This window comes from Ictalurus punctatus, chromosome 9 (assembly GCF_001660625.3).
Source record: "Ictalurus punctatus breed USDA103 chromosome 9, Coco_2.0, whole genome shotgun sequence".
NCBI lineage: Eukaryota > Metazoa > Chordata > Actinopteri > Siluriformes > Ictaluridae > Ictalurus > Ictalurus punctatus.
This window is the reverse complement of record NC_030424.2, coordinates 11,606,787-11,743,282: the sequence shown is the minus strand read 5'-3', so window position 1 is coordinate 11,743,282 and position 136,496 is coordinate 11,606,787. Positions and strand designations below refer to the sequence as shown.

At 38.4% G+C, this 136,496-nt stretch overlaps 3 protein-coding genes across 8 annotated transcripts; 1 reads left to right on the top strand and 2 right to left on the bottom strand.

Annotated features, from left to right (window-relative positions):
• Positions 1 to 5,217: 5,217 nt before the first annotated feature.
• On the bottom strand, positions 5,218 to 18,264 carry ivd (isovaleryl-CoA dehydrogenase). Its single transcript, XM_017476391.2, has 12 exons — positions 17,992 to 18,264; positions 15,001 to 15,090; positions 14,835 to 14,886; positions 14,220 to 14,389; positions 13,288 to 13,381; positions 11,373 to 11,503; positions 10,418 to 10,514; positions 10,224 to 10,317; positions 10,053 to 10,134; positions 8,991 to 9,095; positions 8,828 to 8,900; positions 5,218 to 6,024 (listed from the first exon to the last, which is right to left on the bottom strand). Exons 1-12 carry the CDS (start codon positions 18,118 to 18,120, stop codon positions 5,891 to 5,893), a joined length of 1,251 nt encoding a protein of 416 aa, XP_017331880.1. The 5' UTR covers positions 18,121 to 18,264; the 3' UTR covers positions 5,218 to 5,890.
• A 2,332-nt stretch (positions 18,265 to 20,596) lies between these two features.
• Positions 20,597 to 36,338, top strand: itpka (inositol-trisphosphate 3-kinase A). 2 transcript variants are annotated; one of them, XM_017476389.3, is made up of 7 exons: positions 20,597 to 21,616; positions 29,432 to 29,531; positions 29,621 to 29,834; positions 32,001 to 32,205; positions 32,970 to 33,071; positions 34,101 to 34,172; positions 34,366 to 36,338. In XM_017476389.3, the coding sequence occupies exons 1-7, from the start codon at positions 21,233 to 21,235 to the stop codon at positions 34,573 to 34,575; spliced, it is 1,287 nt and encodes a 428-aa protein (XP_017331878.1). In that variant the 5' UTR covers positions 20,597 to 21,232; the 3' UTR covers positions 34,576 to 36,338. The 2 variants fall into 2 exon arrangements, with proteins under 2 accessions (XP_017331878.1, XP_017331879.1); XM_017476390.3 differs by having other exon boundaries at positions 20,598 to 21,616; positions 29,435 to 29,531.
• Positions 36,339 to 38,288: 1,950 nt separating this feature from the next.
• Positions 38,289 to 122,265, bottom strand: ltk (leukocyte receptor tyrosine kinase). 5 transcript variants are annotated; one of them, XM_047157594.2, is made up of 30 exons: positions 122,009 to 122,264; positions 105,019 to 105,177; positions 97,350 to 97,448; positions 89,973 to 90,125; positions 89,376 to 89,601; positions 85,400 to 85,539; positions 84,988 to 85,131; positions 79,672 to 79,821; positions 75,170 to 75,270; positions 74,651 to 74,811; positions 74,363 to 74,457; positions 72,905 to 72,997; positions 72,559 to 72,733; positions 70,040 to 70,190; positions 69,638 to 69,769; positions 69,202 to 69,358; positions 68,485 to 68,667; positions 65,684 to 65,782; positions 59,354 to 59,506; positions 58,325 to 58,438; positions 50,005 to 50,191; positions 48,908 to 48,998; positions 48,754 to 48,818; positions 43,438 to 43,567; positions 43,072 to 43,169; positions 42,717 to 42,809; positions 41,923 to 42,024; positions 41,601 to 41,735; positions 41,108 to 41,198; positions 38,289 to 40,999 (listed from the first exon to the last, which is right to left on the bottom strand). In XM_047157594.2, exons 1-30 carry the CDS (start codon positions 122,061 to 122,063, stop codon positions 40,064 to 40,066), a joined length of 4,668 nt encoding a protein of 1,555 aa, XP_047013550.1. In that variant the 5' UTR covers positions 122,064 to 122,264; the 3' UTR covers positions 38,289 to 40,063. The 5 variants fall into 5 exon arrangements, with proteins under 5 accessions (XP_047013550.1, XP_047013551.1, XP_047013552.1 ...); XM_047157595.2 differs by having other exon boundaries at positions 58,325 to 58,435; XM_047157596.2 differs by lacking the exon at positions 58,325 to 58,438 and having other exon boundaries at positions 122,009 to 122,265.
• Positions 122,266 to 136,496: the final 14,231 nt, after the last annotated feature.

Sequence of the window (136,496 nt, the reverse complement as noted above, 5' to 3'; positions counted from 1 at the left end):
GCTACAGGTGGTCTCAGGAGTCCATTTGTTTAATTCTTGCTCATTTTCTGACCAATGATTTTTCGTTAAGGCCATTTTGGGCTTGGCATATGTTTGTTATTATTTTTTTGCCCAGTGTGTACAAACTGAGTGTACAAACTGAACAAAAAATTTCCGCTGGATTTCCAAAGTTTTTAAAAGCACTGATTGCGAAGCGTGTGTATGTTGATATACTAGGCATGTGCACGGCACAGCTGATTTGCATTTGAGATTACCCACAAACTCCATAAAAGGTAACGCTCACTTCAGTAAAATGATGAGTAAATGGCAAAAAAAAAAGAGAAGAAGGTAGAACTGGAAGTTATTTTGACTCATGTCTGACAAAAACTATATTATTTAACACTGTAACAACCTTTTGAAAAGGCCAAAATCTGAAGCCGAATTACAGAAAAGGTTTATTAGATCTGCAATAAGCGAGGTGAAAAAATGATTTGACACGAAAAAGGGAGGAAAATAAATGTATGTGCTTTACTCAGGTGATCATGGACATGAATAGCAAGAAACTGCTTTAAAAAAAATATTCAAAGCAAAGTGTCTTGGCAACTCTTTGTCAGAAATCTCTTGCACACCCATGCCCAATGCTGTGTTGGAAAAGCAGGAGGTTATATGTCATAGGAAGTCAATGCTGGCACACAGCACACTTGGGAGTATACGGCAGTTTGAACCATACCAGATCAGTCACTTGTCTGTCACTTAGTGCTGGCTTAATGAAGTGTTGCACAGCATTAAAAGAAGATGCCGTGACAAATGGAACCAATTGACACACCACCTGAGCCGTCACAGCCCATCCTCCTTTTATACAGTGACATTCATAATTGAATGACTTGTGTTATTTGTCTTAATTTATGGATATTATGTTGGCTTGCTTTCTTTATTATTTCCCCACCCATATTTAATATCTTTACTTACTGCCTTTAATATGAAATGACTGAAACTTCACAAAAGTTTCATTAAATTTGCGTGTAACTGAAATTCACAAGCTATTTTAACTTGACAGTGTATTCTGTATATAAAACTACAGTGACTCATCACAAATTACAATTTGAAGCTGATCAATTGAGGTTTACATTAGTTAGTCTTCTTATGTGTACATTTTCACACACTCAGGAGCATGAATATGATATGGACGTTTTGCCAAAATGATGGGGTTTTCATGAATACCAAATTTCTTGTGTAAATCCTTGTAATAATTTATGAATTAAAAAAATGAGGTAAAATTCTTGACACATGTAGACAGCATTAATAATTACAAGCAACTTGTCATCCCTAAAGAAGTTATTTATTTTTAATTGCTTCCTGTCCCCTTGTTCTCTGTTGTAGCTTGTGACTATGTACTTCCCTGGGGTATTAATCAGACATAAAATCCCCACATCATCCATCATGCTGGGGCAAAAACAAGAATATTTCAACACAGAAATACAAATGGTTGTTAAATACAGCTGAATTACTATTGAGCACATTCAGGGAAATAATAGAATGTTTCAGAAGTCTGGAACAATTAGAAATGTGCCAGGAAGAGGACCCAGGAGCATACTGCCCTCACACACAGTGAGGAGGATGCTGAGATAGACTATGAAGAACACAAAGATCACCATTTCAGAATTGCAGTTTTGTTGACTCTGGGGGTTTCATAGCCTCCACCGCCTTAACAACAAGCTGTTTGGAAGGGTTGCATGAAAGAGGCCCTTTCTAAAAGCAACACACAAAATGCAGCACTTCAAGCACCATTGAAGCTAAATTATGTGTTGTGGCCTTTTTGGCTATGTTTGCTATCTGGATGTTTGGAGAAAAAAGGGGAATGACATAAATAAAAGCACAGAACACTATAAAACATGACGATTTGTTGTGGGCTGTTTTGCAGCTAGTATCCCAGGGGCTGTATCCCTGAGGATGGCATCATGAATGTTTTATGCCATATGTGCACAATATGTAATGATCTGATAAGTTCATCACATATATAAGTTGTGTTGAAGTAGAACTATGCAACATTGATGTTAAGCGAAAATATCTTTAATTGCATGTGTTATTCATTGTGCTAATATTAATCAAGGTTCCCGTAATTCCATACTTGATGGTATTTGTAGATACCCAAACAAGTCATCACAGCATGCACTGATCTAAAGGGAGACTGGATTTGTCATGAGAAAGTCCTCAATGGGTTTTCCAGAACTAAATTGTGAACTAAATTTGGTCCTGTATTATACAACACAAGCCAACATAAACACAAACATTACATCACTGAGAACATGTGCATTTTATAACCAGTTTTTAAAATGTAAGTAAGTTATTCAATATTTAAGAAATTGTCAGGGAGAGCCATTGCTCCTCTGACTTGAGTGGAGTGGAGCCAGTTGAAGTGTTTTGAGCACATTACAAGGATGGCCTCTGGTCAGTTGTCCCACTGGACAGAGACCTCAGAGCAGACTCAGAACCCCACAGGACAGACTATATGTCTCAGTTGGTTTGCAAACAAGCTGGAATCTGTGGCTGGGGGAGAGAGAAGCCTGCGCTTACCATCTCAGCCCGATGCTACTGCAACCTCACCAGTAAAAGTGGAAGGAAAATAATGAATAATAAATGAATGAATGAATGAATTAAATTTTCACTGACCCTTAAATGTAAAGTCAGCAAGAAATGAAGGAAAATATGTAGTCATGGGCTGTACAATCACAATCTAAACACGAAATTTCAGTAGCCTGAGAATGTTATTTTCATGATTTATTAAAGAAGTTGTACTGAAGTATAGAGTATCTTCTTTTCCAACCGCAAAAGCATGTTGAGGTCTATTTCTCAAAGCATCATTTGTGACTTAGCTCGATAGCACAAGCTGAGATTCACCAAAAACCCGAAGCAAAAAGGGAAAGATGGCTGTATGTCAGCAGTATTTATTGCCCATACATGTGATTTTGTTTAAAGCTCTCAGCATGTGTACGCACAAGAAGGTAACTAGGTCATTTTCATCGCCCCCGGCAGTTAGTAGGGGTGAAATAGAACTGCCAAACTGAGGAACTAAAAGGAACGAGTACAGATCACGTAAAAAGCTAGTCCTATAAAATATGATAACAGTGTCTCTAAATCTAAATATCAGCAAACTAAGGATTTTAATATTTATTATTTATATATATGTATTTTTATTTATACTGAAGCAAAGTTGCTCTTTCTCCTGTTACAGTCAAGTTTTGTTAGACATTTACTCCATACAGTATACAGTATATAGGGGTGTATAGGTAAGGTGTAGCTTTATCTATCAATATTTATCTACAGTTGGTTCAGACAATATTCAGACCCCTTCATTCTTTGACTTTGTTGTATTATACAACAAATACAAAAATATAAACAGGATGTCCCAAAAGTCTCCATACATACTATAGGGGAAACTAACACTTTTTATACTTAGTTTATATATATATATATATATATATATATATATATATATATATATATATATATATATATATATATATATATATAATTTTTTTTTTTCTTCAGACAGCCTTTAATGCCTTTGACAAAAGAAGAACGTATTGAAATCATTCTCATGGAAGGATCGGGAGGCTGTCACAAAGTTGTGTTGGACGACATCATGACAAGCTGTCACAAGGTTACAGGAAACAACACTGTTGAAAAACCTATTAACAAATTCAAAAAGACTGCAAGTGTTGCGGACCAACAGAGAAGTGCACGTCCACAAACATCCACTGAAGAACCGCCAATGTGGTGCTGGCAAACATAGTCCCTATGTATGGAGACTTTTAGGACACCCTGTAGATCTCATTTTAAATGGATACTCTACACAATAATCCATAATGACGAAGCAAAAACATTTTTCTTGAAATATTTGCACATTTATTAAAAATCTAAAACAATCAATCTACACACAAAAAAAACCCATGACAAAGCAAATTTCATTATTGATTAAAAATCAATAACTGAGATCTAATTTTGATAAGCATTCAGACCCTTTATTCAGTATTTTGTAAACACCTTGTAGATTGATAGCTAAAAATGACATTTATTCCATTTTAAATTAAATTTACAGGATGTCCCAAAAGTCTACATAGATAATGGAAGTTAACACTTTTTAGCAAAATGTCTTGTAAATTTTTTCACACTTAGTTTATATTATAAGATGCTTTTAGCAAAAGAAGTACGTATTGAAATCATTCTCATGGCTGTATCGGGAGGGTTGCAAGGGAAATCTATTACATTTATAACACTTGGTGTGTCAACACAAGTTCATCATGAATGGGAGAGATGGCTGTGTGTGTTTTTACAAAGAAATGGTAATTGTGTAGATGATGTTTTGTAAGTAGTTACATTTGGCAAAAAAATGGTTAATTTCTATTATGTATGGAGACTTTTGGAACACCCTGTTTAACACCATAAAGTGTGCAAAAACTAAAAGGGTCTGAATGCTTTCTGAACCCACTGCCAACAGCCAATCATGTGGTAGCAGCACAATGCAGATACAGGTCAAAACCTTCAGTTAATGTTCACATCAAACATCAGACTGGTGAAATAACGCGTTCTCTGTAACGTTTCCCGTGACATGGGGTTATTGGTGCCACACAGGCCGGTTTGACTTTTTTCCAAAACTGCTGATCTAAGATTTTTACACAACAGTCTCTAGAGTCATGCAAAAAACAAAACACCCAGTGAGTGACAGTACTCCTTGAAAACAGAGGTCACAGAAGAATGACCAGGATCTGGAAAGTTGAAGATTGGAGAAATGTTGCCAGTGCCGATTAATTTTGATTCCTCCTGCAATATGTGGATGTTCGGGTCAGAATTGGGCTTCAATAGCATGAACTCAATCTGCATTTCATCAACAGTTCAGGCTGGTGGTGGTGGTGTATATTACGAGGCACATATTCAGCCTCGTAAATACCAATCTGACACGGTTATGTGATACAATCATGTCAACATGGACCAGAATCTTAAAACATTTCCAACAACTTAGTGGCAACACGTTTCCATGCCACAAAGAACTGAGGCTGTTCTGAGAGTACATCCACATGTACATAGGAGTAAATAATATTGCCATCATTCATACTAATTAATTTATGGAAACATGGAAAGTGACCATTTTTAAAAACAGCTGGACAGATACTGTTACATAAGAAAAAGGACCCGAGCATAGAAAGAGAAACGAGATTCAACATTTGTAAAAAATGAAAAGACAGTTCAAATTTCTTTTAATTCTACAACAAAGTGAGTCATGGTTATTGAATTGTGCTGAATGATTTATACACGTTATGCTCAGAGAGCACATTTCAATGAGCAAAACTCCTTTTTGCCACAAAACAGTAGCCTATTTGGCTTTAAATAAAATGTCTAACAGGATTTCTTTAAGGCATTTATTAAAGACACTATGACATACAAAATACTTTGCAACTAACAATTGTATTGAAAAGACACCACAAAAAACCCATTCATATATAATAGAGCATCATACAAGGTGTACAGACAAAAAACAAACAAACAAAAAAAAGATTTTACAGATTTGTTTTAGTGCTTTTGTTTAAATCACATACATTCTGGCGTGAGTGTGATAAATCTGCTTTATAGCATATAATTTTTCAAGAACATTCGTTTAGAATGTCCAGCAATGCATTTAGCGCTGCTAGGCTTACAACACATACTATGTGAAGACTGGGATTATTAATGGTTCATGAAGTTTCCCCTTCTGGAATTAAATGTATATGCAGAACAGTCTTCAATATCTGTTCTGTTGTATAGCACCCTCTAAAGCATTCATCTGACAAGTTTATCTCCTTGCTTAATCCGTGTATATTGTAATATAACAGAAATTTGTGAAAGGCATCGAGCAGATTCCTGTTCGGATGCAGTCTTATTTGAACATGGCATTGAAGCCCCTGCCAATAATCATCCTTCGGACCTCGCTGGTGCCTGCGCCAATCTCGTAGAGCTTAGCATCTCGCAGGAAGCGGCCCATTGGGTAATCATTAATGTAACCGTTTCCACCTGTAGGTACAAACATGCGGTTAGAGTCACACAGACGTACTAGGTAAGCATAAACCAAATACCAATCCAATACAAGCCAGTCATTTTCAGTGTTTAAAACCTCTTACATGATTTATATATATTTTAAATTTTTTTTATGAATTATAGATTTAACTCATTTGACAAGCATTAGTTAAGGGTAGATTCAAGGATATACATTGTATAACGAAGCTAAGTTAAACACTGCAATATCCCACATTTTTTTCCTGATCTAAACTGTGAATACAACACTTTAGAGTTGAAAAGTTTGTACATTCATTTAATATGTCTGAATACAATATTATGAATTTCATATATTATCATCTTCTCATGAATACTATAATATTGTTAGATTTATGATATAATTCAGTCCCTCCAAGATTTTTGTGATTGCAGAAATTCAAGAAAATCAAGGAAACTCTGCAATATTCAAAGGAGCTTGCCATTTCTCAAACTTATAGATTTTCTGCAGATTTAGGTGAAGACAAATCATATGACATCATCACAACACAAATTCAGCCAAAGCCCTCTCAAAGTGGCTCTAAAAATGTCTCATTTACCAACAACCATCACTGCAAAAAACACTGTAAAATTGCAATGTTGCTAATTCAAATAGTTTTCAGCAAAAAAAAACAACAAAAAAAACCTCTTCAAGCTGCGTCACAAATTTTATTATTTTTTTTTTAAAAGTTGCCGCAAAATCAAGCAATTTTGTCCACAACAATCACCACAAAAAGTCCTGTATGGAGCACTTATACATATGTATCACTGTCAACTGGATCGTAACCTTGATGTGGTGGAAGGGCTTGTGTGAGCCTGTGAACCTTGGAGCTATGTTGTCTGGAGGCTAGTACTCCTGGTAGGGTTTCCCTTGGCAAAACGGCTCTAGGCGAGGCTCCAGACAAATAACGACCTAAAGACCCCCATGATGGTGACTATTAAGACAGACAGAACCTCACCTGGAGAAGGGATACTGGGACCCACCCCTGGATAAAGGTGATTTACATAACCCGGCCGGGCTCAGCCTGAAATGGCTGCATAGAGCTGCCTTGTGGGCCCATCCGTAAGGTGAAGGGTGGAGGTCGCATGCAATACCAGATTTGCAGCGGTAAGGATAGACCTAGATGGACTGGACCTTGGCGATGGAGACTGGCTTATGGGATGTGGAATGTTACGTCACTGGTGGGGAAAGAGCCGGAGCTTATGGAGGAGATGGAAAGATACCGACTAGATATAGTGGGTCTCACCTCCACGGGTAGCATTGGCTCTGGACCCAATCTTCTCGATTGGGGTGGTCTCTCTCCTACTCCAGAGTGAAGCTATGTGAGAGGCCCCAGGCAGGTGTGGGGATATTCAAGTCCCAGGCTGGGTGCCGCACAGCTGGAAATTGTCCCTGTAGATGAGAGGATCTCCTCTATGAGGCATCGTGTTTCGGAGAAGACAACTTTGACTATTGTCTGCCAAAATGCGCTAAACAGAAGTTCTGAGTATCCGGCCTTCTTGGAGAAGGTGGGTATGGTCCTCGATAGGGTGCAGCCTACCAACTCTGTAGTCTTATTAGGAGACTTCAATGTGCACGTAGGGAATAATGGAGATATTTGGAGGGGGGTGATTGGGAGGAACGGCCTCTCCGATCTGAACCTGAGCGGTAAGTTGTTATTAGACTTCTGTGCTAATAATGGATTGTCCATAATAAACACCATGTACAAGCACAAGAATGCTAATAAGTGTACTTGGTACCAGAGCACCTTGGGCCGAAGGTCGATGATTGACTTTATAGTTTTATCATCAGACCTAAGGCCGTATGTTTTGGACACTCGGGTGAAGAGGGGGGCAGAGTTGTAAACTGATCACAACTTGGTGGTGAGTTGGAGCCGACGAAAGGGACAGATACACAAACAAGCAGTGGGGGGCTGTTGGGAATGTCTGACTGACGATGCAGTGAGGAAAGATTTCAACTCCCACCTCCAGACAAATTTCTCTTTTATCCCAAGTGAGGCCAAGGACATTGAATCTGAATGGACATTATTCAAGACCTCAACGGTGGAGGCGGCCTCAACAAGCTGTCGCATGAAGGTGGTTGGTGCCTGTCTAGGTGGCAACCCCAGGACCCGCTGGTTGACACTGGCAGTGAGGGAAGCTGTCAAGTCGAGAAGGAGGCCTTCCAAGTGATGCTCATTTATAGGTCTCCGGAGTCGATTGAAAGGTACTGGCTGGCCAAAAGGGCTGCAGCAGGGAAGGTCACCAAAGTGAAAGCTCAGGTATGGGAGGAGTTTGGAGAGGCCATGAAGAATTATTATTGGACGGCTTCAAAGCTGTTCTGGCAAACCATTCAGCACCTTAGGAGGGGACAGCAGGACGGCGCCCAAGCTATTCTCAGCAAGGGTGGGGAAACACTCTCCAGTACTGGGGAGATCGTTGAGAGGTGGAAGGAACACTTTGAGTAATTTGCCCTCCATGCAGGAGGCAATGCTGGATAGTTCCGGCGAGATCGGATCTATTGCTGTAGCTGAGGTTGCTACAATATATATATTGCTATAATATAGTCTGAAAGTTTACAAAAAAGTGTTTTAAAACTAAAACTTGAAGCAAATACAGCCCCTTTTTCACCATTCCTCTACATCCATGCCCCCAAAGTGTAACTATGACCAAATCAATAGAAGCATTTAAATGCAAGCTTTAAATGCATTAAGCATTAATGTATTAAACCTTATCAACAATCACATATTGAAAGATACACACCCCTACTTCCATTTTTTTGCTGTGCAAACTGCAAAAGACTCACCCAGGCACTGAATCCCGTCCAAGGCAACCTGAGTCGCGTTCTCAGCAGAATAAAGGATTATCCCAGCACAGTCCTACAACAAAAATCAATACAGCTACTACAATGCTGTTGAAAGGCTGCATGCTTCAATTCAAAGAAGGGAAAATGATTTTAACAAACTCACCAAGGCACTGAAGTGGCCTTTGTCACACGCACGGGCCACATTATACACGTACTGCCGACACGAAGTAAGTCGGGTGTACATGTCCGCCATCTTTCCTTGCATCAGCTAGCCAATTTTATTTTAATCAAAACAGAAGACATGCATTACTATCAAAGTCTGTAATCCAAAACCAGTGTGATCAAAACACGTTCTGCCTGCTCCAATACACTAGATTTAACTCCATTACTTTCAAAGCCCTTCATAAGTTGAATCAAGTGTTAAAGCCAGGAAACCATTGTGCAGTTCAGTGATCCCAAAGCACTTGGAAAGAAGAAGAAGAAGAAAAAAAACAAAACAGACTAAGCACTTTCACCTATACTGAGTGTATAAGCATACAGCTTTCTTTCCTTAAATTGAGTTGTTTGCACTGAAACTGCACCTTTCTTACAATAGTGTTCAATTTCTATGGGTTACATAGTTAAAGCAAGATGTTAATAATAAAAACGTTTTTCTTTTTGAGGTTAAGGGATGATTCATCACCTGCTGTATATTGTAGACCTTCGTACAAGAGTACTGCACTTGGGTCAACAATTAACATTACAGATCAGTCAGTACAGGATTTTGCAGAACTTTTTTTGTGATTATTGCAGCCAAAAATTGACACATTTTTTTGTTTTTTTGTTGCTTTTTTTTTTGCAGAAAACTAGTGGAATTGTCAAAATTGCAACTGCACAAAATTGTTTTGCACGGTCTTTCGCAGTGATGTTTGTTGGTCAATGAGACCTTTTAGCTGTACTCATGTTCGACGCACGTGAATCGAAGAGGGATTTGGCTGAATGGGTGTTGTGATGTCACATGACGCATCTTGGCCCAAATTTGAGGAAAATCAGCACTAATTTTGAAAAAGTGCAAGCTCCTCTGAATATTATGGAGTGTACTTCATTTCTATTAATGTCTGCGATCACAAAATCCTGGAGGGACTGAGATTTTAATATCAGATCGATTGATTTTTTTTTTTTTTTAACTTAAATTATTTAAAAAACAAAAACAAAACATTAACCAGAAATTGTTACAAGAACCAACCTGGAAGTGGCCAATCTTCTGCCCAAATGCTTCACGGACATGCAGATAAGGAATAGCGTGGTCGAGCACAGCTTGCATAATGCTGCAAGATGAAAATAAAATGTTTCAACAACCTATTCAACAAAACAGGAAGTCTATTTTAATAAAAATTAGTCAATGGGTTTAAATTACCCAATAGGCCCAGCCGAGAGCACAAGCCTCTCCAGGTCAAGTCCACTCATCAGTACGTACACTCCTTTATTCAACGGTCCCAGCATGTTCTTCTCTAAAATTTGCAATGATCTTTAAAATAATGCGGAAAACCCCAACAGAAACAATTTGACTTTGCTTCCTTTATTTCTACACTGGCCCGCACAAACACAGACCTGGAACCTTGCAGTCTTCAAAGACGAGCTCACACGTGTTGGAGCCTCTCATTCCCAACTTATCCAGCTTCTGTGCAGTACTGAAACCAGGCATTCCCTTTAAGGAACAAAAAATGAATTAAATCAACACTGTTGTTGGTAGGGTTGCATGGTATACTGGTACTAGTATAGTATTGAGATACTAAAGATTCAAAATACAGCTGTATTTTTAAACAGCAGTATGATAAGTAATGTTCAATGTGTGGCTAAAACAAAACATCTCACAAAGGTTAGTGACACTTAATTTAACCTAAATTCTTCACTCTAATCTTTAAAGCTTTTCTGTTTGCTGTGTGTAAATACTAAAATTAGCAGAGTTTGCTAGTAAGCGAGCTCCTAATTTTGTGATTTTTTTTTTTAGAATTAGTTTCCCAATTCAGTTATTTATTCATAATGATGTGCCCATTATTAATACTCTGAGTACAATTAACATTTGCATGATTTCATTAATCTAAGGAACAATGGATGAAATATGTGGCACATTGAATTAGTTGCTTGCCAATTGTATGACTGTTCTTGAGTTTTCCCAATATCCAGTTATTCATTCTCATTAATAACGTATTAAGAGGAAAATTCAGTTTGCCTGTTTTAAATTCTATCTGTGTATTTCTGTTAATTTGGTTCATTTTGTAGATTTTGTAGAATTATGAATTAACACAATATTGCGTGGTATCATGATACTACTTGGTATCATGATACTTCAGCTGGTATAGTATGGTAAGATATGTTGCTAGTGACTTAGTGGGTGTTGTTATTTTTATTGTTTTTTTTACAGGATCCAGCTGTGATTCGGCTGGAGGTTTTGCTTGTATCTTTCTCATTTGTAAGTCGCTTCGGATAAAAGCGTCTGCTAAGTGAATAAATGTAAATGTAAATGTAGGCAGAATAAGTTCAAAGTGACATGTACATCTCAAACCTTTTCTACAATAAAAGCGGAGATTCCACGTGCAACTGCATTTACGTCGGTTTTCGCGTACACAATGAGAACGTCCGCATCGGGTCCATTGGTAATCCAGAATTTAGTACCGTTCAACACATAGTGGTCACCTTAAAGAGCACAGCAGATCAAAGCAAAAGGGAAGGGAAACATAACTCTTATGTTATGAGCCATATAAACTCATAAGCCTTCCATGCGTACAAATGCAAAAGAGGTTTGTTTCAGAACTACACTGATGACACGTTTCTGAAATATTGTGGGGGAAATAATTATTGGACACGCCAAAAAATTTTCCAGTAAATATATTTCCAATGAGGTTATTCACATGATGGTTTCAACAGACTTTGGTATTAACTCATGAAATCCACACATTAAAGTCCATAAACGAAGTTATATGTGTGTAATAAAGCGGAATGACACAGGAAAAAAAGTACTGAACATGCTAACTGACATTTATTTAATACTTAGTGAAGAAGCCTTTGTTTGTAATGACAGCTTCTAGACGCTTCCTATTCACGTGTGATTTTGGCCAATTCTTTTAATCATATTGTCTTTAAATTTTGTTCAATTGGATTCAAGTCAGGTGACTGACTGGGCCATTCTAACCCTTTAATATTTTTTCTCTGAAACCAATTGAGACTTTCCTTTGCTGTATGTTTTGGATGGTTGTCCTGCTTGAAGGTCCACCCAAGTCTCATCTACATCCTCTTGGTGGATGGCAGCAGATTCTTCTCAAAAATCTCCATTCATCATTCCTTCAATTGTATGAAGTCTGCCAGTACCATCCGATGAAAAACAGTCCCACACCATGATACTTCCACCTCCGAACTTCATTGTTGGTATAGTGTTTTTAGGGTGATGTGCAGTGCCATTTCTTCTCCAAACATGGTGTGTAGTATGACAGCCAAAAAGTAAAATTTTAGTCTCGTCTGACCAGACTACACTCTCCTTGTATTTCATAGACTTGTTCTAATGAGTCGTAGCAAACTTTAAACGAGCTTCGACATGCCTTTTCATTAGTAATGGAGTCTTGCAGGGTGAGCGTGAGCACCTGCTGCCTCCAAGTGTTTCTGGAGCTCTTTCTGAGTGGTCCTTGGCTCTTGGGCTACTCTTCTGACTTTTCTTCTGACTCTCTGGTCAGAAATCTTGTGAGGAGCCCCTGTGCGAAGCCAGTTGATGACATTGTGATGTTGCTTCCATTTGCAGATAATGGCCCCAATGGTGCTTACTGGAGGATTCATAAGTTTTGAAATACGTCTGTATCCGATTCCATCAATATGTTTCACAACAATAAGGTTGCGAAGGTCTTGGGAGAGCTCTATGCTTTTACCAATCATGAGATGTTTCTTGGGTGACACCTTGGTAATGAAAAGCCTTTTTATAGACCATCAATTTACTAACTCAGCTGATATAAATTTGAACAGATCGGACATATAATTACTTACTAATTTCAGCTGGTTCCTTGCCGTACGTTGCCTTTGAGAACTGCTTTTTCTTAGTGTGTCCAATACTTTTTTTCCTGTGTCATTCCACTTTACGACACAGAACTTTATTTATGGACTTTAATGTTGTGAATTATTTATGTTTGCGGATTTCTTGAGTTAATACCGATGTCTGGTGAAAATTTCATGTGAATAGCCTCATTGAAAATATATTTACTGAAAAAAACATTGACGTGTTCAATACTTATTTCCCCTCACTGTATACCATATCTAAGGGCAGACTATATGTGCCATGAGTGCAGGTAATCTTTAATATTTAATCTCCAGCCATATGACCATAAAGTGTGCCATAAAATAATATAATAGAATAACCAGAGTCTAAATCAGATTACCAAAATGTATTACAAAACATTTTGGCCGGAGAAAATCAGAAGCAAAAGGCCACAGCTCACCCTCTTTTCTTGCTGTCATTTTCATGGATACTACATCAGAGCCAGAGTTGGACTCACTCATGGCCAGGGCTCCTACATGTTCTCCTGTAATTAACTGGAAAATACATCATCATGTCCTTATCTGACTCTCAATAGCAAGGTACCATTTTAATAAAGAGAATTAATTTTATTAAAGCAGCAGCTGGGGTGGTTACATTAATAAGGGATATGGTTGTCATTCAAGGTCAAGCTAGCAAGTAATCCAAGAAAAGCAACTAATTTGCTGTGATCTTCTCATTGTTTCTGAACATTATGTCAGCTCCAGAATATTGCCACCCTTGGTAAAAAAAATTGGGTCAAACTAAACAAGGGTATTTGGCCTCTGTGTAACCTCATATTTATACCCCAGTAACACAAGACATCATGGATGAACACTTAAGAGCTTCTAAACACTCAAGTGAACTTAAAGTAAAACATAAAGGGAACTTATATGGAAATTAAACTGTATTGAAATGGGAACATGCTTGGGTTACATTTTGGTCATAAGAATGTCTTTTTGGAGTGCCAATAATTGTCACATAATTGAGTTTTTTTTTTTTGATAAGCACCATTTTAAAATATTCTTACAATAAATGTAACTTGAATAAAGCTAAAAATGTATCTTATATTTTCAGTGCGAGATAAAGTTAATTAACCTTTTTTTTTAACTCATCATTAATCATTACAACAATTCTGGAGCCGACTGTAATTAAACTGATCCAGACTGAATAATACACTTGATGCAGTGAAATTTATGTAAAACAGATGCCTGGAAGCAAGTGATGAAGGGGTAAATGTGAGAAGGAGAACAGAAAAGAGGGAGAGAGAGAGAGAGAGAGAGAGAGAGAGAGAGAGAGATGGATAGGAAAGAAGATCTCTATTTGTGGGACTGTATGCAAGATTTAACCTCCTACCTTCGAGAGGTACTTCTCTTTCTGTTTATGGTTGCCATGGCGCACAAGCTGATTGACACAGAGGTTGGAATGTGCGCCGTAGCTGAGGCCAACTGCTCCTGACACCCGTGATATCTCCTCCATCACTATTACATGATCAAGATAGCCTAATCCTGTGCCACCATACTCCACTGCGATCAGAAAACATGGCTGAAGATGACGTTTCTTTGATGACTAAATTTAGAGGCTACTTCTATTTTTGTCAGATACACTCAGGTGGTTGACCAAAAAGATATTTATATTTTATATACATACATACATACGTACGTACGTACGTACGTATATATATATATGTATATATGTATATATATATATATATATATATATATATATATATATATACACATACATACATATATATATATATATATATATATATATATATATATATATATATATATATATATATATATATATATATATATATATATACACACATACATATACACACATACATATACATACATACATATACATATATATATATATATATATATATATATACACACACACACACACACACACACATACGTACATATATAAGCAATAATAATAAAAAATAAAAAAAGTTCTTGCCTGGAGCTGTGATCCCAAGCAATCCAAGTTCACCTGCCTCTTTCCAAAACTCCTTGAACAAAAATAAACACATAGGATATTTCTACATGTAAAACCCATTGTTTGATGATAAATGCTTAGAACTGTGGTTTCATGACATTTAACTGGGATTTGTGTTGGGACTTACTCTCATGCGTGGAAACTCATTTGCCTTGTCTATTTCGTCAGCATAGGGCGCAAGCTTTTCCTGACAGAACCGCTGAACCGTCTGTCTGAGCTGATGTAAAACATGAGTTCAGTCATGAGGTTTGTGCAGCAGCAATCACACAGCTCAAAAGTAACCATCAAAAACACAAATTCTGACCTTAAATAGCCTATACATGGTGGCAGGCAGCAGTAAGAACCCTTCACATGGTCAAATTACAATCATTTTGTTCTACATGTAAGGGATAACCCACAGCTAGGTGTGTGTTACACAATTTAATGCATAATGTAGAGGCAAAAAAGCCACCCTAGTTGCCTCCGCGAAGTGCATTAAAATCGTGTAAGGCACAACTAGCCGTGGATTAACTCAGCACTGACAAGATAAAACGGTCATTGATGCTTGCAGTGCAAAGTCCGACTGAAAGGATAAAAATAACGGTAGTTATTTTATATAGCCTACGGGTCGTTAGATCTGGAATTCTGCCCACTCTAAATCATACACAGAGATAAAGTAGTATGATAAGATTACATTTATTTGAATGAATTATAATAAATAGTTTTTAGAGAGAGAGATTGTGCGTGTGTGAATTACCTGCATCTGTGCCGAGTCTCTACTAATAATGAAGCTGTGGGTTTAACTACTGCATGCAACTGCAGCTGTATGTTACTATGGTTACAACTGTTTATAGGCAGCTCATTAATTTGTAACAATTATTAAACTGACTTGAACTACCGTTTTTTTACATTTTAAAACCTACTGACACCCAAAAATCAGAAGGCAGAAAAATCACATTTAAAGCTTCCATTCCAATACCATAGAAAGACACAGCACATACCTCTACATCTACTATTTAACCTACTCATTGTGTGTGTGTGTGTGGGGGGGGGCATTACTGCCATGTTTACAGTGAGGAATGAGTTCTCACTTCGATTATTAGCATCACACAGTTCAGCCACGGTCTCATCACCTGAGGTCACTTTAATTACAATTAAGCACAAGCCTCATCTTCAGCTCTTCGTTCAACTGATCTATATCGATTTCTCTCAGTTTCATTGTTTTAACATGCGTTATTAGGGCATTTAAACAACTTAAACATAAAAAATTTGTCCACTCTCACCTGTACAGAGTGTATAAGCATTTTTCATCTGCTTTGATTACAATGTGCAGGAGTGGTATCTGATTACAAACCAAACTGATTAAGCTTATCTGTTTTGCTGTATTTAACTGTCCAAAAACCATCAAACTGAGAGGAAATCATACTCCACTTTACATTCAGCTATACATCTTTAAGGCAGACTTGATAGAATTTACTGAAGCGTTTGTTAAACTGGTTACCAGTCCATACAGAATTTCACGCATTTCTTTTGTGATTGTTGCGCCCAAAAATGCTCGATTTTGTTGCGTTTTTTCCCAAAAAAACATTTGCAATGCTGCGTTTTTTGTGCTTTTTTTGTGTTGGCAAATTGAAATTGCAAAAAATTATTTTGCACTTGTTTTATCTTTCGCAGTGATGTTTGTTGGTAAATCAGACATTTTAGCTGTACTTATGTTCGACGCGTGAATCGAAGAGGGCTTTGGGTGAATGCATGTTGTATTGCCAAAATTGAGGGAAGATCAGCGGTAATTTTGAAAAACTGCAAGCTTCTCTGAATATTGCGGAGTTTGCTCGATTTTGCGTTCATTTCTGCAATCGCAAAATCCTGGAGGGACTGCATTACCCGATCTTCGCAGCCAGAAAGTAACCTAATAAAAAACAAAATCTGACAGGTTTTTACAGTCTGTCTCACATTCACTATATGGCCAAAAGACTGTGGATACCTGACCATCACACTCATATGTGGGACCCCAAACTCTTGCCACAAAGTTGGAAGCACACAATTGCATAGGATGTATTTGTATGCCATAACATTACAATTTCCCTTCACTGGAACTAATTTCCATTACTGAACACATTTAGGATGAACTGGAACGCCGCACCTCAGGCCTCCTTGCTCGATCTCACTAATGCTTTCGTGGCTGAAATCCCCACAGAGACGCTCCAAAATCTAATGGAAAGCCTTCCCAGAGATGTGGAGGTTATTCTAACAGTAAAAGAGGAGACTAAATATGGAATGGGATGTACATATGGGCATGATGTTTGGGTGTTCACAAACATTTGGCCATATATTATACATAAACCCGACATATGTCATGGCCTTTACACGCAAGTATTAAAACCTAGCAGAGTTTCAAAAACTACTGTACAAGCACTTAATTCAAAGATAGAAGCAAATATCTAGTGTTAATTACGTTATTATAGATGCATTTTCATTATGCAGCCAGTTTACTCCAATGGGTCTGAAGGTTTAAAGTTATTTCAGCCAATCAGAAACGGTGTTCCGACCACGCCCCCTGTGGGGGAAATGGCGAATCTGTAGAAACTTGACACTCCCACCACAGGGGGCGTACTACTTAGTATGGTCGTGTGCATGTTTAGACATAGACTATCGTGTTTAAAGCACCGATGATGATAATTGACATAACCAGAAGTACATGTAGTAAACTATTCGTGTTTCCATGGCTGTATTCCTTCGACACACTACATTAACGAGTATTGTACAAGGTCAGGAGTGACGTCTCATGTCGACCCTAGCTAAAGCTAAGCTACCAGGTCACTGCTAAACTAGTAGTGTTTATTGGAAAGATGGCATGGTGGTTACTAGCATACTTTCCAACAAGGGGAAAAATAACATTAGTACCAAGCCGGATATGAAGCAATGAATTGACACTGAGTGGTGAACCCTTTAAAGACTGTTATGTCTGTTTGTTTTTATTAATACTGAAAGACAAGTGCAGTCTCGAACTACACGCATTTTCTGTGCAGACTTGTAGAGATGTTGCACAGTTAGCTAGCTAGCGAACTTCCATTAAACTCATCAATATAATGACTGCTTCTCAGTAAATAAAACTCCGACATCATTCTGTTTAATGCACCTGAATCTGCTCATCTGTAAGTCCGTTTACGACGTCGTCCAGGGGAACAGCACCGGCACATCCCCGCCGCGACACACTAACACCGCCCAACCTCTGTGCGAGCCGCAACACTCCTCTGGCTGCAAACATTTTAATGCCAAAAACCGCAATGTTAATAAGATTTTTTTTTTTTTTCAAAAATAAAGTGTCGGTACAAACACACCGACGACTTATTTAACTGCACACGGAGAGGTCACTTCTTCTTCGGTTATAATGTGAACACTTGACACTTCACTGCCATCTACTGGACAGGAGCGATTAATTCAGCACAGGGATTGTTTCGCGAAGTTCCAAATGTGGACCTGTACTCCAGCCTCGTTTATGTAAACTAGGGACCTGGACTGGTCACGTGGGTGTTGATTTGAGGTGAAATCAAAATGAAACTGATTTGAAATTGAACCCTTGAAATATGCCTTGCCGCCCCAGCTTTGACATTCACAGACATAATCCAGTAAATCCACATAAGGAACTATGAAGTAAAGAAGTACTGCATATCTGCTTAGCCATACAGTATTTAACTCTAGTCCCCTTTCTGCCACATGACTAAAAGCCTGGACGCAAATAATACGCCCATGGGTTGACACCTTTATTGTTGGTAGTAGTAGTAATAGTAGTGTTGTTACTGTTGGTAGTAATAGCAGTGTTGTTGTTGGTAGTAGAACTAGTAATAATAGTGTTGTTGTTATTGTTGGTAATAGTGTTGTTATTGTTGATAGTAGTAGTAATATATGTGTTGTTGTTGAGGGTAGTATTAGTAATTGTAGTGTTGTAGTTGGTAGTAGAAGTAGTAATAGTAGTGTTATTGTTGGTAGTGGTAGTAATAGTAGTGTTGTTATTGGTAGTAGAAGTAGTAATAGTAGTCTTATTGTTGGTATTAGTAGTGTTGTTTTTATTGTTGATAGTAGTAGTATTAGTAATAGTAGTGTTATTGTTGGTAGTAGTAGTAATAGTAGTGTTGTTGGTAGTAGTAGTAGTAATAGTAGTGTTGTTATTGTTGGTAGTAATAGTAGTGTTGTTGTTGGTAGTAGAAGTAGTAATAGTAGTGTTGTTATTGTTGATAATAGTAGTAATAGTAGTGTTGTTGTTGGTGGTAGTATTAGTAATTGTAGTGTTGTAGTTGGTAGTAGAAGTAGTAATAGTAGTGTTATTGTTGGTAGTGGTAGTAATAGTAGTGTTGTTGTTGGTAGTAGTAGTTATTATTGTTGACAGTAGTAGTATTAATAGTGTTGTTGTTATTGTTGGTAGAAGTAGTAGTTGTTATTGTTGACAGTAGTAGTATTAGTAATAGTAGTATTGTTGTTGGTAGTAGTAGTAATAGTAGTGTTGTTGGTAGTAGTAGTAGCAATAGTAGTGTTACTGTTGGTAGTAGTAGTAATAGTAGTGTTGTTACTGTTGGTAGTAATAGTAGTGTTATTGTTGGTAGTAGAAGTAGTAATAGTAGTGTTGTTGTTATTGTTGGTAGTAGTGTTGTTATTGTTGATAGTAGTAGTAATAGTAGTGTTGTTGGTGGTAGTATTAGTAATAGTAGTGTTGTTGGTAGTAGTAGTTATTGTTGATAGTAGTAATAATAGTAGTGTTGTTATTGTTTATAATAGTAGTGATAATAATGTTGTTGGTAGTGGTAGTAATAGTAGTGTTATTGTTGGTAGTAGTAGTTATTATTGTTGACAGTAGTAGTAATACTAGTGTTGTTGTTATTGTTGGTATAAGTAGTAGTTGTTATTGTTGACAGTAGTAGTATTAGTAATAGTAGTGTTGTTGTTGGTAGTAGTAGTAATAGTAGTGTTGTTGGTAGTAGTAGTAGCAATAGTAGTGTTATTGTTGGTAGTAGTAGTAATCGTAGTATTGTTACTGTTGGTAGTAATAGTAGTGTTATTGTTGGTAGTAGAAGTAGTAATAGTGTTGTTGTTGGTGGTAGTATTAGTAATAGTAGTGTTGTTGGTAATAGTAGTAATAGTAGTGTTGTTGGTAGTAGTTATTGTTGATAGTAGTAATAATAGTAGTGTTGTTATTGTTGGTAGTAATAGTAGTGTTGTTATTGTTTATAGTAGTAGTGATAATAGTGTTATTGGTAGTAGAAGTAGTAATAGTAGTGTTGTTATTGTTGGTAGTAATAATAGTAGTGTTGTTGTTGGTATAGTAGTATGAGTAATAGTAGTGTTGTTGTCGGTAGTAGAAGTAGTAATAGTAGTGTTGTTGTTGGTAGTAGAAGTAGTAATAGTAGTGTTGTTATTGTTGGTAGTAGGAGTAGTTATAGTAGTGTTGTTATTGTTGGTAGTAGGAGTAGTAATAGTAGTGTTGTTGGTAGTGTTGTTGGTAGTAGAAGTAGTAATAGTACTGTTGTAGGTAGTAGAAGTAATAATAGTACTGTTGTAGGTAGTAGAAGTAATAATAGTAGTGTTGTTGGTAGTGTTGTTGGTAGTAGAAGTAGTAATAGTAGTGTTATTGTTGGTAGAAGTAGTAGTTGTTATTGTTGACAGTAGTAGTAACAGTAGTGTTATTGTTGGTAGAAGTAGTAATGGTAGTGTTATTGTTGGTAGAAGTAGTAATAGTAGTGTTATTGTTGGTAGAAGTAGTAATAGTAGTGTTATTGTTGGTAGAAGTAGTAATAGTAGTGTTATTGTTGGTAGAAGTAGTAATAGCAGAGTTATTGTTGGTAGAAGTAGTAGTTGTTATTGTTGGTAGTAGAAGTAGTAATAGTAGTGTTATTGTTGGTAGAAGTAGTAGTTGTTATTGCTGACAGTAGTAGTCATAGTAGTGTTGTTATTGCTGGTAGTAGTAGTGGTGGGGGTGTGATTGCTGGTGGTGGCTCACTGGTAGAGGGAAACCTCAGTAAGTGAGATTCAATAGGCTAAGCGCGCAGGTGCTAACGAGGAAATGAGTGAAACAAACGCAGAATCAGGAAGCAGAAGAACAGAGAGATTGAAACGCGGAAGATCCCGTTTGGCCAAGTGAACCGCGCTGAGGTTAAGAGTGTCACAGGGCTTCCCCACCGCTACTGCACTGAGCATCCTGGCAAACGTGACCAACTGGACTACAACTCAAGACTCTGTACTGTCACTGTGACGGACTTGACTTTAAAATCCGATGATTGATGTGTGGAAAACTGAATACCGATCGATCCATCGCGGTGTAAAAGTGCAGCACCATCTCGGATCAAGGGACGAAGATTTTCCTCTTTTTAAAAAACAGTCCATTATCGATGCCAAAAGAGAGGCGGAGGTCTCTGAAGGAGGCGTTGACCTGTAGCTCCTGTAGCTCCTCTCCTCTCAGCAGTGGGAAAGAGCGCCAGGGCCACTGCTCGTCCTCGCAGGTCTGTGATGAGTGGCTGCCGATGGCGAGCGCGCGCCCGGTGCCGCAGCTGACCTTGACGGCAGAGGAAGGCAGCGGCGCGCGGGAGCTCGTGTACGAGGAGGCGGAGGCGCTGAACGGAGGCGCACCGCTCCGCCGCAAACTCTCCACCTCGTCCGTGTCGTCCACCGGCTCGTCCGTGGGGTTAGAGGAGTCCGAAGACGACATACTGAGCGACAACGAAACGAAGAGCAAAGGCATTGTTACTTTGGAGCATTTGGGAGACGGGGGAGAGGTGGGTTACCACGAGTCGTGTTGTGTGACTGTACATTCACGTGAAACTGAAGGTTTTCAGCCATCCGGGTATTTTGAATCTCTAGTAGTACTTGTAGGTCAAAGAGATTGGACTTGCAGGGTAATGTTTAAAAGTGGCTTCGTTGTGAAAAAAGTTGAGCAGTCAGGTTTCTCTCTAGACAAGTTTCCTGCACTTATTGTACACACAGATATTTAGTCTGTGAATAAAAATAGATTGTTTTGTCAGTGAAAAGGCTACAGTTTGGTTTTCTTTAATATGCTTCAGCAATTCAAAGACAGCTATGATTAAATAATAATAATATTAATAAGCATACATGATCAAACTACACTTTCAGAAGTTCATTAACTGTAATTTTCTTTGTTGTTGTGGTTTCATCAAGGATACATCTTTTTTACTGTACATTTAGTATGCATGTTTTACCTGGAAACTTGCATATACTATATCTTTTTAAAAAATAACTTAAGGTACATAATTGGACCATAATTACAAAATTGGGGGGAAAAATTCTAAAAGTAATGTTTTAAAAGGTACATACTTCAATTAAGTACCGCTAATGTATCTTTTTCACTAAAAGCTAATTAAAGGTGCACCACATAGAAGAAGATGCACAATATGTGTAATAATGGCACAACCCCAGCACTAAAAGTAAAAATTCAGTACCTTTATTTATCATAAATATATGATCAAGTTTTTTTGGAACAAGAAGCCAAATTCATGAAGCTAATAGCACTTTAACGAATGCCTTATATCTGCAATCTGCAAGGACAAAGTTGTAACCCGCAAAAGTGTGAAAACAGATAAGGGCATAGCCTATAAGTTTGAAGCCAATAGAAACATATTTAAATCTTTTCACCATGACTGTATGTTAAAACATACAACTATGGTTGAATATTTATCAGATTATGATCGCATTCTGGCCTTTCTAATAAACATTTTTTTACTTGTTTGTAACATATTTAGTAATATATTGCATAGAGGTATAGGAGCTGCATCACAAAAGCTAAAACTAAACACAATACAAGCTTTCTAGTACAAAACCTAGGTGGTCTGTGGTGCCCTATTTCGAATTTTAGAATAACATTTAATATATCCTCTGGAAATACCAAAGTAATATTTCATCTGAAGTGTGTGTTCCATTATCTGCCAAGCGTTGACCGTCGTTTTGGATAAATGTGCTGTTCTCAGAATCCCGTTGGTCGATCACGTCCATAGAAGGCATTAGCATTCAAAGAACTTTAAACACATGCAGAGTCTCAAAGTCTGGAAGGCATGTCTGCACAATGTCCAGCCTGATGCTTCGGAGGACTTCGAAGTTCATCACCTTCGGCTCGATGAGCTTATTTGTCAGTTCTTTCATTGTATGAAAGAGATAAACCCGCAGTGTTTCTTTACCAAGGGCATTCAGGTAGTTTGTTCTCAAATATCTTGAGGAATCTAGCAGTACACGCAAGCTGTGTAAGGAACCCCTGATCTTATCTTGGCATATTTGAAGAAAACAAACCTTTAGTACTGTGACATTTAAAGCCGAAGCCACATCATGCCGCAAATGTTTTCACTACCTCTTTAAAAAGGAACAACTTCAGGCCTGTTGAAATGCCACTCAGCTGATCATCACAGTGATTAGAATAAATGTGCTTCATATATTCCACACTTGGCTAAACAAAGAGTTCTTTATTTAGCTTGTTCTTGTTGTAGTGCACAGTTATACAGTAACGCAGAGTGAACGATTACTCTCGCATCAGGTTTTTTTTTTTTTTTCCATCTCAGAGCACGTCCATCCGGTTAATGAAAACAAAACGTCAGCCTCTCAGTTATTTTCAGTACAGTGACTATGTGTTGTCCACTGCAGTGGGTTAACATGTCAAACCAGAGTGTGATTTACTCACTGCCTGTGTGTGAGGTGGCATTTAGGGCAAACCCAGTGAGTTTACAGAGTGGCATGATCTTCTTAGGCCTCGTCTATGCATACACACACTGTACAAGACATGCAGACAAATATATATTTACTTTGAAACTTAGTTTGCTGCACAAAATCTCCTGAGAATTTTTAGGAAAGGTATTTCCTGGTGAGCACATGATGCAATATTTGCGGCAGACAAAGGTTTTTTTTGTTTTAATACAAGCATGGCAGACACTTGGCTTCCCCGCCCAGGATTTATAAGAGTTTAAGAGCTGACTTGGTCATGTTTGCATATAATATCCAATATGACCGTACAATTCAATATTTGACTTATGGGTGTGTTACAGATCTGTGCATTTACTGTTGTACATGGTCCAGCTTTTATGTTGTGCCAAAGCTTGATTGTTCTTATTGCTTATTGGTACATATGGGAGTTCTCCACTGATTCTGTACAAATTCTCATACAACTCCTGTCATGGAAAGTAGATATCATTCGAACAAATGGCTTACCTGATCATGTTTTGCCTTCAGTGTTCCATATACCAAGAGTCCTGAGGTTAATGTTGCACACCCATGTATGTCGCCTTTATGAAGATGTGTAAGACGTTCGTAGCTACATGGGCAGCTATTTAGAAGCAATCATTTACAAGTCTTTCATAATAAGAGCAAATTTTGTGCTCAGCATTTCAGCTGTGACCTTTTAATATAAACACTTGTGTGTCAGAATACTAGTTTTGTGTCTCTACTCTATGTGGGGGAGTGTGTAGGAGTATGCACATGTTAGTGGAGGAAAATGGCATTTGAATTCAGGAAGGTTAATAGTTTCTAAATGTCGTCTGCAGTACGTTTCATATGTACTGTAAAGATTAAAACACGACAGGACATGTTGTTATAGGAACATAATTAAAACATGAACATTAAACATAATTTTCCAATGACAGCATGTGAGAAAATATTTAATTCCTCTTGTATCACAGCAGCTTGTCAACATAAACAATATTTTATTTATTAAAGCATGACATCATTATGCCATGAACAGTCGTTCCCTCACCAGCCTATCTTTTTTCTTTCTCTTAAAGCTAATAAGACAAATCCAGCTTATCATGTGACCTAGAAACCAGAACAAGAGTTTTTTTTTTCCGATCCTGTACAAAGTAATAACAAGACCGTCCCAATACTGATACTGATACTTTGAGTCAAAAAGAGTCTGTAAAAAGAGGAAATTTCTACTTTGCAAACATGGATATCAAGAATTATATGTGAAAAACAATTCAAGACTTCTGCTGCGACTTACTGAAAAAAAACACCAACATTATATGTTCAGTTACGCAACAGTTCTGAAAAGGTCAGACTGAAAACGCAGGCTAACACACTCAGTTGAATTCATAAACAATAATTAAACTAAAATACAGTTCCAGGAACCATTTAAAATGTCACATTTTGACCTCATTATTAGCGAGTGTAAAATAATTCCACTACAGCTTTTTTTTTCCTTTCAGCTGTATCACTTATGATACATGTTCGCTCTCATTCAGGTCACATTTCGTTTGATTAACATAAATAAATAAATAAATACACAGTATCAATAATTTATTTCAAGGATACATTTTTAAAAGGAAATTGTAAGTATTGACACTAAGATTTAGTTTTAGATCTTAGATAGTACACACAGAGAGGCCTGTAAATAAAGGAAATAAAACTTCAGCCAAAAGACAGCTTGCTGATTAAAATGTGTGTATCTTTATACAATTTAGAGATGAGACTATTATGAAAGTTAGTAGATGTTAGATAATGGTCTTCTTTTTTTTTTACAGACTAAAAATATTTGAAATGTCATCACTGGATATTTTGTCTTAAGTAATTTTTCAGGTAGCATAAAAAGTATTACTTTTAACACGTGGATGCCTGCACTGGACCCTGTGCAGTGTTAATAACATGGTAAATATGAAATAATAACCCTATTATTTAGTATTAACTATTAAGTTTATTATTATTATTATTAATAATAATAATAATAATAACAATAATAAACTTAATTTTTTTAGAGCGCCTTTAAAAGCAGCTTCTCAAATGCTGTACACAAAATAAACAGTACACAGAAAAAGCAGTATCCAGTCATGTGATAAGTGGCACAAGTAGTTCATTTACATTTACATTTACATTTACATTTATTCACTTAGCAGACGCTTTTATCCAAAGCGACTTACAAATGAGAAAGATACAAGCAAAATTGTAGTTTATGTAGTTCAAATAATTACAACAGAACACTTTGTATATATTTGATTGATTTTGACTCAGTGCTCGTGCACGTTGGCTTTAAAATGGAAGAAGTGCTATGAAGTTCAATTGCATAATGTTTGCTTTAATTTGAGGGTATTTAGATCTTTGCAAATGGCTTCTGTGAAAAAGTATAAGATGGCTGTTTTATAGGCCTGGCCAGCATTTATGAGCATTTATTGGTGTCTAGGCAATCATTAATTCTAAAGGATTTATGACTACCTACTTAATAAAACAGTTTTATTTAATAATATGTTAATTTGTATAATTATTGATGGCCCTCTAAATTGAACAGTGACCAGACTGTGAAATGGAATTATTTCCATGCCAACTGTCATGCTGGCGTTGTTTACTGCAAAAATTATTTCTCTGTTGGCATTGGAAATTAGCAGGAACACAAACAACTGCGTGCTCAGCCGAGTTACCAAGTGATTCTGTGGCTCGAGAAGTCGAGTCATCTTCATAAATCACTGTCAATGCTGCACATGGCACATGTGCATACAAATACAAATACAAATGATAATCTATCATCTTGGAGGCTTCGATGTGAAATATTGCTATAGGATGACCAACAGTGAAATCTTCCTAATATTTACTTTCTTTGTCTTTATATTTTATATTTACATTCTATGTGTTATAGATTGGGCAGCAAACATTTGCAGGTTAATCCTAAACAAATTAGTGCTTGAGCCAGCTTCTCAAGATGTTTGACAATTCAATATTAGATCCAAGTGTGATTTTCCATGGATAAGGTGCATAGTTGCATACTGACTGAGATATATGTGTGTACTCATATAGACATACTTATAATGACCTTTTTTTTGTTTCTTTTTAACTTTACTCAGTACTGTAACGTAGAAATAAGGACCTTCATATCTACAAGAATTACATGCATTTATGGCACAGTACTGCTGAATTCATGAATCTGACTGTCAGAAGGTGTTGATTCATTTTCTACTGCAGCACAGCTTGGACTTGAATGTACTCATTCTAATAGTAACAAATGTGTCTGTGTAATTGCTGATAAGGTGAAACTTTCCAGTGTCTGATCTTATAACAGTCAGGAAGTTTTCCTTCAATGGAAAGTAAAAAGTAAAAGAGTGTAAAGGTAAAGAGAATAAGGATAGTGAAGAAACTACTGTCTATAGTTACTATAATATAAGTGTTAACCAGAAACTAACTTGATTCATGGCTGTTCCACAACATTAAATTTAACTATAAACAGATGACCCATCGTTCTTAAATTAATAAAAAATAAATAAATGAATAAAAAATAAAAAGTGTATTTGTTGGCAATTACTAAAAGTTTGGTAGTTACAGAATTACCAAGAAGCCAATTTGCTGTGGTATAACCCTTTGGTTCTGTTATTGGGAAAATAACCCACCAATATATATACAGTAGCAATCAAAATTATTCAACCTCCATTGCAAATCAGGTTTATTATCAAAATTTACAGACTTTCAGCTGTTTACGATGAACAAATCAAACAAAAGCAATTGAAATAGTTCAACACAACGAATGCTTCAAGTGGTTTCCCCAAATTCAACTGAAAATGACTGAAAATGACTTCTCCAGATTCAAACTTCTTTAACCCCCTGAAAAGAATCCCTCACAACAGCACAAATATGCAAAACAGTTGTTGTCTCAAGCACACCTGACGTACTAAACACAGAAGGTTTCCATGCCAGAACTCAAAGACGTACAACACTACTGACCCAAAAGGACAAGAAAAGTCAGCTCAAAATCATATAAATAAGCCACAGAAGTTTTGAGATTCTGTTCTGTGCAGCGATGAAACAATACTGGAACTTTTCGGCACGATGGGTCTGCAGTATACCTGGAGGAAGAAGAATGAAGAAAGAACACTCTGTCCACAGTCAAGCATAGTGGTGGCTCAGTGATGCTCTGGGGTTGCTTTGCATCCTCTGGCACTGGAAACCTGCAGCGTGTGGAAGGCAAAATGGATTCATTGAAGTATCAGGAAATCCGAGGAGAAAACGTCATGCCGTCTGTGAGGAAGCTGAAACTTTGGCATCATTGGACCTTCCAACAGGACAATGATCCCAAGCATACCTCAAACTCCACCAGTGCTTGGTTGTAGAAGTAGCCCTGGAAGATTCTACAGGGCCATCACAGTCACCTGACTTGAACCCCATATGAAATCTCTGGTGGGATTTGAAGGTGGTTGCAGCACGCAAACCCAAGAATATTGCTGAATTGGAGGCCATTGCTCATGAGGAATGGGCAAGGATTCCTCAGGAACGCTGCCAGAACCTATGCATCTCATTTGCAGCAGGTTATAACAGCAAACGGGTGCTCTACTAAATATGAAAGATGCTTGCCATGAAGGGGTTGAATAATTTTGAAACTGGAGAAATCATTATAAGTTGTATTTTCAGTTGAATTTGGGGAAACCACTTGAAGCATTCATTGTGTTGAACTATTTGAACTGCTTTTGTTTGATTTGTTCATTGCAAATAGCTGAAAGTCTGTAAATTTTGACATTAAACCTGATTTGCAATGGGGGTTGAATAATTTCGATTGCAACTGTATATATTTTGTATTTTCCCCCATTTTCTCCATCCCCAATTTGGGAACCTGCCAGTTCCTACCCACTAGCCAGCTCTATCCTCACATGATAGCGACCTTCTTCCACATACTGTACATGGCCTCATAGACACCTGTGATTGGCTAGTGTCACTGTGATTGACGGGAGAGAGAGTATTCTAACCTTCTCACCCAGAGACCATGGCCAATCCCTTGACTCTCGGATGGCATTGTCAGGATTCAAACTCATGACAATACAGGGTGTCACAGAAGTCTCCATACATACTGGTGGAGGAAATGAACACTTTGTAGCAAAATGTCTTATACATACTTAGTTATATTTATTTATTTATTTTTAAGAATGCCTTTGACAAAAGAAGACCGTATTATAATCATTCTCATGACTGGATCGGGAAGCTGTCGCAAGGTTGCGATGGACTTTAACAGGGAACATAGCAAACACATCAAACACAACACTGTTCCCAAACTTATTAACAAATAAAAAAAAAAAACTGGAAGTGTTGCAAACCAACCGAGAATTGGACGTTCACGAACTTCCACTGACGAAGGAAGTATGGAGACTTTTGAGACACCCTTTAGAATGAACGATTTTCTCTCACACCACTCAGAAACGACTGATTATTTTTGTATGTGGTTTATTCCTTACTTGATCGAATGTCAGTACAGCCTTGTTGTTTATATACAGGAGCTGTGGTGCCCTACTGTTGATGCTTTTTCCTCAAGGAACCGTTCACATCAAGCTGAATAGTGTTTTTCCATCTGGAAGATCAATATCGATATGTTCTCCAGGCCATGCTGTTCTGCTGATATATAATGCGATTGAGAAGTTATTCAGCTTTGAGTGGGCTTTGTGTTGCACAACTTACATATCCAGACAGGTTTGCTCTCTGCATCAAAACGTGGCTAGATATGAATGAGCTTTTTTTGACGTTACAACATAATTCCTCTCCAACTTTCTTTATGAGAGGAATAACCAAAACGGCTTTTCAGTAGTCAAGAACTTTCACAATTAACCAAGAAGTTAACAGTAGTGTTTGATGTGTCTCAGCAGGCTAAACCCTGGTGGACGTTGAAGACCGTTGTCCATTGGCATGTTGTAGCCTCACAGAGAAAGCGGTTGTCTTGGGTTCAGTTAGCTGGCCATAAAGGTATGACTGAACTGATTCATCCCAACATACATTCAGTGCTAAAGTATAAACAGTGAATTCTAGTGATCTAGTGTTTTTTATTAATGCAGGCAGCTTCAAAGCAGGAGAAGAGGGCACCATCCTGAAGAAGTACGCTGAGAATGAGAAGCTGTGTTTCGAGCGCTTAAGTGGAGATGTGCTAGAACGATTTGTACCAACCTACCGCGGGACGGTTGAGAGAGATGGAGAGCTCTTCCTGCAGATGAGTGACCTGCTGACCAATTTCAGTGGGCCAAACGTCATGGACTGCAAGATTGGAGTGAGGTTAGTAATTAAACAGAAAGCATTTGCTTGTGTTTCAGCACTGAAATGTAGATTTATGGACTACAAACCTATTTAGTGCACTGTAATGTCAAAGGATGTGCTGGATACAGGATATAGCTGTGCTAATTGCTTCTTTAAAGACAGCAGATGGTCTGTTATGCAATAAACAACAGATTAGAAATCCATGTGGTCATTAAATGTCATGTACAAAAAGAGCTGCTGTGGTTAAAAACAAGGTGATGCAAATGTTTACGTATCAGTGCATCGTGACTGTGTGTGGACTGCCAAATGCTAGTGTAGTGCTAACTGGCTTTTCTTTTAGTATACAGCAAGTTGTACATACTGTTTATCTATTTCAGACATAGAGGTTAGAATCCGCCTCCAAATGAATCTAAATTTAAACTATGTGCTCAAATCTGATGTAGATAAGTTGCTATGCTAGTTAAAAGGTGCTGGTGTGTGCTTTTTATTAAACTGGAGAGCAGTGTTCGCATTAGGGATGTAACTGAATATGAATGCGTTGTTCGTAATGAAGTTACTGTCTGGTCAGGTTCACAGACGTTTATATTAGGCTGTAGGCACGGTGGCTTAAGAGGCACACCTCTACCCTGTGTGGGCTGAGTTTGCACGTTCTCCACGTGCTTCAGGGGTTTCCTTCGGGTACTCGGTTACCTCCCCTAGTCCACAGACACGTGTTGTAGGCTGATTGGTGTTTCTAAATTGTCCGTAGTGTGTGAATGTATGTGTGAATGTGCCCTGCAATGGGTTGGCACCCCCCTTCCAACCTTGTGAGCTCCCTGTGATAGGCTCCAGGCTCCACCATGACCCTGTGTAGGATAAGCAGGTTGTAAAATGGATGGATGGAAAAAAAATAGTGGTATTAAAAAAAGTCCCACACACATCTCTAATTGAGGCCAGTTATGTATTCAAGTGATTTAGCTGAAGTTGAGGAACTATCAAAGCCAGAATTCACAGATCATGTTGACAGTGGTGTTTTTTTCTTCTTCTGGTGTTTCAGCAGGCATAGTGGTAGGGTTTATCTATCACAAAAAATGTCTTATTTAGGCTACACCGACTTCCGATTTCAATCCATATACAGATACAGTTAATGTATATTTTGAGCACTAAACACATACAGATAGTGTCTCCTAACACTCCTAATTTACACACATTTAAGTAAGGATCACATATAGAGAGAAGGAGATTTGCCATAAATGATTTTATTTCCAAGCAATTGATGATTAAGTAAAAAATTAATCATGATTTATTTATTTATTTATTTATTTGTATTTGTATGCATATAAAACTGTGTGAAATGAGTCACTGTGTGTGTGTGTGTGCGTGTGTGCATGTGTGCATGTGTGCGTGTGTGGTTAGCTTCAGCCTGTTTAAACACCTGTTTCAACTCTTAGGTCTGTTTCCTGTCGGAGCAGTTTGAGGAGAGCTAAAGCTCATGAAAAATGAAGCCACTCACAATTAACAACATGAATTTCCGGCACAGAGCACTTTCTTTGTCTCTGCAGGCATACACAAGCACACGTGGGGTGTCCCTTAGGGCTTCCTTCTCATACACTTTACACATGACCAAACACATACACACTCAGACATGTACTCGGAGGAGTCCCCTGCTGAATTCCTCTTTTCACACAGGAAGTCACAACGAGAATGAAACTGAAAATCGCACTAACAAAAAACAAGAACATGAAAACAGCATTGTTTAAACAACTCCAACATGCACTGCTTTAATCTGATACTGAAATGTTCGTATTGATGCCTATTAAAATGTATAATGTAGTATTGAGGTATTACCTTATTTAAGGAAATGAGAGGCCAGTGATTTCCTGTGAATTCCACCTTATTGCACTCAGTAGTTCTGTACATTAAATGGCGTGACAGTTGAATGTACTGCATGACACAGTAGAATTATAATAGAGTCATTCAATCACTTGCTATCACTGAAAATGCCCTGATAAAATGGATACTAAAATTCCTAGCTTCAGAGAGTTGATTTCAATCCAGCCGGACCTTTAAAACCAGGCATGAAAGGGTTTTTGTCTGCTGTAAAAGGGTTCATCAGCTTTCTCAGCAGGCATCATCAAGCTCTTCACAGCCCCTCTTTCATAGCGTGACTCAGGTTTCTTAATGTGTTCTCTCTTTTTCCATCAGAACATATCTGGAGGAAGAGCTGGTGCGAGCCAGGGAGAAGCCCAAGCTGCGCAGGGATTTGTATAACAAAATGCTGGAGGTGGACAGCGAGGCTCCCACAGCCGAAGAACACAAGCAGCAGGCTGTGACCAAGCTACGTTACATGCAGTGGAGGGAGACTATCAGCTCCACCAGCACTTTGGGCTTCCGCATTGAGGGCATCAAGGTACCTGCACATGCAAAAAAACAAACATTTGATGAGGGAGTGCACTTAGTATTAGTGGAAACAGGATACAGCATATGAATTATTCATTGTTATCTCAGGTACATGTACAGTAAATGTCAACATAAAGGTTATCCACAAATATTGACTTGCAGTAATTGCCCGTACCTCATCCAGCTCATATGAAGAAGGCCATAATTCTGTATTTACTGCATATAACACATACTGTGTATACAGTGGCCTGGGAAAACCCTTCACATGGTAAAATGTTCACATTTCCTACTGAAACTGACAACGTTTTTCTTTTGCTCGTGTCTCAACCATAGGTACAGTAGAATTTTCAAATACCCCTAAAAGTAAAAAAGGACAACTGCATTTAAAGATTCTGACCGAGGCACAGGAGCATAAAGGGACGTTTTGCCATAGATGTCTTTAGTCAGAGTGACAGTTTTTATCACCACGTTCGTTAAATTGTCTCCTTATCCCAAATCATCTTTGAAGGAAGGTACCCTAGATTAAAAAGTACATTACTACATCATTTAGGTGCTCAATATATTTATGTTTTCTTGAAGTTTGAAGTGTCAAAGTACTATAAGCAGAAATCCCCTATTTTGGCCAGAACCTATGTTTAATTTTTTGTTTGGATGTTTGCCAGAATTCACCCACAGCAGTATCCGATGAGTTTTCTCAGGATGTCATACATATATAGTTTGCTTTCTGATTCCTGATTATTTATGTATGTATGTATTTATTTATTTCATTAACAGAAAGCAGATGGAACCTGCCGCACAGACTTTAAGAAGACTCACTTAAGGGAAGAAGTCACACAGGTGTTCAAGGACTTTGTCAGCGGGAATGGAAAAATAATTGTGCGTAAAAAGAACCAGATCGACCGGTTTGGTTAGCTTTCACAGCCGTAGTGCAATTCTGACTAATATTCTCACTACTATTTAAGGAGAAAAGGTGTACTTAAAATATACAGCTAGTATTAAGACAGAATTATGATTACCCCAGATGTAACATTTTATCTTGGATTTGTTTGACTTGAGGTGAGGATTGATGAGGAAGATCTCCCATTATTTCATTTTTCGCTAAGGACTCACTGGCAGGACCAGACTTAGATTCCTAACACATATGGTTTTACTGTAGTTACTGAATAATGTATACAAGTTAGTGAATAAAAGGTTTTTATTAAGAAATTAATTAAATTATTTGGGTAAGGAGGGGGTTGGGGGAGAGGAGGGGAGGGGACAGTAGCTTAGTGGTTAGCATGTTTGCCTCGCACCACCAGAGGCTTGAATCCCGCCTTCGCCTTGTGTGCGCAGAGTTTGCATGTTCTCCCCGTGCTTCGGGTGTTTCTTCTGGTTTCCTCCCCCAGTACAAAGACATGGGTGGTAGGCTGATTGCTATTTCCAGATTGTCCGTAGGGTGTGTGATTGTGCCCTGCAATAGGTTGGCACCCCATCCAGGGTGTCCCTTGCCTTGTGCCCCAGGTTCCCTGGGACAGGCTCCAGGCTCCCTGTGACCCTGTGTAATATAAGCAGTATTGAAAATTGATGGATGGACTTTAAGCGGTTAAATTTAAATTAGAATAATGTAGAATTAAAAGTGTTGAACTGGAATGAATTATTTGTATGTTTTAAAAGGAGCTTAAAGGGAACTAGACGAGGAAACTAGGTAGGACCACAAACAATGCAATGAAATGGTGAAATGCAGGGCTGGACAAAATTAGAACAGCAGAAATTTACCATCACTCAAAGAAATATAACATTAAAAAATGGGTTGTATTTGTGTTTTTTCTATGCTACAATTACTGTATGGCCACAGACTAACCTTTGTATTTACCATATGGTGTAGTGTATAATGCTGTGTTTCTCCCTCCCATCTGTCTGTTACAGAGCTCCTACATTAGGAGGCTGGAGGATATCAAACAGACCCTGAAGGCTTCAGACTTCTTCATGAAACATGAGGTAAATTCCAGCACTTTCGTACTTATTTTTACTACGTTTTTTTTCCCTCTTTGTGCCTGTGTGTTGCTCGAACTCGTGGCAGACAGTATTTTCTTTCCTTCTTTTCAAATGACGCAATTGTAATTGAGTAGATTGCACTGTCAAGGGACACACACATCTTCAATTACATGTTCTGGAACATTTCATTTCCCAGGTCATTGGGAGTTCAATGCTGTTTATCCACGACCACACGGAGCGAGCTGAAATTTGGCTCATCGATTTTGGTAAGACCACGGCTCTCCCTGATGGACAGAGGCTGGATCACGATAAACCCTGGCATGAGGGCAACCGAGAAGATGGATACTTATGGGGCCTTGACAACCTGTTGCACACCCTCAACTCACTGCCAGCACAGTGCTCGTAATGAACTTAAACACGGACCCTTTTACATCGTGCCATGGGGAAATATGTGATAATCCTTTCATTTGCAGTATAAAATCACTTCTGCTCTCGTGACGCTCTAGCTTCTGGGCTGTTTTTCACCCAGCATTTCTCTCATGAGTAACTGTCCAAGAGAGCATAATTTAATTCAGTGCCTCATGTTCCTAGCTAATAAACTTGGAGAATTTACAGAACACACTGACATCAATTAGTACCCCGTGTTTGTCAGCAGCCTCAATTTAAATAACCATACAACCATAGTGAAGACAGTTATTACGCTACTGCACTCTCAGTACACAATTTACCATGTACTATTACTGAAAGTTCATTACCAACAATTTATCAGAAAAAAAGAAGAAGCGAATTGCGTTACTAAATGCTTAGATATGAGCATTTATGATGCGTTTTATGATGATTAGTCAATGCTAATGTGTACAAGACAGATATATACTGTACTATTCCTAACAGAGGATAAGAAACACATTTAAGGCAGAGTCTATTATGTGTCCAGAGCATAAGCAAGAAATTATCACAAGACATCCACCCACACCTGGGGGTGGCTCACCAGATTTAGCTGCCACACTCACTTGCTTTCTCTTTAGCCTTATCTTAAGTGCTGTGATCATGCTTTGTTTCTCACTTCAAGGTGTTGGGGAATGACTCACTTGTTTGTGCTGTGCCTTTGCTTTTAGTGCAAACGAAGACTTGCCGATTCAGTGATTACTGGTGTAATGGCAAGCGTGCATTGGTTTAATGCAGGTTATGACTCATGAGCAAAGTGAACCAACACTCTTGGAAATAGGAAAGCACAGCAGGAACCGTAGTCATCTGTTCCACAGTGCAGTTGCGTGTATTGTGAAATGGCTGTGCAGAATAACTACATACATGTGCCATTAATGAAGCGACTGCAGTCATCATTTTCAGTACCTATTATTATGTGTGGCCCCTCTGATTGTATTTGCACCACAAGGGCAGAACTACTTTCCAAGCTGTTTTCCTCTCCTTGTTCTTTCAAATTAGGCAGCGTTCACAATTAAAGCTCTATGTTTGTAACCAGAATGTTGAGTTACGATCCCAGGACTGCCAGAGAGCAGCTGTTGGATCCTTGAGCAAGGCACCTTCAACTCCTGGTTGTTTTACATGTAAGCCACTTGGTTAAAAGCGTGCGGCCCAAAATGAAATCACCAATCTAAACAAATTGTAAGGCACTTTACCGTGTCTCTCTTATGTGTTTTTCCCCCCACTTAAGCTTTTTGTTCTCTGTCACATCCTGTGTTATTTCTTAATGTGGGACTGTCCACTAATATCCATTCCCTTTGTTGAAACTTTAAAATCGTGTCTGGGTTTACGAGGGTCTGTGGGTTTTAAGCATGTTTAAACCCCTGATCATTTTTAGAGACTTTCCTACTTGAATATCACTAGTATGCAATTAATCAGTGTATATACTAACTGCTATGTTTCTGATTATTTTTAGAGCTTGTCTTGTGGCAAAAAGTGGGATTTTAACGGAGATTTTTCTTGTGGATTGGTTAATGGCTTTATTGTATTTTTAATGGTGTTAAGCATTAAGTGTAAGGACATGGGCTGCAGTTTGCATATCTATCTTTCTTTAAAAGTATTTTCCATGTCAGATCGGACAAATTTTTACCTTCAAACACTATTGTTTTTAGGGACAAGGTGACAGTATTTGTTGTCACTGGATGAACACATGTGAGATGTTCTCATAATAAATATCTTTAAAATTAATGATTATTTTGTTTCCCTTTTCCAAGATGAGTCTACTATAGGTCTTGCGTTCCGATATGGTATTTTGATTTAGTAATTTAGTTAATTCCTACACTGGAATGGTAGGATGATGAGTGAATGAACAAGTGAATGAAGTGACGAGTAAAAAGCAAAATCGATGTAATTCTCAGGAAGGAAATTATTATTTAGGCATAGCCCGTAATAGGAAAGAAATCAATGCATCATTGTGGATTGTTTCATGTAGCCGCTTAAGGCACAGTATTAATGTTCATGCATGCATCAAATTCATGGTCAGAACTATAATCAAATATGTTTATTTTATTTGAGATTTGGTATTACTCAAATAAATCTCCAACACTACTATATATCTAGTAGAAATAGCATTTTCCCAGATTCAAAATCAACAGGCATTTCAACAAAATCATTGCTCCCCCTTGTGGTTATTGAAGATGATACAGCTCCCTGCATAAACAGTAGGTATTTATTTATGCAGCCCATTGGCAGTGATAAAGTCTCAATAATCAAAAAAGTTCAAGAAACAAATACTACACATGAGGTTAAATAATATATAGCTACATATTTGTAATTGTTAGTCCAGAGTAAAATATTAATTTAGATATAAATTAATATACATAATCACTTCTTTTTTTTTCTTCCTATCTTCAGGTTAAAAGAAGCTTGTTCTATGCATCAGTTCAAAAGTACTTGTATTTTCAATAACAGAGAAAATGAGAATGACAAATTATGGAAAACTCCACTTGGCAAATATAAAAAAAGGTCAAGGTCAGGTTCAATGTGTAATCTGAGGTTGTGCTAACAAGAAAAACAACTTTAAATGGCAGCTCAAAATGTCAAATGCAACAAAACAACAAGTCTAGTAAGTAGTTAACCCCACACTTAGCTGTCTTAGCTATAATCCCTAACCAATAAAAGATAAACATAAAAACGTTACATGGCAATATCATATTATTAATTTGTAATGAAATATAAAACCAGAATGCATTAAGTGTTGAAATCTATTGCTGGCAGAAACATCTCACACTGTCCTGGAGCAAGTCCTTACAGATGTTTCCCCACTTGTTCACTGACACAACCGTACAATGTAACACCAACACTTTGTTTAACAAACTTCCAACAAATCCAGACAAAACAAAAGAACAAAACATGGCATCCAGTCAAAATACACAGGGATTTGGCACTGGTTCCAAGTATGATGATTCCCATTAAAGGTATTTTTTCATTTTAAAGTTGATTAAACAGCTCAGTATTATTCTAGTGGTTCCGTTTATACTGGATTCAGGATTTATTTATTTATTTTTATTTTTTTTACACCTTCTTGGTAGGATTTTGAATGAACCATTCTTAAGCTTTCTTGCCATTTTTTGTAGTTATTTTCACAGTCTAATTGAAGTCTTACCTACCAAATTAAAATTTTTACTGTTCTTCTAACAAAATCATGAAATCCTGGATTAGTGTATTTATTTTATATAAGCTGCTATTGCTTGAGAATCTTAATATCTGGCTTTGGCCGTGCCGTGTCTGTTATAATAAAAAGCACTTACTCCAGAGCCTTCTAAGAGATCCTTGGATCTGTATCTAATGCTGGTTCATCAAAATATATTCATCAAAATATTTTTCACAGTGTTAGATCCAGTGTAAATATGTAAAGGACGTGCTATCAGCTTCATTACCTACAGAAAGCTCCCTGCTTGAAAACGTTTTCTCATAATTCGTACGACTTTTATATCTACAATAGCAACCTCATTTCTCCTCTCCAGCAGCACACAGTTCTTCCTTCTAGCAAACGCTTAGTAATCTCAGTTATAGCAAATTTCACCAAAAAACATACATAATCACAAAAAAATAATTTATATATATATATATATATATATATATATATATATATATATATATATATATATATATATATATATATATATATATATAAATCACAAAAGTTCCAAGCAGAGGCAAGCCAGAGGGGCTCTCAACCTCTAACTCCACTCAGAAAATTCTTTACAACCCGATTAGAATGGCCTCCCATTTGAAAGAACCTAATTTAGTGCACTCCTGTCCTGTATAACTGGATGCTACATACTGTATAACTGAGACACCAGTGACAAAACATAAAAGTACACTTTTCCAAAATACTAGCTACTGCTCCAGCCAGCTAGGTAGCACCGTCTTTTTCACAGGTATTCGTTTCCACGATCCTGATATGAATAGAGGTGGCGTAAAGCGGCTAGTGGTTTGGAGACAGAAGGAAACAAGTCGATTTAGTATTCTGATTTCTCCAAGTATTATAGGTTGTTCATCAGGACCATGACTCTCATCGTACACACATACTGCCTCTAAATGTGTGGCGCCAATATTAACAGCAGTATTAACAGGTTAGAACATTCAGACTGCTTGCAAAAGCAGTGCAGCCCTGATTTCTTCTGCATGCTCTACACACCACTAAGGGTGCTATAAAGATGGGGAACATGTGGATGATTCCAAAACCTCCTGAATAGACAGGGGACACAAGGGAAGCCTAGTGAATGCAGTGCATTAACTTATCAAGGGCCTTAAAACCCACCCAGGAAAAGAAAGCAGAATCTACCATTATGGAAAGCAATTTAAATCTAAACAAAAACTGCATACATGGGAATGGGAAAATAGCGAAGGTCAGGTTACTGTTTCGCATAAACTGAAAAAATGCCCAAGTTCTCACTTAGCTCATGATTAAAGGAAAAACTCGAAATAACTTACAGTAGATATTTCAACCTTTGCGATAGACCTGCTGTTCTGTAACACTCGCTCTATGATGCCACACAGAGACAGATTTGTGAAAAAAATCCATGTAAGACTTGCTGAGCACATATTTTATGTATTTTGTTTGATCAAAGATGTCACCATTCAGAGTGTAAGTAACACTCTGAATGTGCATTCAAGTCCTCCTGGGAAGATCGTATGTATGAGTTGGGAAGTTGTAATTACGGTCAGGTGCGTTCACTGACTGGTCACTTTGGTCGGAGCAAGATGGCGGTGTACCTTCTCTTAATTAACTACAAACAAATACAGCAAGGTTTTTTTAAACTCTACTTCTAGAAATTGGAAAAAGAACAAAGAATGAGCATCATTTGCCTTTTTTTTTATCATTACATATTATATCGTAATTGTACAATGCTGTCATAGTTTGTGCAGCTAATTAGCTTGTTTTACTTTAAAAAAAAAAAAGCCTGGCAATAATTTGATGCATATACCAAACACGTAATAACGCATCTCAGAAATCAGCTTCTGAGACGAGTAGTCAATTTCAATAAATTTACCATCAACTACAGGCGTTGGCTCCATTGATTCCACCATGATTTCTTACTGACACAGTCCCAGCTCAAAGAAAAGCCTGAGTTTCCCACTTCCATGTTTGTTCAACTCGTAAATGCGATCTTTCCAACATGAATTGAAAGCATCATAATACCCTCCAGTGATGTTTTAACTTTTCTGTAAAATATACACAAGGTACTTCTGATGAATTACCCATTCATACAATATTGATGCCATAATACTTGTTCACACAAAAAATAAAAATGGAATGGTCTTGACTTTTGTTTTCTGCTACTTTGGACCCACAATGAGTGTCGCTGGCCTCCCTATTTACATAGTTCTAGGCGAGGCAACCTGCAGGAAGTGAGCTACGTTGTTTTTCAGTATTATATCTGGCTTTAATTCAGCATCTGAAAGTGCTACACAGGAGTAACACTAAGATCTTCGGACAGTGAAAAGCCTGAGTCTCTGTCCCTTGTGGGTTTCTCTGGCTTGGTATGCCTCCTGACATCTTCATGTCCATAGCTGGCGTGACGCTTGATCAATGGTTTGTGGGTAACGGAGAAAGCCAGGCCCAGTGCTGTTAGAGAGGAGCTAGCTGCAGAACTACTGCTTGGTTTTGGAGACCTGGCAACTACTAGGGGTAGACTCTCAGCTTCATAGCTCTGCTCATCATACGCATAATTTACATTGCCACAAGGGAAGCTCTGGAGCTTAGCCAAATCCATGACAGCAGCAAGTGAGCCCCCTACAGCCCCAGTCGGCCCTTTTTGTGTATTGACACTCGAAGACCCTGGAGGACTGGAGCTCATCTGAGAGGGAGCTGGTGATGAATTTGAGCATGGTGACACATTAGCTTCAGTTCCAGAGTCGTTATGCTCCGAGGTTGATGTAAAATGAGACGGCGTAGTGGTGCTACAGGACAAAGGCATGGATTGGGTGTGGGACAGGGCCGTCCTCCCAAAGCTCTCCAGAATCCATGAACCATACGTGGGGTTCCAAAGATTCTTGGTGTTGTTCTTTAGCTTTTGGCTTCCTGAGGAGGAACTAGATCTGGAGCATGGTTGGTGCTCTGGGACCTGCAACCAGGAGCTCGAGCAGGCTCCAGGAGCAGAAGGTGGCTCAGCCCAAAAAGGCTCCAAAGCTTCCCGTATGGCCACCTCCTGAGGCATTCGAGGTTTCTGGACCTGAGGGAGTGGAGTAAAGCTTGCAGGCTGCACAGGCACATCCAGTGATCGGCTCACTAGAAGAGGACTCATGCTGCCAGATGCTACTGGACGAGTCACAGTCCTGCTCTCTTCATCCACAGTTGGCCCATACTCCACTGGAAGGGGGGTATTTATAACATCGGGGTCCTGAACCACATTAGCAGGTGAGAAGGAAAGGAGGAAAAACACATGTGGTTAGGGTGCCTGGCTAAAACCAGATATAATTGTTTATTCATAGTCATATTTTAACGATACCTGAGTACAATAGTTGATCCTCTCTAAAATAGCTGAGAAGTTTGGTCGATGTTCTGGGCAGTGTTGCCAACACTGTGTCATAATTCGGTAACTACAACATAAAACAATATTTGGCGATGAACAAATCTAAGTCTGTATGTAAACCAAGCCATTTTTGGCAGAGAACTTAAAAAACATCCAGAAGTAACTCATGTGAGATCAAGCTTAAAGGTTCTTTAGATATACAGCATTACTATACAACACAGGGTTTACCTTCCACAAAAGGTTCTAAATAAAATATTTGTTGAAAGCTACAACCATTAATTGTCCAAAGAACCCTCTTTTCTAAATGTGTGTCTTAAAGCCTGAATCAATATTGCAGGACAAGCCCTAAATCTACATACATGAATACATTTATTGTTATTATTCACACTCCTCCACTATTGTTGTAGTAAAGACTGTCTAGTCGCAGTGATTCCTGACTCGGGGTTTAAAACTTGAAACTGCTACTTACACTGGTCCTGGGCAGCTCTTAGGTGGGTCCATGCGTCCTCCACTCGTCACAAACTCCAGCACCTCCTGATTGGTCTTACAAGGGTAAGGCATGTATCCCAGGGAGAAAATCTCCCACAGCAGTACACCAAATGACCTACAGAGGGAGACATATGATACAATTAAACAGAAACTTCCCTCATGGACGGTCAGTTTCAACAATAATAATAATAATTTTTAAAAAAGGGGTTCAGAGAGGGTATCAAACCATTTCAACAAAATAAACTAGTAGCTTAATGAAATGTAACACAATGAACAAACAAACAAACAAAAAAACACATTACCATGTATCAGTCTTGCAAGTGAAAACGCCCTCTAGGAAGGCTTCAGGCGGCATCCATTTCACTGGCAGCATGGCACGACCACCCTTCCTGTAGTAACTGGCCCTGCAGTCAAATAAGAAAAACTCAAATAATTGTGTCTTTGCGATTTTGCCAGAAATTTCTCACAGACCAGTGAGCTCTCCCCAGTGCCGTGATGGAAAAGTTGGAGGGTGTCATAGGGATTCAAGCAGCACACTAGGGAGCACTGTATATGGCACATTGCAGCTTGAGACATTCCAGATCAGTCACTTATCATTCACTTAGTGCTGGCTCTAACAAAATGGTGTACAGCATTAAAAGAAGATGGCGTAGCAAATGGAACTGTCTTATTTTATGGCTTTATGTCGGTTTGCTTTCTTTAACATGTTTCACATTTAATATCTGTTTAGTTAAATGTCGTTAATATGAAACAACTAGGGTTCACAAAATATGCATTAAATGTGTGTGTGTGTAACCGAAAAACATGAGGAGTTTAAACTTGACAGTGTGATCTGTATACAAAAGTGCAGTTAAACCAAATTTCTTGTGTAAATGCTTCTATGAACAACTGACAAATAAATCTGTTTGTTTGTTGCTTGACAAACGAGGCCCATTGGTTTATATTTTACTATATATAGAATATCATTTAGCAGTTTAATCAGCACTTAATCAGAGTATTGACTGTTGGTGATTACAAATATAGTTTTCCATGGACCTCAAGTTAGGTGCCAGTACATCAACCTTTATCAAATGATGAAAGCAGACAGTAATGGCACCTGTATATGTCACGAGCCATTCCAAAATCTCCAATTTTGGCCATTCTCTCTGGACCAGGACAAGTCAACAGGCAGTTCCGTGCAGCAATGTCTCTGAAACAAAATGACATATTAAAGCATCCTCATTTTTGATTTGCTAATCTCCAGACTAAGCAACTAAGTGACTAACCAGACTAAGCAAACGTTTTTAATAGATTCACACTTAAGAGGCTACACACTCACTTAATTTACTAGTAGTATGTAATTCAATGGAATTATTTTCTCTTAGTTTATATGGTAAATAGTGAGGATTGGACCGAGGCCATTCATTAGAGTTCACAAAAGTTATTGCGATATTTCTGCAGTGTTTAACTACCTATGAATGAAGTGGTTTTCCTCCAGGTATCGGCAACCGAATGCGATGTCTCTGGCCATGTGCAGCAGCTCCAGCATAGTCAGAGAGGAGGGCTGATTCTGTGGGAGCCCAACTGTCAGATTACTGTCTCATCACACTGTCAGCTTACAGTACAAATCACACTGACTCAAGACACACACTCTACCCCACAGTACACACAGGCTGTTATAAACCTGACACCTCCTATGCTTATAAATTTGCACTTGCACATAAGTGTGAATTAGAAAATGCATCCATGCAGTCACAGTACCAGTCACAGTACAAGACAGAATGCACAGCTAAACACATGTATACACACTGTACAATACATAAACTCGACGCACTCACAGTTCTGGGACGGTTCTGTCTCAGAAAGCTTTTCATGTCTCCTCCAGTCATGAGCTCCAGAAGAATAAATCTGGGCAGGATCTGAAGACTGACTCCAATACAGCGCACTATGTTCTGATGGTTGAACTTACTGCAAACACACACATGCACACACATACGCACACACACGCATATCTTTGTTAAATATAGGTGTGTAAAAATTATTGCCACCCTTTTAGTCAATACTTTGTGCTACTTCCCTTTGCCAAGGTAACTGCTCCGAGTCTTCTCCTATAATGCTTGATGAGGTTGGAGAATACATGGCAAGGGATCTGAGACCATTCCTCCATACAGAATCTCTCCAGATCCTTCAAATTTTGAGGTACATGCTGGTGGACTCTCCTCTTCAGTTCACCCCACAGGTGTGTTTCTATGGGTTTCAAGTCAAGGGACTGGGATGGCCATTGCCGGATCTTGATTTTGTGGTCAGTAATGATGTTAGATTTTGATGTATGTTTTGGACCACTGTCCGCTCAAATATCCAACCATGGCCCATTTTAAGCTTTCTGGCAGAGGCAGTCAGGTTTTCCTTTAATATCTGTTGATATATGTCCATGATGCCATGTATCCTAACAAAATGTCAGGTCCTCTGGCAGAAAAACAGCTCCAAAACATTAAAGAGCCACCACCATATTTAACCGTGGGCATGAGGTACTTCCATATGTCTAATTCTCTGTGTGTGCCAAAATTATCTCTGGTGTTTATCACAAAAAAGCTCTATTTTGGTTTCATCTGACCATAGAACCCGATCCCATTTGAAGTTCCAGTAGTGTCTGGCAAACTGAAGGCGCTTGAGTTTGTTTTTGTATGAGAGTAGAGGCTTTTTTCTTAAAACTCTTCCAAACAACTTGTGGTGATGTAGGTGACTTCAGATTGTAGTTTTGGAGACTTTCTGACCCCAAGAAACAACTAACTTCTGCAATGCTCCAGCTGTGATCCCTGGAGATTTTTTGGCCACTCGAACTATCCTCTTCACAGTGCGTTGACAATATAGACACACGTCCCCTTCCAGGTTGATTCATAACATTTCCAGTTGACTGGAACTTCTTAATTATTGCCCGGATGGTGGAAATTTTCTTATAGCTACTTCCCATTTTGTGAAGCTCAACAACGTTTTGCTGCACATCACAGCTATATTCCTTGGTCTTACCCTTTGTTATGTATGAGTAAGGGAATTTAGCCAATGTGTTACCTCATAGTTATACCCCTATGAAACAGGAAGTCACGGTTGAACAGTTTCCTGTACCTATTTTTTTTTACCTAAAAAATGTAAAATATCAATGGGGTATATACTTCAAATATATTTTTCTCATATGAATTCATAGGGGTGCGAATAATTGTTTATTGTTTTATTTTAAACAATAAAGACAATTTTTCACAATATTAGTGGAGGGCACTGTATATATATATATATCACATTTGCCATAATTACTAGCACCCTTAGAAACAAAATATGAACAACTAAAATAAATTCCCATTTATTTAAATCAAAATCTTAGGAACTCTTAAGCAGTCATCTATGCCTTCATTTTGCACTCAGATGATAATATGAGGTGACACAGAGGCCAGACTAGAGACTACAGAACAGGGAATACAAAAATAAATCAGACAAAATTGTGCATCCATTCATAAGTCAGGTAATGGCTGTAATAAACATGTCAGGAAAAAGATGCAGTTGTATTGTGCTCCTATGTACAATGAGGAGGAGGTCAGAGATTTAAAAAAAAAAAAAAAAAAAAAAAAAAAAAACGATCACAGTTAGAGATCTGTAGATGTGAGCATTTTGGGGTCACCATATCTCCAAATCTATAATTAGGCATCACCTCCATATGGAGAAAAAAAACCCTATTTAAAAACTGTGCCAAAAGAAAGCATGTCTTTCGTCTTAACCACATTAGATGCTACTGGAACTTTGAAGTGAAACAAATTCTATGATCATGAATATAGTTTTTGAGGAAAAACACTCAGGGATGGTTTGGTTTAAAAGGAGGATGGATAAACAAAAATAACCTAATTCTCATTGTTATGTATGAAGGATGATCTGTAGCGATGTGGGTCTTAGATTCCTGCTCTGTATTCTCCAATCTCATCAAGCATTATAGAATAAGATGTAGTGATGCCATTTTGGCAAAGGGAGGCTGCACAAGGTACTAAAGGCAGGAGTTCCAATAGTTGTGCGATATAACCTTTTTTTTTTTTTTTTTTTTTTTAACCCATCTTTACCAAGGATGCCAATAATTCTGGAGCTAACTGTATATTATAATAGCTTGTAGCAAAAATAATTTTAAATGCTTTATATAAATATCCATTTCACTGCATTTATGCTGTGATATGCTCAATGTGCTGATTGTAATAATATGTCGCCTCTGTTATAAAACCACCACAATCAGACGCCTAATAATTAACAAGCGAGTTTCTTTTCCTGGACACATGGTGAAATGATCACATTGCCCCCACTCCCCAAGTTACAACCATGCCCCAAAGCCTAGGATAATACATTTTGTCAAATTATCATTTCGATCTAAAAGAACGAGTAGTTCCTTACACATCTTCGGAGCAGCATGAACCACCAGTGTGTAATTACGCTATATGGCCAAAAGTATGTGGACACTTGACCATTACACCAATATGCGCTTCTTGAACATTCCAAAGTTGGTTCCCTATTTGCTGCTATAACAGCCTCCAATCTTCTAGGAAGGATTTCCACTAGAATTTAGAGTGTGGTTTTGGGGATTTTCACTCATTCAGCCACAAGAGCATTAGTGAGGTCAGGCATTGAGATCGACTGAAAAGACCTGCCACACTGTCTGCGTTCCAATTCATCCCAAAGATGTTCAGTGGAGTTGCGGTCAGGGCTCTGTGCAGACCACTCGAATTCTTCCAAACAAACCTTGGCAAACCATGTCTCCATGGACCTCATTTTCTGGGGCAGTGTCATGCTGGAACATGTTTGGGCTCGACCCCTTTAAAGCGTTCCACTAAAGGATAATCTTAACACTACAGCATGTAAAGAGGTCCTATACAATTGTGTTTCCAACTTTGCGGCAATATTCTAAGAAAGGCCCAGATACGGATGTGATGGCTGTGTCCACATACTTTTGGCCATATAGTGTATCTAAGGCCACTAGTTAACTGTGCCATACCTACTGTAAATTATATTATATATATTTTTTTTGTTTGAACATAAATGTGTGTTGGCAGTGTGTGTGTACACAACCACCCTGCAATGGTAAAAATCTGTCCACTGCTTTTTTTTATTCCCCATCAATCATAAACAGTGTCTAGTTCGCATTTTCTTTCCAATGTGACGTCATGTTGGAACAGGCCCCGCCCACGACTGGTGACAGACTCTGCCCTATTATAAGTGAGCTGCACACAGTCCGTCATGGAGCAGCTACAATGATTAGAAGAATGTCTCAGCTTCGTAAGCTTTGTAAGTGTTTTGTTGTTGGCTGTAAGAGTGAACATATGAGTCTTCATGTACTCCCAGCATCAGAGACACTGAAGACGCAGTGGAGAAGTTTTATTTTTGAAGGAAATGTGACCCAAAAAATAGCTACATTTGTATAGGTTTGTTTGAATCATTTTACACCAGACTGCTTTGTGAACGAGGGTCAATACAAAGCAGGCTTTGCTGAAAAGTTTATTCTCAAGCATGGATCAATATCAACTGTTCGTGATCGAGCCTCATATCCAGAAGACGAAAGCACTGCACTTTATATTTTGTGAATGTTTGCAAATCACCTTCCCGAATGTACTTGTTAGCAAATTCCATGGCCAATGCAGCCAACATTACAATTGTCTCTTAGTGTATTCAAGGACACCTTGCAGGAGATGTTGTCATTTTTATTTTTAACCCAAAAACACTTACTGACTACGTTTACATGGACAGCAATAATCAAATTATTGACCTTATTCTGAATAAGACAATACCCTGATTAAGGTATTTACATGAGTCACTTTTAGAGTATTCCTTTCACGTTCCGGTTTTACATGTTATAGAACATAGATCGTGTAACGGCACACGTCATTACGTCACTACGCCACGCCGTCTGACATTCCCTCCAGAATTTCACGCATCAACATACAGTTGGTCTTCGTTATGGTACTGCATACAGTTTTGGGTGTTTCATTTTTAATTTTACAAAAGCTTCAAGTGCAGTTAATTATTTGTCATGCTATACGTGCAAATAGACGACTGCTTGAAGCCATGGGCTGAGTCCGAAACCGCATACTTACCGAAATACATGTATTTATATACTGTAGTAGGTAAGTACGCGGTTTCGGACGCAGCCGTGCTCTCTTGTTTGCAGTCAAGCGGTTGAGCACTGCCGTGTGTGTATGTGTCCTGTCCCAAATGCAGTGAAAACTCCCACACGACGTTAATAGTGTGATTAAGGTGTGTACATGCCTATAATGCACTTCCATAATGCGACTTAAATAGGAATACTCCACATGTCTTAATTCCATGTATTAATTTGTGTTTACTTCGAGTATTACTTTAGTTGGATTAAGGTCATCAATAATCGCTGTTTACATGCTAGTTTCTTAATCAGAGTATCATTTTAACCGGGTTAATATTGGAATGTTGTTGTCCATATAAACGTACAGATTGTCTGTATAATTCATACATATAAGGCTGAACACTGGTATTTATGGTGTCAGTCATAATGGTTCTCCTGATTTGTTGTTGCCATGGCATTCGAAGCACGAGCTGTAAAGGCACAGCCTTCTTCTGGAAATGTGGCAGCAGGTCGTTTGCATTTAAAGAGACACACACGAAAACAGCATGTTTTTGCTTCCGCCCAATAAGAGGCATTTACAGCTTGGTATAATAAATGATCCGTGGGGTATTTTGAGTTGAAACTTCACAGACACATTCTGGGGACAGCTGAGACTTATATTACATCTTGTAAAAAGGGGCAGAACAGGTCTCCTTTAAAGCATATGGTAGGAGCTCTAAATTAGGAGGCTTGATTCAAAGCTCTAATAAATTTCAGTAGGCTTTGGCATATTGTTCCTCCTACATGTCTAAAGTTTGGAAATAAAAGAACAGCTGTGTGTGTAGAACATAGTGGGTGTATAAACTGGACCTGAACTACTAACAGCTGTGAACTGTGCAAGCAAAACAAACATTTAAAGGAAACAAAATATTATTTCCGCTTCAGATTATTTTACTAAAATGGTCTGGAATATCACTCTCTTTTGTCTGATTACCACATGTTTAACCATAGAAGCTTTATTTGTTTCTCTAACAGTGTGTCTATAAAAGCATACCTCATAATTAGTGCCTCCATGAGGAAATCCATCTCATCTTGTTCAGAACAGATTTCCGGAAGAGTCTATCATACAGGCACAGAAAGAAAGACAGACTTAATAAAGAGCTTTCAAATGCGGACAACACTCTGAACACAAAAACAGTGATACTGACCTTGATAGCAACCTGCATAGCAGTGTTGTCTCCGTTCATACCCAGAACCTGACCTTCATACACTTCCCCGAAAGCACCGTGCCCTAAAGCCCTGCAACCAAAATGTCCTTTATTGAAAATAATGTCTGAAGCATACAATGTGACATTAACCTGGTTCCAGTTAGCAACCAGAACGATTATAGGAAAAATCCACCCTGAATGACATTTTAAACTTGATCGTTCATTGTTGTCCAAGATTCATTTTGTAATCAAGTGCTCAGTTGATTTTTTTGTTGTTTGTTTAAACATCTTTCATCGACATGTTGGTCTAAATTTTCACTTTGTTGAATAGTTTCCTACCTTAACCACAATGCCATTCAACTACCTGACAATGCTTTCACCACTGGGATTTAGCTCATAGAGACAGATGCAACAGCTCTTTATTTCCTCAGCATTCTCACCTCCTCATCTGTACACTCTACTCAAAAAGATAAGGTTCCGAACATCAACTTTCAGGCTTATACTGCAATCAGCACCAGCATGGATGTCATCTCATAGATCTCTAACTTGCCAAGTCGAGTCTCTGCTGTAAACAATATTTGTTGTCTTCACTACTTCTACAGTGGATTTCTCAGTAGTATGACATAGATCATCACTGGAACATGGCGAATGAAAAAAGAAGGTCTTGCTCTATTGATTTTTTTTGGCGCTAACAGTGAAACGTGACCATGATTCCTTATGCTTGAGTTCCCTTATGAGCCCCTTAGGAGAGAGAGTCCCTAACCCTAACACTAGATAATTCAATGAACTCATAAGTTCTAACAAAAATAAAGAAAATACAACACCACCCGACAAATTAATACCAAAATCACTAAACACACCACAAATATTCTAATGTTTGGAACACATTTAATATGTGTTCCAGGGTGGACTTTCCTTTAAAGATTCTATGTACAACCCTACATCAGAGAGTTTTCCCATTTTATCAAAGATTACGAATAGAGCCCCTTTAGAAAGCTTTAAGTGTAATTGTAATATTATGTTTGCTTGCTAAAGATAAGTTTTAACAGATTATCCTGGATATGCTTTTAACCAATTAGTCTATAAGGCAGAAGCACCTGAGAAGGGTGATGTTCTTGCGTGGAACCTCATTCAGTTCACACAATAATGCAGCTTTGCCAGCAAAGCAATAGTTGGGGTTGTAGTCAGTCATGATGATGGAAGAGCGAATCTTGCTCAGCTTGTGTTCGGGGCTCTGCAAACATACCCGGACTGCATGGAGGTGGTTCTTCTTGCGGTAGTACACTGCAGCAGCACAGAGCACAAGGTTAACAAAATGGGAGGTGCACATAACAGTAGACTTATACTACACACCATTTACAGCTCAATCTTGTTCACCATACAAATGAGAGAAATTTATCCTTAACCTTTCTGTAAGGATTGTGGAGGTTATGAAGATACTTCAGTTACAGTCCCTTCCAAAACTAATGAAATGTCAAGGCCAATTAATTTGTTTGTGCTATACACCAAAGACATTTGGGTTTGAGATCAAAAGATAGATATGTGACAAGAGTTTAGGATTTCAGCTCCTGGAATTGGCATCTAGATGTGTTAAACAACATAAAATATAGAACCTTTTGTATCAGACCACCCAATATTTAAGTGGACAAAAGTAGGTACAGATAAGTCTTGAAGTAAATTAAAGTAAATAACACTTAATATTTGCTTGCATAAGCTGGGGACTCATTGATATCAACAAATTGTTGGGTTCTTCTTTTGTGATGCTTTTCCAGGCTTTACTGCAGCTTCTTTCAGTTGTTGTTTTAGGGGGTTTCTCCTTTCAATCTCCTCTTCAGGAGGTGAAATGCTGCTCAGTTGGGTTAAGGACTGAATATTGACTTGGCCAGTCTAAAAACCTTTCACTTTTTCCCACTGATAATGTCCTTTGCTGTGTTGACAGTTTGTTTTTGTATCATTGTCTGATTCATTTGGATGCATTTTTCTGTAACTTGGCAGGCAAAATGTTCCTGTAAACTTCTGAATTCATTCTGCTGCTACCATCATGCGTTACATTGTCAAAAAGAAGCAGTCATGCAAACAAAAGCCATGACACTACCTCCACCATGTTTTGGATCATGAGCAGATCCTTTCTTTCTCCACATTTCCATCACTTTGGTAGATGTTAATCTTTGTTCCAGAACCTTTGTAGCTCATCTCTGTATTTATTTGTGAATTCCAAAATAGCTTTCCGATTCTTACTGCTGCTGATGAGTTTGCATATTGTGGTATGGCCTCTATATTTCTGCTCTCTAAGTTTTCTTTGAATGGTGGATTGTGTTACCTTCACCCCTGCCCTGTGGAGGTTGTTGGTGGTGTCACTGACTGTTGTTTTGGGGTTTTTCTTCACAGCTCGTACAATGATTGTGCAATCAGTTGTCGTTGTTTTCCTTGGCCGACCCATTCGGTGTCTGTTGCTCAGTACACCAGTGGTTTCTTTCTTTTCCAGAACAATCCAAATTGGCTACACCAAAAGCCTCTGATTGAGTTTCTCACTTTTCTCAGCTTCAAAATGGCTTGCTTTTCTCCCATAGACAGCTCTCTGATCTTCATGTTGGCTTATCCTTTTTAACAACAAACGCAGTCTACACAGGTGAAACTGAAGGCTAAAACCAATAGTAGATGTTCAGAGCTATTTATTGTTTAAACAAATCAATCTAACAGGATACACCCAGGTAACAAGAAAAATCCATCAGCTATATCTTCCAATATTTTTGCTTGCCTACAAATTGCGTGGTCTGATACAAAATATGCTATTTTCTATGTTGTTTAACACATCTACATAGAAATACTTTAAACTTCTAAACTCTCTTCATATTCATCTTTTGAGCTCAAACCCAAATGTCTTCAGTCTACAGCAAAAACAAATGAATTGGTTTTGCCATTCCAAGAGTTTCAGTGGGGACTGTATCTTACAACATGATACATCATCGAAAAGTGAAATATATCATATGGAATATGACATTATCACTATTACCACAACAATAAGCATGAAATTCAGAAGGCCTTAGGTCACACACAAAATACTGAATCATTAGTTAACAGTGCAGCCAAAACCCCACTGTCATTTCAATTCCTTCTTATATAATACAGACCAATGCATTTGCTTTCAATATATCTTTTAGCATTTCTTTGAAAGCCTAATGGCCTAAGTTGTGCCTAGCACTCCTTCAGGTTCAACTCCCAGACTAACTTTTTCACTTATGTCCAGAGCTGAAAATAAAACTAACAGGCAGTGTCTGCAGAAGAAGCAGTGTCTCAAAGAAGCAGAGATTCTAAGTACACTTAACTTCTTCCTAAAATAATTCTCAAATGGCCCAAAACTTCTCTAATGGAGTAAACTGTGTCTGGGTTGGTGAGGTGCTTGCCGTCTGCACTGCCAGCTGAGCAGGTAGCACTCACCCTCAGGGAGTCCACGTTCCCGCTGCAGGTTGGTAGTCTGCCTGTGGGGGGGGGGCACTGCGTGGAGGTGAGGGGTTCTCTTTGCCATCAGGCGTGAAGTGAAGCCGGCAGGAAGTTGAACAAGGGAGGGGAGCGGGACAAAAGAGGGGAAGGAGTAAAAGAGGAAGGGGAGTTGCCCAAGAACAGACTACCAACCTGCATTAGGGAGAGCTCATGGGAAAAGACAAAAGTTAACCACCAATAGAGCTCAGGAGTTATCACCAACTGATATGTGTATTAAAATTCCCAGTCTAGCAGTAGTAAATCAATGAGACTGGAGTTCTGGATTGTCCCTAAAACTAGTTGTATTTTTGTCTAATGAAGTTTACCTTAAGATCTGTGACACGTTACTAAGTTCTAATACCTAACTAAAATGCCACCAATACTACCAACACTTGACAACCTAATACACATCTCACACCTCAATTCACAAGAGTTTGGAGAAAAATACTGAAACAGATACCTAGCATGTGATAAAACATGCTTAATGAATCATGGAATTTAAAAGGTTTAATGTTATTTTGTCAAGACTTATTATAGAGACTTTTTATTTATGTTATACTGATTTAAAAGAACATGTGGCGCAGCATTCTGCAGTTACTGCACAAATCAAATACACTGATCAGGCATAACATTAAAACTACTGACATTGATTATCTTGTTACAATGGCATCTTACAAGGGGTGGGATATATTAGGCAGCAAGAGAAAAGTCAGGTCTCAAAGTTGATGTGTTGGAAGCAGGGAAAATGGGCAGGCTTGAAAACTGGGTAAGAACATCTCCAAGTCTTGTTGGATGTTCCCTGTATGCAGTGGTTAGTACCTACCAAAGGAGTCCCAAGAATGGACAACCGGTGAACCGGTGATAGAGTCATGGGTGCCCAAGACACACTGATATGCCTGGAAAGTGAAGCCTGGCCCTGATTCCACAGAAGAGCTATAGTAGCGCAAATTGCTGAAAAAGTTAATGATGGTTATGACAGAAATATGTCAGAACACATAGTGCATCGCAGCTTGCTGTGTATGGGGCTGCGTAGCCATAGACCAGTCAGAGTGCCCATGCTGATCCTGTCCACCTCTGAAAGCACCTACAACTGGAAGAACGTAAGCCGGCGGAGGAAGTGTGACGAGTGGGCAACGTTCTTCTGAGAAACCTTGGGTCCTGGAATTCATGTGGATGCTACTTTGAAATATACCACCTACCTAACCATTGTTGCAGACCAAGCTCACCCTTTCATGGCAACAGTATTCCCTAATGGAAGTGGTTCAATCTGATCAAGCATCTGTGCTGGACAAACAAGTCCAATCCATTAAGGTCCCACCTTACAACTTACAGGACGTAAAGGATCTGCTGCTAACGTGTGGTGCCGGATACCACAGCACAACTTCGGAGGTCTTGTAGAGACCATGCCTTGACGGGTCAGAGCTGTTTTGGTGGCACAATATTAGGCAAGTGGTTTTACTTTTATGGCTGGTCGGTGTATATGCAACAGTCGAAAACATTTTGTATGAATAGTTCATACTCTGCACCATCAAGAACTTACAATGATATCATTGGCCTAAAATGAGGTTATATCACACATACAGTATGAGTATAAAGCTTGGACACATCTGGTTAACATATGTTTATTATGATCTCATTGAAATGCCTTTCGAAAACATAATTAGTGAAAGTGATGCTGTGGCAGTGGGGGACAACTGTGGGTTGTGGGATGAAGGAGTAACAGAGAGACAGTGGGTAAGAAGTGAGTGTCCACATCTTTGTGTGATTAACTGTTTGCTATTATATATCCTGTGTGTCTTGCAGTGAACAGATGAACACCGGAAACAGAGAGAAGGTGCATCGCTGAGCAAAATAAGTGACAGTGTCTGGCTGGATACAGGTTTCCCTTTCATTTTCTTTTTTTATGAGAACAGCTGCACTGAAAAGTATGTAGGAAAAAAGCATAATGAAGACTATACTCTATACTGCCTGCCTCCAACATTCACAACTCTGTCAGAACTATAAGGATGTCACGTTTGCCTTTGTATAATTGCACTGTATTTATTTCCAAAACAAATGAATAACTTGCACAAGTGCTAAGCATATCTGGGAACTTATTCAGGATTGTTGGGGAAAAGTATCGCAGCTTGCTACCTTATGAAGCCTTTTGAGAGAATGCCAAGAGTGTGTAAAGTTGTCATGAAGAGTACTCAATAAATTACAGATTATAAAAGTTTCCATTTATTTTAGGCAGTGCATAATTCACTATGAATCATTTAATCATTTTAATGTCCTCACTTCTATTGTAAAAAATGGGAAATAGTAAAGATAAAATTCTTCTATGTGTGTCCAATATTTTTTGATTAAGTAGTGAGAAGCACCCTGACAGTTTGTGGAGTTCCCCCCCCCCTCCCCCCCTTTCTTTTAAATAAGGGTTAGTATAGCTTAAGGTCTCCATTCCAATCAAGCAGGAACTACAACTGTAAGTTGTATGAAAGTATCAAATATATACAGTATATACATTTAAGCACACACACACACACACACACACACACACACACATATATATATATATATATATATATATATATATATATATATATATATATATATATATATATATATACACACACACACACACACACACACACACACATACATACATACATGCACACACCCACCCACACACACACACACACACACACACACACACACACACACACACACACCCTCCACTAATATTGGTAAATATGAGCAAAGAAGGCTGTGAAAAAATTGTCTTTATTGTTTAACCTTTTGATCTTTTGTTAAAAAAAAAACACAAAAATACTCTGCTCTCATGGATATCAAGTAATTGCAAACATAACACAGGTTTATAAAAAAAATATCTGTTAAATACAAGTGTGCTACAATTATTGGCACTCTTTTAGTCAACACTTTGTGCTACCTCTCTTTGCCAAGATAACAACCCTGAGTATATATATCATTCTCCTATAATGCCAAATGAAGTTGAAGAATACATGGCAATGGATCTAAACATACATACATACATACATACATACATATATATATATATATATATATATATATATATATATATATATATATATATATATATATATATATATACATACATATATATATATATATACACATATATATATATATACATACATATACATACATATATATATATATATATATACATATATATATACATACATATATATATATATATATATATATATATACATATATATATACATACATACATATACATATATATATATATATATATATACACACACACATATATATATATATATATATATATATATATATATACACATTTTTATAAAGCACACAAAACTAAGTTAGCTTTTGTGACCAACTTGAATAGCCCACAGATATGCCAAATCCTGTGTTTAGGAATAGGGAAAAAACACAGTACTCATCATAAAGAGGTCAGGATATAGCAGGTCTAATTTGTTTGATATACAGTATTGATGCAAATATTGTTGCTGTTATTTTTGTCTATATTTAGACAAATCTGGTCTCTTTCAGTCAGCAAGAAAACAAGAATTAATGGTCCAAGAGCTTTACTTTTGGAAGAGCTCTTAATTACATTTACACTATAAAAAGGGTTCATACCTGTTTATTTACATAATGCTTATATTAATGCTGACATCACATTTATGTGAACAGCACAGAGATATATGATATATTCCCTGACCATCCTGGGCTAGAAATTGTTTTTTAAAGCCCTAGGATTTTAGGTATTAAATAGCACCAATAATAAAAGCATTGATAAAATAGCATTGAGATAACTAACTATAACTAATTTGCCCTCAGTCATACACTGTTATAATACAAAATAATGGATTGATTAACAGCAGTTACAATTATTGATTCTGTACTCACTGCTTTGAGCAGTAAGGTTCAACACTGCTGTCATATCAGTGCTGGTTTCAGCCACAAAATGGCCGATAAGGACTCTCTATCCCAGCAGCCCTGCAAGTCACATGACCTGGCCATGTGCCTCACTGATTACTCTCATCTGTCTTGTGTTTTACTAATTAGTAACTCTATTTAAGTTCTGGTTTCTCTGTGTTTCATTGCCAGGCTTTTGTTGCAATGCACCTCAGTTGTCTCAAGAATGTAGTATACTTTTTTTTTTTTGTATGAGCCATGTTTTTGTTTTCTTTAATAAAACCTTGTACTTGCATCTGCCACCTGGAATCTGACAACAGCTTAATTAGTAAATAAAATTATTTTGACACATTGTTAATAAAAACACTATTAAAATACAAAGCTGTCAATAATTGCCACAATAAAGGGTATGCAGTTGGCTCTTAAAAAGTCTTTTGTAATTACTGAAATGCGTAATGGGTTTTCTCTGTAAAGTTTCAAAAATAAAATGATTGCAACATTTTATGAGGAAATTTATGGTCTAAATTTTTTATGATGTAGAAAAAAACAAAACAATTTTATACCACTTATCCTACACAGGATTGCAGGGAGCCTAACTCAGGGAACTTGGGGCATGAGGCGTGGAACGCCCTGGACACAATTGCACACCAATGACAATCTGGAAATCCCAATCAGCCTACAACACATGTCTGTAGACTGGGGAAGGAAACCGGAGTACCCAGAGGAAACCCCTGTAGCACGGGGAGAAGAAGCAACTCAGCGCACACAGGGTGGTGGCAGGATTCTAACCCCCAGCCTTGGAGGTGCAAGCCACCATGCCTCCTCATGAATCCAAAAGGCTCATTTTATGAGTTATCCTGGCAATGCTTTACATTACAATTCCCTTAACAATCCTTTTTAACTAGCATTATTTGCTCTATTAGTTGACATTAACAAACCATGAACTTCAGCATCAATAAATCAATAAAGTACTGTAAAATTTGTTTCATTGTTAACATATTGACTTCTGTTAATGAATCTGATCAATGTTTAAAAATATGTATAAAAGCATGTCACTAAATGTTGATAACTTACTGGTCTTCAGGTAAGTTTTTATATAATTATAATCATAAATATATATAGCATACCTTTGTCTAAATTTCACCAGCTAACACATACAAACTGCATTAAGGTACTAATTATATTGGTCATTTTGGACTTTAATTTACTAATTGTTTGTATGAACACTGTTTAATACAGGTGTTTAATTGCTTAATTGGTTAAACAGTTCATATGAACATTAGTATTGTTAATGTTAATATTATGTATGTTGTATTAGTGTTTTAGTTTTTGGTTTGCTCATGTTAACTAATGTATTATGTGGTAAATAATGTATATATTTTGAGTGTGTTGTAAAAAGGTTAAAACATTTCGTCCACTTTGCATGAAACATTGAGGCTCACTTAATGACAGCTTCTTCACAATGCACCTCACTGAGTCACAGTTTGAAATGCCACTATGCCACGTTTGCACACACGGTCACACGGCTATTGTGCTACTATGTACTTATGTTTGTTTTAAAAGCCTTTTTTGCATGACCTTTAAAGGTCATTATTTAAATGTATCTCAGTATAGTCTGAGATCATTTTATTTTGGAGGTCATTTTGATCTTTTGAGCATATGAACTAGCATGTAAAGTCGTTAAAGAGAAAACCCATTCTTAATTTTTAATGGATGTCAGGGTTTGTGCACAGCTATTGTCAAGTGTTGAATACCACACATCTTTCATTCTTTCTTTCCTTTTGTTTTTTAGTTCTATTTCTATTACCATCTGACTTGGAACTCCAAATCTAGCAATCCTAAAGCTGACATAAAAATAAAAATGTAAAAATATTGTAACATCTGATTCCTCTATAGATGACTTATTCCTCTTGAGGAATCATTACATAATTAGTGTAGAGAAAGCAGATGGGTGGAGGGGCAGAAAGAGTCAGAGGCGGTGGAAGGTGGAGGGGACGGAGTTGAGGCACAACTGGAAGAGTCTCTTACTGAGAGTGAGGCAAGCACAGGTCAACACAACACCCGTCACCACAGCGGACGCCACCACCGCCACTATCAGAGACAAGGATGGGTGTCCAGCGACCATGGAACCCTGTGTTTCTGCTGAGGGATTAAGTATGGAGAAAGAGATAGATCAAAGAAAGTAAGAAAGTTCACAGTAAATCTTCCATAATCGAGAACAAAAGTTTGAACATTTAGCAGATTTTTCCTAAAAAAAAAAGATAAAAAAAAAAAGATATTGTCCCTACAAATAAATGCATTAATAATGTACCATACATGTCAATTTAAGACAATAGATATATTACAGCTGAATTATTTCTATTAAAATTACACGAATCTGTATATCATCTTCACAATATATAGTGACAATTATATTATGGATTCTACACATTTATACCACAATGCTGTTTCTCAAATCCGAAGGTGTGGATGAATTCCCTCTAACAGCACAGCTCTGACAGTATTACTGGCTGTAATTCAAATGATAAATATTAAATTGCTTGTTCTAATGTGTTATCATTTGTATAACAGCAGCTCATTTACATAATCTAAGGCTAATAATAAACAGTTTATGGAGAAGTATTATGTAACAAAGAAAAATATATAAACATTAATATGCTGAAGCTTTCTGTAAATAGACATTTATTGAACATTTATAGAAGTTGTCCGTGCTTTGTAACAGTCAGCGGTAAAGCTGTAACTTCAGTCGTTCAGTCTGCCCATGGATATCACACATATCACATATAAATGTAACTATAAAAAACTAAAAAGTATTGATAATTTTTTTGTAAATCACAGTGGTATAAGAGGAATAAAACCCTTTAGGACACAGTGTTATAGGAAAATAATCCACTTTATGGTTGTAACGGCATTACACCTCTCTACTGTGGATTATTTTCCTAGAACAGCACATCCTATCATATAATCCCCCCCCCCCCTCACATATTATGTATCCATTGTAGGTAATATGCAAATTGCATTGCTTTTGGGGAAAAATGGTCTGTCATGCTTATTTACCTATACAGCTGACATTGTCTGGAGAAAGAATCTCGTCGTTATGACACCGGCAAATGATGAACCTGCTATCTTCATCACGTTTGCAGCTCTGAGTCTGACAGTGGCTGCAGTTCAGGTGCACTTCAATTTCAGCTTCTCCATGACTCTCCATGACTGAAGGCAGAACAGAGACACAGAGCAACACCTCAAGCTGTCAAAATACTTTTGTGATATTATATTGCATAGGTGTTATTATTTGGCATTCAGTATGACAGATATGCCACGTCACAAGGTATACACAGGAGAGTTATAAGCATTACCAGTTACCATATTTAATCAAAATTTCCAAGCCAACTACCTCTCAAAAGCCACACAAATGACCTGAAACTATCCCAAAAAAAATTCAGGCACTGGAAAAAGGAGACACATTCTTTGTCTTTTTGTCATCCTTTTCTTGGAAACAAATTCACCATGGTGCACACACGTTTCTGAGAATCCACTCCACAATTCCCCTTTCCCTCTCATAATCTTTGTAATATATCTTACAATAGAAATGGTTTTGTACATCATAGACACTGCCTGCACTTTGCTTTTGTTTGCAGAAGCGTATTAAATTTCAGATTGGTTGCTATAAATCAAGATCTTGGTGGCCATGGAGAATTTTTAAACAAGACCAGTTCTGAGTAAACAACACAATCCTGGCAACCCCGTCATTAACTATACAGTCCTCTGCTCCTCCCTTGAGCATGGGGAAGCATGATTTGTGCCCATATGGGCCTCTAATAGTGCTTGTTATAGTTCCCATTTTTAACTACTAGGAGAAAAAGCTAAGTAACTCTAAGGAGCAAAATGGGGCAGTGAGCATGCTTCCCCATGAAAGGCGAGCAAATCTACAGAACACTGGCTTATATCTGTCAAACAGCCTTTAAAAAAAATCGTTGGTCACTCAGTCTAAAAAAACGAGGATTAACGTTTGTTGATAGGCTGATATATAATGGAATGTATTGGAATGTATTGGAACAGCAAGCCTATATACAGCTCTCTGGTCTTCGTGTTGGTTTATGCTTTTTAACAACAAATGCAGTCTTCACAGGGCTCAAACCAAGAACAGACATTCAGAGCTATTATTAATTGTTTAAAGAATCAATCTAACAGGTCACACCTGGGCAACACCTGTCCAATGTTTCTGATCACATGAAAAATAGTTCAAAGAAAAGGTGCCATGTTCTAAGTTGTTTAACACATCTAGATTTAAATATCAGGAAATGAATGCTGAAATTGAGATCTATCGTCTCATTCATCCATTCATGTCAAATCCAACTGTCTTCAGTACATAACAAAACCAAAATAATTACCCAGCCATTCCAACACTCTTGGAGGGGACTGTATATGATGAGGCTCTGCCCCACCTGCAGCTATGGATGAGCCACCACTGTGTAGTATATTTATATTTTTCATACCATAATTGTCTAACCATAATAAAAAAAAAAATTAAGACAATTACCTTGATATGAAAATTTAATACTGGTACATACCAAGCACCAAATGTTTAAACATTCTGAATGATAATGATATGATATTAGACTAGAAATGGTCACATCCTGTATACACAGCATTCCTAATAAAGGAGTTAGCTGCAGATTATGTTCAGATTTAACCTGAAATGGCCACAAAATTGTGATTTACCACAGCAGTAAAAGTGAAAAAATATTTGTCAAAATGAGATTAATGAGAATGTGAGGGAGTGACAGAGGAGAATCAGCTGGGCTTGGTGCTATATGAGAGAAGGAGAGATAAGATATAAGATGACATGAAGTAGATGAGGAAGATAGGGAGAAAAAAATACTGAGAGAGAGTGAGATGGAGAGAGAGAGAGAAAATGTGAGTATGGGTGTGATGGGAGGTGATAGTGAGTGAGAGTATGTGTGATATTAAAGAGTTGCCAGAAATACAACCCCAATTCCGAAAAAGTTGGAACAGTATGGAAAAAAAACAAAAAAAAAACCCGAAGGAGTCATTTGAAAATTATATTCACCCTGTAATATATTGAAAATGTCTGGGTTACGCATGTAACCCTATTCCCTGAGAAGGGAATGAGACGTTGTGTTAGCTGAATGCTGTGGGAAGCTCACTCACGCGTGACTGGTATCTGAAGCTTGTGTAACATCATGCCTATTTATAGGCCTGCTGTGATCAGGTGACATGACAATTAAGCGCGTTGCGTGATATATAAACGACACCTGTGAACCGCGCCGTCAGCCTCTATTATCTGAAGCAAAGATGCAATTCACAGTCATGCCACAGTATGACAAAGCTACGCAATGTCAAATTCCCTTTTCTGGGAACAGGTTGACATGCGTAACCCAGACGTTCCCTTTCACAGGGAACTTTACATTGCGTTAGCTGAATGCTGTGTGAACGAGAATACCCACTCCGTCATACTGAGTGTACAGCTTGTTCAAAAAGGCCCGAGGGTAACTGCAAGACACTTGAGCCTGGGCCGGAATGTATATCCAGGCTGTAAAATCAAATGAATCTGTGCAGCGTAGACCACCCTGCCACAATACACACATCCTGTAAGGATACCCCTTTGGACAAAGCCTTCGAGGAGGTGACCCCCCCTAGTGGAATGAGCCCTTATACCCAGAGGCGTAGCAAGACCGCGTGCCTCATGAGCGATAGAGATAGCTTCCACTATCCAATTAGAAATGTGCTGTTTCAACACAGCATCACCTTTGCCATTGCCGCCAAAGATGAACAGCAGCTGCTCTGACTTACGCCACTGGCCGGAGCGGTGAATGTAAGTACAGAGATCCCTTACTGGACACAGACGGCATTTTCTCTTGTTCTGGTATGAGGAACAGAGGAGGGCAGAAAGCCTGCAACACTACTGGCTGGGCAGCAGATGTAGGTACTTTAGGAATATAATCCGGCCTAGGATACAGGAAGGCCTTGGCTAATCCAGGTTTAAAGTCAAATCAGGAAGGGGCAACAGAGAGCTTGTAGATCTCCTACTGGCTTGAGAGATGTCAGGGACAGCAGAAGAGCTGTCTTTAGAATCAGGAGCTCTCAGAGGCTGACACTATGGGCAAATGCGGCAGCTGACAGACCTTCCAGGACCACATCTGCATCTGTTAGAGGATGTTGCCTCACAGAGGCTCCATCAATAGGGGCGTGGCTGGACAAAATGGTGGCCACGTAAACCCTGATTGTAGGAGGAGCCAACCCCCTGAGAAACGTCCTTGTAAGAACTCCAGGACTGTAGCTATTGCGCAGTTAGCTGGGTCTAGCTGACGTTCCTCACACCACAAGACAAAAGTTGCCACTTGAGTGCATACAATTTTGTCATGGATGGCATTCTAGCATTCTACATTCTAGAATCGATGAGCCGGTGCCCCTCAGGTCCAGACCCACAGTTTCCATAGTTCCGGCCGAGGGTAATAAATCAGCCCTCCGGCTTGAGACAGTAGATCCCAGAGAATGGAAATCTCTCAAGGAGTGCCGTCTATCAGGGATGTTGTCTCTGAGAACCATATTTGAACTGGCCAATAAAGTGCTACTAGCAGCAGACATAGACTGTCTTGGCGAACTCTCGCTAGAACTTGTGGGAGCAGAGCGATTGGGGGAAGAGCATATAGATGTGACCTTGGCCACATGTGCACCATGGCGTCCAGCCCTAATGGTGCAGGAGGAGTAAGGGCAAACCACAGCGGGCTGTGAGTTGCCACTCCCGCTTGACCAAACCTCCATTAATATGGACTCCACCACTTGTAGATGGACCCACCAATCCCTGGGCCTCAGCCCAGCAGGATGTCTGTCTGCACATTCCAGTTGCCCAGAATGTACATTGCACTCGCTGACAAAACTTTCCTTCTGCCCAGAGAAGAATTAGTTGTGCCTGCCTGAACAGGGGGCGCAAATATAATCCTCCCTGGTGGTCAATATATGAGACCACTGCTGTGTTGTCTATAAACACATGGTGACCTCTAAATTGAGGAAGAAAGAATTTCAGTGCTAGAAATATGGCCCGCATTTCTAGGCAATTTATATGCCACTCCAGATGAGGAAAACTCTAGAGACCGTGAGCTGGACAGCCGTCTAAGTCCGCACCCCAGCCTGTGAGGGAGGTAGCTGTCTTGTGCTAAGGAGACACCCCTAGAGTGTGACCCAAGGATAGAAACCGGGGACACTTCCAAATTCTCAGAGCACGTAGGCATCGCTGCGTGACACTGATTACTCTCAGAGGTTTTATCCTTGGACGAAACCCCCAACTTCTCAGCCACCACTGAAACGGTCTCTTGTGCAATAGGCCCAACGATATGATGTTTAATGCTGCTGCCATAAGTTCCAACAGTCTCTCATAGAGACTGGAGGGAATGCCAAGATCCAGCTTTATCTTGTTCAACGTTGATAGGAATGACCTTACGTATGTTGTGGATATTAATGCCTTCGTTGTAGTAGAATCCTTATAACCCCTAGAAAAGTTGTCTACTGCACTGGAGAAAGCATACTTTTCTGAGGTTCAACCTGAGCCCCAAGCTCTTCCTGTGGGTGAGAACAACATCTCTATGTTGAACCTCAATTTCCCTGGATCGTGCTAGAATTAACCAATCATCCAGGTAGTTTACTACATGTGGGGGGGGGGGGGGGGGGGTGTCGAGCTCTGAACTGGACCCAGTAACCTTGTTTTGCCCTGTCACAGCTCGCTGACCAGAGAATGCTGAAAACTTGGGACAGCCTTGGTTAGGTGGGGCCCTACAGTAGCACTGGGGGCTAACTGCCCTAACAACCTCATGTCCCCTGATACATCCCTCCACAGCCCCTCAGGACCGCTCCTCTTTTGTCTGCTTGGCCTTTATGACCATTCTCAGATCAGGCCCAGTAGCAGGCGTGACTGTGGCTGCCCGGTTCCCCTGGCTGTCTGCAGGGGTTGGCAGGCTGCCGTACTTGCTTTCTGTTCCTCCCTCGCACTAGCGCTGGCCCAGGCTCCACTCGTGGATGTCCGGATGAACTCGACACAACAGGGAAGGAACTGGCTGAATTCCGCCATATGTCGACCTCACTCAGCAGGTCTGCTTGGTAGGCCTGTAACACTGACATTGTCTGCCGTGACCCACAAGCCACAAGACCCAATACTGCATAGGCCTCGGCCACCAATGCCATGGATGGCAAGGCCGACCCCCCTAAATTACCTGCCATCGATGGAGAGTGGTAGTTTGCAAGCGCCTCCTCCACCTTCAGCATGGCTAAATAGCCATGCCATTCATTCCCCACGATGGCTGAATAATCCGACATCACGGGGTTAAAAATATGGTTTATGCATGGCTTTTCCCCAGAAGCCTGATATTTTGTCATGCACTTGTGGAAAAAATGGGGAGTTTTCTGCAGTGTGAGGGATTTATTTCACTGGGGAGAAAAAAGCTCATCCAGCCTTAGTAATCACTCCAAGCAGCTCTTTATATGCTTCTCTCAGTTTTTAGCACAACCTTCTGGCTCCTCGGAGTCAGAGAGGAATTATTATTTTTTATTTTTGTGTGTGTGTTTTTTTTTTTGACTTTCTATAGCAGAAGGAGGAGTCGCGACGCAAGTTCCAAAATCCAAGAGCTAGAGCAGCGCTCGTCTCCGGCTCCTCTTCCAGATCCATTTTTGAAGGCTCCTTATATACTATGATTAGATGATTGCCTCAACTGTTTCACATCACCTTCTTATTTATACTGGTCACATCGCTATTAGTCCTAAATTGCACCTGTCCCAACATTTTTGGAATGTGTTGCATGCATCAATTTCAAAATAAACGCTTATGTTAAAAAAATGACGTAGTTGATTAGGTGCAGCATCAAATACCTTGTTTTTATACACTTTCTGTTTACAAATCACTCCTCGTTTTTATTAGAATTTTCCTTACTGTCCCAACTTTTTCAGAATTGGGGCTGGAGCTTTTCTTGGTGCCCATTCATATAAGTTAATGTAAAATTTTGTGAAAGTCAATGTATAGTAACAATGTAAGGTGGGTTTAAAAAAAAAATTCTAAATATACAATCTACAATGCTATAAAAATGTATTTATGACAACCAACCACACTGTAGTAAATCACTAAATAACTCTGACCTTCCAGACATTGTAGCAGATACTGTGATGCTAGGGTCAATTTACATAAGGCTTTTTATTATTACACACTGTACAAAAAATATCATGTTTTCTTGTGTGTGCGTGTGTGTGTGTGTCTGTTTGTGTGACTGCTTGAGTGTGTGTGTGTGTGTGTGTGTGTGTGTGTGTGTGTGTGTGTGTGTGTGTGTGTGTGTGTGTGTGTGTGTGAGAGAGAGAGAGAGAGAGAGTGTGTGTTTCCAGCACCTGCCAGAGGATGCAGAAATAGCTCTCCTGAAGGGTGGACAAAAGAAACGCCATCCTGTCCATCTGCTGCGAGGTCATCAGCACTGGACACATCACCACCTTAATAGAAATGTGAAGCGTGAAAGCATCTCAAAAACAAGGCCACCTTAACATAAACATGTATTTCAAAGCCTTTCTCTGATATGGAATCTTTCTTTTTGCTTTGAGATGAATAGCAGATAGATGTGTGGGAAGTATTGACATATACTGATGAGTCATATAATGGCTGATGGCATAAAACAAAGACGTCATAGTATTCGTAACTGACTTAAAAACAAACAAAGATACAAATCATATTTGCAAAGACACCTATGTAATGTACATTTTGAGACAACAAGTTGTGAGAATCACATACCTACAGTAAATTCAGTATCAATATTATATTTCATGTCACATTCATACAACAGGCATTTGAAATTTGCAATTCAGAGACCATTGGTTTTGTCTGGGTTTTATTTGGGTTTTAGTCCTGTTAGTTAAGCATTGTGTTGTTTCCTGGTTGAAGTCATTGACACAGAACTTATATTAAATCACTCTGTTTATGTATTAGTATTTCATGCATATATAACACCCTGTAGCATTAACATCAAACAAGGTATCATTTGTTTGTCTATGATATACTAATAATGCTAATTTCCACCAATGTGGCTTTGGAATTTTCATGTCTTTTTTGTAAGAAATGGCTTATTCTGTACACATCTGTCTTTTCATTAAAACCACTTGGTAATCAAATGGGATATCAGCCATTTTACTGCCTTTCACACTACCGATTTATTCTGACATGAAAGTCTTTACTTAATAAGAATTTCATTTACACATTATCTTCGTTACTAAACTTGCATTTTCTCATCAGTCCTGAGCTTTTAAATTTGTGCTTCATGCAGAGCACTTTGTTGGTGGTCCTAACAAATGGCCATATTAGAAAATGATTGCAAAAACTTTTATGTTGCTGCACCTTCTAAAATGCAAAAGATGTCCTTTAGAGTCCAGAAACTACAGTAAACCCAATATTGTTTGTAACACAGTAAACTCCAATACAGTGCATCCGGAAAGTATTCTCAGCGCTTCACTTTCCCCACATTTCATTATGGTACAGCCTTACTCCAGAATGGATTAAATTCCTTATTTTCCTCAAAATTCTACAAACAATACCCCATAATGACAACATGAAAGAAGTTTGTTTGAAATCTTTGCAAATTTATTACAAATAAAAACCAAAAAAAGCACATGTACATAAGTATTCACAGCCTTTGCCATGACACTCAAAATTGAGCTCAGGTGCATCCTGTTTCTACTGATCATCCTTGAGATGTTACTACAACTTGACTGGAGTCCACCTGTGGTAAATTCAGTTGATTGGACATAATTTGGAAAGACGCACACCTGTCTATATAAGGTCCCACAGTTAACAATGCATGTAAGAGCACAAACCAGGCCATGAAGTCCAAGGAATTGTCTGTAGACCTCCGAGACAGGATTGTATCGAGGCACAGATCTGGGGAAGGGTACAGACACATTTCTGCAGCATTGAAGGTCCCAATGAGCACAGTGGCCTCCATTATCCGTAAATGGAAGAAGTCTGGAACCAGCAGGACTCTTCCTAGAGCTGGCCGCCCGGCCAAACTGAGCGATCGGGGAGAAGGGCCTTAGTCGTGGAGGTGAACAAAAACCCGATGGTCACTCTGACAGAGCTCCAGCGTGTCTCTGTGGAGAGAAGACAACCTTCCAGAAGAACAACCATCTCTGCAGAACTCCATCAATCAAGCCTGTATGGTAGATTGGCCAGACGGAAGCCACTCCTCAGTAAAAGGCACATGGCAGCCCACCTGGAGTTTGCCAAACAGTACCTGAAGGACTCTCAGACCATGAGAAACGAAAGATTGAACTCTTTGTCCTGAATGGCAAGTATCATGTCTGGAGGAAACCAGGCTCCAGACATCATCTGGCCAATACCATCCCTACAGTGAAGCATGGTGGTGGAAGCATCATGCTGTGGGGATGTTTTTCAGCAGCAGGAACTGGGAGACTAGTCAGGATGCAGGGAAAGATGAACAGCAATGTACAGAGTCATCCTTGATGAAAACCTGCTCCAGAGCACTCTGGACCTCAGACTGGGGCGAAGGTTCATCTTCCAACAGAACAACGACCCTAAGAACACAGCCAAGATAACAAAGGAGTGGCTACAGGACAACTCTGTGAATGTCCTTGAGAGGCCCAGCCAGAGCCCAGACTTGAACCCAATTGAACATCTCTGGAGAGATCTGAAAATGGCTGTCCACCGACGCTCCCCATTCAACCTGATGGAGCTTGAGTGGTCCTGCAAAGAAGAATAGGAGAAACTGCCCAAGAATAGGTGTGCCAAGCTTGTAGCATCATACTCAAAAAGACTTGAGGCTGTAATTGGTACCAAAGGTGCTTCAACAAAGTACTGAGCAAAGGCTGTGAATACTTATGTACATGTGCTTTTTTGTTTTTTATTTTTAATAAATTTGCAAAGATGTCAAACAAACTTCTTTCACGTTGTCATTATGGGGTATTGTTTATAGAATTTTGAGGAAAATAAGAAATTTAATCCATTTTGAAATAAGGCTTTAACATAACAAAATGTGGAAAAAGTGAAGCGCTGTGAATACTTTCCGGATGCACTGTATTTACCATGTAGAGGTCTTTAAACAGGCAGTTACACATACATTATCACAAAATATGTCAGTGTGCAAATCAGTATGTGATTAGTGATATTGTGTCTAAATCAATACACTAACCTCTGTATCCTCCACCACCTCCTCCAGCAGTGCAGGAACCTCCTCCTCCTCCAAACCCTCCAAACGTCACCCAGCCAAATTTAGACAGGGCCTGGGGGCAAGGTGAGCCACCTTCTGCCCCTTCAAACAGAGATTTTCCTGCCCACACATGAGTAGAGGAGTCTTTCCAACCACCTCCCCCTCCTTTAGAAACACACACACACCATTCCACTGAATGACTACCTTTTTCTAAACCACTTGACAAGTCCATTGGTTAGTGAATTCAGTTGATGTTGCAGTAACTGGTCAACAAATACCCTCTTCTCAAAATACACTATAAGGGACTGTGCCTAAATACATTCCTAAACTTCAGACTGATGGATTGCTTGTCATGCCGCAGATCTCAAGCGGTGATTTGGTAATTTCATATAATTAAAAGTTTAAAAGCATCTTCTACGAACCCACAGGAAATGGAAACAAAAATATCTTCCAAGTAAAAAACGTTTTCAACAGCACAGACAAAACAGCTAAGCTTCTGAAATCTGACATATATCTGAGAAATGTCACACCTAACGAGATTGCAGAAAAGCGTTCCAAGTTTAAAGTGTAGTTTTTAAAATTCCTAGTAATTCACTGGTCACTTCAACAAGTTTAAGTGAAATAACTATTGATTTTCTGCTGGAAAGTGGTAATTGGAAACATTCAGCCTGTCTAGGAGGTAAAAAGTTAGATGAAGACCTGCGGCTCCAGTTCTGCCATTGACCCCAGAGGCCAACGTGTCGTTCTCATACTGTTCTAGAGGGATCTGTTCCAAACTGCTCTCAGGTTGCTCCAGATACGCCTTCCCTCCTCCACCTGCTGCTATCAGCAGAGGCACCGGCTCCCCGTTCTCCATCTGCACCAGGACCCCCCCCACCACCGGAAAAAAAAAGAGTTGATTTTCATCAAAGAACAACATAAACCACTGTTATCATCCCAGACCTTCCCCGACTTCCAGCTGTGGCCCAGTTCTGATGACTTCAAATGCTTTCAATATGTCCCAAGAATGCTGTAGACATGCATATTATGTTAAAGACTGCGGTCCACATGGTTTCCTTTACACACCGTCACCACTCTAAAGGGATGTGCTCATGATAGGAAAGAGTAGACTGGAAAGAAAAAGTATGAAGCTTACGTGGAAAATGAATGTGGCGCCCCCACCACCGCCTCCACCCCCAGCCCATTCCTTATCAGCTCCATCACCTTCGAACCGGTCCTCAATCACAGATGACTCACCTAAGCAGACCTTGTGAGTCAGAGGGTTCCTCTGCAAGAAAACACAAAACAAAAAAAAATGCAAGAAAGACAGATGAGAGTGGAGAGATGAGAATGTCAAGGACAATCCAAATTTGTACCAATAATACCTATAATATAAGGAGTGAGGGACACTATATTTAGCTTTCAAACATAAATATTCTCCACTTTAAACAACCATGCTATCATTTAAACCAACAGAGACCTTGAAACAGCAGAGTATTACAGTGTCTGGATTATATATTTGCTACTACGTCTGCTATAGTTTTGCAGCTATGCTCACCCCTGGGCAAGCATCTTCCCCCTGGTGACCAATCAGGAGGTATAGGATGTCTCCTTTCTCCAGTGTGAAGATGGCTGAAATGATGACACCATGCGAGCGTTTGTTATGGTTTTTTGCCCCTTTGCCTCCTGCAGCTCCATATGCGGAGATCCTGAGAAGGAGGTTGCCAGGGTATTTATAAACTATTTGATAAACTATAAAAAATTTTCACATTCACATTTTTAGCATTCTAATATATTTGCACTGTGATTAGCACGTTTGCCTCACACCTCCACGGTTGGAGGTTCGATTCCCACTGTCACACTGTCTGTGCAGATTTTGCATGTTTTCCAAATGCTTCAGGGGTTTCCTCTGGGTACTCCGGTTTCCTCCCCCAATCCATAGACATGCGTTGTATGTTGATTGGCATGTCCAAATTGTCCGTAGTGCATGTGAATGTGTGTGTGATTGTGCCCTGCAATGGATTGGCACCCCATCCAGAGTGTCCCCCACTTTGTGTCCCAAATCCCCTGGGATAGGCTCCAGGCTCCCCAAGGCACCTGTGTATGATAATCTAATTTGGGCATACAGCTTTAAAAATCTTGACAGACTCTCTCTCTGCTATTCTCCTACACTCATGTCTGCTACATCTATTATTCAGCAATATTTACAGACAGAAAAAATCAGCAAGAGTAACGTGTATACTATCTTGGGGGAATCCAAACATTTGTGATTAATTTCAGCTGTGGCTTAGGGCACTTAAACATAATTATGCAACCCATGTTAAAATGCCTTGAAACTAATGAATGAGTAAGTGGAAATCAGCTGTATTAGTCACCTGCCAGTTTTTCAAATGACAACACTCTTTTTTTAACAGGGGGTTCAACTCACAGTGTTTAAAGCTCAATGGCTAATTATTAAGAGCAAAGAACCAGCCATCTGTCTTTCTTTCGAGCTAGTTTCTCACTCTTCCTCAGCCTCTCTGGCATGTCTTAGTACACAGTGCTAGCCGGGCAATTATAGAAAATCACTTCAAAGGCTTAGTGTAGAAACCATCTTACATAGAGAGCAGAAACAGATTCCTCTATGCCCTACAGTCTGTGAAACTTGTCTAGTACTTCTAGTGTGTGTGTGTGTGTGTGTGTGTGTGTGTATGTGTGTGTGTGTGTGTGTGTGTGTGTGTGTGTGTGTGTGTGTGTGTGTGTGTGTGTGTGTGTGTAAACAGAAAACAGCATGAATAGGCAAAGGGGCATGGCTCTGTTTGGAACTTCCAAAACACTCACAAAACCTGTTTACTGTAACAATTCCTCTTAAGCTTACAGTGAGTAAGCACTCACTGTCTATATGGTGTGTAGATGAGGGAGTAACAAAAGGTACAAAAAAAATCCACAAGTGTGCATCAGGACCAAGATCTCATGGGACCCAAAAAAAAAAAATCACTCGAACGAGTGGCTTTTACTCCCACACTGGCAGGAGTGGGTGGTAGTACATAGGATGATAAGAGACCACATAGGTTAACATTGGAGAGTACTGGGAGAGGTCTGATGCTTGCATTCCTTTATCCTCAGTAACTGCTTTATCCTGGTCAGGGTCACTGTGGTTTACTCATTTTTAAGGTGGCAAAATTAATTGAATTGCAATCACGGTTTTGATCCGGTGAGATAATATAACCACAAAAGGCTGCAATTTAATTGACTTAATGTATAGATACATTTGTGAAAGTGACAACCTATTCTCTATGCTGTGTACTCTACACATGCTCCGTGCACATGTAAGCCTCATAATAAAACAGATGACCAATCAGTATCTGTTTAGGCAATGTGTGTGGTGCATGATCAGATGGCTATAAAGTGTGAACCAGTTTGAAGTGTTAGCTAGCTGGTAATTATGACATGGTTGCAAAGGGACAAGCAAACGCTGAATTGGTGCAAAAAAGAAATAAAACGCAACATCTGTTGTTTGGATTTCTGTTCAGTGACGTTGATCAGAATGAGGTACTTAATAAAATATGCAAATTCCAAGTTGCCATGTCACACAGCAGCACAACTAATTTGTTCCAACATCTGAAACAGCACCAACAACAGTATGACAAATGTATAATGGCTGCAAAAACAAATGTAAGAATGGGCAGGATTGCTCAAATTTTCTGTGGTAGTGGCTGGGATAGGTCCGAATTCTTTTGGATCCAGGTAGGAGCGGGGTTACAAACCACCTACATCAGTGCAGGAATCTTTTTTTTTTTTTGTATCTTTTTTTTTTTTTTGTATCTGACAGTAATGAAGGTGATCACTAAATTGTGGTATATATTGTGGTAACTTGACATGTGAAGAGATGTGCAAATTAAATGCATTCATTTGTTCAAACAGGCAAAGTTTGAACTGTCATATTTGATTGATCAAATCAAATCATATTTGATTTATCGTCACAATATGTAAAATGAAAACATGAAAATATTTTCGGAAATTAATCCAATCTTCACAATGACTTCTTCTGAAGTTTTTTTCCACAGCAGCCTTTAAGGGACTTTGATGAACACTTACTTGTATCTGTTGGTAGCAGGCACCTTCCACATCTGAACACCTCTGAGAGGGCCTTCTTTTCCCACCAGCACACTAACGTTGGTGTTGCGATAGGCACTGTCACACTGTGCTTGAATAGGGCCCCGAGGTCCACTGGCACCACATGAGGTGAACAACCATGTAATCTGAGACACCTCTGAAAAAGCAACATTAACTGTCTCCTTCTTTGTGGTTCACGTGTGCCTCATTTGTATATACTGTAACAAGTTTATGGCTCAAAAAGTGAACTAGGTTTAAGAATGTTAAACAATCAAAGACCATTAAATGTACTATGAATTTGTCATACAAGCAGAGTAAAACACTGTACCTGAGGCAGAAGGTTCAGGAAGAGGACTCAGGAAGTCTAACTGGCTGATGGAGTCCAAATCATGTTGACGGCCAAGAAGCAGAGCTTTTAGATCTGATTAGATCAGAGAGACAGTGAAAGACCCAGAACAAAACTAAACAGGTTGTAGCATTTGGGTCAACCTTTTCCGACCTTCAAGACCACAAATTTTCCATGATCACAAATAATGCACCATCGCAAAAGCATAAAATAAGATTTCTGAAGTGCATTGGCCTGAAGATAAAATATAAATTATATAAGAGATCATGGAGAAGAGATTATTCCTGTCAGCTCAGGCCAGTCTGGTCATTCCTCTGATCTCTCTCATTAACACTGACTACTTTTACATGGACAGCAATAATCTAATTATTGACATTATTCTGAATAAGACAATATCCTGATTAAGGTGTTTACATGACTTGCTTTTAGAATATTCCTTTCATGTTCCTGTTGTACATGTTATAGAACATAGATCGATTACCGGCATACATCATTACGTCCCCTCCATGCCACGCCGCCCGATGTTCCCTCCAGAATTTCACATATCAACATACAGTTCATCTTCGTTATGATACCGTATACAGTTTTGGGTGTTTCATTTTTAATTTTACATAGGCTTTAAATGCAGTTAATTATTTGTCATGCTATATGTGCAAACAGATGACTGCTTGAAGCCATGGGCTGCGTCCCAAACTGCATACTTACCTTCTATATGGTAGCCGAAATACATGTCCCACCTACTATATATCAGGTAAGTACGTGTTTTCAGATGCAGCCTTGCTCTCGTTTGCCGTTGAATGGTTGAGCACTGCTGTGTGTGTACGCGTCCTGTCACAAAATATAGTCAAAACTCCCACACAATATTAATAGTGTGATTACGGTGTGTACATGTCTATAATGCAATTCAATAATGTGACTAAAACAGGAATACTCTACATGTCTTAATTCCATTTGTGTTTACTTCAAGTCGGATTAAGGTAATCAATAATCGCTGTTTACATGCTAGTTTCTTAATCGGAGTATTGTCTTAATCGGGTTAATATCGGAATATTGTTGTCCATGTAAACATACTGAATGTGTTTCAGCCTGCACACCCTCCACAAACAGGATGTCATTTTGGTTTTCACACCATACTGTGTAAACTGAAGCTCTTGACCTGTATCTGCATGATTTTTTTCCCATTGCGCTGCTGCCACGATTGAGTGATTAGATAACTGCATGAATGTGCAGGTGTACAGTGTTCCTAATAAAGTGGACGGTGGGCGTACATTAATGCTGGTCAAAAACAAATGATGCACAGAATGGAAATTTACAGCAATGCGTAGGATTACATTCGATTCCTCCATGTCTGAGCATAACTATCTAATGCACAAACAGCAATTTGCTCTTGGCAGGGGTGTAACAGTTATGTAGCACGTGTGTGGGTGGAAAAAAGGTCACCTGTGTCAAAACATGTTGCACTTAAAGAAATATCATCCAGCGCAATGTCTGCTTCTGAGTCAGCAGCCCACTGGGCATGCACTTTCAGATGGAACCTACAGTCAAAACAAATAAAACAAATAAAGCTAACGGATTAAAACCAAAGTCAAGCGTTTAATGTTTGGTAATATTGAGGTGTTTATGCACAAGTCATACATAATTCTGTTCAAAATGTGTGTATTCAGAGTATTCAATTTGTTTAATTTATTTCAGTGTTTGCCAAACAAAAAAAAATCATCATTTCTTCACCTATTTAGGAGGTCAGTGATCTGTAAAGTGACGTCTTGCCAGTTGTCCTTCCAATGTCCAGCCCTCTCCCACACTAAAGGGGTCACTGAAGAACCATTCTCTACCACCGACAGACGCACAGTGCCATTAAAATCCCCATACAGATACAGGGAGAAGTGCAACTACACAGAAAACAGTAGAAATGGATCAACAATATAGAAGGAAAAATGAACCTCAGAGCATTCCCAGGATGTACCATCTGAAAAACACAGTTTAGAGTAATGACCTCAGACTTGTCAAACATAGCCATTAGTGTCCTGAAATATGAGAGCATACCCAGCATAGGTTTCAACCATAAAATGGTTGAAAGAGCCACACAGGAAATATCTAAAAGCTGACCTTGTGTACAAATCATGAATGTAATTTGAAGGAAATCTGAAAATTGGTCTAAATGGCACTTTAAATGCATCACACTGGAAGCCTTGAATAAGATAAATTTCATTCTTACTGGTGAGAAAGATAGCCATTCAGAATTTTCACCTGACAATCCTGCTTAGACAGAGTCACAGGAAGAGCTGGGCTGTAAATTGATGCTTCATCTCCATTAGCAATTCCTCTGACCTTCAAGAACAAGAAGTGTCCTAAGGAGAGAACAGAAAAGAGCAGGCAAGAAATAGAAAGTTATTTATTTGCAAAGATTGTATATACAGTATGCATGAATTACACACTTGTGTTACATGTAAATGCTGGAAGGTTTTAATATACTGTATTTCTAAAACAGAGAACTGAGTATAAACTTGAATTTGTAGGGTCCTAAAGACCACCCTCTAGTTTTATGCAATATAACAATAGTAGTTTTTATTAGTGCACGTTAAAGAAAATGAAGTAAAATGAAACAGCATTTAAATGTTAAAAAGTGCAAAATTCTATAGCTGAAACAGTATTATTCAACAGTTAGTTCCAGACCACTAATTTGATTGGTTGAGTGGCATTCCAAATGTGCTTACAGTCATGCGAAAAGATAAGCACACCCCAGGGAAATTGTTGGCTTTTTTTTTTTTTTTTTGACATATTTGGACAAGCAAACATTTGATCCTCTTTGAAACAGTGTCTACTAATAAAGGTGATATTTTGTAGTAATTTTCACATTTTAAATGAACAAAAACAGATCAGTCACGTAGAAAATGTAAGTACACCCCTACATTTATAACACCATCAAAACCATAGAATTAGAATCAGGTGTTCAAAATTGGGAGCCAGTTATTAGAAGCTGCTTAGGGAATGCAGGTGGAATCTGTCTTATTTATGCCCCTCTCATATTTAGTGTCTGGTGTTCCCTTTGTTATTGAGATGTGTGGTGTCATCATGCCAAGATCTAAAGAGTTCCATAAGGCCTTCAGAAAAAAGGTTGTGCATGCCTATGGGTCTGGCAAGGGATTTAAAAAGACCTCTAAATTATTTGAAATACATCACTCCGCTAAAAGAAAAATAATCTACAAATGGTGCAAATTTCAAATGACTGCCATTTTGTCCATGACTGACGATCCCAGCAAATTCAGCCCAATAGCAGACCGTCTGATTCAAAAAGAAGTCTCCAAGAACCCCAAAATTTCATTACAGGATCTGTTAGTAAGTCTCGCAAATGTTGGTGTCAAAGTGGATTCGTTTACAATCAGAAAGAGATTGCACCAATTTGACCAGCATGGGAGGCATGCCATGAAAAAACCTTTGCAAGACTACAGTTTGCCAGTGAACATATAGGCAAAGACCAGTACTTTTTTAAATAATGTGCTCTGGACAGATGAATCAAAGATAGAGTTGTTTGGCCACAGTAACAGCAGACATGCTTGGAAGTGACCAAAGACAGCTGTTCAGGAGAAGCCCCTCATACCAACTGTGAAGCACGGTGGTGGAAATGTTATGGTTTGGGGTTGCTTCACTGCCTCAATTACTGGACAGCTTGCATTCATTAAGTCAACTATGAATTCTGTATAATATCAAAGAGTGCTTGAAGATAATGTGTGGCCATCTGTCCCAAAGTTGAAGTTAAACTCAAAGTGGACTTTTTAATAAGATAATGATCCTAAGCACACTAGCAAATCCACCAAGTAATGACTAAAAATAAGAACTGGAAAGTTATGGAATGGCCTAGTCAAAGCCCGGACTTGAATCCTACTGAAATGCTTTGGGGGGGATTTGAAATGGGTACTGCATGCAAGAAAACCCTCAAACATCTTGCAACTGAAAGAATATTGCATGGAAGGGTGGTCAAAAATTCCAGCAAGCCTGGTGGACAATTATGTAAAACACCTACAAGAAGTTATTTCTGCTAAAGGTGCAATACTAGCTTCTGATTCCAAGGGTGTACTTACTTTTTCCACAGAAGAATATCACATCTACTGATATTTCTTTTGAATAAATGATTGAAAAAGCTCCTTTTCCTTGTGGTTTTATTCAAGTTTATCAACCTTATTAATAGGCACTGTTTCAAAGATGACCAAATGTTTGCTTGTCCAAATATGCCAAAAAAGCCAACAATTTCCATGGAGTGTATTTATTTTTTCACATGACTGCATATTTCCTAAATGGTAAATGGTCTGTACTTATATAATGCTTTTTTTTTAACCTTAGCCGTTCCAAAGCGTTTTACACTGGTTCTCATTCACCCATTCACACACACACCAATGGTAGCAGAGCTGTCATGCAAGGCGCTAACTTGCCATCGGGAGCAACTTGGGGTTCAACGTCTTGCCCAAGGACACTTCAGCATGCGGAGTCACATGGGCCAGGAATCGAACCCCCAACCCTACGATTAGCGGACAACCTGCTCTACCACCTGAGCCACAGCCGCCCGCATAACTGTATTGGAATGTGTCACTGTGTGTATTTCACTTCCTAGTTTGAAACCATTATTACAGTAGGGACATCCTCAGCGTACATGGCAAATGATACTTAATTCCGGAATATACCATTTGACTTAAAATATGAAAGATATGAAATTCTTGTCAGAAGACTATGAAAAGGAAGAAGGGACGCCAATCTTACCAGAAGCACCTTTAAAGGGAATCTACAAAATGGAACTGTATGTCTTATGTAGTGCTCTCAAGAACACCGTTGGAAGACATTTGAAATTCAGCTCCATACCTGCTTGTGCGTGTTTTTAAAGTCATCTGTTACAGTTGGGACTCAAACTCCTCAGTATCTTCAATAAATATTAGCGTCCTGGCACACATGGCTATGTTTGTTTGGGAGCATGGGCAGCTATTCAGTAAAAATGTACTCATCTTTATTTTTACTAAACAGTAAAGTATTCACATGCTGCCACTGTTTGAAAGTTCATTTAAATTTAAGTAGTATTTCCCTACTTGTGTCATTCAGTTCACCTTACAATAATGTGAAACTCTTTATTTGATGGGAAGGTGACACACAAACGCTGTGCCAGGATATGGATAGTCCTGAGTTTGCATTTGTTGCTGAGCCACAATGGTCAGGGAGTGGCGACCGTTTCTGCTATATCCCATGCATGGATTTAGCTAGTTAGCGATTTTTTACAAGCTGAATTATTTGTCTTTGTTAATACAAAATGAATATATTTTAAATAAATGCGTAAAATAGTAAAGGTTTAAATACTTGATTATTTAATGTATATTACTAAGATTGGGTCCCCATTGCTTTGCAAAAGAGAAATATATTGTTTTGAAAAATTAATTCACATAAATATAAAAATTTTCGCAGTGCAAACATTATGGTCTCCATTTTTAACTGACTGAACATCATCATGCTGATAAGCTGTTATGTTAATTGTGTCTGCAAGTACTCAACTTCATGTTTTACCTGCCTGTTTACACATTTAAAAAAATGTTTTTGGGAGGAGGACAGTGTTTCGTGTGATTTTTGCAGAATGTCTCGTCTATTACATTTTACAGTATTTTAAAAACATAAGTCATGAGGAATAAACTACCTTAGAGTTTCCCAGCTGAAATTCAAAACCATTTCCAGATTTTTCAAAACCAGAGAGAACCATATAACTCTAAAATTATAATTAGATAATTGGGAAGAATGTACAATTTTCTATACATACACCACATTTTACAGAAAGGCAAATGTTGATCATTCCAAGGATGCATAGCACTCAGCTGGAATTACACAGCTGGATACCAGTCAGCCATAAACTAAACAGCTGTGCTCCTTTAGCCTGCCAACATAAAGATACGTCTTATTTAAGCTCTCCCAGCCTTCTCTTAAATCACTAAGACTATGTCCAAAGAACAGTTCAGTAATTGAGAATTCCGTTTGGTATCTACACAGCATGCAAGTAAAATGTGCCATTAGTTATTTTAAAAGCACAATGCATTTGTTGGGAAAGTTCCATCGGTGGAATTTATGACTGAAAATAGTCATAAATGACTAGCCACATATAACCTTTCCATTTTACATGCAACCTGAGAAATGCAAACTCTTTTGTGACCTTCTATAACCGTCCATGCAAGCAAGAACAACAGCATCCAAAAAGAGCAATTCTTTACACACATATGTCTTGCAAGAGTTGAGAGACTATGATATTATGGATATAAAATATTGTGACAAAAGTCATCCTTTACTCATGACATAATCAAGTGCAGTTTTGTCTTTAGTAGCCTTTTGAGCCAGGCTAACCTGATTGCAATTATCGGTGTGCTTAACCCCTTAATCCTGTTTAAAATATAAGAGATTAACATTTTGACATTAACACCATTTATAGGCTAGTGTAAACGGGCATCAACACTGGTTATGCATGATGATAAAAATAAAGCCTACAATAGATGCTGTCAGGGACAAGCCTGTAATTTCTCAAAGTAGTTATTTTTCGAACTCTCTGGGATGAAAGACATGAAGCTCTGAAAAATCAGCAGTACTTTAAATATCTGAATTTTGGTAAGGGTATAATTGATCAGTTATATAGGTTATAATTGGGTTCTTTATAATATAATGAAATTAATATATTTATACAAGAAAAAATATTGTAACCCCAACTGTTCTCTGCATTGAGGTTACGTTTTCACCTTGAGTGTTTTGGAGTGTTGTTCCTAAAAGGTCGGTACTTCTGGATAGTTGTTCTCCACTGGCCAGGTTCCAAGAAAACTGTGTATTAGAGACTGTCCACCCACAGGAGCCTAACTCAAATGAACAGTATGACCCCAATGGCAAATTATCTGTGAATACAAGCAACATATAGTTTTAAGAATAGGACATACAGTTCTAGACATTAACAGTAACCAGTCATGCAATCAAACAGATTTATTATCAATTGTCCATGAACCAAATGTTCTAAAAAAAAAAATATGCATTTTGTTCTAAAGATAAAGAGATGTTGAACTGTTTCACTCATGACATGGTCTCACTGTATAGACATGGTCATGCTCCTGCTTTACCCACAACAGCATGGAGAGGTAATTAACTCTAATCTCCCATGAGTCACTAGTCTAGCACTGGTACTTCAATAAACAAGTTAACTGCAAAAATTCATATTTACTTTGTGTCTGTTGATATGCCATCCTCTGCTGTTGAACGGTGTACAAAAACAAAACAAAAGCTATGATCATTAACCTGAAATTTACCAAAAGTGCATTGTATACACTATCCCCACAATCTTTCTATGGAACTAATGTGAGGCTGGTAAAGGTTTGTAGTAAATTACGCTCACCTACTGCCCTACAACACCAAAAGACATAATGCAAATTTGGTGCAGTTACAATTTTAAGCTTAGAAGAGATGTACTTGGGGGAACTAAAGAACGTGCTTATATCTCACTGTTCATTCTCGGAAGCCGAGCTCTCTCTCAGAGGAGCAAAAAATCCCCCCGCCCATCCAACCCCCACTCCCTCCCTTTATGTAAGTGCTTTTTGCTAATAAAAGAATTTTTTAATAGCTCTGGCAGGGTATTCTTAATAAAAAATTTTTAGAGGGATTACTCTCTCTAAATCTCTTAAATTTATTCAGTCATCAAAATTCAGAAAAAAAAAATCACCATTAAAATTATTAATACCTAGTGCACAGTAACTGTTATTGGAGCATTGTAGACTCTGGAGAGTGTTAACGTTTTACATGCAAGTTAAAAAGTTACACAGGTGGAAAGCAAATGAGCAACAGATGCACATGTCAGACTGCTATGAAGATTAACTAAAACACACCTAAACAGTTAAGCTAAATCCCTATATGGATATCTGGTAAAAGAAAAAAAAAAAGAAAAGGAAAAAAAAGATAGGGGAAAAAAAAAAAAACTGTCCAAGCCTCGACAGGACAAATTAGGGGTAGGTATTTATTGCGGTAACAACTAAGGTGCATCTAAAGAAGGATATGTGGATATTTGGGAATTGAATTCCTCCAGTTTCAGCTTTTCTTTTTTCATTGAAGAATGTGAGCACATTTTGGATGTAATGAGAATTGTTCCTATTCAGAGGGAGAGTAAATCAGATTGTCAACACTATAAACTTTTACCCAACAATTTAGCATATCTCTGGGATCCATGATAAAATACCAAATATTTTATATCTTTGAATGCTGTCCTTTATTTGTCCTTTCACATGAATGCAGGGTTTGCACAGTGACTTAGCGTTTAGCACGTTTGTCTTGCACCTCCAGGGGTTGGAGGTTTGATCCCTCCAGTAATCTGGTTTCCTCTCCCAGTCCAAAGGCATACGTTGTAGGCTGATTGGCATTTCCAAGTTGTCCGTAGTGTATTTATGGGTCTGTGAGTGTGTGTGAGATTGTGCCCACCAATGGGTTGGCACTGCATCCAGGGTGTCCCCCGCCTCATGCCCTGAGTCCCCTTTGGTCAGTTCGAAACTAAAGTCATCCATGGCCAGAAGGTCAAGAGAGTGTAATTGGCCTTGCTTTCTGAGAAGAACAGGCATCTCTTGCTCTTCCATGTGCAACTAGGTAACACTAGATATCCTGCGAGCTCATGTACAGTACTATGCAAAAGTCTTAGGCACATGCAAAGAAATGTTATAAAGAAAATATGCCTTCAAAATTAATTAAATTAAATATTTGTATGTAAAAACAATCCACACTTAAAAGCAGTAAACAGTAATAAAGTAAACAAAGTCAATATTAAGTGTAAGAACCCTTTCCTGTTTAAAAATGCATCAGTCAACTCAGGTACACTTGGTGCAGTTTTATAAGGAAATTAGCTGGTAAGTTTTTCTGAGCATCTTGGAGAATCTGCCAGAGGCTTTGGCTATCATATGATTCTGTTGTTGCAGATAAACCAGTGCAAACTTCATTATGATTTTGGTCAGAAAAGTGGTATTTTATGTAATATGCTGCCTTCTTTACTGCCACACAAACATTTTCCTGTAACAGTTAATTTTTTTATGGAAAAGTAATGTTTGGAATCTAAAAAATTTTTTACTGACTCAATATTGCAGAAGTCATAAAAAACATTTACGACGCGGTTTGTATTTAAAAAAAAAAATAAAAATTAGGGTGCCTAAGACTTTTTCACAGTACTGTATATGGAAGGGGGATGTTAGTGATCTCCTGCAAATGCATTCAACTGTCCTATGATGTTGCATGAAAAGATTCTGGGGCTTCACAGAGGAAACATGGCTTAGCTAATAGCCTTCCAGTTTGGTAGCTGTTACAAGACAGGGAAGAACTAATTGCCAATGACAAAATAAATAAAAGAAAAACAAAAAAATTCTAAATAAATTATGTAATTAAATAAATTAAAGAAACACACTTAACGTCTAGTGACAGGAGTCACACAGCAATGTTGACATTTTACCAGATCTTCCTCCCCAGACCCCTTCTACTTCATTACGGCTGAGAAATTTTATTACTTGCTAGATATATTTATTTTCTTCTGTGTGAGTGCTATATTTAGATTGCATCTAAATTATGAACTGTCTTGACTGAGTGCTTGCTATGTTTTTGGCTAATGGCAAAGAGCAGTGGCAAGAAACCATTAGCAAGAAAGAACAGGTTCAAAATTCACACGTGCAATGAAAAGGTAAATTATAATCAAATATTTTTAAATTCCTACACATTTTAACTTGCTAATTCATATGAGCCACACTAAGATCAACTGATAATATCTACTGTCATTTGCACTGCATACATGCAGATGTTTGAATGCATGAGGTCAAAGAACTACATACATTTTTTTTAATCCAGACTTCTTGCTTCATATGCATAAATGCATATAACAGGGTACTTTGACAATGAAGGCAAAGCATTCTCAGGATACATAATTCACCAATCTATTACAGCCTAAACTTTAATATAGCTAATGTATGTGGGGCACAGCTTGCTAGTAACTCAACAAGAACACTCTGAGTGTTCCATAACCTTTAAGTGTGCTTTCACACTGAAATGCAAACTGCCCAGAGTGATCTGGCATATTTCATAAAGGAGTAATCATTTTATGCTGGCTATCAAATAAATGACAATAAATTATAAAGTTGTGTTTTTAGGGTGAGCTGGAACTTTTGGGGTAGCAGTTAAATTAGAGAACTTGGATTTTACACTCTACAGGTTAAATTTTACTTATATGACAGTTTGTCCTGGTCAGCTAATGTGTTATTTATTTATTTATTTTTGTTATGTAAAAAAAAAAAAAACTGAGATAAATCATATCAGATTTTTTCAAACTTTAATGTGATATTACAACCATCCATCCATCCATGCCGCTTATCCTACACATGGTCGCAGGGAGTCTGGTGTCTATTCCAGGAAACTCGGGGCAGAAGGCAGGGGACAACCTGGACTGGGTGCCAACTCATCACAGGGCACAATTGCACACATTCACACGCTATGGACAATATGGAAATGCTAATCAGCTTACAGTACATAGGGGAGGAAACCGGAGGAAACCCCCAGAACATTGGGAGAACATGCACATACAGGGTGAAGGCAGGATTCAAACCCTCAACCCCAGAGGTGCAAGGCAAATGTGCTAACCCCTAAGCCACTGTGCACCCCCATATAACAACCAACCTGGTTGCATAAATGTGCACACTAATGGGGCATGTGACTGAGTCCAAATTAACCAATCACATTCATCAAATTAACCAATTACATTCAATAATCACAACTCATGTTCAAAAGTAATTATCATAAACCTATCATCCATTAAAGTGCCTCTGATTAACCCTAAATAAAGATCAGCTGTTCCTTTAGGATTTTGTTGACATCTTCTTGGTTTCAGGACTGCTGAAGCAATGGTCGACAAAAATCTTATAAAGCATGTACGAGGTCTCCTTGTCGAAAGGTATCGAACAGGAGAGGGGTACAAAACATTTCCAAAACATTACATGCACCATGGGACACATGGACGCCATCATCAACAAGTGGAGCAAATGGGGCTCCACAGTGACATCACCAAGAACAGGAAGTCCCTCCAAAAATCTAATCAAAATCAAGATTTGCTAAGTTAGTAGCCTCTTACCCAAAAGTTGCTATATTAAAAGTAAAATGTCATTTTATAAAGTACTAGTTATGGGGTGTGCACACTTACGCAACCAAGTTATTGTAAGTATTTTTTTTTCCTCCCTAAAAATGTTCCTATTTGTTTTTCACTTGAATTTTGTTGGTTACTATATCTGACACATCATCAGAGACACAAAACAGAGAAGAATACTCACACACTCTGAGCAGATATCAGTAGAGATTTTTTTTTTTTTTTTTTAATGTTTAAATGACCTAATAAAAAGCCATTAATAACAAAAAATTTGGCCTACATAACAGAACATACTGAATCTATTAGTGATTATTTCCCCACTGAGGTAAGAAGAACAGAGTTCAGAGATCAACAAAGCATGACAATAAGGCTGGTGCTTAAATGTGGAGAGTGATTTTTATCCCAGGTGACACAGAGCGACAGAAACAGATGATGCTGATAATCAAAGAGATACCTCTACTACTGAAAACTTAATACTACTCTACTACTACTACTACTACTACTACTACTACTACTACTAATAATAATAATAATAATAATAATAATAACAACAATGTGAACACTAATGTTGTTTTTTCATGTAGAGTATTTTTGGAGGTTATAGTTTTCAAATCTATATAGAATAAAATGTCAACATTTTGACCATGTGAAGGGTTTCCCAGGCCACCATACACATTGTCCAGTTCTAACTTTCGCCTTATCATGTAAGGATTCAGATCAATTACATGCTAGATAGATCTTTTCAAAATGATGGTATAAATGCAAAGGCTACGGTATGGTTGACATGGTTTTAATTCTGGCACTCTTGTACATTGATTTGCTACACCTAAGGGTACAGAACAGATGTCACACAATGATATATTGTCCCAAGCCTCCACTGACCTATGAAAGCTTTCAAAAGCACTGTCCAACTCACCACAAATGAATCCTTCATCTTCGCCTAGAGGGCAATCACTGTGGAAATCACACACTTTGCTTTTATCTATACAGCCGCCCAAATCACAACGAACAGCTGAGTTCTCCCCACAGTCTGGAGCCATCTCTTCCAAATCTCTGCTTTCTGTGGAGATGTAAAGGGAGACAGAGAAGGTTTCAGCAAAGGAAACAGATACATGAATTAAAACACATAGACTAATGGACACATAGACCTCAGATGCAGAGGAAAGTAACCAATAACTCCTTAGGTTTAGATCTTAGAGGATAAGAAACATTAAGTGTATATTTGTCTCAAATGGAAGCCAGCTGCCAAAGCATAGGGAATGCAAAGACTATAGCTGCAGTGTAATAACTTACTTCGCATTTTATTTAACAGATCATAAAACACTCACCCATGTTACATTCCTTCAGCTCCAATGAATCGATGGCCAACAGTCCAAGATCGTGACCACTACAAGAAGTGTAGTGCACTGTTACCTGGAAGGGCTCATTCATTTTCCCAATCGATGCCTCCAATACTTCCCAAGATGCCCTGGGCCATAAAAGATTAAAAACATGTGCATATGTGAATGCAAATGTGATTATATTATTTTTTTAATGTTTTTTTTTATTCAACCATTAAATGACTTAATAAATGGTATTGGACTGTTGTCTTGTCAATTACTGATTATGCATTCAACAAAGACATGTAATATTCTATTTTAACTAAATCAGTAACATCAGTACATAAACACTGGATTCCTGGGTGATTTGTGAACCTGCTGATCATTAGAAAGTGTACTGCAAACAGTCTGGATCTTTTTATGTGTTTTTCTGTCTCAAACCACTTGCACGTATTTACAACTACAACAGCTTTCACATATCTTTGTGAATTAGTGTGTAATTAAATGTACGGCATTGTAAAATGTTTTAAATGCATTAAAATGTTATAGGATGCTTTGTCTTCTAAGTATTTCCATGATTTTCCTTACCACCAGTTTGGCACACAAGGATTGTCCAACACTGAATAATCCAGACAAAGAAGTGTTGACTTCAATGTGTTGAAAAACAATGTACTCCTGAAAATATGACAATTTATATAAATTTACCTTTAGTATTACTTTACCTTCAGAGTCACTTCTGGATTGTAACTCAGCTGAACCTTTTTCATAATGTTTAGACTTCAGTTTGTGCATCCACTAAATCTGATTTGTGTGATGGAGCACTGTACGGTCTTAGGCTCTGGGCCATACAAACCCCAAGTGATGTCTCTAGTACTAAACAGACAGTGTGTATAAGAGTATTGGCTCCATTATGATCGTACTGCCTTTTTCCAAATTGCATTGCGTCACAGCCCATTTCAAGCCATCTGTCAAAGCCAATTACAAAGACATATTGGTAGATACTTTTAGAAACAAAATGCATTTATTCATCTTGGTCTAGCTTCGGCCAGCATAAGGAAATCAATACTGAGCACATTTCCATAACAAGACTTTCAGATGACATTCGTTTGATTTATTTACAGAACACTGGTTCTGCTACTAAACAAAGCATGTCAGTGTTCTGTTCATTTGTGCAACCTGTTCTCTCATACATCAATCCCTTTGTAAAGGTCTAACAATCAAATCAACAACAGCAATGGAAAGCCAGTGACAGAGCAAGAGCCGAGCTACTGTTGGTGGTCAGAGCAAAGTGAGACTTAATGCCAGATAATCTAAATGTGCAAATGCTAAAGCTTACATATATAATTTATACTTTCAATCATTAGTCATTATCAGGATTGACCAAACCATTCCCTAAAACTAAAATAAAACATACAACTGTATTAATCACTGGAAATATATTCTAGTACAACATGAGTGAAGTATGAAGTATGATACAAATCTTATGTGAAATACTCATAGTGAAGGCCATAGCTGATAACTGAAAACTTAAAAGGAAAAAAAAATACCTTAACCAACATGGTCCCAGATAATAACCAACAAGCACTAACTGAACTTCAAGGTGCTAGTTTGTGTTATATTTGGTCCAAAAATCAATTATTGAGCAAGTATGTAAAATAAATAAATAAATAAATAAAACAGTATTCTGTTTTATTAGTAAACTGTCTCCTTACCTAACTCTGATTCGCAACTTTAAGCTTTTAATAATGGTTTATAATTTGTCGGATTTCATGGGAAATGTCAGTTTGACATCATTTGGCCTTTCTGTTCCAGAAAGAAGAAGACCCGGCTACTATATCGTGTGTGAGGGTGCTGAGGATGGTGAAGTGGTTGTAGCTTGTCCTTACAAGAGTTGCATAGAGTTTAAACTTGTCACCTATATGGCGGCTTTTAATCTGGATAGTTCTAAACGCAATCACCGTTGACATCTTGGGAATCAGCTGTTGTCAAAACCAAGAAGCCTCGAACTGCATAGAGCCTGCAGTCAAAAAGGGAAAGCGAGAGAGCCCGTGCTAAAACGAGAATAAATATTAGCATGGCTTTTGAGAGGTGGTGACAACTCAGAGATCTGAAGGGATTGAAGGTTGACACAGAGATGGCTTTTTTTCTGCTGAACAGGTCAGACATTTCAGCGGCTCAATAGGTAGCTCAATAGCTAACATTATCCCACTTGTTCGCTTGTTTCAGCTAGGTATCGAGATTCCTATGTTGTTGTTGTTGTTTTTTTTGCTATGGTCAGTGTAGTAAATTGCACTTATTTTCTGCTATCTGTGAGAGAATGCAGCTCACCTTTACTCCAAGGAAACTGTATCCATATTGGAGCTAATATACAACCCATAGAAACACCTCAAACCATTGAATTCATCCATGCAGAGGAGCAGCACAACCCATGTAAAAAAAATTAACTTGCAGTTTTATGTTTCAAAAGTTCAAGTTTAAGCTCTCAAAAATTTGAAAACAAACATGTATCTCAGATACTTGTGTGTGCACTAACAGTTTCTGTGGCCAACTTACAAATCAGTACAAATCTCTCCAAAATCAGTTCCAAATTCCCTCAGAACAGCTAATCTGTTCTGAGGGAACACACACACTCTTCACCCTCCTGCCGTCTGGAAAAAGATACCGAAGCATTCGGGCCCTCACGGCCAGACTGTGTAACAGCTTCTTCCCCCAAAGCCATCAGGTTCCACAATACTCAGAGACTAGACTGACACACACACACACACACACACACACACACACACACACACACACACACACACACACACACACACACACACACACACACACACACACACACACACACACACACACACACACACACACACACACACACACACACACACACACACACTCTGAACTGAACACCACCCCACTCCCGTTGCAATATTACCACATTCCTGCATTGACTCTGTTGCATTTTTGCTGCTACTGTATTTATAAAAAATATAGTATTTAATGTCTTGTCACTATTATACACTTTACCTGTCTGCTACTACAATAACAATAACTGCTATGTCCATGTTTGGTATAAGCTAATCTGCTGAAGACTAAGTCATAGCATGCTATGTTTACATTTAGACCATTTTTTAAATATATATTGCTATTCTTTGGCACCTATCTTTTGCATTACCCATTATATTGGACAATTCCACAGAAAAACTGTGTAAACCTTTCATGGAAAATCAAACTGTGATGACAGTGGGTTATGGCAAAGCTTACCTCCACTTTATTTGTACCTTTCTGGCAATTCAGGGTGGTTGAAAAAGCTGAACTATTGCTCACAAGAAAGTCTGCATTAGATGCAAGAGCATGGAAACTAATCTACATTGGCTACACATGCAGTGAAATATCTTCATACTGACCAGCCATGCTTATCAACTATAATAATTTTCACATGTCCAAGATTTTCTATTGTAGGGGAAAAAAGCATATGTATTCTCACTCTATGTTCAAGTTTTAAAGAAACATGTTAGTATTCCCTCAAATTCTTAAGTTTTGCAAAATGAGAATGGTGCTCTCTGAAATAACACAGCGATCAAAACACAATTTACTGTTCAAAGACACACACAAAGACTTAATTCATTACTTTAAGAATGACATTCACAGAAAAACCAATGGCACAGGCAATTTTTTTTTTTTTTTTTTTTTTTTTAAGAAAACTGGTTTAATAAAAGACAGCTATGGGTTCATAAAGGACTGACTATCTGATGTCACTTTTGATAGGTCTTCTTTAGGTTTCTTCTCATGTTGTCTCAGAGTTTTTCTGTTTTTCTATCACTGTTGCCTGTGGCTTGGTCAGAAAAAATCTTGATTTCTGTAAAGGTGCTTTATACCAATGACTGTTGCTAAAAGTGCTACAATTTAATTGAATAAAAATGTAATTAAACTACTATGACAGTAATTCTTTAAACCACTGTGTAAAACCATAAAAATTGACTCTAACCTATTGCCAGGTTTTCCCCTGCTGACAGAAGTCAGTGAGCTGATGACAGAAGAATCTGTGAGTTTTATGGAGACAGACAAGTTTCCTGTTCTCGGTTCTGGCTGGAAGCAAGCCAACTGAAGCCGACACTGTGGGCCACTGCTTAGCACTACAGGACTTGCAATGTGGAATGTACAACTCCCAGAAGCCCACAGGGCAGAGCCAGGCCTCAAAACTAGGTAGTGACCTTTGGGAAAGAAAGCAGAGGAGTGGATTCTTAAACACTTATCAGTGCAAATAGCATTTTTTCCAATCAAAACAATAACTGGCAGAAAAACTGACAGAAATTGCAAAAGCCTATAAATGCTTTTTCAAAACAGATATTTATGTAAACCACCCACAATTCATCACAAAACCTTTTGGAAAGAATAAGTAAGCTGAATTGTTTTTACTACTGTATATAAACTCAGTTAATGAAAAGTAGAATAAAAACAGCTATGGTAAACGTTGGTAAGATACAGTATCCTCTCATGTCTGTCTCAGAATAATATCTTTATTGAGTGTAATAGTAATATTTTTTAATTAATGCTATTTAGACATGTATTTTAAAGAAGATACCTTTAGAATCTCCAATAGAGTGATCTGTGATTGGTTGGACACTCTGTTGACCAGCCCAGTGTTCCTGAGGTGATGTGACATACCAGTCTCCGCGAGCACTGTGATTGGATATGCTCCAGAAACAAGGAGATTCAAAATCGCACGAGGTAATGGCTGTGGGTGGAAAAAAAGAGCTACATTAAAGAGAACACAACCCACACACTCATTCAGACATACGTTTTATCAGGGTGGTTGAAAAAGCTGAACTATTGCACAAAGAATGTCTGTGTTAGATGTAAGAGCATGGAAATTAATCTACATTGGCTACACATCCAGTGAAATATCTTCACACTGACCAGCCATGCTTATCAACTATAATATTGTCACATGTCCAAGATTTTCTGTTGTAGAAAAAAAAGCATATGTATGCTTATTCTATTTCCGGTTAGTATTACTACTGGAATACATACTGGAATACTAAAAAATGTTAGTATTCCCTCAAATGCTTCAGTTTTGCAAAATGAGAATGGTGCTCTCTGCGAAATAACAGCAATCAAATCACAATTTATGGTTTGAAGACACACACAAAGACCTAATTCATGACTTTAAAAACATATAATTCACAGAAGATCCAATGGCACAGGCAACTTTTCGAGAAGACTGTGGGTTCATAAAAGACAGCTTTTAACTATTTTGACATTAATGTGATTTTGCTGAAATGTGCCAGCCAACAAAAACAGTACCTGATTTGAATTGATGTATCTATACAGTATCTCACAATAGTGAGTACACCCCTCAGATTTTTGTAAATATTTGATTATATCTTTTAATGTGACAACACTGAAGAAATGACACTTTGCTACAATGTAAAGTAGTGAGTGTACAGCTTGTATAACAGTGTAAATTTGCTGTCCCCTCAAAATAACTCAACACACAGACAGTAATGTCTAAACCGCTGGCAACAACAGTGAGTACACCCCTAAGTGAAAATGTCCAAATTGGTCCCAATTAGACTTGTTAGTGTTACAAGGTCTCAGGTGTGAATGGGGAGCATGTGTGTTAAATTTGGTATCATCACTCTCACACTCCCTCATACTGGTCACTGGAAGTTCAACATGGCACCTCATGGCAAAGAACTCCCTGAGGATCTGAAAAAAAGAATTGTTGCTCTACATAAAGATGGCCTAGGCTATAAGAACATTGCCAAGACCCTGACACTGAGCTGCAGCATGGTGGACAAGACCATACAGCGGTTTAACAGGACAGGTTCCACTCAGAACAGGCCTCGCCATGGTCGACCAAAGAAGTTGAGTGCACGTGCTAAGCGTCATATCCAGAGGCTGTCTTTGGGAAATAGACGTATGAGTGCTGCCAGCATTGCTGCAGAGGTTGAAGGGGTGGGGGGTCAGCCTGTCAGTGCTCAGACCATACACCACACACTGCATCAAACTGGTCTCCATGGCTGTCGTCCCAGAAGGAAGCCTCTTCTAAAGATGATGCACAAGAAAGCCCGCAAACAGTTTGCTGAAGACAAGCAGAATAAGGACATGGATTACTGGAACCATGTCCTGTGGTCTGATGAGACCAAGATAAACTTATTTGGTTCAGATGGTGTCAAGCGTGTGTGGTGGCAACCAGGTGAGGAGTACAAAGATAAGTGTGTCTTGCCTACAGTCAAGCATGGTGGTGGGAGTGTCATGGTCTGGGACTGCATTAGTGCTGCCGGCACTGGGGAGCTACAGTTCATTGAGGGAACCATGAATGCCAACATGTACTGTGACATACTGAAGCAGAGCATGATCCCCTTCCTTCGGAGACTGGGCCGCAGGGCAGTATTCCAGCATCATAACGTATTTTGCCCTGCTAAAGAAGCTGAGGGTGAAGGTGATGGACTGGCCAAGCATGTCTCCAGACCTAAACCCTATTGAGCATCTGTGGGGCATCCTCAAACGGAAGGTGGAGGAGCACAAGTTCTCTAACATCCACCAGCTATGTGATGTCATCATGGAGGAGTGGAAGAGGACTCCAGTGGCAACCTGTGAAGCTCTGGTGAACTCCATGCCCAAGAGGGTTAGGCAGTGCTGGAAAATAATGGTGGCCACACAAAATATTGATACTTTGGGCCCAATTTGGACATTTTCACTAAGGGATGTACTCACTTTTGTTGCCAGCGGTTTAGACATTAATGGCTGTGTTGAGTTATTTTGAGGGGACAGAAATTTACACTGTTACACAAGCTGTACACTCACTACTTTACATTGTAGCAAAGTGTCATTTCTTCAGTGTTGTCACATGAAAAGATATAATCAAATATTTACAAAAATGTGAGGGGTGTACTCACTTTTGTGAGATACTGTATATGTTCATTATTTCTGCCTGTTGCTACATAACACTTTGGTAGTAAAATCTACAGTGTGTGTCCCAAAAGATAAATACTCATTTTATGGTTCATAAGAAGCCACAGAAAAATAAACAAACATCTTTACGTTGCTGATTGTGGGTGCAGTAAAAATATTCTTCTGGGGAAACCAATTCCAAAAAGATCTACAACCTTATTTAACTATGTCATTCAATAAATACTTGATTAACATCTACTAATTCTTAAACCTTAAAACACCAACAGTGCTGATATCTTAGCAAGTGAAGATATTGTAAATACAGACAGATTTGCAGTACCTAATAGAGTCATGTGAAAAAATAAGTATACCCTATGGAAATTATTGGCTTTTTTGCAACTTATTTGGACAAGCAAACATTTGGTCCTCTTTGAAACAGTGCCTATTAATAAAGTTGACATACTTGAACAAAATTAGCTTTTTCAATCATTTATTCAACAGAAATATCAGTAGATGTGATATTCTTCTGTGGGAAAAATAAGTACACCCTTGGAATCACAAGCTAGTATTGCCCCCTTTAGCAGAAATAACTTCTTGTAGGCACTTTGCATAATTGTTCAATACAATTGAATTCAATTTTATTTGTATAGCACTTTTAACAATGGACATTGTCTTAAATCAGCTTTACAGAAACATATAAACACAGGATACAGATTTTAAGTGTGTAAATTTATCTGTATTGAACAAGCCGGTGGTGATGGTGGCAAGGAAAAACTCCCTAAGACGATATGAGGAAGAAACCTTGAGAGTAACTGGGCTTGCTGAAATTTTTGATCCCTCTTCCATGCAATATTCTTTCAGTTGCAAGATGTTTGAGGGTTTTCTTGGATGTACTGACTGTTTCAAATCCCCCCACAACATTTCAATGGGATTCAAATCTGGGCTTTGACTAGGCCATGCCATAACTCTCAATTTCTTCTTTCTGGGCCATTCCTTGGTGGATTTGCTAGTGTGCTTAGGATCATTATCCTGTTTAAATGTCCACTTTCGGTTCAACTTCAACTTCCGGACAGATGGCCTCACATTATCTTCAAGCACTCTTTGATATGATGTAGAACTCATAGTTGAATCGATGAATGTAAGCTTTCCAATCCCTGAGGCAGTGAAGCAACTCCAAACCATAACATTTCCACCACTGTACTACACAGTTGGAATGAGGTGCTTCTCCTGAACAGCTGTCTCTGGCCAGTGCCAAACATGTCTGCTGTTACTGTGGCCAAACAACTCTATCTTTGATTTATCTGTCCAAAGCAGATAATTCCAAAAGGCCTGGTATTTGCCTATATGTTCATTGGCAAACTGTAGTCTTGCAAAGGCTTTTTCCTGGCACATCTCCCTTACAGGTCAAATTTGTGCAATCTTTTTCTGATTGTAGAAGCATGCACTTTGACACCAACAGCTGCAAGACTTACTAGCAGATACTATCATGAAATTTTGCAGTTCTAGACTTCTTTTTGCATCAGACAGTCTGCTCTATGGCTGAATTTGCTGGGATGGTCAGTCCTGGGCAAAATGGCATTGAAATCTGCACCACTTGTAGATGATTTTCCTTACACTGGAATGATATATTTCAAATAATTTGGAGAGCCTTTTAAATCCCTTGCCAGACTCATAGGCATCCATAACCTTTCTTCCTGAAGGCCTTAAAGAACCCTTTAGATCTTGTCACGATGACACCACACACCTCAATAACAAAGGATACACCAGACACTAGATACAAGAGGGGTATAAATAAGACAGGTTCCACCTGCACTCCATAAGCAGGTTCTAATCACTGGCACCCAGTCTTCAACACGTGATTCTGTCACGTAATGGAGGCACAGATGGAAGCAAGTGCAGGTACGACAGGTCAATAATATAACGCCCAATTTAATAATATAAAGTCCAAAGGATCAGGCAGAAATCAATACCTCAGACAAGGAAGGGTCAATAGATCAAGCAAACAGTCCAAACTAGGCAAGGGAAAGAGACAAGGTCAGGAACATGAACAAAGTGAAAACCAGATAAACAAATACGGTATCAAGGCTTGGTAATGACAGAGACAGAAGGCAACTGAGCATATACTTTGCAATTTGCTCTGTGTGTGTGAAAATCTCTTAAGAGGAGTGTGTCGGTGTGTATGTGATTGAGAACAGGTGTCTATAATCAGAACTCTGGAGCACGTGTTCGTCCTCGTGTGTGGGAAGTGTAGTTGTCATCGGTTATGGTTGTAGTTAGTGGAGTATTCTGGAAAATGGAGTCGCTGGCTTACGTTGACATGACAGATTAAAATTTTATAGATTCGAAGGTATGATAAATGTAGGGATGTACTTACTTTTTTACTCCATGTGACTGATCTGTTTTGTTTTTTTTTGTTCATTTAAAATGTGAAAATTACTACAAAATGTCAATTTTATGTGTCATTTGATAGTGTATCATCTTGATTAATAGCCACTGTTTCAAAGAGGATCAACTGTTTACTTGTTCAAATATGTCAAAAAAGCCAAGAATTTTTTTTCCACATGACTGCATTTCTCATTAGCAGTTGAATATAAAACAAACATAAGTGAACCAACAGATACAATACATAGCCAATGGTTTGTGGACACCTGACCATCAGACCCATCCATCCATCCATCCATCTTCAACCTTTGTACTGGGGGAGGAAACCGGAGCACCCGGAGGAAACCCCCACAGCACGGGAGAACATGCAAACTCCACACACACATGGCCCCAGCAGGAATCGAACCCCAGACCCTGGAGGTGTGAGGCAAACGTGCTAACCACTAAGCCACCACTAAGCGCTCCAGATCCATACAGTATGTGCTTTTTCAACATCCCATTCCAGATTTAATTCCCCTTTCCTTTTATAATAACCTCCATTTTTTTCTGGGAAGGCTTTCCACTTTTTTGGATCATGACTGTGGGGATTTATGTTCATTCCGCCACAAGAGCATTAGTGAGGTCAGGCACTCATGTCAAGCATGGAGGCCTAAGGCACAGATGGTGTTCTAATTCTTCCCAAAGGTGTTCAGTGGGGTTGAGGTCAGGGCTCTGTGTAGACGACTTGAGTTATTTCACTCCAACCTTGGCAAATCATGTCTTTTTAAACCTCACTATGTGCACAGGGGCATTGTCTTGCTGGAACATGTTTGGGCCTCTTAGTTCCAGTGAAGGGAAATTGTAATGCTACAGCATAGAAAGACATTCAAAACAATTGCATGCTTCCACCTTTGTAGCAACATTTTGAGGCTCACATATGGATGTGATGCTCACACTATGAGTCCTCACAAACTTGTGAAAACTCATGGTGTATTTCAATCTGTGCAAAATAATGCAAATCAGTGCAAAAAATTTGAGCTTTTTTGTGGGTCTTTGTATTATTCTAGTATTATTTCCAATGTTCTGTAATGCGAAATTTATCTGACAGATCAAATAAATGCAGAATAGCCAGTCAGTGTTTTACATACTACTAATGAGCTGCAAGAATAGTCACAAAAACCCTAACCCTAACCCAAGGAAATTTACCATTTTAAGGAAAAAATAAGGTAATTTTGAAATTGATGGCAGTAAGACATCTCAAAAAAGCTGGGACAGAGCCATGTTTACCACTGTGTAGCATCCCCTCTTCTTTTAACAACAGTCTGTATACGTCTGGGAACTGAGGAGACAAGTTGCTGGAGTTTTGGGAGAGGAATGTTGTCCCATTTGTGTCTGATACAGGTTACTAGATGCTCAACAGTCCTGGGTCTTCGTTGTTGTATTTTTCATTTCATGCACCAAATGTTTTCAATTGGTGAAAGGTCTGGACTGCAGGCAGGCCCATTCAGCACCCAGACTCTTCTACTACAAAGCCATGCGGTTGTAATAGATGCAATATGTGGCTTAGCATTGTCTTGCTGAAATATACCAGGCCATCCCTGAAAAAGACGTCATCTGGATGAAAGCATATGTTGCTCTAAAACCTGTATATACCTTTCAGCATTGATGGTGCCTTTCCAGATGTGCAAGCTGCCCATTCCATAGGCACTAATGCACCCCCGTACCATCAGAGCTGCAGGCTTTTGAACTGAGTGCTGATAAACAGCCGGATGGTCCCTCTCCTCTTTGTCCGGAGGATGTGGCGTCCATGGTTTCCAAAAAGAATGAAAAATTTAGATTCGCCAGACTACAGAACCGCATTTCACTTTGCCTCAGTCCATTTTAAATGAGCTTTGGCCCAGAGAAGACGGTGGAGTTTCTGGATCATGTTGACATATCGCTTGTTCTTTGCTTTATAGAGCTTTAACCAGCATTTGTTGATGGCGCGATGAACTGTGTTCTGAGTTCTGGAGGTGTTTCTGAGCCCATGCAGTGATTTCCATTGATGCAGTGCAGCCTGAGGGCCCGAAGATCATAGGCATGCAGTACAGATTTTCGCCCTTGTCCCTTGTGTACAGAGATCTCCCCAGATTCTCAAAATCTTTTGATGATATTATGTACTGTAGAGGATGAGATATTCAAAGTCTTCGCAATTTTACGTTGAGGAACATTATTCTGAAATTGTTCCACAAATTGTAGATGCAGTTTTTTGCAGATTGGTTGCCAATTAACCTAATTAGTTGTAAAATGTTCCTTCAGCTGTTTCTTTTTAGTAACACTTACTTTTCCAGCCTTTTGTTGCCCGTCCCAATTTTTTTAAGACGTGTTGCTGCCATCAAATTCAAAATGACCTTATTTATTTTCTTAAAATGGTACATTTCCTCCATTTAAACATTTTATATCTTTTCTATGTTATATTGTAAATAACCTATGGGTTTATGAGATTTGAAAAACATTGCATTCTGTTTTTACTTACATTTTACACACAGAGTCCCAACCGTTTTGGAGCTGGGGTTGTACATACACTGGATGAAAAACTGTGATATTTCGACTATTCGTACTATTTCCCTTTGCTTAATCCTGACCATATAATTCATTGTCTTTATTTCTTAATTTAAACCAGGTTCCTATTGCAGAAGTGGAAAAGAGGCCAGTGCTTTACCTTGGCTTGTTTCTGCTGGACTTGAGTGATGAGGATTTAACTGCATTGGAAAACTTGCCTCTACAGTTCTATCCAAGAGAGCATGACTGATCCTGATCACTGTGGAGAGAGATACAGAGAGAGATAGAGCCATATAATAGTTGAAACATGAGCACTACTCAATTTAACAATTTAAAGCCTTTTATTTTTACTTGAAAAAGGCCCATTGATCCACTGGCATTCATTAAAGGAATGACAGCTAAAGCAAATCAATGTCTGATGTGAAGAGTTTAGAGAATGCAAGGACCTTTACTGAGTCTGATCTGTGAATTAAAAGCACAGATGTCTGACACGTGCAAAAAATTTTTTGCTCCTGTTCACCAAGGACTACACTCTGCTTGGAAGTCAAATTCATTGTGACTACAAGACTACAAAGATGGGAAGGTCTCAAAAGAATTGCAGAATTCTCCACATCTATGATTGGTCACGTTCAGCACCCGTGTGGATTTAAGACAGTTCATTCCACACATCTAGTTACTGCGATGCATACATAACCAAATTAGTGCATCCAATACAGTATGTTTTGAAGGTCACTTGTAAGAAGCAGCATATTTACAGCAGGTTTCTCCTGATAAAATCAGCTGCAAGTGCTGTACCACAGACCTATTAAGGCATTAGAGCACCACTAAGCACACTGCATAAGGCAAGAGTCTTCAGTTGGCAAAGGGCCTGAGTGGCTACAGGTTTCTATTCCAGTCAAATAGGAATCAAAACTAATAGCATTCAAAGACCAAGATGTAATGAATCACACAAAGAGAATCAGATGTCTGCCTACTTTGTTGCAACAGAAAAAATGTTCAGTCACAATGGCTGTTTGTAAGTAATATCTTTCACATACGATCTGCTAATGTCTTATTCACCATATGTTGTGGATAAGCACTCACACAAGCACAAGCACAAGCACAAATGACTGTTGCCATCTCAACTCCTCATGTCCTTACAAGATAATAAATTACAACATTAAAAATCAAAAACTAATCTATGACTTTTTGGTCAGTAATAGGAACAGATGTGTTGGCTATTGGGACTCCCTCCACAACACAATTTGTGTGTTAGTGACTCTAGGTGTTTGCCCATTAGAAGTCCTTACAGATGCAAAAGCTACGCTGTGTGTCTTTATTTTCAGCACTCCTTAATGATATTGCACTAAGTATCATTACTCACTTAAATAATATTATAGAAAGAGAGGTAAAGTGATAAAGACCCAAGTGCACTCCAGAGCACCACTCAGATACACACACACACACACACACACACACACACACACACACACACACACACACACACACACACACACACACACACACACACACACACACACCTTTGTTTTTGGGAGGTGGTAGGAAACCAGATAGCCTGGACAAAACTCACATGGCCTCATTGAGAAGCTGTGAAACTGCACAGAGAGTAACCTGAGCTCAGGGAACCTAGAGCTGTGAAGTGGCAATGCTATTCAAGCTTTTCAAGCATTACTGTGATTTACGTGTGTGTGAGCACATATAGCATACAGTTGTGAACCATTTAGAATTGTCTATATTTCTGCATAAATATGATATAAAACATCATCAGATTTTCATCAGAAGTCCTAAAAGTACAGAATAGCTTCAACTCTGGGATGTTGGTGGGTTTCCTCACTTTAACTGCTTACTTCAGGTCCTTCCACAACATTTCTATTGGATTAATGTCAGGACTTTGACTTAGTCATTCCTAAACATTAACTTTATTCTTCCCCAACCATTCACACCGTACAATGACTTTGCTTAGGGTCATTGTCTTGCTGCATGACCCACTTTCTCTTTAGATGATGTCTTAGGTCATATTTATGTCAGAAAAAAATTCTAAACTGTCAATCAACATAGTATATCAGCTAATTTCACATATCTGCAATAACAAATTTGTTCAGTCTGGAATTTATTTAGCTTTGTTACCCATTTTATAACTCTCTTAATTAATGAATGTTCTGTCCATAATCAAATGCAAGACATCACCAAGAAATTACTCTTGTGCTGGCACAGAAATATACTCATTTGGCTTTAACTGTATCATGATGCACCCTAACCTCTTGGCCTTGAAGCACATCTCTGCTTTCCAAGTTTTACAGGCTTTACAATTAACTTACAAAACTCTTAGTCATTTGTCTGTGCAGTTAGTTGTTTTTGTATATTTGGTAACTTTTTTGCTTGAACATTCTTTTGCCTGTTTGTTTGCTTTTATTTATTCCTCAGGAATTTTAAGATTCTGAATCATCCAGACTCTAGACAATAAAAGAAAATTAATATATTATTTTAATACCTTTCGGGGCCTTTAATATTTGTAAGTATAACATTTTCCAAGATCAACTGTTTGATCTTACACAACACAACACAACTGGCTATTTGTTGGTGCACTTTGCAAAGGAAAGTCTACTTATTTGAGAATTTGAAGATAACAAGCACACAAACAGCACATAGCTTTCTGCCAGTAAAAAGTCAGTGGCTGATTAGTAGAACTGGGAGAATTCCAGGTGTTAAATTTAGACATACAATACTTGTTGCAGCATAGGCTGTGGGCAGCTCCACTCTGAGCCACATGCTCTCACACACACACACACACACACACACACACACACACACACACACACACACACACACACACACACACACACACACACACACACACACACACACACAGGAAGCCTATCGATCGCGTCCCTGCTTCCCAATACAGAAGGCAATGAATGCAGCCCTCTGAGATCCCTAATTGTTTGAATCTTTCCAGGCCGGTCACATGACAATTGACAAATATACAGGTTTACAGTTAGGCCAGACAGTTCACTGAGCCATTAATCAATATGGACAGCAAAAAAAGAAAAGAAAGGGCAGAAAAGGTCAGCTTTAAAAAAAAAAAAGAAAGACATTAGAGGAAGCCGCAAGAAAATGCGCCAAACTTTCAGATTTGTTTGCGACAGCAACAAGCCTAGATAATAGCAATGCAGCTACTGAGATAGGTGTCTATGGCACACACAGTGTGGCATTGTATAATGCTAGCTACTTTAGCAATGACTTTTGTGCAATCATTCCAGTGCAAATAATATAAATGCAAATTACCTACCGTGAAAAGGTCACAGAAGATATCTACTGCTTTAAATCATCATAAGCTTATAGCTTGACAAATTTCTAGCTAGATAGCTATCTTTCCTTCATCTTCAGTTTAGTGCTTAGTCATTTTAACATCAAGGTATTTTCAAAGCATCTCTGGGATATTTATGAATAACTGTTTTCTTAGATTCAAAATTCTTATGTGGACATCTAATTGTGGCAGATAGTTAATGTTTTTGTATTCCTTATTCATATTTGCATTGCTAGTGGCCTACCGGGGGAACCACATTGTTTAAAGATTAGCATGTTTGCCTCGCACTTCCGTTGTTGGTAATTCGAATTCTGCCTTTGTCTGTGTGCATGCGGAGTTGCATGTTCTCTACGTTCTTTGGGGGTTTCCTCTGGGTACTCCAGTTTCCTCCCCCAGTCCAAAGACATGCGCTATAGGCTGATTGGCATCCAAATTGTCCGTAGTGTGTGAATTTGTGTGCAATTGTCCTCTGCGATGGGTTTGCTACCCCATCCAGGGCATCCCCGCCTTGTGCCCTGAGTCCCTTGGGATAGGCTCCAGGCTCCCACTCGACCCTGAGTAGGATAAGCATGTATGGACAATGGATGGATGGATGGATAGTGGCCTGTGGTGTATGTTTATCAATACAGTAGTAAATGTTAAAACAACAGTTTGGTTTAAAGGAAATAAGGTGGAAATAAAGTAAGAGTTGCAAGTTTAAGCATGAAAATTTAAGTCAGACTTGTCTAAGTCAAAATATAATGTTAAGAATGATTTCATTTGAAATTAGCCATAGTCTTTTAGATTTATTTTAGGCCTGTTAATTTTTATTTATTTTCTGCATATATTTATTTAATTTGTTTTATAGTTGGTACCAACTGTGCAATATCTTTGAAAATAAATAGTCAAAAGACTTTAAACTGTGGATTTGTCATTGCTGACATCCCACGTCTACATAACATGTGATGCTCAGCACATTTTATGTGAGCCACTAAAAAGGCTAACACATCCACTGGCCGGTTGACTTTCCAAATGCAGCTTGTTTGTTCATGTCATAAAAATGTCTATTTAAGTGAAAGCAGATGAGGCTTAATCATTTGGTTTTGATAATATGAGCTGGACTCAGGTGAAGCCTTTGGCTGTATACTGGCTCCCACAAAAACAGTAGTACAGAGTGATTTTTACTTTCATGGAGGTGGAAGCAAGGAGGTCAGATATTAATCAAGACAAACAAAGTTGATGTTCATAAATATGGGAGTATTTGGGTGCTTATACGGAGCTGAATGAGATTCATTTACTGCATTTATTCATTTATTTTCAGTGAAGTCAAAGCGACAGTAGTTTAAATTGCTTTAAACTGCTTTAAGTCTGTTAAGAAAATAATGCGGGTAGGTGCAAACAAAAATAATAACTGAGGACATGGATAACATTGGTAAAAATTTCTGCAGAAGTATAAGGGGTTAGTTAGAATTCCTTTGGGAGAACAGGATTGGTCAGAATTCCTTCTGGCATACTGCTTGGATACTGCTTCCTAATCTGGCATACTGCTTGGATAATGTAAAATGGTTATCCACTACTGGTAGAGGAAGGAATGTGTAAGGACATGGTAAATGGTCTGTACTTATATAGCGCTTTTTTTACCTTAGTGGTTCTATAAAGCGCTATACACTGATTTTCAGTCACCCATTCACACAGACACAACAAACCAGTGGAAGCAGAGCTGCCATGCATGGAACTAACTGGCCAGTGGGAGAAACTTGCGGTTCAGTGTCTTGCCCAAGGATGTGGAGAGGGGACTCGAACCGCCAACCCTAGGATTAGTGGACAACCCACTTGAGCCACATGATGTCATGAAGTCATGATAACAACACTATATATAAGAAAATGTCAAAGAACAAGAATTTAAAATGGCATGTGGATTTTAACTGGCATTATGTACTCTACGTCATGTGATTTTAAGTGCGCTCCAGTCTAATTTGAAAGCCTGGAAATTATGTGAAAATACAGAAGACTACTGTGGTAAACATTCTAATTGATTTCATGTTGTTTCTATTCCTGAACCATTCCAAATATGCGACTGTACTCTCCCATTTCAGTACTCATGAAAACTCTTCAATGTCAGTAAAAAAAAAAAAAAAAAGGGTTAGTGAAGGATAACTTTAGTTTTGCTGCGTCTTTTTTCAAAATTTGTGATGCAGTTAGTGGAGTTTTTTTTTCTTCTTTTTTTCTTTTTAGAAAACTACTGAATTAGCAAAACTGCAATTGCACAAAATTGTTTTGCACGGTCTTTCGCAGAGATGTTTGTTGGTAAATGAGACCTTTTAGCCATACCGATGTTTGATGCACAGGAACTGAAGGGAGCTTTGGCTGAATGTACATTGTGATGATGTCACATGGCACGTTGTGATGATGTCACAAAACGTCTTGTCCAAAATCTGCTGTAATTTTCAAAAAAATTGCAAGCTCCTGCAAATATTGTGGAGTTTCATTGATTTTGCGTTAATTTCTGCGATTGCAAAATCCTCAAGGGACTGCTTTAGGGTGGACATACAGTGATTTTAATCTCTGAGAAAATGCAATATTTTCAACCAAATAAATTAGTTTACTGCACATCACAATGTTGTGTGTCTGGTCTGCACCCAAGGCAGCCCTGTAGAGACTACTGGGTAACCCGAATACAGTACAGCAATTTGAAAACACAACTAACTTTCCAGTCAATTGAGTAAAGCCTAAGGGTTTGTTCAGGCACAGAAAATGTTGTGCTTAGACTAATTGTTCTTGAATGACTGTCTGTGGTTTTCCCTATTTTGCCTGCTGGCCTAATTTTTCCCCCAATTAGACTGTTCAAGGCAGACAGACATCAGTGTGATGTTATTTAATTACACACGCTTAGTGCCACTGTTTCATTTTCCTTCTTTAGACATGATTGCAGTATTTCTGCAATGTGGAGAAAATAATATATCATTTAAAATTAAAAAATCAGTCACCAGGCTAATACTGGTACTTTATCTGTATAAGACCACCACATCGCTGTTGAATTTTTTTATTTGATTGGTCAGAAGGTGTTTATTAATTTTCTATAATAGCAGTTCTGACAACAGTGATGGCTGTAATTCGAATGATTTAAAGGTTTATATTAATGTGCTTATTAATGACATTTATTTAACATTTATGGAACAAATCTCCAGTGTCAATAAGTTTTCTACTATGGGAGAGACTTTCCATTTTCTCTGTAACATGAAAAGTTTTGTCTTACTAACTTCAAGGGAGAGGAAAAAAGAGGCTGGTAAAGGAATGACTGGTTATATTTGCAATAATGAACGTGACGTACAGTGTAACTACAAATGGTTAAAAAGTACAATTTGAATTTCATTAATAAAAAAAAATCAGTGGCAAATTCACTATAGTATAAAAGGCAAACCACTGTGTTAACAAACACTTCAGAACATGCTGTAATAAGTAGATAATCCACTGCAGCATCATAACACACTCTTACCACAGTCATACCACACAGTCTTAGCTTGTTTTCCTATAACAGCATGCCCCAGTATGTTTTATTCCTTACAGAAACAATTTCATGAGAAAAGTCTTATCTCAATTTCACAGTATGGGTCAAAACAAATTACAGAAAGCATAACATCTCAACCATAAAAAGAAGATAATAGCAGTATTTCATGGTTTACTGTCTATCCGGAGCTTTAGGCTATCAAATGAAAACTTTAAATCCGTCCACTAATGAAAGGAAGTCAATCTTTGGTGGTAAGAATAGACTTAATGATGTGGATGATACTAACAGAAATAGACATGTGACAGATTTGGAAACAAAAATTTACTAGCACATTAAAGTCTGGACTAAATAGTGCCGATGCCAAAATAGACTGACATTTCAACCCCCATTGAGCATCCTGTGACAACACAGCATGTGACATGCCTTCAAATACACAATATAAATTATGATTAGCCAAAAAAAAGGGAACATTTAACAGTTGTCTGTTATGTTTGACAAGTTTAAGATGAACTGAACCCCAATCCCAAACCCAAATCATTGGTATAATATCCCAAAAAATTGAAACATGATCCACAATCTTTTTTCCAAGATGAAAACTAATCAGTACGTAATTAATAATGCACCTTCCTGAAATAAAAAATATAAAAAATATAATGAAATCTAATGGCATTATCCTTAATAAATAACACAATGTGAGAACGTACGGAGCCCCTAAAGGGACATGGTGGTGGAAAAAAATTGGGATGGGATAAAAATATATTTTTTTAAACTTTTGCATTTCCCCAAGAAACTTTTGTGTTCCCTAGCAAAACCTGTTATGAGTTCGGTCAAACACTTCCTGTTTATTTTCCTGCTGGTAGTGGTTCAGACAGCTCCACAGATTCACAATGGAGAGGTTCATAGAGTTTTATTTTGAACTTGGACTCAAATATAAAGAAATGCGGTCTGTGCTTAGTTCAAGGCACAGTTTTGACGTAAATGAAAGACACATGAAAAGGATATTACACGAAAGAGCATTTTCGATTAAAAAATTACTCAAGTCATGCTGTGAAGATACAAGACTCGCTAGCCGTCTCAGGTCCGGGAGATCTCTTATGGATCCGGAAGAGGAGCCGGAGACGAGTGCTGCTATCTCTTGCTCTGTCTTCTGGGTCCGGCTCACTGCTGGAGCTTGCATTACAACTCCTCCTTCCGCTATGGAAAGCCAAAAAAAAAAAACACAAAAATAATAGTAATAATTCCTCTCTGACAACGAGGAGCCAGAAGGATGTGCTAAAAACTGAGAGAATCATATAAAGAGCTGCTTGAAGTGATTACTAAGGCTGGATGAGCTTTTTTCTCCCCAGTGAAAGTAAATCCCTCACACTACAGAAACTCCCCTTTCTTCCAGAAGTGCATGACAAAATATCAGGCTTCTGGGGGAAAACCATGCATAAGCCATATTTATAACCCCACGATGACGGACGATTCGGCCATTGTGGGGAATGAACGGCATGGCTATTTAGCTATGCTGAAGGTGGAGGAGGCGCTTGCAAGCTACCTCTCTCCATCGATGGCAGGTAATTTGGGGGGCCGGCTTTGCCATCCAAGTCACTGTGTAAGGCCACCATGGCATTGATGGGTAAGGCCTATGCAGTAGTAGTCTTGCTTGAGGGTCACTTCAGACAGTGACAGTGTTGCAGGCCTACCAAGCAGACCTGTTGAGTGAGCTCAACATATGGCAGCATTCAGCCAGTTCCTTCCCTGTTGTGTCGAGTTCACCCGGGCATCCACGAGTGGAGCCTGGGCCAGCGCTAGTGTGAGGGAGACACTGAAGGCGAGTATGGCAGCCCGCCAACCAGGGGAACCCGGGCAGCCACAGTTGCGGCCTGCTACTAGGCCTGATCTGAGAATGGTCATAAAGGACAAGCAGACAAAGAGCAGCGGTTCTGAGGCGCCATGGAGGGACGTATGATCGGACATGAGGTTGTTAGGGCAGTTAGCCCCCAGTGCTACTGTAGGGCCTCCCCTAGTCAAGGCTGTCCAAAGTTTTCAGTGTTCTCTGGTCAGCGAGCTGTGACAGGGCAACAAAAATCTGATGCTTTCCCTCCAAAAGAATGTGGAATAGTTAACGTCACTAAAAGACCGTCTGGCAGCATGGAAACTACTGACAAATGTGTCTCCATGGGTTCTGTCTATCGTAGAAAAGGGTTACTGGGTCCAATTTAGAGCTCGATACCCCCGGTTCAAAGGTGTGCTCACCACAGTATTCAGCATAGACCAGAGCCTGACAATAGCACAGAAATGAAGATCCCTCTTGGACAAAGGGGCCATAGAACATGTACTCTGTTCCCCGAGGGAAGGAGGGTTTTACAGCCGTTATTTCCTGGTCCGCAAAAAATAGAGGAGTATGCGGCCAATTTTAGATCTGCATCATCTGAACTGTACTCTTTGGACATACAGGTTCAAGATGCTGACACCCAAACTTATCGTGCCACAGATTCAGTTTGAGGACTCGTTTGTGACGATAGATCTAAAAGGTGCATATTTCCACATAGAAATATCGCTAGCTTTTAAAGTGCATGGATGTCATTCTGGCTCCATTGTGACTTCAGGGCATCCGTGTACTAAACTACCTGGACGACTGGTTAATTCTAGCACGATCCAGAGAACTGGTGATTCAATATCGAGATGTTGTTCTCGCCCACATGAAGAGCTTGGGGCTCAGGTTGAACCTCAGAAAAGTATGCTTTCTCCAGTGCAGTGGACAACTTTTCTAGGGGTTATAAGGATTCTACTACGATGAGGGCGTTTCTATCCCCAACATGCGTAGGGTCAATCCTATCAAAATTGAGCAAGATAAAGCTGGATCTTGGCATCCCGTCCAGTCTCTATGGGAGACTATTGGAGCTTATGGCTACAGTAGCCTACATCATACCATTGGGCCTATTGCACAGGAGACCGTTTCACTGGTGGCTGAGAAGTCGGGGTTTCGTCCAAGGATGAAACCTCTGAGAGTAATCAGTGTCACGCAGCAATGCCTACGTGCTCTGAGAATTTGAGTGTCCCCAGTTTCTAGCCTTGAGTCACACTTTATGGGTGTCTCCTTAGAGCAAGACGGTAAAGACAGACACCTCCCTCGCGGGATGGAGTGCGGTCTTATACAGCTGTCCAGCTAATGGTCTCTGGAGCGGCCCTCATCTGAAGCGGCATATAACTTGCCTAGAAATATGGGCCATATTTCTAGCACTGAAATTTCTTCTTCCTCAATTGAGAGGTCACCATGTGTTTACAGACAACACAGCGGTGGTCTCATATATTGACCACCAGGGAGGATTATGTCCGTGCCCACTGTTCAGGCAGGGGCAACTAATTCTTCTCTAGGCAGAGGGAAAGTTTTGTCAGTGAGTGCAATGTACATTCTGGGCAACTGGTATGTTGGGGAGACATCCTGTTGAGGCAGGGGCTGAGGCCCAGGGATTGGTGGGTCCATCCACAAGTGGTGGAGTCCATATGGTGGAGGTTTGGCCAAGCAGGACTGCATGTGTCCGCCTCCGAGGAGACAACACACTGCCCGCTGTGGTTCGCCCTCACTCCTCCCGCTAGTCGCCATGGTGCACATGTGGCCAAGGTCACATCTGTACGCTTTTCCCCTGATCGCTCTGCTCCCACAAGTTCTAGCGAGACTTCGCCAAGACAGCCTTCATCTGCTGCTAGTAGCACCTTATTGGACAGCTCGAATATGGTTCTCAGAGATAATATCCCTGCTAGATGGCACTCCTTGGGAGATTCCCATCTGCAGGGATGCACCGTAGACCCAGTGAACTGCGCAATAGCTACAGTCCTGGAGTTCTTACAAGAACGTTTCTCAGCGGGGTGGGCTCCTTCTACAATCAGGGTTCATGTGGCCGCCGTTTTGGCCAGCCACGCCCCTGTTCATGGAGCCTCTGTGGGGCAACGTCCTCGACCTTCGAGGTTTATGCATGGTGTCAAGTGGCTGAGGCTCATCTGCAGGCCGCGCATACCTTCCTCGGACCTTCCTGTGGTCCTGGAAGGTCTGTCAGGTGCCCCATTTGAGCCCTTAGAGTCAGCCTCCTGAGAAGTTTCTGACTCTAAAGGTAGCTCTCTTCTCTTCTTCTCAGCTCTCTTCTGCTGGCCCTGACATCTCTCATGCGAGTAGGAGATCTGCAAGCTCTCTCAGTTGCCCCTTCCTGCCTTGACTTTACCCCTGGATTAGCCAAGGCCTTCCTGTATCCTAGGCTGGATTATATTTCTAAGGTAACTGCATCTGCTGCCCAGTCTGTGGTGTTGCAGGCTTTCTGCCCTCCTCTGTTCCTCACACTGGAATAAGAGAGAATGCACCTGCTGTGTCCAGTAAGGGCTCTCTGTACTTACATCCACCTCTCCAGCCAGTGGTGTAAGTCGGAGTAGCTGCTGGTCTGCGACTGTAGAGGTGATGCTGTGTCAAAGCAGCACTTCTCTAATTGGATAGTGGAAGCAATCTCTATCGCTTATGAGGTGCGTGGTCTCGCTACGCCTCTGGGCATAAGGGCTCATTCCACTAGTGGGTTCGCCTCCTCGAAGGTTTTGTCCAACAGGGTATTCTTACAGGATGGGTGTGCTGCTGCAGGGTGGTCTATGCCACACACATTCATTCGATATTACAGCCTGGATATTCATTCCACCCCGGGCTCGAGTGTCTTGCAGTGACTTCGGGCTTGGATCTTTTTGAACAGGCCGTACCCTCGGTATGACGGACTGGGTATTCTCATTCCCATAATGTTATGCTAAATGCAACATCTCGTTCCCTTCTCAGGGAACAGGGTCACATGCGTAACCCAGATGTTTTTTTCTATAGCAAAATAGCCTCTGACTCATACTCATAGCTCCGACTCACCAACAGAAACAGCAATCCTCACAGGAAGGCACCAGTGTCTCAACATGTACTGTGGCTAGCTACATTAACTAGTAGCTGTTCTTAATGATTATAGTAGCTATTGTTTTAAATGAACAATTCTCTGTTTGGAATAATATTAATGAATAAATTGAGCTTCATTCAGTGATGTACATCAGAACTCGTAAATCAATGCTATTGGTCACCCTTTACTTCTGTCTCGGTGTTTTACAAAATCTTAACCACTGAAAAGTAATTAGAAATGAGCATTTAAGTGCTTTATTTTATTTATTTTTTAAAAATCTTTTTGAACCCCTCCAAGGTTCAAAATCACTCCTACGACCTTGAATCACACACACACTCATCAGACAATTTAAAGATGCCAATTAGCCTACGTCTCTGGGCAAGGAAACCGGAGTACCCAAAGGAGAACATGCAAACTACACACACACAAAGCAAAGGCAGGAATTGAACCACAACCTCAGGGGTGCAAGGCAAACATGCTAACCACGAAGTCATTGGCAACTGCAGAATAATAAGCTAAAGTCAAACATCATGTTGCTTACCAGTACGAAGAGTAAGTCACTTGTTTATGAAAATTGAGTTTTAGACATGATGTTTTTGTTTTCCTCATAATTAAATGTATCTTAATATCATTTGTAAAAACAGGTCTTGTTGTCTTTATAACAGAAGTGTTAAGATTTCATTTTAAGGGTTTTCACTTTTTAAACCTTGCAAATGCAGTTCATGGTGTGCATTATTATAAAAGTAGATCAAACAGTAAGCTATGAAGTTTGCCTGGGATTTTGTTGAGGCTCTTCATGTGCCTTCAATATGAAGTTGTCAGAGGAGAAACTCAGGCTCAGCTTTAAGCATAAGGATTAATCTGAGGAGTCTGAATTATTCATATTGCTTAGTCTATAAGAAAAATAGTTGCATAACACATATGTTATAACTCCTTCCCTATCTTCAGGAAGGAGACTAGCAACAGATTTACAGTGTACCCTCGCACAAGTCTAAATCAAGGTTTTCTATTTATATTTATTTACTGGCATGTTACCACTACATTACTTTGATCATTTTTCAATTATTGTCATTTATTATATTTTAGCCACTTTCTGTTACATACTTTTTTCTGTCAATGCTAGTCATTATAATTATTGGCCTATTTTACAATGTTATTTTTGACTACCTTTTATTTCTTTATTTCTGTTTACCCCCACTTTTCTAGCTGCATTTAAAATGTATAAAATGTCTCAGACCTTCAGTTTTACTTTACAGTTTCAAATAATAGTAAAAATAATAATTCCTTTAATGGGAGGATGTGCTACTTTTGGTAGACATTAAGGAAATTCCAGGTTAACATACAATACAGGAAATTATTCTTCAGGATATGTTTTTTCTTCTCTTTCCAAACGCCGTCTTCACATACTTTGCAAGACTTTATAATAGGAAATCATTGTAACTGTTACAGGATTAATTAATTGCAATAAGCATGGATATAATACAGTTAAAGTGCAGATGCCTGGGAATGTTGAGACAATGAAGCACTGTTTAGGAAAAGTGTGAGTGGGGCCTCCTCACTGGTGCACTAGGAATGCATAAATGATTTTATAAGTATATTATGATCAAAATGCAAGGGTGTCATGATGGCAGAGCAGGTAGAGTTATCCTTTCTGTTCATTATGAGAGAGGTGTGAGTTTACTAAATCTACAGTCCCGTCCAAGAGATTCTTCCAGGCTGATAATGACCTAGAAGTTGAACTGTCATGTTAGCAGTCTCTGCCCTTGTGGACAGCCACCATCTAATCCTCAGGCCAACTTTTCATCTACCTCTCGACCTCATGGGCATTATTTACAGACCTGTTGCCCCAGAAATGATGTGCTGCTGCTACCTCGACATCACCATACACCTTCCTCTGGTTCTATAAGGTCACATTCCCAGCAGCATGAGTGTGGCAGTCATTTCCAAGAACCTTTCAGGGTAGCCTTAAGGTGAATCCTGTTCCTCATGACATTGTTGGCATACACTATCCAGGTGTTTCACACCACCCTTGGTGGTTGGGAGTGGTGTGGATCTATGAACTCCAGATTACAGCCAGGGATCCTTGTTATTCAGAACTGGCCCTGGCTTGACATGAAAGATCCAGGGACAGATGCATGCATGCAGATTTTTTATTTATTTATTATTATTTCCCTGAGAGAATTCTTAAACTGCTTCATCATCAACTACATGAACAAGATTTTGGCTACAGTCTGTAGGAACAAAGAGTAGAAATGGACCGATCAAAAGTAGAAGCAATCACTTCCTGTCCAATCCCACTCCTAAACTACCAAAGAGCTGCAGAGATTCCTGGGGTTTGCAAACTTCTACCTGCATTTTTATTTGAGTTGTCAGTTCCATAGCAGCACCCCTAACATCACTTCTAAATGGAAAAACAAAAGCCTTAAGTGGTCTGAAGCAGTCAATTGTGCTTTTCAACTGCTCAAAACTTGGTTTTACCACCACTTCCATACTCCACCACCCTGACACGTTACTGTTTATAGTGGAGGTCCACACATCCTAGAATGTGGTAGGAGCTGTCTAGCCACAATGCCATGGTAACACTGACAAAATACACCCATGTGCTTTCTTTTCTAGAAATCTATTGCTGGAGTTGCTCGCCATCGAAGCTGCCCTGGAGCAATGGAGACACTAGTCATTCCTGATTCTCATAGATCACCATAACCTGGAATATGTAAAATCAGCTGTATTTCCAAGCAGGGTGGCCACACTTCCTCACCTGTTTTCACATCACCTTTGACATCAAAAGAGCCCAACAGGAAGGCCCAATCCCAGAAGTTTGCCCCAGTGCATGAGGAATAAGGTCCGACAATCGGTCCACAACTCGCTGAGTTCTGGACATCCTGGTATCCAATGGTATCCAATGTAAGACCCCAGTGGTAGCGGGGGTCAGCGCTTGTGGACCAATTGTTGGAGCTCAGTGGTAGCTCAGTGGTTAAGATTTTGGACTACTGATCAGAAGGTCGTGAGTTCAAATCCCAGCACTGCCAAGCTGCCACTGCTGCTGGGCCCTTGAGCAATTACAGAAATGTAAGTCGCTCTGGATAAGGGCATCTGCCAAATGCCATAAATGTAAATGTAAGCAGAGGTTAGTGGAAAACAAAGTCTGGTGGCAGTTTCTGGCTTTCAACAAAGTCTGTTGAAAACTTTGTTAAAACTTGTTCAGTATGTGCCCAGTCTTGCAGCTCATGCCAACTGCTTGAAACTCTACCCATCCCATGATGACCCTGGTCCACATAGCCCTCAGTTTCATCACAAAACACAGAACAAAATACATTAACCATCATTGTCTGTTTTTCCAAAGCCTGTTGCACTGTGTCTCTCCCCAAGATCCCCACTGCCATGGAAACAGCCAAAGTCATCTTTAAAAACGTATTTAAATATTATGGGCTGCCTAAGGACATGGAATCAAATCAGGGAGTTCAGTTCACCTCGTGAAGGTGGCACGCTTTCTGTCTTAACATAACTGTCAGTCTGTCCTCAGGTTACCACTCCCAGTCCATTTTTGGATTGGGGACACAGTGTATATTAAATGGTAAATAGCGCACTTATATAGCGCTTTTATCCAAAGTGCTTTACACTGTGTCTCATTCATCCATTCACACACACACACTCACACACCAATGGTAGCAGAGCTGCCATGCAAGGCGCTAGCTTGCCATCAGGGTTCAGTGTCTTGCCCAAGGACACTTCGGCATGTGGAGTCACGTAGGCCAGGAATCGAACTGCCAACTCTACAATTAGTGGACAACCCGCTCTACAACCACAGCCACAGTTTTATTAAAACTCTTTGAAATGGATCTTCACCATGTTCTCAAGTCCTCTTTGTTACAAATTTTTTGATAATGGTATGCTTTTTATTTGGTTAAAGTTAAAGCAGTAGTCATATAGAAAAAGACCGATTGTTACATCAAAACACCAATATATGAGAGTGAGTCAAATGAAAAACTTAAACATAAATTAGACTTGAATTGATTTTTTTTTTTTTAGAGGAATCCAGGCATTCATGACTTACATGACACATAGAAGCTTACTTGTGATGCAATGTTTTCCACAACTTCAGTCTGTGGATTTTTGTGTTCCATTACTTTCCATTATTTTTGCTACTTTGTGGTTACTAAAAACATGGCAACAAATAGCCGGATGCTCGGTTCAGCATCTTCCCCCTCCTTATTCTCTAAATACATACAGTGCTATGGGCTGACTTGCTCGATTAGCCATGAAACAGAAAAAATGATGCCATTTTTTCATATCTCCAAACAGAACAACTTTTAGGAATAAAGTGTTATTCACCCAGAATCCTGATGCACAGTGAGATAGTGATATAGTAAGATAGTGAGATAGAATGTGACATTACTTTATAATCCTCAATAAAATAATAATTTTAGTTTGATTATAATGTTGAAAAACAGTGAGGCACAAGATGCTAATGCAGGGTAATGCATTGTTAGTATTAATACTATTGCTTCCACACACCTGGATATATTACAGGGCATCAAACACACACCCATTTGCACACTCATTCACACCTTCAAGCAATATAGCTTAGCCAATCTACCTAATGGCATGTTTTTGGGAGGTGGAGAACCTGGAGCAACCCCATGCAGACAGAGGAAGTGCATGCACAAATGCCAAGAAAGAATGCATATGTATATTTCCATTCTCTTCTGTGGATAATTACAAAGAAGGAGTTTTTCCCCCCCAAGCTGAAAAACACAAATAACTACTGAATTAGTGGGTTGATGTTTTTCTTTTGTTCTCCTGTCAATCAGTGAAAATCCTCTATATAATTTTCCCCTAGCAGACATAGACAGCTCTGTCCATTAAGGCATCATATAGACTGCTGCTCTTGCTGTGTCAGAGATGCGTATTACACTCAGAGAAATGCACTGCCCTCTAACTGCCCTCTTCTACATACATGAGCTCACAGACCCCTGCAATTGGCTGGTGCCTCTGTGATTGACAGGGGAAAGACGAATGCCATCCCTCCCACACAGAGAGCACAGACAGTTATGTTTCCTGGCCATGGATGTCTGTTGCCGTGTCAGAATACTCCCTACAATAGGGCAAATGCTTTTCTTTTGTGGGAGCAGTGGAATTTGTGTTTTGACAAAAAAAAAAGGCTAAAACTGTTATGGTAGGAGAAGAGAAGTTTGTACAAGTAAGGCCACAGTTATTAAAACTCATGCACAGGGAGTTAATAAAAATGAATTCATATCGATGACTTTTGAGTTGTTAAGTGAGAGTTTCTACAGCCACCTCCTATACATGTCCTCCCAGCGCCACATGCACAAACTAACACACGCTGTCATTCACATCTTGATGTTTCCTATAACAGACAAAATCCTGATGTATCCTTATTTTTAAGCAGCTTGAAACTCTTCATAGTATACTTTATTTAAATTAATCTTGTTTGGAACATAAAGACAAAGATGAATCTCATTTATAATGATAGAATTGATCATGAAATCGTATGGAAATAAAAGTTAGAGTAAAATTTTAAAAATTCAATCATCCACCATATGTGAAAGAGAATCTGTCAAAGCTCAAAGCTGTCATATGATGAGTACCTGACATTAATATTACATGCACTCACCCTTTATTAGGAACACCTGTACACCTGCACATTTATGCAGTTATCCAATCAGCCAATCATGTGGCAGCAGGTCAAGAGCTTCAGTTAATCTTCACATCAAACATCAGAACAGGGGGAAAATGTGATCTCTGTGACATTAACCATGACCTGCTTGTTGGTACCAGATGGGCTGGTTTGAGTATACTGCTGATCTACTGAGACTTTCACACACAACAGTCTCTAGAGTTTACACAGAATGGTGTGAAAAACAAAAAAAAAATCCTGTCTGCAGATCTGTTCAACAAAGAAACACTTTGTTGAACAACCAAACTGGTTTGATCTGAAAGGAAATCTAAAGTAACTCAAATAAGCAATTTTTTTTACCCGTGGTGAGCAGAAAAGCACCTCAGAATGCACAACATATCAAATCTTGAGGTGGATGAGCTACAATAGCAGAAGATCACATCAGGTCCCACTCCAGTCAGCCAAGAACATGAACCTGAGGCTATCATGGGCACAGACTCACTAAAATTGGACAATTGAAGAATGGAAAAGACCAGGTGATTTTTTTTTCTAATCTTCAACAGTCCAGTTTTGCATGTTCTCCCTGTGTCCACATGGGTTTCTTCTGGGTTCTCCAGTTTCCTCCCAAGAATTAATAGCTCGGAATGTCTATTCTTGGTTTGAGCCCTGGGTTTCACCTGTGACGACTGCATTTGTTGATAAAATAGATAAACCAACATAAAGGCCAGAGAGCTGTCTATGGGAGAAAAGCAAACCACTGGTGTACTAACAACCAGACAATGAACAGGTCAGCCAAGGAATACAACAGCAGTTGATGACAGAAACATTGTGAGCACTGTGAAGAAAAACCCCAAAACAACAATCAGTGGCATCAACATCAACTTTCACAGGGCAGGGGTGAAGGTATCACAATGCACCATTTGAAGCAGATTTCGAGAGAAGAAATATGCCATACTTCTTATAGGCCATACCACAAGATGCAAACCACTCGTCTGCCGTATAAATCAGAAAGCCAGACTGAAATTCACAAAGAAATAAGAGATGAGCCAAAAAAGTTCTGGAACCAATATCAACCTCTGTGGAAAAAGAAAGGATTTACTCATGATCCAAAACACAAGAGCTCATCGGTCAAGCATAGTGTAGGTAGTGTCATGGCTTGGGCTTGCATGGCTACATTTGGAACGGGCTTAATAATCTTTATTGATGATACAACTTATTATGATAACCGCAGAAAGAATTCAGAAGTCTACAGAAACATGCTATCTGTCAGTTTACAGAGAAATGCATCCAATGTTATCGGGAGGAACTTCATCATGAATCAAGACAATGACCAAAAACACACTGGCAACACAACAAAGGACTTGGGGGGGGGGGTTGGAAGGTCTTATTCTGGCCAAGCCAAGCACCAGACCTTTAATCGATTTGAGCTTGTATTTCACCGACTGAAGAAGAGACTGAAGAGAGAAACCCCCACAAAATAAGGAACAATTGAATAAGCTGTGGTACAAACATGGAAAAGCATCACGCTTTACTTAAAGACTATCTGTTCCAGTAGTTTTGCTCATCTAAAAATTGGGTTGTCTGCCTCCAAAGGTGCCATGTTCTAAGTTGGGCAGTGGTAGCTCAGCATTAGGCAGTGGTAGCTCAGCAGTTAAGACATTGGGCTACTGATCAGAAGGTCATGAGCTGCCATTGTTGCACCCTTGAGCAAGGCCTTCAACCCTCAACTGCTCAGATGTATAAATGAGATAAAGGTACGTCCCTCTGGATAAGGGTGTCTGCCAAATGGCATACATGTAATGAAAGTTGTTTAGCACATCTAGATGTAACTATCAGGTAATGAAATTCTGATCAATCATCTCATATTCATCTTTTGATCTCAGACCCAAATGTCTCCAGTGTATAGCAACAATGAAAGAGTTGGCCTTAATGTTCCAATACTTTTGGATGGGACCATAGAAGTTAATGTGTAGCAAGTCATGCCTCTTTTCTGTTTTCAGTGGTTGCCACGCAGAACCATCATTTGTGGGCCCAGACTTGCAGATGCAATGAAACCAATTGACTATATTGAATTTTCAGTAAAAGAATAGTTTTAATAAAACAAACATGTGGGCTAAACATATTGCAGGAGCAGCTGCAGTACCCAGTGATTAAAACTGAAAATCAACACACAAACCTAAACTGCAGTGTGTATAAGTTTAGCCAAAAGCGATCTTTTCTCATAACTTGCTACAGAGGAATATTATTTAACATAGCATTTTTATCATAACTCACATCAACATTACTGCCAAATGTTGCTCTCCTGACATTGATAATGACGTGATTGAGTTATTTGCAAGCATTGTGTCAACTATGCTGAGCAACATTGATGAAATATTTTAACTGTTAGTAACTGCTGTTACCAACAATTATTCTTCAGTCTTGGGCAAAACAGGTGACCCTGACCTGACCTTCAACAATCCTGCCAAAGTCAAAAAATCACAGTTTTATTTGTATAGCACTTTTAACAATGGACATTGTCTCAAAGCAGCTTTACATATAAACATATAAACACAGGAGTGTGTAATTAATCCCTACTGAGCAAGCCGGTGGTGAGGAAAAACTCCCTAAGATGATATAAGGAAGAAATCTTGAGAGGAACCAGACTCAGAAGGGAACCCATCCTCATCTGAGTAAATATGTTCAGAAGGTATGTAACAAACTCATGCCCTTTAGGTATAAACTGGAAACACCAACAGCAATATTTTTAAAAATGCTACATGAAGCACTGTAGTAAAAATACATTTTTCCCTCAGGAACCTCGTTTCCGTGTCATCAGTGATATCCAACCACCTGTTACACATGACTTTTCAATGCCCTTTTGTTGCAGAAGGGCCACTAATGCATACCTGTTCTGTTCTTTTTGGTTTCATTATGAACATATTTTCCAGATTTACACAAAATTGTCAAAACAAGAACAAAACACAGCAGAGGTGACTGGGGAAAGGAGTTTAAACATGTGTGCCTGGTTGGTTGGGGGGGGGGGGGGGGGGGGGGTTGCGTGTGTGTGTGTGTGTGTACCCATATCAAGAACTTTAACAGCAAAGCTTTTTCAAAGTGTTTTTCACCAGCTAACTAGACCCAATGATATCCTCTCCTGCATCCCTAAAAGCTACATCTTTGATGTAGCTGGTACAGGACTCAGCTGCATAAGATCAAGAGATTAAAGCACAGCTGACCCAAGTCCAAGTTCTCACTGCCTGCTAGATTTAAGGAGTCATTTTATTCGTTTTTGGAATGATGCATACTACCGAGGACATATTGGGCTTCTCACGAAATATCTTCTGAGTCAGAAAAATACATTGGTAGTTGCTATTAATAATTACTATGATGTTAATAATAACATAATGAATAATTACATTAATAATAATTACATACATGATGCTATTAAAAGTTACTATGAATGATGTATTTGTGTTATATCCAACACCATATGTAATTACATTTTAGGAAAAATGTCAAAGTAAATTATTACTTGTCAGGGTTGGGTTTTGAACATACTGCACAAAAGATGCAGGTCTGCTTTCAATGCTTACTCATATATCATTTAGAAGTACATTGCACTGTTTTCTTCAGTATTACTTCTTACACAAAATATGCTTATAATAACAAACAAAGGACTTCCTAATACAATATTCAAAGCACAAATAACATATGTCTTCTTGCTGTAACGCCTCATGGAACAATTTGGAAATAAAACAAACCTTAAACTCATGGTGGAAAAAACACATTCTGATTCATGAGCCACAGCCATGGTCTCTGACCTGACACTGTCATTACATTCAAGTATGTTTCTAGTGGGCTTTAGTGCTACTTAGTGAAGATTTGATTTCTAACAACTCACTCCTGTGGACCATGTGGAGACTCTATCTCTATATCTATATAAATACCTCTAACCAAAAGCCATGTAAATGTAATTTTATTTTGAAATGGCTTTTGGTTGGATATGTTGATATAGATATATAGGTATAGAGATAGATTTCAAGTTACATTTAGATTTACAGCATTTGGAAGATTCAGTTATCCAGAGCTACTTACAGAATTCTATTACACCGATCAGCCATAACATTAAAACCACTGACAGGTGACGTGAATATTATTGATTATCTCGTTACAATGGCACCGGTCAAGGGGTGGGATACATTAGGCAGCAAGTGAACAGTCCATTCTCAAAGTTGATGTGTTGGAAGCAGGAAAAATGGACAAGTGTAAGGATCTGATCAAACTTGGTCAGAGCTCCAAACAGCAGGTCTTGTGGGGTGTTCCCGGTATGCAGTGATTAGTACCTAGCAAAAGTGGTCCAAGGAAGGACAACCGGTGAACTGGTGACAGGATGGGCTGGGCAAATAAGTCTGAAACATGGAGGACCCACCTCACAACTTACAGGACTTGGTGCCAGATACCCAAGCACACCTTTAGTGGTCTTGTGGAGTTTGTGCCTTGATGGGTAAGACAATCTACACAATATTAAGAAGGTGGTTTTAATGTTATGTCTGATCAGTGTATAGTCTCTATTAAACAGTGTCCACACAGTAATACCAACAGGCCAGGATCTAAGAATACTGTTAGATGGGAGTTAGTAGGCAAAGACAGAGTACAGGTTGGATTTTCTTTTCTGATTTATAGTGTTAAGTGCATAATGAAGAGATAGAGCTCCAGTCTTTAATTAGCCAGTGACGGCCAGTGACTCAGTATTTCAGACTGCCAGTGGAAGTTCATTCCACCAGCTGGGTGGAATGGCAGAGAAGAATCTTGATGAATATCTTCTTGTAACTTGACAGATGGTGGGTCAATTCAAGCCGTGCCAGTTTCTCAAAAGGAAGATAACACCACACCTAAATCAGCATTGCAACACTACATTAAAAGCTTTTTCATGTGTAGTAAATCTGACAGATGCATGGATGGACAGATGAAGCATGCAACAGGATTGGCAGAGATTTTTTAAAAATGCCATTCATGTCTTTTGTGCTGTTTGTAAACAGACTGGCAGCTCTTCTTAATACCCTGGTCTGTTCTCTTTACAACATCCCCACATCAACCACCTCATCATCTCAAGAATGTCTCAGAGCTGTCAATATTATTCCTCCTGAGTAACATTAACTCAAGTTTTAGTTGTCCCCTGGCTCTTGACATCTGCTTATTCAATCTCACTAAAAGCAAACGAAAACAAAGAACTATGAACTGTACCATAAAAACAGGACTTGAATGGTTTTCAGGAATTTTCTGTTTAAAAAAAACAAAAACGTATTGAAGATATGCACTGAATGGGATTGCACTGGGACCTACAAAAATAAAAAAAAAACAGCCAAGAGCTACAGTGCAGTTGTAGGTGTGACCTGTGTGGCCTGTGTATTTCTGACGTGGCTGGTTAAATATTTTAGTTTTTAAAAATATAATGATTTAGTTTGTGTAATCTTTAGGATTTCTCAACCTGTTGTCTTTACTCTCTTTGGCAGGGTCAAGGTGTTCTAGAAACCCCCTTCAATCAGTTAATTTCTTGTTTGTGCTTTAAATTATCTTGTACCTATTTTTGAGACATGGATTTCAAAGTACCAGTGTTTAAACAAGCAGAAATAATTTTTAAAACATTTTTTTTGTCACGTATTTCCCCTGACGCCGAGCACTGCATGCTGCAGCTCTCAACTCTATGGAACCTACTTGTGCATTTTGTTTTGCTTCATGTCTTGTCTCTGTTAATGTCTTGCCATCGGTATTCTCCCTAGTGTGTCATGATTACTTTCACTTGGTTTCCGTTTACCCCTTGATTAGTCTATATATTTAAGCACTCATGTTTCTTTGTTCATTGCAAAGTATACGCTCAGTGTCACATACCTGGTGATACCAAGCCTTATGTTCTCTAGTTCCTGTGTTTATGGTTACGACTATGTTTCTGGTTCCTGGTTTATGTCTTTGTCTTTTGCCCAAGTATCTCTGTTTGTACATTGCCTGATTCTGCCTGTTTTCTGTCTCTGATTCTGCTCTACGTTTTTGGATTTGTTTGCCTGTTCTAAAATAAAGACTCTTAACCTGCAACTATCTCTGTCCCAGCTGCCTGACACTTTTGGACTGGGCTTTAAGCAAATGTCTCAGCTCACTATCCTCCAGGCTGTGAAAGAAGTGTTTTCATGGAACATGTATGATCTGATACATTATTTGAAAACAAGAATAATGCAGTTAATTCAAGTCTACAAACAATGCTCAAGTGGGCATTACTGTGGTGCTTATGTCAGGTACAGTCAGGTCCATAAATATTTGGACACTGACCAAATTATTGCTCTTTCAGCTGTCTACCACAGTATATTATAGTTGAAAGAAAATAAATGAAGGTAAATTTGAGCTCCAAGTGCAGACTTTATGCTTTAATTTAAGAGTATTTACATCCAGTCCAGATGAGGTGAATGGTATAGGAATTACAGCATTTTTTTATGCGAGACACCCCACCCCCCACCCCCAACCCACACACACTTTTTTTTTAATGACCAAAAGTAACTGGATAAACTAACAATCATAAATTAAACTGTAATTTTTAATACTTTCAAATCATCTATACATGCCCACACCATGCGTGAGATGGTATGCTTAGTATCATAAGCAGTTCCTTCCCTTCTCCGTACTTTTCTCTTCTTATAATTCTGCCACAAGTTGATCTTTGTCTATTTTTCATCTATCCATAAGATGTTGTTTCAGAACTTGTATGGGTTTTTTGTTGAATGTTTTTGCTATCTGTCTGCTGGGTTTGTTTTGTATGTTTGTTTGCTTTTCCAGCCAAATGATGGCTTGCTTCACTGGCAGCTCTTTGGACATTAAACTGAGTGTTAACACCAACAGATTTCACATACAAATGCCCCTAAAGAAATCAACACTACACTGTTTATCTGCTTTCTTGTAGGTGAAATAATGATGGAATAGCACAGACCTGGCCATGGAACAGCTGAGTCGTCCAATTACTTATGGTCCTTTAAACAGTGTGTGTGTTTATTTAAATAATGATATTGTCATATCGTTTGCAATATTAAATTAAAAACAATACATTAGGTGCATGGTTTTAAATCAGCACCAGTATGAAAGAAGATAGTGCTCATACTTTTATCATCATTATTCTTCAGTCACAGATGTTATAGAAGAAACATCCCACTGAGCTCATTGCTTTGTTTTGGGGATTTTCTTGACTTTATTTGAATAATGATTAATAATAATAATAATAATAATAATAATAATAATAATAATAATGAGCAGATTAGGTTTATACACAGCTAGTCCTTAGAAGTCAACATGACAGGCTGAAATGTGGCAAAGGCAGGTTGTAATGTTCAACAGACTGTCAAAATATGTCTAATTCTCATTAAATTGATCAATACTCCAGGTTTTATACAAACTACACCAAAGTCCATTAAAGTTTTACAAAATCCAAGTTTTCCAAAAATCACACATTCACTCATAAAACACTCACCTGTTAAAATAAACAACATTAATGTCAGTGAAGTTTGTCCATCTGCATATTCCATGGCTGCTTCGTAAAGAATCCTGGAAATAAAGTGCTAGTCTTTAGCCTCTTTTAGTTCCTTATGATTAAAAAAATAATAATAATAAACAACTTTCAGAGCAGCTCTGTTCTCACAGCTCTCTGCTCTCATTCATAATAATACTGATGCTGCGGCAGCGTGCGCGCGACTGACACTGACTGCTACTCGGCCCTGTTTATCTTCTGTCTCTCACTGAGGCTTTTCCCGTCACACTTGGTCCTAGTGCCGCTGTATATACACACACGCAGGGTTTGAAATTTTTAACAAGAAAAGAAGTTGAACCATCTGATGTTTGTGAGCTTTAGGAGCTTTAGGAAGTCTTCATTTTCTGACTGAAGATGACTTAATCATTGTGCATCAAGTTAAAAAAAAAGTTACACATAGGTCCATAGAGGAGAAAAATGTCTATGTCCAAAAACTGTCATAAAAATATTATATATTTTTTTTTCCACCTTCACTGATGTATTTTTTTTTTTTTTTTTTTTTTTTACCAGCGTCAGTTCTAATCATAATTACCAAACATTCATTCATTCATTTTCAGAATTGTAACCCTTTAAATTCTGGTTTGTTTACATAATACCACAGATGTCTTTTATGAAAGAAAAAAGAAAAATAGTAATTATTTTCCATATACTAAATGCTAAGCAGAATTTTTTTTCTTTGATTATTACACTCTTTGATATGTCAATGATTAAAACAACATTAATTTTGATGCATTCATATTTTTAATGTCGTGTCAGATAAATAAATAAATAAATAAACAACTACCACTCAGGTCCATAAAGGACAAAAATGTCTATGTGAAAAAATTATAATAGAAATATATATTTTTTTCCACTTCACTGACTTTTTTTTTTTTTTTTTTTTACCAGCATCAGTTCTGATCATAACTACCAAACTATTCATTCATTTTCAGAATTTTAACCCTTTAAATGCCAGTTTCTTTAGATAATGCAAACATCTTCAAAGCTCAGTAACCTTCTTTGATTCATATACATGGGTGGGATTTGTGATTTCCAGTATGATATAATTTCTTTCTTTCAAACTGTTCACACACATAAAAGATTCAGTACACACATGCAAACCACAACTCTGATATCCGTACAAACACCCACACAATTATAGTTGCATCATTTATTCAGTTGGTCTGCAGTGCTCTATAATACAGCAGAATCAGAAAAAAAGGATATGTAACGTATGTATTTTCCCCATCGCCTAAACCTGAGAAAATAGTACACATTTCAGAATTATTATTTTTTTAAAATTCAATGTTCTGAAACTTGTCAACAAAATAAAAACCTATTAACACAGAATGTATGATTTTATGCTTAAACGTCACAGGGATTAAATATTGCCGTTTGAATGGGTTTCAAGGGGACATTTTTGTCCTTAAGGTCCTGAGTTGTAACTATTTTGTGTACCTAGTTTAAAATAGATTTATGAAAGCAAATGACAGTGAAATATTACAATTCCAATAAAAATACACACCTTTTATGCTGTTTGCATTAACATAGACAAAATGATTTTAAAAAATGAAGTAAATAAAAAATTGAAATGAAAAAGACAAAAATGTCCATAAGGACACATAAGGGTTAAACATGCTGCCTAAGGGATTAGCATTTTAAAGGAATAGTCCATCCTGAATCACTGAATCCATGAATCCAGAATCCTGAATGATTCTGGTGTTAATTTGTTGTTGGGAGCTGTGTTTTTGTTATTCCCCCGAGAACTTAGCGGTTGTCTGTCGTATTGACATCACATGGGGACATTGCCAGCACACTTAATATGATGTTTTTATAGGCGAAAAGATTTCAACAGTCTCAAACGTAATGGACAACGGCAAGGGTGGCACCACTAATCTAAAAGTGTTGGGGCAAAATCTTTGTCTGAGAGAAGAAGAACATCTGTCATTTGTCTCAAAAACTTACAGACTAACTAGGAATTTTGCTTTTAGCACTATATGGAGCCAGGGTCTGATTATAATACAATAACAGGGCACAACACACCTTTTAATGAATGCCAGAATAGTTTGTTTCGACCCCACATGCTTCATTTTGCATAACATATGTTTTAAAAATCTAAGACATGTTTACGTTCTGCAATAGGCTGTTTGTAGCTGTAGTAACGGTCTGTTTCGCTAAACATTTTTCCAGCAAGCCTTACTTACTTTATTTGAAGAATGTCATTTGAGGAATGTTACTTTGATCAATTAAGAATAAAGAATATGTGCGTACTGTATGTCATTTAAAATATTAGTGATACTAATATATATATATATATATATATATATATATATATATATATATATATATATATATATATATATACTAATAATGATTCAACACATGATTATTAGTAAGCGTCATTAAGCACCAAAGCACGATTAACCATTTATCGCTCATAGAAGAACGCCTTTAGTAGAAATGTTGCACCCCCTAGCTGAACTGGAAGTTTTGATTGGTTCTTCAACTGAGTCAGACCTGTCTGCTATTGCCTGAAGTGCTGGGTCACCACCCCAGTAGTAGTAGGTCAAATTCCAGCTTGCCCCCGTTGCTCCGGCGGCCCTGGACAATGGTTTCAACAGGTAGATAGAACTACAATGTTATAAATCCTATTGCTGTTATTATCAAGATATCTTTAGCTCTTCCATTTAAGCAACTTGCATAATTAGCTATGAAAAAATATGTTCATATAAAAAAGATAATTAATATGCCTAGGAAAACAGCAAGATTGTAAAGCTTTGAAGCAACAGAAAATAGTTTTTAAGCCCAGTCAAAATACTTTGTATTAAGTAACATTTTTGTTTTCACATTTTTTGTGTAATATCAGGTCTTTTTTTATTTATTTTTATTTATTTTTAAAAATGGGGGGGGGGGGGGGTTGTTGGGGTACGAGAAAGTTTCATTGTTGAAGATTTTTCATTTTTTATCAAATGATATAACTTTTTATTATTTAAAAAAAAACTGTCATATTTGGTTCTGTTTTATTTTATATGTTACCTAGACAATGTCTACGTATAGGAAATAGGGAGCAAGGCAGCACACTATTGTGTTTTAATTGTTTTATCCAAAATGATTAGCGGGCAACAACAATGTATTTAAGTATTCAAATGTATTTTTTAAATACATCAGTTAAAAATAACTATAAATGTAAAAATAAACATTAATTAGATCATAGCCTAAATACCTACTTATGTTATTAGACTATGTTTTTTTTTATAGTAGTTATATAAACCCATGCAGCTGAAGGTGGGGGAAAAAATAACAATATAGCAAATAAATTAACAGAAAACATCCAGCTTCTGATATTGTAGACCTAGCAGGTAATGTCCGTGTTTCAGGTAGGCGAGGTATACCATCTGTTCATATTGCGAGATAAAAAAAACCCACTTAGTGAGGAAAAGGTGAGTCAGCAGCAACAGGAGTCAATTCGCCTTGCTATCGATCACATTTCAGTTCTTAAGATGAAGTGCCAGACATACTGTGAAGAAATTGCAAATGTTTAGGCACCTTAACGTTTTTAGTATCTGACAAAAAGAATGTGCAAGGACATTTTGTCAAATGACACGTACAGCTGGTGCAGAGTTAGGAAATAACAAGTGATATATTTCAATGCAGGTTTTATTTTTAAAACAAATTTTAACCATAACCAATGGTCATATTGTCTTAACAATTCATAGCATTCAGTTTCCATTTGACCAATTTGCAAATTATGTGTAAAGACACTCACCATTTAAAAGAGCTGGTTTTAGCATCGCCTTCAGTGTCAAGTTTGACCAGTGATTAAAATTCTTTGCACATTGTGTTTAAGAGCACTCTCTGATATAAACAAAACACAGAAAAAAATTGTTCCTTTAATGTAAATGAACTGTTACATTGATTGACTAGTTATGCGACACCAAACATGGGTGTGTGCAGAAATCATTTCCATGTATTTTTGAAAGCTTCATAATCAGTGTGTATTGGAAGGCAAAGGCAAGAATTTGCCTCTGGAAATAATTTATATTCTAAATGAAAAAACTCAATTTGTGGGTCATGTGGCAAACTCCAGATCACCTGAAGTGTAATCGCACTGTACTCTACTTCTGAAAGACACCAAAATATACAAGTACTGACTTGCTGAAAAGTTACAAATACTGTAGTGGGTCTTAAATTACCACTTGCCATTACTGGTCTCAGTTTTTAAAACATTTTAGAGCATTTTGAGGTTCTTCCAAATAATATACATAGAATAGTTACAAGAGACTGGGTACTGCTTTGTCCAATGACCATGGTTAATCTGAGTTAATCTGTGCGTGTCCACTTCAGTTGGTTGTTCATGACAAAACTACAGTGGTATATATGGTATCCATATCTGGTATCTATAAGTCTGGATTATTTTTGTACTAATAAGTCTGAAATGTACAGTACTTTCCTACAATCATTTTCCAATGGTCATTATTTGGTGTTGGTTGATCATATTGAAAAGCTGCTTTTTCTAATAAAAAAAAACACCCCTTTTTCCAGTTAGAGATTTTTTTTGAATCATTACAAAAATTCAGTCGCAGCATATTCACACAATGTTTGTCAATATTGGTTTGTCTGATATACTGTACATTAACAAAGTTAACTGTGAAGACTCCATATTGTCAAATGTTACTCTAAATTCTCCAAATCTAAAGGACAAGGACCAACAAAAATCAAGGGTGTAATTATACTTTATACCAAACAACAATTTTCCTTTTTCAGAAGTAAGTCACTCATGATCTTATGCTCTGCATCAAAACTAAAGAAAATTTTTGCTTTTACCCATTATGAGATGTTTCTTGTATGACACCTTGGTAATGAAAAGCTTTTTTTATAGACCATCACACTACTAACCCAGCTGATATTCATTTGCACAGACAGGTGGTATAATTCCTTACAGATTTCAGCTGGTTTCTTGCCTTATCTTGCCTTGGAGAACTGCTTTTTCCTAGCATGTTCAATACTTTGTTCCTTTGTCGTTCCTTTATTTATTAATCTTTATTTATTACTTTAATGTTGTGAAGTCTTTATATTTCCGGATTTCTTTAGTTAATACTGATGTCTGGTGAAAATTTCATGTGAATAGCCTCACTGGAAATACATTTACTGAAAAAAATGTTGATGTGTCTTAACTGGTTTGCATATGGACGGTAGGGACATGTCCCTACCAATATTTTGGGATGGCAGAATTGTCCCTATCAATATTTGTGCGAACTCGTTCACGTTATCTTTGGAGTGAAGTCATGTAAATTCCATAGCATACTCTCACAGAAGCTCCAGGATTCAGGCATGCTAGCATTTGATTGGCTGAAAGGGAGGGACTATCTGAAGGCTCACCTTACGTGCAAATATCGAACTGCAGTGTAGAGTACAGACACAGAATTTCAGTCTTTCCGATGACTTTACTCCCTTTCCTCTATTGCCTGCATGGTGCAGCATACATAATGTATTTTTCCCATGACAACACGTTTTGTACTTTGTAGATATCATGCCACCAAAAAAAACGACGAGACATCAGGAGCATTTTCCCCACCCAAAGCGTAATTAATAGGTAGGAAAATAACTGTCCAGTAGCCACATTGATTTAAAATGAAAACCTGTTAGTGACCAAATGTCACCAGCCTTGCACTGCGGAAAGTAATGTCAACTGATGTTAGTTAACCGTGTTAGCTAGCGTTAACTAGCAAGCTAACCCTGGCTTCTGGTATTGGTCCCTACCAATATTGCGACCAAACCTAAGACTTGTTCGACATATTGTGAAATAACCTCGCAAACCTTTGATGTTTTTGTAGACATTTCACATCATGCTTATATTTTCATTGTATTATCTTTTTTCATTCATATATATGTTGTAAGGTTACATACAGAAATGACCAAAAAGAAGCCTGCATTTTGCAACCATCTGGGAACAGAAACCCACTAAATTTCACATCACTGCAAATAATCTTTTTGTCAAACATGATCATGCATAAGAGCATAAAAAGCAAACATTCTGTACTTCATGTTGCAGTAATAATTTATTCAGTCTGTTTGAGTACAGAGATGTATTGTATGTCTTTAAATATGAGCTACTGGAGGACATTATCTGAGGTATGTGAATATTTTGATGGTCAAACTAATGGATGCCATAATTACAAAAATTATTGGCATGCTGCCATATGAAACATAAAAGAAGTGAATAATATCATCATCTGTAATTAGGACAAAACTAGGCTACTACTGGCACAAGTAAGGCAGGATTAACACAACTGAACTGAACTGAACTGAACTGGGCATGGGATTTGTGTATTACTGGAAGCCTATTTCCTAGAGTTAGTGATATTTTTTATTTTTATTTTGATAAAACAATAAAAATCTCAATCCACCATTATCACCATTACCACCAAACAAAAAGCTCTATGGCCCATATAATTATCAATATCATGACATACATTTAACTGATAATATTTGCATATATACAGGTTGATGATGTGTGTGTGTGTATATATTCATCCATTCATGCATTTTCTGTACTGCTTATCCTACACAGGGTCGTGGGGAGCCTGGAGCCTGTCCCAGGGGACTTGGGGCACAAGGGGAGGTGACACCGTGGACATGGTGCCAACTCATTGCAGGGCACAATAGCACACACAAATTATGGACAATTCAGAGATGTCAATTAGCCTACAATGCATGTCTTTGGATTGGGGGAGGAAACCGAAGTACCCAATAGCAATAAATATATATATATATTGTATATATGGGGGCATAACGGCTTAGTGGTTTGCATGTTTGCCCCACACCTCCAGGGTTGGGGGTTCGACTCCCCCTCATATACGTTACTTTTTCATCAGGACAAAAACCTCTGTCCTGAAAACTCAAGTCTTGAGACTGTGTCCCATAAATATATATATATATAAAACCTGGCGATGTCCAAACCAATATGGCTTTCATTATATTTCTCTTGCTCATGCTCCAAGGTAGGCTTGTGTACCATTAGGGGTCTAAGCCAGGGGACCCTTAATAGAGGCATGCCCTGACCGAGATTCAAACACTCAACTTTTGGTCATTGTAGGTCAATGGGCAACAATGCTACCAATGCAGCTGCAGTTGCAGTTACAGGAATTCTGAAAGATGGGGGTGCTGCAGTACCCTCAGCACCCCTACTTTCTGTGTCCTTGCATCTTTCTTTTTTTCTTATACTAGGAAAAGAAAAATACTGATATACCACTATCATAGAAAACTATCAAATAAAGATCCAGTTAGTTTAAAACTGTAATTCTTTCATTTATTCCTTTTTAGTAACTGCTTTATCCTGGTCAGGGTTGCTCTGGATACACAGCCTCTCCTGGGAACACTGGGCACCAGGCAGGAAAACAGACTTGATGCTCTGCCAGTTCATAACAGTTAAAGCCTTCACTGATTTTCAAATAAAATATAGCAATTTAAGCAATAATCTAATAATATGTAATAATTAAATAAATGATTATGTAATTTTGATTTAAACAGACATTTAAATGAGGTAGACAACAATATAAAGATAAATCAGTTGATAAGAAGACAGGAAGACTAAGAATCTAGGAAACAGAAAAGCAGATTATTTTAAGACTGGCCATTAAATTTGACAGGATCCAGGTAACATCCTTTGTGCAGAATATTGTGGACTGGTTGGACTGTGTCAATGGTGCCCGGTTCTCTCCGGAGCTTGGGTTACTATGATGTTTTGCATGTTCTCCCCCTGTGCGTGTGGGTTTTGCCACTGGTTTTTATTTGATGAATCAATCAATGAAAATGACTGGTAGATGTTTCCATGGCTCTTCAGTTATTGGTTAATGGTAATCACAATGTTCCATGGTATTGTGTGGTGAAATAAAGTCCACTTTATGACAATTTGCCACTACTGACATCTGACAGAGGATCCTGTTAGACATACTTTGAGTGTGGGTCCTTCAGCATTACAGTGATTTGACCACCATCTGACTGCACCCTGTCTATCTCGCAGGATGATTGTCAATTCAATAAGCAAATTGAATTATTGCAATACCATGTCTTTAACTTGCCTACAGACTTAAATCTTAGTTTTTTGCATCATTAAACACAAATCACACTTCCTCAACTCCTCTTGATACTAAAATGGGGAGGGGACATTCCCAAACATTCAGTCTCCTATGAAAGTGAGTCCTTAGGCAGTGCAGTCCACATGTTTTGAAGATTTAATGCCTTAATTAGAACAGCATGACCTGTCTGCAAGTTACTGACAAAATAGACCCATTGTTTAGGCTACAGGTTTTCCTAGGCGCCTATGCTGTGTGATCAAATGTACACACATAGAAGAGTAAACCAGTTCTGTAGAACACATTTTCCACTTGCTTTAACCCATTCATGTACGCATTTCAAAACACTGTGCCCAACACTTATTCTGCTCTTTTTGCTAATATATGGCTCAGCATCCTAACGAACAATAACAGTCTTCACCTAAATAACTTAAATAAATAATTTAAATAATTAACTGTATTAAGCTTTGAGTTCTAGTTTATGAGTTGGCTAACTACAGAGCTAGACACCTAGCTAGCAACCTTGCAAGTGGACAACTGGACTTGGTAAATTTTGTCAGTCTCAAATGAAATTCAACTGGCACCATCTGACAATCAACCATGATTGGATTATGAGAGAGGCACAAACCTTTTGTCTGCTATGAAATAATCAATTGTTTGAGTTTATTTTCATTTTAAAGAAATACATTTTCATTCATTCATTCATTTGTTCATTCATTCCTTCATGCATGCATTTGTTCAAGTGAACTAAAAATACAATTGTACTTATAAAGAAAGAACAAACAACTAATTTCTATTCTAGATCACGCAATTCTTCACCAGTGTTGAAAAAATCTTCTGAATGTCTCATACTTCAGACATGCTTGATGATACTTCAGGGGGTTGAAGACCTCCTCCTCATCTTCCTCAGCCTCTATCAACACACTGGAATGGCACTTAGAATGGCTGCTGTAATAACATAAATTAAATATAAGTGTTTTCCAAAAAGTGTTTGGAGTTTTGTGCCAATAGTTAACGAAAAGAACACATGAACTTTAGTTATTGAGAAACCTACAGTATGTCAGGCTGACACAAAGGTGTGTGTGCAATCATATAAAAAAACAGCAATTGTACATCTAAAAGAGGCATTACCTGACATTTAAACTCAAACCTTTTGTTTTCCACAGTGTATTTATCTGTAAACAGCTTGGTACTGCTCCCTTGTGAGAGTCCATGCTGTTCTTCCAATCTAATTTTTTGTTTTGTTTTACCAAAGAGCAGAACTGGAGGTCTATAATTAGCATTAAACAGCAGGCTTGTAATTACAGCCTCTACAGCTGGTGCAACTTTTCTCAAATGTTTACACACATATTCCTAAACAATATTATGCAATTATTGATATTGTTGATACTATTATGAGGAAGAAAAAAAAACAAATGACAGTCGGGGGATTAAAACTGCAGACACATGACTCAAATGCACTATGACCATTCTGACCTAATGGTACACAATTTCCCAACATGTCTGTCACAAAACACCAGAAATGCATAACATGTTTTCATTGAAAGAAAAAGCAATTTAAGGAAGATCTGAGGGACAGTTTAAATTTAATTTAATTGATTATTTGCCATGGATGGATGGATGGATGGATGGATGATTATTTGCTTATATTGGTCCATATGAAAAGCAAATCAGACCTTTCTGGCTCTCTGTCCTGCAGGGACAGCTGAAATAAAACCTTCACCACATAAAAGGTTTTGCACTGTGTGAATAAAAGTTTTCAAGTAATTCGTTGTTTTTATTTTACATAAGAGAGAATTAACCAGAAGGAAACCGGAGTACCTGGAGGAAACCCCCGAAGCACAGGGAGGACATGCAAACTCTGCCAAACAATCTTTGACACAGATTTATTGAGATCAAGTCAAATCATTCTGAAACTTGGTTGCAGACCACTGCTCACAAATGTGGTGATGTAACTAGAAGTACACACTGCTTGACCATGTGTAAAAACATTACATTTTGCCCCAAATTAGGTTGTTCCCCACACTCCCTTAATCAGAAACTTGCTTTTATATATATATATATATATATATATATATATATATATATATATATATATATATATATATATATATATATATATATATATATATATATAATCAGTATAAGCAATTAAATCAGGTTTTGCTGAGAAATGTAATTATGTTCTCTTAAATCTGACCGATCACATGTTCCCTTTTTTCAGTGTAGGTCAGGTCAGAGGAGCAGTGTGTCTTTTACCCCTACACTCTGCTCATTCCCTATACCCACCTGAGCAAAAAATCCCATTAAACCAACCCCTTTTAAAAAAGGAATAGTGTCAAAATTTCTGCTTTAGTTAGTAAAAAAGGTACAGAACAGGGTTTAATCATGTGGGGTCTGGTCCATTTTTTTGGTTTTGTAGCCAAGCATCAGTGTTTTCAATTTAATGTGAGCAGCTACAGGAAGCCTGTGGAGGAGTGCCAGCAATTGGATGATGCAGACAGAGTTGAGAGATTGATAATAAGTAATGCAGCTGCATTCTGGATCAGTTCAAAGGCTCTGAGAGCATGCAGTGGAAGAGTTGCTCAGAACTACTGCAGTCTGAACTACTGCAATGCAGTTTTAACATGAAAAGGGACTGAATAAGTGCCTGATTGGTTTCAGTGGAAGTAAACAAACTGTGATCTGTGTTCAGTGAAATAACCAAATTCTCCTGGTGTTTTAAAGGAGAAACTGACATGACCAAATCAGGTTAGGAAAATGAGAATTTGGTTTTCCAGAAGTACAGGGTGTCCCAAAAGTCTCCATACATACAGGGCTATGTATGCCAGCACCACGTTGCTGTGCCTTTGTCAGTGGATGTTCGTGGACCTCCAGTATTTAGAATTTGTTCATTTGTTTGGCAACAGTGTTGTGTACAATGTACATGTTACCTGTTAAAGTCCAAAGCAAACTTCCCAAAACAGCTTTCCGATCCAACCATGAGATTGATTTCAAAACTTTCTTCTTTTGTCAAAGCCATTCTTGAAGGCTATCTGAAAAATTATATAATATAAGTATGAAAAATCTTGCAAGATATTTTGCTAAAAAAAATTAATTTCCCCCATGTATGGAGTCTTTTGGGACAGTAGAACAAAATTTTGTGTTAACAGTTGGTGTGCTCCCTGGGTTCTCCAGGGAGATGACAAGATCTTGTTGCGGGAACATATGAGGTTTCTAGCTGTTTGGTCTTTCTAGGAGTCAGTCTCAGGTGAAGAGCCGGTCTATGATTAAATGTCCACCAAACATACTGAAATACAAGACAGAACATGAATGTCTGATGGAGGGAAAGTGTGGCCAATGTACTGGCTATGCAATATTCAGTGGATATGCAGTGTACTGGATACTGCAAACCAACGATCCTGATACAAAAAGAGGATAATTTTGTTATAATAAAAAGTACAAATTTAAAAATGTGGAAATTTAAAGAGCAAATTTTCCAGCTGTTACTCTTATACAGGCATGGAGGACAGTTCTCATCCTGGAAGGTCATTGTGTGTAATTAAATAACGCATAATATAACTAAATGACACATCAACTAAATGACACATTAATTAAATGTCCTGCAATGCAGCTTATGAGTGTCCACTGTTTTGGGGGCTATTTTTATTCAAGTGTAACTGATCCAAATTTAAAGTGCATATATATCCAGCTGCTACTTTTACTCATTCATAGGGGGCAGTTCTGATTCTGAAAGGTCATTATGTGTAATTAAATTGCACATAATGTAACTAAATTACATTAATTAAATGTCCTAAGGTGCAGCTTATGACTGCCCACTGATTTTGGGGCCATTTTTATTCAAGTCTAGATTGAATTTTGATGATTAATTTCCATGGATCCATTTTCCTATATTTCCAAATGTCATAAAACGTATACATTTTAAGAAATGCATAACAATAAGTTATTAACATTCTGCCAAGAACTAACACACTTGTATCCAAGGATTAACTTCTGTTAATTAAGTCTATCAATTACTTCTAATAATGAATGACAATGTGATATGTCACTGGCATACAGAGCTGTATGAGGCAATAAGTTCCCAACCATTCAGGTTAAGGGGCTTAGAACAGTAAAGCGAGTGAAAAGAAAACAAACAAACAAACAAACAAAAACAGTATTGGTATCAAACCAACCATCTTGGAAAGTGAGGAGCATTTCTTTAATTCCATGAAATGAAAAACTGTTAGTGTAAAAACTTGTCTGCCATCTCACTGTCAGGACGTAGTAGATTTTTATTGATTTATTTTCATTCAAGTTTTAATGTAACACTTTGAACGTATGATATGGTATTCCAAATGTTACAATGTGTTAAAAGGAGATTTGTCATACAAAAATGAGTTATAATCTTTCTGATTTTTAAAGTATTAATGCTCCAGTAGGGTTTACAAGACATTAGTTATATAACCCAGTTACATATTATTTCGTAAATGAGTTATTATTTGTAGAAATGTACCGATACTAAATTTCTCAGCCCATACCAATAACGGATTATTCAGAGTGATATCGGCTGATATCGATTGTCACGAAATGGAGGCTGAGACAGAAGCAAGTGCAGGTTTGGCAGTTTAATAACAACAAAGATAGGGCAGAAATCAGTAGTCAAAAGACAGGCAGAGGTCAGGCAATCAGGCAAACAGGCAAAACTAGGCAGGGCAGAGAATCGAAGTCAATAGAGTAAACAAAGGTCAAATATCAGAATGGTAAACATGAATATAAGGCTTGGACAACGACAGAGACTAGGCAGCTGAACGTATTTTTTTTGCAAAGACATTGTGACTGAGCAGTCTCTTTTATAGTGTGGTCTGATTGTGAGTGTGATTGGGAACAAGTGTGTGTCTGAATAGTATTCCGGAGAAGGTGAAATCGTGTGTGTGTGTGTGTGTGTGTGTGTGTGTGTGTGTGTGTGTGTGTGTGTGTGTGTTGGAAGTGTAGTCCATGTAGGCCATTTTTTAGGCCATAGTGCAGGATGGGAAATGTAGTCACTGTTTTGCTGTGACATGACACCGATAACACAGATAACCAATAGTTCTGACTTTTATACCTTCTGTTAAACGAATAATAATTAATTCCACAATTCTTGAAAAAATTCAAATAAAAACTTTATTCTCTCCATTTCAACAAGTTGTTTCACAGTAACTGGTCTCATAAACAGAAAACACATTACTCTAATTAACATGAACACATGAACTAAATTCTGAAGATTAAAGTAAGATTTCTTAACTTATTGAATGTTATTAATTCATATTAACATTGACTGAATTCTAAAAAACCTCCTGTTAGTCTCACATTCACTCTCCACAAACAAAACATTCTACTTCATCACTGAACATCAAACTGGTAATATATAATATGAACTTTTTATATATTAACATTAATTGGATATGAAAATATGAAATACTCCACAAATATATTTTTCTGTGCAAAATATACTTTTTTGTTAACACATCTTCATTTAAATCTTTAAATAGTGTACTTTAATTCAGCACGAGCAGCTCGAGCAATGCAGGAAAAAAATTTTTAGACCGAAACTCCCGCTTCATTGCTGCAGCGTGCGGTGTAAAATTTTAGCAGTGCAGGGCTTACAAACTGCAGTTTTATCATCATTCCACACAAAAGATATCTTCTTTACACACAGAATGAAATCACTGTGTATTCCGGCCCTCCTTTGATTGACAGGATATAATCGGCCCTGATCATCGGATATTTTGAAACTATCGGCCGATAGTGTAAAAAATTGTCTTATCGGCTGATACTGATTATTGGCCAATACATCGGCACATCTCTATTTATATGTATATACTGCATACCTCAAACAAGGCAAATTCTCAATGCAATCCACTCCATGAATACTTTATATTTAAGACTTGAGAACAACTGAAATCCACCAAAAAGATCAGTGTGTTACAGGTAGAAGTATAACTTAATTAATATGAATTACAATATGCATTGAGGAAAGCTTTATCATAGCTACCTTTGTTTTTTCTAACTAACATGCCATCTTTTATTTATTTTATGGCAAACACAATGTGTTCTAATACAGTGTACACTGTCATGGACATTTGAATGTTTTCCATGCTCTAACATACATACATTGACTCATAAGGAGTATGTTAGTTAGCTGATTATGTGGATTAGGTGTATTAGAGAAGGATAAGGATCAAAATATGCAGGGCATGTACTCCAGGATCTAATATTTCTGCAGTGTATTTTGAGTAGGAGCTGGAGGCCAGAATCTGATGTCACTGCAATGAGTTTTCTGGTGCCAAAAGCTTCTCTCACAGATGGATGCAGTATTGGCACAAATAAGCAAGCAGGAAGCAAAAAGCAATCGATCA

Excerpts from the sequence above, each read along its gene's own strand:
- ivd (XM_017476391.2), bottom strand. The coding sequence starts at position 18,120 with ATGTTTGCAGCCAGAGGAGTGTTGCGGCTCGCACAGAGGTTGGGCGGT. Across the intron at positions 13,382-14,219 it reads AAGAGAAGTACCTCTCGAAG|TTAATTACAGGAGAACATGT; the intron begins GTAGGAGGTTAA and ends TGTATTTTCCAG. Across the intron at positions 10,135-10,223 it reads CTCTCGGCTGGGCCTATTGG|CATTATGCAAGCTGTGCTCG; the intron begins GTAATTTAAACC and ends TTCATCTTGCAG.
- itpka (XM_017476389.3), top strand. The coding sequence starts at position 21,233 with ATGCCAAAAGAGAGGCGGAGGTCTCTGAAGGAGGCGTTGACCTGTAGC. Across the intron at positions 29,835-32,000 it reads GACTGCAAGATTGGAGTGAG|AACATATCTGGAGGAAGAGC; the intron begins GTTAGTAATTAA and ends TTTTTCCATCAG. Across the intron at positions 32,206-32,969 it reads TCCGCATTGAGGGCATCAAG|AAAGCAGATGGAACCTGCCG; the intron begins GTACCTGCACAT and ends TTTCATTAACAG.
- ltk (XM_047157594.2), bottom strand. The coding sequence starts at position 122,063 with ATGGAATATGCAGATGGACAAACTTCACTGACATTAATGTTGTTTATT. Across the intron at positions 72,734-72,904 it reads TCCTGAACCTTCTGCCTCAG|AGGTGTCTCAGATTACATGG; the intron begins GTACAGTGTTTT and ends TTGCTTTTTCAG. Across the intron at positions 65,783-68,484 it reads AGGTGGTGGAGGATACAGAG|GTGGTGATGTGTCCAGTGCT; the intron begins GTTAGTGTATTG and ends ATTTCTATTAAG.